This window comes from Triticum dicoccoides, chromosome 4B (genome assembly GCF_002162155.2).
Source record: "Triticum dicoccoides isolate Atlit2015 ecotype Zavitan chromosome 4B, WEW_v2.0, whole genome shotgun sequence".
NCBI lineage: Eukaryota > Viridiplantae > Streptophyta > Magnoliopsida > Poales > Poaceae > Triticum > Triticum dicoccoides.
Window position 1 is genome coordinate 213597083 of NC_041387.1, and position 144179 is coordinate 213741261.

Sequence of the window (144179 nt, forward strand, 5' to 3'; positions counted from 1 at the left end):
TTGAAAAATGCAACCAACCCTTGCTCGTGTTGACAATCCAGTTTGGTCCTCGCCTATTTAAAAGAATGAAATCTTGTGTCTTTTATCAGTAGAAACATATGCAGTAATTACCATGAATAACATTATTACATTACTTACACGTAAGTTGCGGAGGAAGACTGGAAATTGTTCTGTGTCTGTGGCATAATCTTTCCATGAAGGAAATATGCGCACAAAGTTGTTGACAACAATATAAGCTTCATCTTCTAAACTGGGGAAGAAATGGAACAGGGGTCCTATTTGCTGCAGTTGGGGCTCTCTCTGGTTCGAAAAGGGATTTGGCAACTGGATTTGGCGTACTCATTGCGGGAATGGGGTTTTTGCGTCGTAGAGCTGGTGCTATGTCAACTGGCATCATCATATTGTTTGCTGCAGTTGGGGTCTACTGAGTTGGGGCATCAGAAATGACCAGTGTAGTAGGGATAGAGTCTGCTAGAGTTGGGGTGTTTTGTGGGTCAGGTGATATTGCAACTACACCTAATGGGCTATTTGATTTTCAGGTGTCACTACCTTTTCCAAATACTTTTCTTGTGCTCCTCCGATCAGCAATCACCCTCTTCCTTTTGAATATCTGATACACAAGAAAAACATTTGAATGGATAAATATGGTATGATGATAGATGGAATATGTACTGAAAATGGATAGGCAGGGCGTAATCACATACACGATGTGTAAACTAAGCTAATGGAAGTGCAACAAAGTAGAAGCAATGCAAAGCATCAGTTGCAAGATATGTTCGACCAATATAACCTTGGAAAATTAGAGCAATCACCTGGATGGGTGAATAAGACAGGGCGTCTACCTCTGACTCCTCCACTAGGGAGCTACATTGACTTAGGTCTCCCTCTAGCTCAGAATCACTTTTAGGATCATATTCTGAGCATGAACCTGTCGGTGGAGAGCATTTGCATTGCATTGCATCCAGACTTGATTTCAGTCCCTTAATTCTAAGTTTGACAGCCATCGTATTGTTCTGCTTTATTCTTTTCATGCGCGCAAGCTCATAATCATTATGATGTTGCTCAGAATCTGAGATTCATGAAAACATAAAAAGTTGTCAGATTATCTATGGAATGCATTGTGGATTCAACTCGAAGAGTGTCTCCCTATAAACCCCTGCATATGCAAAGTTCACACCCAACCGTGCTGACCAGACCACACATAGAAATACAAACCCCTTAGGTCTCTATAACAGGCAGAAACACATTTCAAAACTGAAGTAGGAACATTAGAATCATATCAAATTCGTATTTGAACAAACAAACTAAGGAATTATGAGTGGCATAATGTTTAGCTTCAAGGGTGGAGTGTTGGTAGTGCGACACAAAGCAAGTAGGCAGATTGTATTCCATGTAAAAGATCAAAGCCTATGTAAAAGATGGAAATGACACTTTCTTTCATCATGTGTGGGCAACAAACACTGCATTGTATATCGACCCAGATTTTACAAACACTAAGTGTTGAGGATGTATCTCAGGATAAATCGGGTTGGCTTAGTGAGTGCTGCACGCCTGAGTCCTGAACAGACTGGGAAGGTAGGCACGGCGGCGCGCCCGGGCAGTGTTGACACTGTTGGGCGAGCGGCTCCTAACCTCCTGTTAGTCTGACGTCTCCTCCTAGAGTCGTGCCATACGGCGACGACAAGTCGCCGGCGATGTAGGCAGTTGGGGGCGAGTAGAGATCGGAAGCGCTTTGCAGAACAGAGGGGAATCGAGGCCTCGGACGACCCAAAATCCTAGGGTGGGCCACGGCCCACCGTGGACACCCTGTAGATATACACACCCTAGAGGCCAACATGCATTTTGGAAACTAAATTAGGAACATTTAGCTAACCAATTAAATGACTCTGTTTAAATAATATCACATTCGTATTTGAACAACTAAGCTTGTTTAGCTTGATGGGTGGAGCAGAGATATTATTACATGAAGCACGTATTCTGATCGTATAGTGATCATAAAAGGGGAAACCCTAAGAATTTTTTTAAGCAAAAGAGGGTTTCCCCTCCGATTTCTATTAAAGAAATACCACGGATCCAACATGATCAATTAAACCCTAAGCATGATCAATTAAACCGTATTATGACTATGCCATGGCACATTTAAAGCTGCAAACCGGAGAAATGATATTTAGCATCCATTGTTTGCTTTGAACTAAGAACTAAATTCTAAGAGCTGAAAAGAAAGTAGAGTAACCAAGTTACGATCTATTTTCTGGTTGAGATCAAAAAGTTGAGGAGATATGAAGTACCACCTCTCTTGCGATGCCGTGTAGGCATCGAGGGTGCGATGGCTGTCGGTGGCGTTGAAGCAGATCTGTGATGGTAGACGGGTGCATCGGGGGATAAGTCCCATTGTGGTGGAATAGAAGGTCGTGTGAGCGGCCCCGGCAAAGAGGACGACGGCGCCGATGAAGCGAGAAGACACGATGCAAGGCTCTTGGTCCGTCGCCGTTGATGAGAAACGTCCATCTCTAGTAGTGGATGACGGGGTCTTGGTAGGCGCTCCGACATGGTGGAGGATGGTGGCAATGGAAGGGGTTGAGGACAGCGGTGATGGATGGGGTGGCGGTCGGAGGAGGCTGGTATGGGGATGGTTTTCTAGCATGGACGGTGTATGAATGGGAACCATGTTTTTGGGATGCGCCTGTCTGAAATATGGGTAAGTTACAAACTTAGCCCCTGTTTAAAATTTGGACGTCTCGCCGGTTGGGGATAGGATGGTAATCTCGCATCTCACTAATATTTGCCAAAAGCGATTTCGAGCGAGGAGAGGGTGTTTTGGCACCCATGGTTGGCGCCCACAATGTATGAACGGGGCTGACAGGTAGGGCAGTTGTGTCACGTCTAAGTGAAGTTACAAACCTTCTTCTATTGAAAATATTTGCCTACATCGATTTCGGCCAAGTCGAGTTTGTTTGGCCGCCCACCGTGTACGAATGGGTAAATGGAGGAAGAAACAAAGGTCTTTCGGATGAGCTTGAATCAAATGTGTTTTTTGGCCCATGTTTGGTCCCCACCATGTCGGAGTGGGCTTAGAGGCGGTCGCGTCACGTCTAATTGAAGTTACTAAGCTACCCCTATTAAGAGTAGTGGAAATCGGGCCGTTGGATTGTCCGTGTAATGGGTAGACAGTAATTTCCATCTCCCAAACACTTGGCTTCGGGCAACCGACATGGGAGTGGAAATTTTGCCGCTTCTTTCGAATTTTGGGACAATAAGCATCCACGTTTACCCTGGCAACTAAATACGAATCCATTTTGTATTCCTATACGAATCCTTATAAATCCTATGTGTTTTATATATCTGCAGAAGCACGACAAAGATGTATTCCATTGTCATATATGAATATGATTTACAAATGCCGATACTCAAATTCAGAAGCTAGAATCCAGTTTAAGGTGAATTCGGATATTTGGAACACTTTATGTCCAACTCAAATGTCACACGCAGCATAATGTGTAATCCCATTTAGATATGTACACAAGCGATGTATCAAGATTCAAATACCAAGTCTATCAACCAAGAATGTACATAACTAACAGACATATAAACAATTATAGAGTATATGGATCAATAAAATCAACTAACATACATAAGCCAGGCCGCTGTACTTTTTTTGCTAGAACATCATCCTTCTTTTAGCGAAGCTACTACAACATCTTGGCCCTTTCCGATGCGTGCCACTTATGGTCCATCTATACTACTATTATTGATGAATGCACATTCTGCCCAATTGGCATATTTGTAGGTCTGGCATAGCAATCAAAATGAAACGTCTCCGAGTCTTATCAATTAATACAGACTTGTGCTCAAATAAAATTACAAACCAAAAAACAAAAAACAATTATTACATGATATCTAAAACAAATGGTTTGACTGATTACATGAACAAACAACAGAAAGAACATTTCACCTATGATTTACCAATTGGGAATTTAATTTCCTTTTTTCCTCCAGGATCTTAACAATGCGGTCAGTCTCAGCTTGCTTCATTTTGAAATCCACCAAATATTTAATGGTTGTCTTGAGTACTGCTTGTGATTTTGCTGTTTCCTTCCTCAACATGTCAACTTCATCTCTATGTACAGAAGCAAAATCTCTTTCTACCACTAGTTTAGCCTATAGAGCATTAGTAGTTGGCAATTCATAATGCACGATTGGGCTGGTGCCACTGTTGTGGGATGATACGACGTCCATGGGGACCTCTCTCTTTGATCTTGGGCTAACCTGTTTTGCCATTAAAGTTCCGATTGGATTCCAAAAAGTTTAAGTTATGAAAACATCTCAACTGGGAGTTATAACAGCAAACCAGTTAAACAAACAAGGAATTAAAGAGTTTCAGTTGGATGCTGAAAAGTAGTTATTAACATCATTGTAACCGGTTGTTGCAACAGCCAAGCAGTTAAACAAACAAGTTTTGCAAAAGGTACCTGTTGTGGCATTGGAGTTTCTCTTGGATCCTGAAAAGTTGAGTAGCCAGTAACGTGATTAGAGCAACCGGTTGCAGCAGAAAAGCAGTTAAACAAACAAGTTTTGCAAAAGGAACCTATTGTGGCATTGGAGTTTCTCTTGGATCCTGAAAAGTTGAGTAGTCAATAACTTGATTAGAGCAACAAGTTATACCAGCAAACTTGTTACACAAATATATTTTTGAAAATGTACCTATTGTGCAATTGGACTTCCAATTGGATCCTGAAAACATGAAGTTGGTAAGATTATTACAACAATAGGTTACAGAAGCAAACCAGGTAAACAAGGAAGTTTCTGAAAACATACCTGTTGTGCCAACGGAGTTTCAGTTGGATCCTTCAAACTGGAATGTTAGCAATCCATAAATAAAGTTTTGCAAGAGACATAAGAAACTAACATCAAACTAGTAAAACTAACCAGTTTTGGGAATGTATTTAATTACACATGAACTAGTAAAACTAACAAGTTCTTGGCAACGTATTAAAGTAACAAGTCGGTACAATTTACCAGCAACACAGACATCTGTAAAGTTCTTTGATGTAAGCAAAATGATTCCAACACATATATAAGTTAAAAAGACGGTGTCCCTCATATAAACATGACAGTTGTCTATCTATGAACATGCAAACATTACTAGTGCTACAAGTGATAGTAGCAAACTATTTAAACAAACAGGGTATCAGAATGTCAATTACGCGTGAATTCTACTGCACCCTAGAAGTACACATTACCAGCTACATACGTGCTTAAGTAGCTATTTAAGTTCAGGCAAACAGGTAATTCTTAATAGTAAGTATCAAACAAATAGATAGGCGCAGTCTATAATAGGATTAACAGGCTATGTCATTCTGTAATCAGTAGCAAACTAAATTAAGCCAAGCAACGTAATTGAACAGTTTTGCAATAAGTGGCTAATTAAATTACAAGAAGCAGGTAACTGAACTTACGCTAGCTCTTTGTAAAGGCACACTACAACTCTTTTTTGGTGTACTAGAGTAGGGGTACCCTAGTATCCCGAACTCGTGCACGGGCAGTCGCAGCATCCCGCAGCAAGGCTTGCCGGGTGACCGCCAAGACCCTCTGTGGTTCCCTTGAAGACCATTCAAGAACAAAGTACTCAAACCAAGGCCCCGGCAAGAGGAGCTTGCCGGGAAGGCCAACCAAGGCCTCGGCAAGAGGAGCTTGCCGGGAAGGCCAACCCAGGCCCCGGCAAGAGGAGCTTGCCGGGAAGAGACAAGACCCCGGCAAGAGAAGCTTGCTGGGAAGGCCACTCAAGGCATACCAAGAAAGCTTGCCGCGACACGCCCTGCGTCCCGGCAAGGCCCAGTGAGCGACAAGCTCCCAAACACGACAAGGCAACGACCGCGGCAAGGAGCTTGCCGCGGGAAACCCCCACTTCGTGCCCGCGCTCCAGCACACCTGCTAACGTGTCGCTCTAGGACTCTCCCAAGCACACGTTGCAGGAGGCTGTGCAGCTAGGGGTGCGAGGTGGCAAGCGGAGATGAAGAGAAGGCCATCGTGGCAAACGGTGGCGCTCCTAACGGTCACTTTTTGCACTGTTTAGGCAACTCAGACATGCATCTAATGCCCTTGTCCCCTGCCGTCAGAGTTAGGTAGGGTGCACTGTATCCACAGTAGCGGTAGCTGCACCTACCGCATCCTTTTCCATTTTTACCCTTCTAGTCTACGTTGCCACCTGTCGGTGACCCCTTGAAAGTATTAAAGGAGGCCCAGGCGCAACGTAGAAGGGGTTCGGCCGGCTCGGCTCATTCGGAAGCACCAAAAACGCTCCCACGCTCAGTCTGGCAGCGTCCATCGCTCCTGAGCAAGGATTCAATATACACAAACAAGCAGCAGTAGGGTTTTACGCATCCGTGCGGCCCGAAGCTGGGTAAAAACCGCTCGCGTGTACCGCCTCGATCCGCTCTTTGTGCGGCCTCCGCCCTCACCGAACCGAAAGGGGCCCTGTCCCCATAGGTGTTGGTGGAATCAGCCTCCCCGACATCTCTGGCGCGCCAGGTAGGGGGCGTCGAGATCGTGCGAACCCGATCCGGCGTGCACGCGAGCTAAATCTTCATCGTCTTCACCGACATGCCACCGAAGAAGAAGGCTTCGAGGGCAATAGCCCCGTCTGCGTCGCCTCCACCACCTCCGGAGCAGGCGGACGGTGGAGTGGACGCCGGCGGAAGAATGGACATCGACGAGGGTGCCCACAGCGCTGCCAAGTCCAAGGACAAGGCCGCGCAGACCTCGGCGTGCATACGCCCACCGCACCCATCTCAGGAGGTGCGGGACCAGCAGCGTCATGGCGTTCGCAGCGCCATACGTCCGCTGGCCCAAGATCAAGCTGGTGGTTCGCGTGGCGTTCAAGACCAGCATGCACGCCAGCATGCTGGCCCCAGCGAGGTGCGGTCGCCTGGACAGGACACTGCTCCTTCTAACTTGGTTAGGAGTCCGAGCATGTCCCGCTCCTTGCACCGTTCACCTCTGCCGCCCACCACGCCAGCGGAAGCCTTGGCGCGGGCCCAGCTACTCCTAGATTATCCTCCGACGGCGGATAAGACCGACGAATGGAGGGCCACTATCCAGAGCCTCATCGGCTTTGCCAACGGCGACACTGCGCGGCAACCAAGCACCTCGCTGCCGCGGCAGGACAGCCGGACGCGAGCCGATGGCAACAAGACTGGGGGAGGTGCGACTTCCATGCACTCTCCACTACGAAGACCAAAATCGCCGACTCGCCGGGTCCACCCCGACGGCGGCTCCACCGCGTCGTCGGACCCACGAGCTCGTCGCGACCAGCGCCAAGTTCTCCATGAACGACAACAAGAAGACGCTCGAACCCGCATCGAGCGCCGAAGAGAAGCGCAATGTCAATCCGACAAGCGCGCTGGGCCCTCTGTTGACATGCATGCGCCAGGGGAACCAGGCGATCTGCCGTACGCGGTAGGTTGTCCTGCGTTCACCCGTGAGCTGCGGCAAGTCCAGTGGCCTAGCACAAAGAATTTCAAACCAGATGTACCAGAGAAGTACGACGGCAAGACGCATCCGTCGGAGTTTCTCAGCATCTACTCCATTGCGGTGCAGGCTGCCGGGGGACGGGACGACAAGATCCTTGCCAACTACTTCCCGCTGGTACTCAAGCCCAACGTCAGGTCCTGGCTCATGCACTTGCCGGACAACTCCATATCCTCCTGGGCTGATCTGTGCCATCAGTTTGTCGGCGCCTTTACAGGCGGCCACAAGCCACATGGCCAAGAGAGCGATCTTCATCTGCTCGCCCAGAAAGAAGGAGAGCCACTGCGCAAGTACATTCAGAGATTCAGCCGTGTACAGCACAACATCCCAGACGTCCACCCCGCCGCGATCATCAGCGCGTTCCATCAGAACGTGCGAAACCGAAGGATGAGGGAGGAGATGGCGATGTGTAAGATCAGAGACGTCAGCGAGCTTTACGCCCTGGCCGACAAGTGTGCACGCGCTGAAGAGGGGAGGAGGCTCCCCGGAGAGGATACAGGAGCAGGAGGATCTGACAGTGAGGATGCCGCCCCGGCAAAGAAAGGCCGGCGGCGGAACAACAGAAGGAAAAAGGGCAAGGAAGTGCTAGCTGTCGAGCAGACCGGCAACGGAGGTGGCGCAAAGGAAGCTAAAGCTGGTGGCTCCGACAAGGTGGCCCAGCCTGTGGCGGCCGCCGACAAGCAGGACGGCTCCGGCAAGCAGTATTGTAAGATCCACTGCACCAGGGGTCACGATCTCCAGAACTGCAAGAAAGTCGAACAGCTTGTTGAGCAACAGAAAGCGGAATACGAGCGACGCGACAAGGAGAAGGCCCAAGAAGGTGCTGGTGGATCCGGCAAGAAACGTCCCAGCCGAGGAGGACGCCGCGGCAAGGTCAAGCAGCGGCAAGGAGATAGGCCTCCCCGCGGCCGCGACAAGGATGAAGATGACGACAATGATGAGGACATGGATGATGACGAGGCCGACGAGCAGGAATTTCAGAAAGCCATAGAGGTCCTATGCGTTGACGGTGGCGCCTCTCTGTATACTTCGCACCGCCAACTCAAGCAGTGGATGCGGGAAGTGAATGCAGCAGAGCCATCCATAGAGTCACGCAAGCCTCTGAAATGGTCCAGCACGCCTATCATCTTCGACATTGAGGATCACCCTGATCACGTAACTGCGGTCGGGTGCTTGCCGATGTTGGTTTCACCAACTATCCGCAACCTCAAGGTCACGAAGATGCTAGTTGACGGCGGCGCTGGCTTGAATCTGATCTCCTCTGCGGTCCTTCAGAAACTCCAGATTCCTGACAGCGAGCTCGAGGAGACCGGCACATTCCAAGGAATCAGCCCGGGAAGAAGCAAGCCGAAGGGAAAGATCACGCTGCCGGTCACATTTGGCAGCGCGATGAATTTCAGAACTGAGAGGGTCACATTTGACGTTGCCGATTTTCCATTGCCCTACAATGGGATCCTTGGCCGTCCAGCGCTCGCCAAGTTTATGGCAGCCTCTCACTATGCATACAACATGCTCAAGATGCCAGGCCCGATAAGTGTCATCTCTGTCCCCGGCGACAAGAGAGATGCCCTTATCTGCGCCGACAAGATCTACCGGGAAGCAGCAGCCGCAGCTGATCACAACATACTTGCCGCTGAAGCTCCCGGGGGGAAGAAGAAGACAAAGTCCGGCAAGAGCTCTGATGCCCACTCCGGCAAGCGCACCTCTTCGGAGTGCTGCGCTACCGTCGAGGACGCACCATCGAGCTCCACCGGCAAGTGCAAGAAGGCAATGGCAGCTCCACCTGAGACTAAGGAGGTGTCCGCCAAGGAGGACGGCACTGGTGGTACCTTCACCATCAGTGCCACGCTTGACCCCAAATAGGAAAGCGCGCTCATTTCTTTCCTGCGGGCGAATGTCGACGTGTTTGCATGGCAACCGTCTGATATCCCCGGTGTTCCCAGGAAAGTAATTGAGCACCACCTTGCCGTCTGTCCTCATACGCGGCCCGTCAAGCAGAGAGTCAGGAAGCAAGCAGTGGAGCGCCAAGAGTTCATTGCAGAAGAGATCAGGAAATTGGAAGCAGCAGGCCTTGTCAGAGGAGTGCTCCATCCCACGTGGTTGGCCAATCCTGTAGTCGTGCGCAAGGCGAACGGGAAATGGAGGCTTTGTATAGACTTCACTGATGTCAATAAAGCTTGTCCCAAAGATCCATTTCCCTTGCCGCGCATTGACCAGATTGTTGACTCCACAGCTGGATGTGATTTGCTTTCATTTCTTGATGCATACTCAGGATACCATCAAATCTTCATGGCAGAAGAGGATGAGGAAAAAACCACATTTATCACCCCTTGCGGCACATACTGTTTTGTACGGATGCCCTTTGGGTTGAAGAATGCTGGTTCAACATTTGCAAGAGTAGTCCATGTCGCTTTTGAGCCACAGATACACAGAAATGTGGAAGCCTACATGGATGATATAGTGGTCAAGAGCAAGGACAAGGCTACGCTGATCCAAGATTTAGATGAAACTGTTGCAAATCTGCGCAAGATCAACCTCAAGCTCAATCCCGAGAAGTGCGTGTTTGGAGTCCCTTCCAGCAAGCTTCTCGGGTTCTTTGTGTCTCAGCGGGGAATTCAAGCCAACCCCGACAAGATCAAGGCCATCGAGCAGATTGAAGCACCGAAGCGCGTCAAGGATGTGCGAAGGCTTGCCGGTTGCGTGGCTGCTCTCAGCAGGTTTATCTCTAAGTCTGCTGAGCGCGCCCTGCCGTTTTTCAAAATACTGAAAAAGGCAGGTCCAATGAAATGGACTCCGGAAGCGGAGGCCGCGCTGCAGGACTTGAAGAGGTACCTGTCCTCCACTCCAATACTTGTCGCACCTAAGCCACAAGAGAAGTTGTTGTTGTACCTAGCGGCAACCAATCAAGTGGTTAGTGCTGCGTTAGTAGCGGGGAGGGAGGCGGATGATGAGCCAGCGACCACGACAAGTGAATCCAGCGACAAGCAGGGGGCTTCTCCGACAAGGTCTGGTCCCGACAAAGATGAATCTGCGCAGACGTGCAAGGAGGTGCAGAAGAAGATGGTGCAGCGCCTAGTTTACTTTGTCAGCTCCCTTCTCCAGGGGGCTAGGTCGAGGTACTCTGGTGTGCAAAAATTGCTTTTCGGCCTTCTCATGGCCTCGAGAAAGTTGCGCCATTACTTCCAGGCACACGAGATCACAGTTGTCACTCGCTTTCCGCTGAAGAGGATACAGCAGAATCCAGAAGCAACAGGCAGGATTGTCGAGTGGGCATTGGAACTGTCAAGCTTTGGCCTCAAGTTTGAGAGCACTGCAACAATCCAAAGCAGGGCATTGGCAGAGTTCATAGCAGAGTGGACGCCAACCCCAGACGAAGAAATTCCAGAGACGATCATCCCCGTCAAGGAGACAAGCAAAGAGTGGCTGATGTACTTTGATGGTGCCTTCTCGCTGCAAGGTACCGGTGTTGGCGTGCTGCTTATCGCACCCACCGGAGAGCACCTCAAGTACGCAGTCCAGATGCACTTTCCCAAGGACCAAGCAACGAACAATACTGCAGAGTATGAGGGTTTGCTTGCCGGCCTCAGAATCGCAGCCGACCTTGGGATCAAGAAACTCATTGTAAGGGGTGACTCGCAGCTTGTCGTCCGCCAAGTGAACAAGAACTACCAGAGTCCATTGATGGAAGCTTATGTTGATGAAGTAAGGAAGCTAGAAGCACACTTTGACGGCCTGCAAATGGAGCATGTTCCGCGAGCTCAGAATGACATTGCTGATGGTCTGTCAAAGTGCGCTGCACTAAAGTTGCCTGTGGAACCAGGGATCTTTGTGCTCAAGCTAACTCAACCATCCGTGACACCATCAACTGGACAGAATAAGAAGAGGAAGTTGGTTTCTGGTGACTACTTTCTGGCAAAGCTTCCCGAAGCAGCCGCCAAGAAGGTCCCCAAGATCGACGCCAAGAGTGCTGAGGAGCAGTCTGCTCTGGCGAACCTCTTGGTTTGTTCCGTTGAAGCAAACGCTCCCGACAAGTTTTGCTCCGGCAAGCTTGCCGGGGAATATCACGCTCCGGCCGAACCGCAGGTTCTTGCCATAGAAGCAGATGTTCCCGCAGCAACAGATACGCCTTTAGTCCTTGTTGTCGAGCCACAAGCTCCAGCATGGGCGCAGCAGATTGACCGTTTCCTTCAGACAGGAGAGCTTCCCGAAGAGCAAGAAGAAGCTGAAAGAGTAGCCCGGCAGTCAAGTATGTACAAGTTTGTCGACAACACACTGTACAGAATAAGACTCAACGGTGTGAAATTGAAGTGCATTCGCCGGGAAGATGGACAACAGCTATTGGCAGAGATACATGGAGGCATATGTGGTCACCACCTTGGCGCAAGAGCACTTGTCGGCAAAGCATTCCAACAAGGCTTCTTCTGGCCGACAGCCCTCCAGGATGCAACTGCACAAGTAACCAAGTGTGAAGCGTGCCAGTTCCATTCCAAGAAGATGCACCAGCCAGCTTAAGCTCTCCAGATGATCCCTTTATCCTGGCCATTTTCGATCTGGGGGCTCGACATCCTCGGCCCCTTCCCCCAAGCCGTCGGGGGCTTTGAGTTCTTGTACGTTGCAATCGACAAGTTCACAAAGTGGCCGGAAGTGGAACCAGTGAGGAAGGTGACAGCACAGTCAGCAGTCAAGTTCTTCAGGTCGACTGTTTGCCGTTTCGGGATCACTAACAAGATCATCACCGACAACGGCACTCAATTTACGAGCCGCACCTTCATGCAGTACGTCCAGGATCTTGGCGCCAAGATCTGCTTCACTTCTGTTGCTCACCCGAGAAGCAACGGTCAAGCGGAGCGGGCAAATGCTGAAGTGCGGCGAGGCCTCAAGACCAGAACTTTCGACAGGCTGCTCAAGTGCGGAAGAAACTGGATCGAGGAGCTGCCGGTGGTTCTTTGGTCGATCAGGACGACGCCAAATCGAGCCACTGGCTAGACACCCTTTGCTCTAGTCTATGGAGCAGAGGCATTTCTCCCAACGGAACTCGTTTACGGGTCACCTCGAGTGCTCGCTTATGATGAGCTCGAGCAAGAGCAGCTGCGACAAGATAACACGCTGCTCCTTGAGGAAGACCGTCTTCAGGCTGCTGTGTGAGCCGCTCGCTACCAGCAAGCTTTGCGTCGCTACCATAGCCGCAAAGTTAAAGCCAGAAGCTTCGAGGAAGGCGACCTTGTTCTTCGGCGTGTTCAGTCCGCCAAGAATTCCAACAAGTTGACGCCGAAGTGGGAAGGCCCTTATCGGGTGAAACGAGTCACTAGGCCCGGCGCTGTCCGCCTTGAGACCGAAGATGGCATTCCGGTGAGCAACTCCTGGAACATAGAACATCTTCATAAGTTTTACCCGTAAGGCGCGGTTGCCGGAAGCTTTTCCGGCAACCACCTTTTGTACAAGTTTTGCCGCTGTTGCATGTAATCCTTTGTACAAAGCCGGGCGCAGACCCCGTGCACCAGTAAAGTTCATGTGCCCCGCACATCTTGTCAGTTTTTTATGCTATAATCCTTTTTCGCATATGTTATCTGACACTTTGTGCAGCACTAGACCCCGGTAAGCAATAGCGAGCCCAAGGCTCCATATCATTACTTTATTTCTCTGTTTCTTTCTCAAAAGAAGGAAGGTTCCCTCGCCCACAAGGTTTGCCGGGGGGGGGGGGAGGAGAAGATAATGGTGTGGACCCGTCCGTTCAAGAAAATTTCTCCTTGCCGGGAAGCAGACGACAGAAAAGCTAAGTTGCTAAAGCTTGAGCAATCAGTTTTTTAAGTTTTTGAGTTATTTTCCTTGAACGACCGTGCTTTGTATGGAAAACCTGTACGCGGAGGAACCAACTCGTAGCTAGCTGCGCCCTTACTTTGTTCCGAGTCCGCTCAACAACTTAAGTGAGCTGCTAGCGCCCTTACTTTGCTTCGAGTCCGCTCAGCAACTTAAGTGAGCCGCTAGCGCCCTTACTTTGTTTCGAGTCCGCTCAACAACCTAAGTGAGCTGCAACTAGTTGCGACAAGGTTGCTTGTCGGTAGCGACCCCGCCAGCAGGCTGCTGAAGTTCCGCACTCGGCGGTCGCGGCAAGGGTACCTGCGCCAGCAAGTTTCCCTAGAAAGCGTAGGGCAGAACCATACAAAGCCAAGAGTCGAGTAAAGGAAGTAACACAACAATTTTTTGCCTAAGATAGAGTTATGTTACAAAAATAACTTGTCGCGCCTCTAATAAAGTGTTCCCATGACATGACTGGCAGCGACAAGAAAAGAAGAAAACAGACGGCCTAATCTACGCGACCGCCGTCAACCCTTTTGACCTCGTTCACCCTGTCCACAGTGGGTGCGACGAGGGCCTTAAGTGCGTCAAGATCAGCGTCTGCCGGTAGCCTCTTGAGGACGTTGGTGAGGTTGAGGCCTGGATTGCGGAAGGCCACATTCACCAGCACCTTCTCCAGAACTCCGGCACAAATCGAGCGTGACTCATCAGCCAACTGCTTTGGGATCCGTTCCCGGAGTTGCTGGAGCGCGGCCGCCACGCCTTTGAAGAACAGAGTGAGCTTGGCGCTGGGTTGGAGGTTCTCGTCGGCGGAGTACCCGAAGCCTTCCACCCCCAATTGCACCAGCTCCTCTTCGATGACTGCAGCAATGTTGGCCCTCCGTCCAGAGCTCCACAGTATCTCTGAGAAGATTCTGGGTTTCGGCGGCCCTCGCTAGCAGCGCCTCGTTGGCCTCGATGTCCTTCTTCAAGTCTGCCTCCCGTTTCCTGGCGCTGTCCAACGTCTCCGTCAAGGTGGCCAGCTTCAGCGTCAGATCGGCGTTGGAATCCTTGGCGGTGCTCAATTCCTTGCCCCTCTCGGCGAGTCGGCCCTGCAGCTCACCGTGGGCAAGGGCGTCCTTCTCGCGCTCTAGCTTGAGGGCGGCAAGCTGTTCGCCACCAACCTTCAGATCAGCTTGTAGCTGCGCCACCTTTGCCTCCAATTCTTTCTTGGCGGCCTCGGCAGCCACAGCCGCATCCTTTGCCTCTTGGAGCGTCCCGCCAAGTGCCCGTTCGCGCGCGGCAAGCTCCTCTTCGTGGCTGTCGAGGTTCACTTTCCGCTGAGTCAGCTCGCCTTCTCGCGCGTACAGCTTCTCGCCGGTGAGCCGCTGCTGCTCTTCAGCTTCGGCCTTCTCGAGGAGGAAGGCCTTCCGCTCCTCAGCAAGCTGCTCCCGCTCCTCCGCCAAGGCCCGAAGAGTTTCTTGGCGAAGACCCCGGACCTCCTCCGCACGCTTCTCTATGTGCACGCTCGCCCTCGCGGCAAGCGCTTCCCGGGACTCCAACTTGACTTGACGGGCACGGTAGAGTGCCAGCAGCCTCCGCAGCAGCCGCTCCTCCTCGGGCTCTTCATTGCTGCTTCCCGGCGCGTCGACGATCGACAACCCGGCGGAGGCAAGCACCTCCCCATCCAGAGCTTCTCCTTCCATCGGCGCCCTCGAGCTCGATGCCCAGGGGAGCTTGATGAAGATGCCCTCGCCAGCCTTCAGATAGGCGCCGGGCTGGGGCTCCTCGGAGCCTGACGCTGCGGCATCGGCGGAGGGATCGGCGGTCGGTGCAGCGCCTGGCGCTCCTGCGGCCTCAGGGCCGTCAGTGCGATCGCCAGATCCCCCGCCAACTTCTTCGGCAGCAGTCTTGGCGGCCTCTTCGCCGGCGGGCACGTCAGCGCCGGCTCCTTCTTCGGTGGCCGCGGCATCATCAGTATTGCCGCGCGTGTCCTCCTCGCCGCCCGCCTCAGTCTCCATCGGATCCGTGGAGGGTGGGTCTGACGACCAGAGAAGAAGGAGAAATCAAACAAGTGTCCGAGAAGAGAAATCAGCAGAAGACTACAAGGAAAATTTCGGGCAAGAAGGGCTACCTGTGCTAGGATCTGCCGTCGTGACCTCCACCACCGGCGGATCGTTAGCGCTGTCCCTTGCCGGAGACTCCTCCCTTGCCGGAGGCTCCTCCCTTACCGGAGGATGCTCCCTTTCCGAGGAGTCCGCCCTTGGCGGCGTAGTCGAAGCAGACGACGAGTCGGAGGAGATCACCACGCCCTCCTGATGAAGCTGTTCTGCTCCTGCGCAAGCAAACCAGTGATCAGATGTCAACAAAGGAAAAGAGCAACCACGCGCACCCAGAAGCAGAAAGTAAACCATATGCTTACGCTGGGGGCTGCGCTGGGGGCTGCTCTGCGAAGTGATGGCCGGATCCGGCAAAGTGGTCTCGGGCGCGCCTCCTGTCGTCGCAGTGGGCTCGTCCTCAATGACCACCACCTGAGCCTTGGCCCTCTTCGCCGCCCTCTGGGCCAGAGTCCTGAAAAGAAGAGCCCAGGGTGGATCATATCTGATGCAAGACAAGATCAGCAAGTTGAAGAACTACAAGAACAAGCAAGGGAATCTTACTCTTCTTCTTCTTCCTCCTCGTCGGAGCTGAGCGCGGAGAGGTCGAAGTTCGGCCCACTTCCGGCGCGACGAGGTGGAGGGGTGGGATCCCTTGGCCGCTTGGCGGGGACTGCGGCGCCAGCCCGAGATGACCCTGCCCCAGTTGCCACTGCGGCGGGAGGCGCACCCGCGGCAACTGTACTTGCCGCGGCGGAGCGCGTCGCGCGGCGCTGCGGCTGTTGACCAGCTTGCTGCCCTGCTGCGTCCCCGACCCTGCGGAGGCGCCTTCTTGGCTGCACTGGGGGCTGCGTTCCGGGCACTGTTTCCGGCAAGCTCCCCGGAGATGGCGGGCCGCTCACACCCTCGGCGGGCTCACTCAACTCGGCGTCGGGCGCGGCGAGCTCTTCTTCGTCTTCGGGCCACTCCCGCTCAGCAAGACTCATCGCCGATGACGCGTCCGCTTCCTCCACCGTGAACCCAAATTCGCCAGCGGCTGCGGCTGCCGCCGCCTATTTCGCGCTGGTGGCGATGCGCTCCATCTCTCGATCAGTGGTGTCGCGGGTGAGGAGCTTCTTCTCGTCAGCATTGACCGCCACCTCCACCAGGCTGTCGAAGAACTGCTGCACGACGTCGCCGGCGGGCTCTTGCCAAGTTGGAGCGATCCCGTGCGAATCACACAACGGCATCATTGCGCAGATGCGGTCGCGCGAGGAGTTGTTACACAGAGGCACGACGCCTGCCGGCAACCTGAACCACTCGGGATGCTGCGGGTCGTGCTTGAATATTTCCTTAAGTATCCCGTCCAATTCTATGACGGTGAAATTTAAGTTGAGGCCTGGGCGCAACCTCATGATGTCCGTCGGGCCTCCAAATTCCTAGGCGGGTCTCCCCTTCGCCTGCAGAGGGGCGATGCGGCGGCGGAGGAAATCTGCACCGACAGCTCCTACAGTCAACCCGGAAAGCCTGAGGCGCAAGATCCGGGTGGTGGCGATCTTCAACTTGTCATCGTCCGCGGACAGAGTGCTCCAATCATTACCTCGCACTGCTGGGGCTTGGCGCAGGGCGGTGAACGGCTGCGGGTTCTCCTCTACAACCCAGCACCAGTTTGCTCTCTACTCATCCCACTTGCTGCGGAGCTCCCCCTCCAGATAGGTCTCCTTCTTGCCGGCTCACGAGATCCAGGCAATTCCCCCGGCAAGGGTTTCCCCTCTCTCGACATGGGGCATGAAGAAATGGCGGAAGAGAGCTACATTGGGGTGGACTCCGACAAAGTTTTCGCATAGATGGGCGAAAACTGCCATGGTCAAGACGGCGTTGGGGGTAAAATCAAAGAGGTGGAACCCGTAGGTGTTCATGATATCACAGAAGAAATCAGAGAATGGCGGGCAGAGCCCGCAGTAGAAGAACACGGCAAAGAAAGGGTACCCGCCAACTGGAGCTTCTTGCGAGGTGATGGCGGAGAGTACCTTTGTGCGCAGATGCGCCCGTGTCTCCGTCGACCAGAAGAGATAGTACCACTCCCTCAGATCCTTTGCAGAGAGCTCGGGGAGGAAGGTGGCCCGCTCTTTCCGCAGCGCCTCAAGCCGCTGCGCTTCGGTCGACTTCACAGCTTTCGCTGCCTTCCCCTTTCCGGGCTTCGGAGCCATGGCGAAGGCGGTGGGGGAAATCGACGGCGCCGGTAGTGGCGGCGGCGACGGGAGCGGAGCGCTGCTCTCTTTCGACTTTGGAAGCGGAGGAGGGCAGCGGAGGTTTCTGAGATTGCAACAGCGAATGACGAAGATGGAGGAAATGCCCCTGTTTCCCCTGCTTATAAAGAGGGACGGGGCGGACGTTTCGGCCTTCCAAATAAACAACCTCCCACGATCTCTCCCACGACGCCGCGTTTGACGCGTGCCATCCTGGGCGTGCGCGGTGGGAGCGGAGAGATATGCGGCGTGACCTAGGCCGCGCGTGCCCGTGCACTGTTTTGGGCCTGGCCCAACAGCGCTCGGCACCGTGTATGGCCCAGGCCCGGGGACTCCTGTCGGTGTACTAGAGTAGGGGTACCCTAGTATCCCGAACTCGTGCACGGGCAGTCGCAGCATCCCGTGGCAAGGCTTGCCGGGTGACCGCCAAGACCCTCCGTGGTTCCCTTGAAGACCATTCAAGAACAAAGTACTCAAACCAAGGCCCTCGCAAGAGGAGCTTGCCGGGAAGGCCAACCAAGGCCCCGGCAAGAGGAGCTTGCCGGGAAGGCCAACCCAGGCCCCGGCAAGAGGAGCTTGCCGGGAAGAGACAAGACCCCGGCAAGAGAAGCTTGCCGGGAAGGCCACTCAAGGCATACCAAGAAAGCTTGCCGCGACACGCCCTGCATCCCGGCAAGGCCCGGTGAGCAACAAGCTCCCAAACACATCAGACGACGACCGCGGCAAGGAGCTTGCCGCGGGAAACCCCCACTTCGTGCCCGCGCTCCAGCACACCTGCTAACGTGTCGCTCTAGGACTCTCCCAAGCACACGTGGCAGGAGGCTGTGCAGCTAGGGGTGCGAGGTGGCAAGCGGAGATGAAGAGAAGGCCATCGAGGCAAACGGCGGCGCTCCTAACGGTCACTTTTTGCACTGTTTAGGCAACTCAGACAGGTATTTAATGCCCTTGTCCCCTGCCATCAGAGTTAGGTAGGGTGCACTGTATCCACAGTAGCGGTAGCTGCACCTACCGCTTCCTTTTCCATTTTTACCCTTCTAGTCTACGTTGCCACCTATCGGTGACCCCTTGAAAGTATAAAAGGAGGCCCAGGCGCAACATAGAAGGGGTTCGGCCGGCTCGGCTCATTCGGAAGCACCAGACGCTCAGTCTGGCAGCGTCCATCGCTCCTGAGCAAGGATTCAATATACACAAACAAGCAGCAGTAGGGTTTTACGCATCCGTGCGGCCCGAAGCTGGGTAAAAACCGCTCGCGTGTACCGCCTCGATCCGCTCTTTGTGCGGCCTCCGCCCTCACCGAACCGAAAGGGGCCCTGTCCCCATAGGTGTTGGTGGAATCAGCCTGCCCGACAATGATGATAAATAGATAAATTTTCCAGGACTTCCTATTTTTGTAGGATTTTTAGAGTTCCATAAGTTTGCATTAGTTACAGATTTCTACAGACTGTTCTGTTTTTGACAGATTCTGTTTTTTGTGTGTTGTTTGCATATTTTGATGCATCTATGGCTAGTAAATTAGTTTATAAACCATAGAGAAGTTGGAATAAAGTAGGTTTAAGACCAAAATAAATAAAGAATGAGTTCATTATAGTACCTTATGTGGTGGTTTTGTTTTCTTTCCCTAACGGAGCTTATAAGATTTCCTGTTGAGTTTTGTGTTGTGAAGTTTTCAAGTTTTGGGTAAAGCTTTGATGGGCTTTGGAATAAGGAGTGGCAAAATCCTAAGCTTGGGGATGCCCAAGGCACCCCAAGATATTCAAGAATAGCCAAAAGCCTAAGCTTGAGGATGCCCTGGGAAGGCATCCCCTCTTTCGTCTTCGTTCATTGGTAACTTTACTTGGAACTATATTTTTATTCACCACATGATATGTGTTTTGTTTGGAGCGTCGTGAATTATATTAGTCTTTGATTTTTAGTTTACCACAATCATCCTTGCTGTCCACACCTTTTGGGAGAAGCCCTCTTGATTAGAATTTGCTAGAATACTCTATGTGCTTCACTTATATCTTTTGAGCTCGATAGTTATTGCTCCAGTGCTTCACTTATATCTTTTAGAGCACGGCGGTGGCTTAATTTTAAAGAAATTGCTAGTCTCTCATGCTTCACTTATATTATTTTGAGAGTATTTTAGAACAACATGGTATTTTCTATGGTTACAAATTTGGTCCTACAATGATGAGCATCCAAGTTGGGTATAATAAAAACTATCATAGGAAGTGAATTGGATGATATGATCAATTTCATGCTTGTGGGTAATTATGAAATTGAGAAATACTTGTGTTGAAGTTGGAGAAATACTAGTGTGTTGATCTTCGAACTTTACAATATAGCATGCACGTATGGTAAAAGTTGTGTGACAAATTTGTTGCGTGAGGTGCTCTTTTAATTGCCTTCCTTATGAGTAAAGGTCGGGATCGCGCGATGGTTAACTCCTACCAACCCTTCCCCTAGGAGCATGCGTAGTAGTACTTTGCTTCGAGGGAAAGTAGACTTTTGCAATAAGTATATGAGTTCTTTATGACTAATGTGAGTCCATGGATATACGCACACTCATCCTTCCACTTTGCTAGCCTCTATTATAATGCGCAACTTTCGCCGGTATCATGCACCCATTATTTACCTTCCTCAAAACAGCCACCATACCTACCTATTATGGCATTTCCATAGCCATTTCGAGATATATTGCCATGCAACTTTCCACCGTTCCGTTTATTATGACACACTTCATCATTGTCATATTGCTCTTTGCATGATCATGTAGTTGACATCGTATTTGTGGCAAGGCCACCTTCATAATTTTCATACATGTCACTCTTGATTCATTGCATATCCCGGTACACCGCCGGAGGCATTCATATAGAGTCATATCTTGTTCTAGCTTTGAATTGTAACTCTTGAGTTGTAAATCAATAAAAGTGTGATGATCTTCATTACTAGAGAATTGTCTTAGTGAGGAAAGGATGATGAAGACTATGATTCCCCCACAAGTCGGGATGAGACTTCGGACTTTACAATAAAAAAGAAAAAAAGAAAGGCCAAAAAAAGGCCAAGAAAAAAGAAGAAATAAAAAAAATGAGAGAAAAAGAGAGAAGGGACAATGCTACTATCTCCTTTTCCACACTTGTGCTTCAAAGTAGCACCATGATCTTCATGATAGAGAGTCTCCTACGTTGTCACTTTCATATACTAAGTGGGAATTTTTCATTATAGAACTTGGCTTGTATATTCCAATGATGGGCTTCCTCAAAATGCCCTAGGTCTTCGTGAGCAAGCAAGTAGGATGCACACCCACTTAGTTTCTTTTGTTGAGCTTTCATATATTTATAGCTCTAGTGCATCTATTGCATGGCAATACCTACTCACTCACATTGATATCTATTGATGGGCATCTCCATATCCCGTTGATACGCCTAGTTGATGTGAGACTATCTTCTCCCTCTTTTTGTCCTCACAACCACCACCTTATACCACCATAGTGCTATGTCCATGGCTTGCGCTCATTTATTGCATAAGAGTTGAAAAAGGTGAAGCGCGTTAAAAAGTATGCACCAATTGCTTGGCTGAAACCGGGGTTGTGCATGATGAGGAGTATTTTGTGTAATGAAAATGAAGCATGGCCTAACTATATGATTTTGTAGGGATAAGCTTTCTTTGGCTATGCTATTTCGATAGGACATGATTACTTGTTAGTATGCTTCGAAGCATTATTATTTTTATGTTTTATAAGCTTTTATCTTGAATCATTTGGATCTGAACATTCATGCCACAATAAAGAAAATTACATTGATAATTATGCTAGGTAGCATTCCACATCAAAAATTCTGTTTTTATCATTTACCTACTCGAGGATGAGCAGGAATTAAGCTTGGTGATGCTTGATACGTCTCCAACGTATCTATAATTTTTGATTGTTCCATGTTATTATATTACCCCTTTTGGATGTTTATTGGCTTTATTTTACACATTTATATCATTTTTGGGTCTAACCTACTAACCGGAGGCCCAGCCCGTATTGCTGTTTTTTGCCTATTTCAGTGTTTCGAAGAAAAGGAATATCAAACGGAGTCCAAACAGAATGAAACCTTTGGGAGCGTGATTTTTGGAACGAACATGATCCAGAAAACTTGGAGTGCAAGTCAAGAAGCTTGCGAGGCGGCCAGGGTACAGGAGGGTGCGCCCATCCCCTCTGGGCGCGCGCCTATCTCCTGGGCCCCACAGGCGGCCACCGACGTACTTCTTCCTCCTATATATACCTACATACCCCGAAAACATCCAGGGAGCCAATGAAACACAATTTCCACCACCGTAACCTTCTGTATCCACGAGATCCCATCTTGGAGCCTTCACCGACGCTCCATCAGAGGGGGAATCGACCATGGAGGGCTTCTACATCAACACCATAGCCCCTCCGATGAGTTGTGAGTAGTTTACCACAGACCTTCGGGTCCATAGTTATTAGCTAGATGGCTTGTTCTCTCTTTTTGGATCTCAATACAATGTTCTCCCCCTCTCTTGTGGAGATCTATTCGATTTAAACTCTTTTTGGGGTGTGTTTGTCGAGATTCGATGAATTGTGGGGTTATGATCAAGTTTATCTATGAGAAATATTAGAATCTCCTCTGAATTCTCTTATATATGATTGAGTTATCTTTGCATGTCTCTTTGAATTATCAGTTTGGTTTGGCCTACTAGATTGATCTTTCTTGCCATGAGAGAAGTGCTTAGCTTTGGGTTCAATCTTGTGGTGTCCTTTCCTAGTGACAACAGGGGCAACAAGGCACGTATTGTATTGTTGCCATCGAGGATAAAAAGATGGGGTTTATATAATATTGCATGAGTTTATCCCTCTACATCATGTCATCTTTCTTAATGTGTTACTTTGTTCTTACGAACGTAATACTCTAGATGCAGGCATGAGTCGGTCGATGTGTGGAGTAATAGTAGTAGATGCAGGCAGGAGTCAGTCTACTTGTCACAGACGTGATGCCTATATACATGATCATGCCTAGATAATCTCATAATTATTCGCTTTTCTATCAATTGCTCGACAGTAATTTGTTCACCCACCGTAATACTTATGCTATCTTGAGAGAGGCCGCTAGTGAAACCTATGGCCCCCGGGTCTATCTTTTATCATATAAGCTTTCAATCTACTTTTATTTGCATCTTTACTTTTTGCATCTATATTATAAAATACCAAAAATATATTTGTCTTATCATACTATCTCTATCAGATCTCACTTTTGCAAGTGGACGTGAAGGGATTGACAACCCCTTTATGCGTTGGTTGCGAGTTCTTTGTTTGTTTGTGTAGGTGCGTGGGACTTTTGAGGAGCCTCCTGCTGGATTGATACCTTGGTTCTCAAAAACTTAGGGAAAGACTTACGCTACTATTGTTGCATCACCCTTTCCTCTTCAACAAAAACAAACGCAAGCTCAAGACGTAGCAACACACACCCACGAACACAACAACAATCCAATAAGTATAGTGCATCTATTTTTCCAAACCATGCATGTATGACACGAATTCAAAAATACTCCTTTTGTTCCTAAATATTAGTCTTTTAGAGATTTCAACAAGTGACTACATACGGAGCAAAATGAGTGAATCGACACTCTAAAATATGTCTATATACATCCGTATGTGCCAGTCCATTTGAAATCTCTAAAAATACTAATATTTTGGAACGAAGGGTGTAAAATGTAAGACATGCATGGTCCTCAATTCAATATTCAAAATAAATAGGAAACTAAAACTTGAATTCTAAGTCTAGTACTACAGTACATGCAAATGTTGTGTTTAGGCGGAGCTATGTAGATTGTCGGGGGTTAACCCCTCGACCTTAGATAAAATTGTGAAGCTCTCTTTAGGATTGTTTAGATTATATTTGTCGCCACCCTCCCAAACACTGATTGGTTGTGCACCCCCCTCCTCAACGGGAGAATATCATGTCCCCACATCTTAGATGCTATATGCTGATACGAGTTGCTTGGAGCTTGTAGATCTGAGATATAGCAGCTCACAAGATGTCTTAATATTGTTACAGGAAACCTTAATGAGTTTTGAGAATTGCACACAATTTGTACAAAAACTACTCAGATGTCCTTGGATCCCATATCCCACGACCTCGAAGCTCGTATCACTGTAGCGCCTAAGATGAAGGAGGAAATCATATTCCCCTATATGTAAGAATATCATGTGCTTTGGTGATACAAGCTCTTCGGAGCTGTTGGATTTGTGACCCAACAATTCCTTGGTGCTTTGAATGACTTTTTGCAGAAAAGCTCCCAAAGAGTTCGGCCACTTCTTTAAGCACAAAGACTGCTCACATGCCATTAGATCTCAGATCAAATGACCTCGAAGCTCGTATCACCGTAGCATCCAAGCTACAAGAGCACCTGATGTTTTCTCGCATGGGAGAATAGTAGGTGCTCCCGCACCGTAGATTCTATAGTGATACGAGTTCACGGAGATCTAACGGCCTACAGTAGGAGGTTTGAATGTTTTTGCAATATACGACTGAGAGAGTTTCAGAATTGCGAAGAAAGTACAAGTACTACGCATGTGCCATCTAATCATAGATCATACGACCTAGATGCTCGTATCACCCTAGCGGGTAATTAAGCTACGGGGAGCACCTAATATGAGAAACGGGGAGCCATTAGATCCAAGATGCAGCGGCACATACGAGGCCTGAATGTTTTATTTGCAAAAAAAATTTGGAGAGTTTGGAAATTGTGCATAATTACAAAGACTTCTCCCAAGCCATTGGATCTCACTTCCAACGATGTAAAAACTCGTATCACCATAGCATCTAAGCTGCGGGGTGGATGTGATACTCTATGCCGCTGTCATTTTTGTTCTTAAACTTGCAAAATACGTGTAACTCGTGTCGTTACTTGTCTAACCGCGCAAAGTGTTTGTTCAAAAAAATCATCCTACACTGAAATATCGGAACAACGCACGGGGGTCCCACTTGTCATTAATCAAATTTGGACCTAAAACTAACAAATCTGAAAGACGAGATTTGAACTGGCAACCTAGACTACAAAGCGTAAGTCGATAGCCTGAAACAACAACGGTTGTTGGCTTTGTCCCATAACTTGATTCTATACAGTATTACATTGAGTAGAGTAGAAGGAGTGCCTCGTCAACACATGCATGACCGTTGACTCACTTACTAGTGGGTCCCAGGTCTTTGATCTCTCTCTCCTCTCCATCGTCTAACCTTTAGACGCACGGGCACACACAAAGAGCGGCACTAGCTTGCCGGGTGTTATTATAACTAAAAAAAGCTTAGAAAATAGAAGAATCGCCTAGAATAAGAGACGTTGTGGCTGGTCGAGATGGAGCTAACCACACCTATCCTCCGTGCCACATTAGCATGATGAAGTTGTGTGGCTAGTGGGGTGTTTTCGACCGACTAGCTAGGTCCCGAGGTCGAACCATAGGTACTGCGTCTGATATAGTATATTTTTACACGCACATTTTTCCTCTATGCCGAGACGTGGCACACCGTACCGCATGGTTTCGGGGTCCTCCCATGTGGTGCACGCATATATTCTTCCTTGCTAAGACGTGGGATGCCCAACCGCCCGTTTTCTGGGTCCTCCTCGGTCATAGCGTCGAAGCAAGTAAATGAGTCATTAAATCACGAAAGACCACATTTCCCGCCGAGTACATCAGTGAAGCACAGTGGCTAGCTCGTTGGGCTAGTGTGACCGATTAGCTAGGCGGCTGCCACATTTGTTTTTTCACCCATTTTTTATCTTCTTGCCGGAAGGTAAATTTAAATATCCACCACGGCGTTGATCCATGTTCGGGTGCGGCAGGATTTTTAATTTTTTGATTGACGGGAGCAGGCGCGGCAGGATTTTTAATTTTTTGATTGATGGGAGAAGGCGCGGCAGCAATTAGTCATGATGACTCCACCTGTAAAACCCATTGCTCCCTGATGTGAGAAGTTGTCGACTGGTGTTTTCCAATGGTGAAAACCAAAAGATACCCCGCTCCTCGGCTGGCTCCCTCCGCCTTCCCGTAGATTGCATTGCCTTTCAGTCGTTTAACCCCCTTTGCTTCCTCTCCCCATTGCTTCTATCTGGTGCCATCGCAGTCAGCAGATCACGGAGTCTGAGGTGAGGCGCCTGACACAGGAGCTCCAGGCCAAGGATGCGGAACTCAGGGCCATGGACGTGGAGCTCCGTGAACTCAAGGAGCAGAGGAGTGCCATGCTCCTCCGTTATGTGTGGGAGTTCACAGAGCTTCAAAAGCGACAAGCGTCCACCTCAAAGATGCTCGAGGCATCGGCGGTGTTGCTGTAGAAAGTGGAAAATACGTTAGGCCGTCAGTGGAGCCGGATGGAACGCGAGCGGGCCGATCATGACGAGGTCTAGGATTGCCTCAGCCACTTGGTGGACCAAGTTGCCACACATGTGTTGCGGCTACGTGATCCCTACCGTCGTGCCAGCATGACCATGACGGCTGTCGGGATATACACGTTCGACCACCCCGTCGACTTCAACAAGTTGTGGCTTCCTGACCTGGTCTCCTTCTTCACCTGTATCTGTGAGGATCTGAGCCATCTCCGCGCGATGGTGGGGGCGGAGCTGGACAACGAGGGATTGCTGGCTGCCATAGCCATTGCTAGGCGAATCCTCTCAGGGCTCCGTCACCGGAATCCATTCGCGCCATTGGACGCCGTCTTTGACGAGCTGGCTCTCGTCGACAGGGATCAAGCTCTGCGGATGGTTGCACCCTGCATCACCATCGTCGTGCGCGTCGAGAAGCAAAGGGACTTCGGTGGTGTTTAGGCGCCCTTTGCATGGCCATGTCCATGTCTCGGCGCAACATGACCGTTAGATCAAATTCAGACAGTGCAGATCAGTCATTGTAGCACAAAGCGTGTGGGTGTGTTTGGTTGCATTCTCATCTCAATATAGTTGTTCCCTCTTTGTGTATTTGTCTTAACGTACTAGTGTGGACTCATGCACCCTTCATGCACTCTGCCAAACACACAAAAGTGGGTCGAGAAGGGAACTTTTACTCCCATCCTGTGCACCCGTCATACACCCTGCCTAACATTAATTCGTGTTTCATACGGTTCATGTTTCATGGAGTACTGTAGCACTGTACTCTCCATGCGATGTAGACCTCGTTTTGTGAACATGGATCTCACCATTCGTTCTCGATCGGACAGTCGAAAAAGCCGTACTATGTTACTACATTATTGTTCATATAGTTGACATACGCACAACATCATTTGTTATCATCATATCTTACTACACTAGCTACAAGATTATGTAGTACTGACGTATGAACCACTGCGCATGCCTAGTAGTATGAGCACTATATATGTTCAAGTGGCTGCCGTGTTTCGCACTCCTCCGTCATAAGAGTGGAAACACTTGTTGTAGTCATTTTTTCTTCAAAAAAATAGTGGACACGCTCTACCATGCGGATCCTCCTCCAGGGTCGTCGGGAACCTTGCTACTCACTTTTGCCAACATGTGGGACAACCAGCATCGAGGTCCACCAACCACGATCGAAGCACCGCAGTAATGCCCAATGAGCCGTCAAATCACAAAAACCCCTCCTTTCCAGCAGTAAGTTGGACGGAAGAAGCAACCATCATTTCACTCTTCTCTCTCAGCTTCCTCTCTTGAAGAAAACCCCCACTCACTTCTCCCTCATCTCGTTCCTCATTTCTTCAAGAAAACACCGACCTGCTTCTGCCATTGTTCTTCTCTCCCAAAGAAGGAAAGGTGAGCGCATCAATGATGTTGGTTCTGGCCAATGCTTGGTCTTGCAACCCCGAGACTGATCCTATAACTCCCTCTCTGTTCTTCTTTTGGGTTTGTGATTATGGTTTCTTTTCTTTTATTTCTATTTGACAGTTTCTTGATGGACGCTGGAGCACCGGACAAAGTGATGTCTATGGCTCTGGCCAAAACCGTCGAGGCTCATGGTACGAAGAAGCGCAAGCACCCCACCGAGATTACAGCAGACAAGCTCAAAGCCATCGCCCTGTCCAAGCCCCCCTCTCCGGGATCCCTCATTAAGCAAGTCTAGGTAATATCTCTTCTTGACGATCTTTTTTCTCGACCGTGATCATGTTTTTTCATCTAACACGCAATACTAATACTAGTAGTACAACTTTCAGGGTGATCTTGCATGTGATTTTTGTGTGCCAAATGACGATTCTAAATTCCTCTTTTGACCAAAGCATGCGAGAGGTTGACACTGATTTCTTATAGATTACTTTCAACTACTATATGAACATTAATGCTACCTTTGAAGAGGGTATATTTGCCTCAGTAACTTGTGTTATGGATATTGCAAGTAATCCATCTGCTTTCATGCCTTTGAAGACATCCTCTAGTATCTTTGTTCACTCATTTCTGTGCGTATATGTAGTCATATATGGAGTATAATATCGAAAATCATCTTATATTTCTGAACGGAGGTTGTAATAAAATATTGTTTCTGTTTTAATTAGAACCAGGTCCACGGTGGAGATGAAGTTCTCAAAGTCATGACGTGTGAACTGGAAGACCTGAGGATGAGTTCTACTGCTAAACTATCCAGCTGTTTTGTCCTTGTCGCCACGTGTCCTGAACTAGTGTTTTTCTGTAGCATTGTTGTCGGGCGTGTTCTCGAGGTTGTACTTGACCACAACAATTTCTTGGTTGTGCCCTCGATTACGAAGGGTGTGGTTCTTGTAAAGGTTCCTGACAAATCTGATGCGGCCTGTCTTCATCGTCATGTTTATGAGTGGAAAGACCACTTTGTTAGGTTCTCCAAGGTTGATGAGATGGTGATGGTGCAGGTAGACATTTCTCATGAAGTCCATGGCCTAGTCAGTTATGCCGGGTTCATCCCATAGGTCGGTAGCAAGAAATAGTCTGCAGAGTTTAATTAGTGCAACTTTGCTTGTCTGTAGTAAGTACTATTGTTCAGTACTTGATTTGTGTTTGTGAACCCTGTATTGTTTAGTACTGCCACTTTTGGTGTGTGGTGAGTCCTGAGATCAGTCTATGTTAATGTTTGTCTACTCAATTCAGTCTGTATATTTTGAAGTATCCAGATCATCTTTTTTGTGAGGACGGTTTATCAATTATGGTTACACTCCAATATCTGTATGCATTGCAGGGTTTGTCGCACCCACCAAGATTTCTAGTCGCATGGATGTTCAGTCCATACGATTTGTCATGACCTTTGGACTGTCCTGCTTGTGGGAGTGGGCGGGGGCCCTGCATGCCACGCGTAGTTGGATGATCAATCTTCTGTTTAGTACTTCAACATAGTGATTTCTTGGTAAGGATTCACTCTTGTCACAACAAGTAAATCTTATTGATTTACTGTCTAAATCTTATTGATTTAATGTCATGTTTTCATTCTTTTCCTACAATTTTACGATGCAGGTTTTGCCATGTGACATTCAACACAGAATAAACCATCACTTATATGATGGATATTTTTGCAGGTTTTGCTCTATGATGGCTATTTTTGCAGGTTTCACTTCTTATGTCATGTCAGTAATGAAGGCACTGTCCATCACTTATATTACTGGAAAAATTGGATCAGTCAGTTGTCTCAGTACAAGCTGAATCCCTATGATAAACTGCAGTTTTGTTTAACAAACATGCCAAAATTAGTCCTTCTCGCGTTTAAAGAAATGAAGAAAGAAATTGCATCATGGTCACAGAGCCTAGTCAAGTTAGGAAGCTAATCATAGCAGACCAGACATGATCGCCGCTGTCTCGCACATCGGTACCACCTTCAGCAACGGATCGAGCACCAGCAGTTGCTCTAGCACTGACAACGGCAGCAACCCAGTTTGATCCGGTTGAGGATTGGGCACCGACCACATCAGCGGATTAGGTTGATCTACTGAAGGATCAGGCATCGACACCAACACCTGCTCCGACACCGGCACCAGCTCTACAAGGGGCACCATCTCCGGCAGCAGCAGCAGTGGCACTACCAGTCGCATCGGCACGGGAACTAGCAATGGCTTTGGCACCTGCACCAACACTTGCACTTGCATCTGCTACGGCCCGTGCAGTGGCAACCGAATGAGCAGTTGCACCAGCAATATATTGGGCTGCAGTTCGCACTTCATATACCAAAGTCCTTCCAAAAACTGACATGTCCACCTTCTTTGTAAGCATTGGCCGCCCAAGTGCTTCGTTCTTTTTTCTTTCCATGTCGATTCACATGATTATCTGTGTTGATCTAACTATTTGTGTATGTCTTCTTGTTTGCAAATAGAGAATTCCTAGAGCAACGAGGGAGTCGTTCAACAATCCGAACGACCGTGGCCAAGTTTCTCTTACCATGCGCAGCCTTGGTGTGAATGAACATGCTCAATATACCATAATTACAAACGATGGTTGCATGATGATTGATTCTAAAGGATGGTCAAGGTTCAAATCTAAATCACATCTTGCGGTAGGGAATGATGTCAAAATCAAACTTTCTTGGCAAGGAGAGCTGGTCCAAATCAACTTTGAAATTCTTCAGCAGCAGCATGCAACTATCGAACTGATCTATCCTCCGAGAGATTTTGATGTAATAATCTAGCATCGTGAAACAAGTTTCTTGTGTTTATAAGTAGTATGACAGTATTATTTATCACATTGTATATCACTAATAGAATTGCAACTCTGATTGCTAGTTAGGAACTGTCGTTCAAGTTCATTCCAACAGCTGTTGTGCTTTATTCAATTTTGTGTATTCGCCTTGCGACAACATTTAAAACCAGTGCCGTACCGCTCGCTTGCAATATGAAAAGCTCTGAGGTAGAACACATGGGCCCCCAAACATGCAGGCCCACTGGACTATGGCCCAAAGTCCAGAACCGTGAGCCTGTCTGAGTATTATATTCCCAGCTGAACCCCCATAATGCCCGTGCGTTGCACATAACATCAAGATGCATTTTTATGAGTATTTTATCTTGTGAGAGAAAAGGATGAATGAGGGAAGGCCTTATTTGCAAATGTGGAGAGGTGTGTGGGTATGTTTTTGCAAAATTGCCATAGTTTCCTTCCTATCCATCAGATATAAATCGGACGACCTATATTGCAGGATGGCAGGCACACCATCATCACCAACTCATCTATATTGTGTTAAAAATACTCTAATTTTTATAATTATATATGTTATATATAATCCCCTTGATTTTTGTTATGTATAAAGTTATGATATAAAAGATTTTTTATATTTCTTTACAGAGGGATTATCTCTCTGTCAAAAATATATTTATTTGTAACTAGTTACTCATGTCTTTCTACTTCCTTTTGCTGATATGTGGGGCATCCGGCAACGGTGTCCATGTGCCATATGCACCAAATTAGAGTGCACAACTGCACGGTATACACACCCCGGTCCTAGCACTGCAATAATGCCCAATGAGCCGTCAAATCACAAAACCCCCCATGTTTCCAGCTTTAGCAGTAAGCTAGACGGACGAAGCGGCAATATTTCACTAGGCCTGAATCCCCTTATCCATCATCTGCTTGTTCAGAGAAAACCCCCTCTTGGCGATTGCATAGGGTTTTCTCATGGAGAACCAAGTACGAATTCTTCATCCATCCCCCATAAATCCAAGTCCCTTGGTCGCGGGTAATCCTAGGATGGCAGTCACCGCCATTGATGCATTTTTCTTCCTATTGAATCTAGTGTGTTTCATTTGCAGTGCCCAAAGTGCGAGGACCCTACAGGTTTCTGCGCCCTCGGCGAGACGCCACACTTGTTCCTTCTCCTCCTAACACAAGATTTTAAAACGCGCACAGTATATTCCTAGAATCCTCTTTTCTATCTAGGAGGGTGCGGTTTTTTGAACATGGCGTCAACTAATTTGGAAATTTGGATTGCTATATTTGGATAAAAGGTACTAGTACGATGGTCAACACTGACGTGAAGGAGAAATTATTTCTAGATTTTGATAGGGAATACATTTGTTCTCATGTTATTTTTCCTACAGTGCATTACTTGCTCTGCCAGAACACATGTACTCAAGATGCTCGGCCTTTCCATAACTGAATACACCAGTTTAATGGTCATAGTGAAGTGAAGCCATGGATAAAATTTCCGAGTTGGGTTCATGAACCAAGAAGATCATTGCTTTTTTTATGGCCGAACTTGGATAAACTTTCTCAAGTTTTAGGGACTGAAAGTTGGCGCACGAATGTTGATGGAAATAGCAGAACCTGGTATCATCTTCACTACGATCTTCCACCCCTATGTCGTTCCAATTGTTCATCCATGTTAGTTTTGTATCTGGTTCTTTCTTGTTGCCTCGATTACTTCTTAATCCACTTATTCTGTCTAACTATCACAATTTAACTTTTGAAGTAGCAATGAAACTCTCACGAAGATGCTACTTCTAAGTAATATTTTCTTATAATTGGTGGCACGTGTAGGTTTTTTCAGAGTTAAGCAGGCTACTTGTTTGTTATACTATAAGAACTCGGTTGTTACTGATGGCACTAAAGTTGACTGGGAATACATCCACAAGTTCCTACACTTTATTGATCCTATTGTGGTCCTTGTGGGGCGTTTCGATGGTGGAAGGCCACGTGGGATATGTGTGCCACTGCTGCACTCGTTGAACATGTCCAATTGTGTCGAGAAACTTATGGTACGAGTTGTTTTTTGTTATATATGTTGCTCATAAACTATTGCTTATACACAATTTTACAGCTGTGATCTTCTTGAAACAGAAACTGCCCAGTTCTATTGTTCCTATACAGATGCCTGACCATGGTTGGGTCAGAGTTGCGCTTGGTCACAACATGATTTTTATGTCGACCTACTCCATTCCCCTTGAAGGTGAAAAGATACTTATTCATGGGTGGTCTCAAATAATGAAGGCCCGTCCATCTTGGAGAATAAGACAGAAGATTAGGTTCCTGCTTTTCCATGGATCTAAAGCGAACATCCTATTTATTGACCACATTGCGAGATGAAGCCGCTTTCATAAGGTTGTGTATGCGCGGGGTGGTGCCTGGGCCTTGTCCTGGGGCTTGGCGGCCTCACCCTTGGTTAATTGTAGGCAAAGTAGCACTGTTTGAGACGTGCTTTGTATGGTTGAACCTGTATAAGTACTCATACTGCTTTCAGCTATGGTTGTTAAGTGCCCCTGCTAGATTTAGCTAAGGTTGTTAAGTACTCCTGCTGCTTTTATAGTCTGTCGTGTTTCTTCAGTCCTGTCTTCATCCAGCTGCCAAAACCAAACCAGCGCCGGCGGGGCCGCCTGCTTCCACCTCCCACGGCTGGCTGCGCCTCAGCGCACGCATCGCTGCCCCACCGTCCCCTAAATCGTTAACGCCAATGTCCGAGGCATCGGCGTCTTCCTCCGCGCGCTTTGGGGCGCTCGCCACGGCGCCACCCTCTCGCGTTGTCAACATGGTAAACAAACAACAGGAATTGGCAGAAGTATGTGGAGAGGATGACTGTAGGGGCCCACCATGTCAGCGTACGGAAAAAGACCTAGTGGTTTCCTGACATCTCGGACCCACGACATTGTGAGTGTATATAGTCAATAGACAAGAGAACAGCACAAGATCGGCTGACACCTAGGACGTAGTTGCTCGAGCAGTATTTTTTTGTTATTGTTGAGACGGAGCAGGGTTTCAACTGGGTTGTGGCCCGTCTAGCCCAGGCTTATATTTTATGTTCACCATATGACCAGCCTAGCTATTTTTTCTTTGTGAAAATGAGCCCAGTTTATTTTTCTGAAGAATACCCAATGCAGGCCTACTTATCTCTCTATGCCGTGATGAGGTGCAACTCTTTCAAGACGCCTGCAAATTTTGAAAGTAATATGAAATGGGTTGTAAATATAAAAATAGATGACAAATTGGCAATTACTTTATAATTTCTCAATTTTTTCACATTTTCAGATTCCTATTTCACTGGGCTTTAACCTAATTTAAATATATCTTCAAAGTACTTTAAATATGGCTCGATATTTCGGTATTAAAAATAGTTTGGAACCCACAGAAATATGCAAAATTTCGTTTAAATTTTTAACCCCGGCCTTGGCCAACAAAAAAAATGAACTGCAGTATATTATACATTTATTTTATATTTATATTTAGCACTACTTCTTATATCTTATATCTCTTCTATATATTATAAATATATCTACTACTCTTTTGTTTCTTATAAAAAATATAAAAAACAGAGTTGGTGATGATGGTGTGCCTACCATCCTGCAACATAGGTCGTCCGATTTATATCAGACTGGTAGGAAGGAAACAATGGCAATTTTGCAAAAAGGTACCCACACCCCTCTCCACATTTGCAAATAAGGCCTTCCCTCCTTCATCATTTTCTCCCACAAGATAAACTACTCATACAAATGCATCTTGATCTTCCGTGCAACGCATGGGGATCTTGCTAGTTCTAAAAAACTTTCCATCATTTGCCACACTACTTGTTGCAGATGAAGAACCTAACCAAGCACTATGCAATACAGGAGCGACTCACAATTACAAGGTTAACAATGCAATCTAGTATAAACCATTACTTTTACAAGAACAATAGCAACCAGGAAATTTAAAGGGTAGGTATGAACAAAATTGGAACTGCACATGTACTTCAGAGATTCAATACACACAGTACCAATTGAGGAGGAGTACGATGGTCGCGGCAGCCTCTATGCATCATGGTCAGTAACGGAAGTCAGTTCATTGTCCACGGCGGTGGTGCTTCTGCGCTTGGTATCAGCTTCCGAGAAGCAGATCCGAAACCGTGGAAGACGGTACCAGGGAAGAGGCTATGTCTACAACGATGAAGGTGCACCGGCTACGGTGCAGTGTACGATGTTGTTGATGAGGCAGATGTGCTGTGGTGGACGAGTGCGCCGATGTAGAAGGGGAGGAGCACAAAGGCTGCGGTGCCGCGGAGAAATCTAATTTGCAGTGAGGATAGAAAATGGGGAGTATTCAGGTGTACTACTTTGTGTGCCGGGGTGGGGTTGGATGGGTAGTGTGAACCCGAAGTTACCAAAATAGTCCCCCTGCCAACCAGCATCCGTAGGCCTGTTCCGAAGGGTATGATGTACTTTGCACTGCTCGAATCATGGTCGCAGGAGATTTTCCCGCGGACCTCAAAATTTTGCAACACTGAACTCCCCGTTTGGCGTGTCGAGTGATTGGGCTAAGCAACTAGCGAGTTGTACTAGTAAATACTAGTACTCCCTCCATTTTTGTTAACTTTGCATGTTAGGTTTGGCCAAAGTCAAAGTTCCTAAAGTTTGACCAAGTTTATAGAAAAATATAAACATTTACCATAACAAATATGTATGATGTGAAAGTACATGACATAATGAATCTAATGGTATCTATTTGTTATTGTATATGTTAATAGTTTTTGTTATAAACTTTGTGAGAGTTTACAAAACATGACTTTGACCAATGCTTATACGCGGACTTAAATAAAAACGGAGGCAGTACACATTTGTTTTCTTAGTTTGTAGTGGAATTAATCATTTGTTGTAATCGTGAAATAAATATACTAGGCTAGTGACGTCAAATGTAATGGTTTATACAATTCAATAGTTAGGATCATTGTTGAATTCCAAGATGTATACGAGGTCTATAGAACTTTACAATATGCTCAAACTCACATAATCTCAGTCAAATGAAAATCTAAATGCATTTCATAGTTATTACTTTGTAAGATGCAACAAAACCAACCATAACTCTACATGATCCATTATAGAAGCAAAATTTTGAACACATCTGAATGTGTGAATGAAATGTGTAGAGAGAGCTTGTAAAGATGGAGAAGATAGGGCGGGAAATATTGTATGTATGTGGGCGAGAGAGTATGAGACAAACCTAACAAGAGAGAGACAGAGAGAGAGAGAAAGAGAGGAAGAAGTTAGGTCGGTGAGAAAGATAGAGACATGTACTATACATGAGATGCGTCTGCATTCGGATTTTGTACACGTGGAAGGAGAAGAGACAACGGATTTGATGAGAGAGCTGAAAAAACATGGTCGAGAGGGGAAGGATCTCGTGGGTTAAGGTCTTGATAATTTTGTGCGGGAGAGTCTAGCGGGAAACCACGGCCACCTATGGGACCAGGATGGCCCCTTGTTGGTTCGATAGGGGGGAGTTGTTTGCACAAAGAGCAGACCAAATAGTGCTATCATACCTAACTCTGCAGGCTAACAACATGAATTTAATGCATCGCTTAGTGTCATGTCATTGGTTGCCCAACAAGGCTTGCTCGGCTAATCTGCCAGCTCCACGCCTGCTTGCTTGATACGTCACTGGACGGGTACCATTTGTTGCTTCACTTCGTAGGAAGTGGCCGCAATGTGGCGAATGGCTACCACTTAATCATTTTGTGTCTTCAAATTGCACTAATCCACAACGTGGTCGAGGTGGAGCAGTCGGTGGGGTGTTCTGGTCCATGCGAGTCCCGACAGGCCCTCCCGGGATGCCTTGGTCTTCTTCTTCTGGGGGTGGCCTTACCCCTTGTCGGGCTCGCCTGCCTGGCAAGGGAGGCCTCTACCTTGGTAATATTTGGCTCCTCTACATTAGCCTTGGTTCCTCTTGATCTGTTAGTTGGTTCTTTGAGTCTCTTGGTCTCTTTCTCTGGTGTTCTGGCTTGTCCGCGCATGAGTCAGGGGATAACATGTACCTCTGTATAGTTTCCCTGACATAAGCCCCCGGACCTGAGCCATACGTGTTGCTGGGCTCGTTAGGTTAGGTCCCAACACGTGTGCGGACATATGGCAGGAAAGGGCTACGCGCCCCGGTTTGCCATGATGACCAGTCAATCCAACATCCACTTCGCGAGTTTATTGCGCATCATGGGGTCATGGGACTTTAGCAGTTAAGGTAAAATGGTAACTTTCTGAAGCATCGCACCCTCATCTTCTTCCTCCGGAAGCCACGTAGCAGTTCCCCTTCTTTCCCTCTTGCCACAGTTCTTCTCACCGCTGCCGCCGGAAATGGGGAAGAAGCCCGTAGGTAAGAATAAGAAGTCGACTACGGCGAGGAAGCCACTGCCGAGGGGAATAAAAGCGGGGCAGAGCTAAGCAACAAGCAGAGTGAAGACGTCGTCTTCACTCCGTCAAATCTGAGCGGCCCCGTCCTCCTAGCGAGATATGGGTATCTATGGGGGAGGCCCGTAGAGAAGGGGCACGTGGCACCGGCGGTCATCATGGTGGGGAAGGAGGTACCACAAAACTCTTACTATTTCTTCTGCGCCTATTTTATATTCCGTATATGCCCTCCCTTCTCCAGATTCTTCGAGGCAATCATGAACACCGATGGGTTCCATCTTCCGGATTTTACGCCAAATGCAATGGCAACCATGGATATCTTCGCCCATCTGTGCGAGAACTTTGTCGGAGTCAATCCCAATGTGGATCTGTTCTGCCATTTTTTCCACGGGTGGAGAGCAAAGCCTATCTCTCCGGGGTTTCAGCTGGATGCCGTGTGTGGCAAGGAAGCTTTGGGATTACCTTCCCGGTAATCAACGAGAAAGATGGAATGAGTGGAGAGGTGAGTGGTGCTGGATTCATGACGAAGAGGCTCGATCTGTGAAGCCCGGAGGGAGGTTGTTGAGCGCGGTAGGGACTGGAGCGCCAAGGGCCTCACTGAAGATAGACCGCGCCCGGCAATCAACAGGATCACCTGTTTGGCGGCTGCCGGGCTAACTATCGAGCATGTGGGGGCAGATTTTCTCCTCTGCCGAATCTCATCCTTGCCAGAAAGGGACAGGCCGGCGTGGATGTATGGAGACACAGCAGACATGATGAGGTTGCTCCCCGGGATGGCCGACAACCTGTGAGTGTATGGGCATGCGTGGTTATGCGACCAACTATTCGGCCGCTTCGACATGTTCAACTCCCGGAAACTGTCATCCCCCTGAATGTTAACTCCGCTCGGGACCAGATATTGAAGTGAATGAAGGACTGCAATGCTGGAGTGGTGGCGAGCACTTGGCAGTTGCCCACCCTGGATGAAGAGCTCGAGTGGTCAAGCAACTTTGTGGAGGTGGCTACCAAGGTTGAAACCAGGATGTATAAGACCACCTCTTCTGCAGAGGTGGCATATATCTTGAGGAAGGTCGGCGAGGCCAAGGCGGCCTACCTCATGAAGATGGCAAAGGCTGCGAAGGCTGGGAAGAGCAAGGGGAAATCTGGAGACGGGGCCTCTTCCCAGGTTGGAGGCGAGGTGACGCAGGGCAAGCCCTTCCCCGGTGGATGAACTTCCCCCGCCACTCGTGTCGGAGGCAGTTCTGGGGAAACCCTGGTGAATGAGGCCATGTTGGATGCCACTAGGATTTCCACGGCAGAGGAAGCAACTTGGGACCCGGCAACAACTGTGGTCGGGGAGACTGAGATTCCTGCCCGACAGACTTCTCCAGGTGGCACACTTGCTCTTTCTTCGCCACTTCCTTTTTTCTTTCTTTCTTCTTTCTCTTTTTTTTCTTAACTTCCTCGTCCTTGTTGTCTCCTGTCCCCCCTCTTTTTCTGTGGACCGCCAAGTTGCAGATCCTGAGCCATTGGAGGTGGTCAACATAGGCAAGGCTACTGCAGAGGAGGCCGCGGGCATTGCTGCAGCGGAGGGACATGATATGTTTGCTGGGGACACGCAGGGGTCCCTGGCGGTGATGGAGCGCCCTTCCGAGATCGGCCTGGCAGAGGGAGTGGCCATAGATGTCAAGATTCCTCTCCAAACCATGGGCCCACTCCCCACCATCGGGTCCTTCTTTGAGACCCCGCCGTCTTCCTCCGGCGTGCTTGACATGCTGTTGTTGCTGCCTGGAGCTGGAGCCCCCGGTCCATCCTTGGTGACCAATACCAAACTTCCCGAAGAGCTTCAGCGCATCCTGGATCCACTTTACCAAGAGGCTGGGGAGGCTAATGACTCGATCGCCATTGCCATGGATTTGTCCTTCATGGAATCCATGGCGTCGAGCGTCAAGGAGATACGTGCCCGGCATAACCGAAAGTGGGTGGAGCTGAAGGAGCGGCGTGAATCTGTTGAAAAGATGGGCCAAAAGCTGAGGGACAAGGGCTTGGAGCTGCACGAGTGGCATGACAATCACTTCAAGGTGCGGCTTAGGCAGCAAGAGACGCTCCAAGTGATACGGGAGGATGTCATAGCTCATGAGGCGCGCCTAGCGGACCAGAAGGCTTCCCTGGATGCCAAAGAGCAAGAGATTTCCCTCCGGGAAGAGAAGCTTGCGGCCACTGTCCGTGCCAAGGATGATGAATTGGAGGCTCTCATCCGCGAATGTAGCAAGGATTTGGAGGACAAGCAGGAGGCGGCTCCGAATGCTGCCGCTAATTCCGTGGATCGACTGAAGAAGCTTGCTGATGACTTGGCTGCCATGTCTGCTGCCAGGACTGATCTTGATCGGCAGGTGTCCGAGCGGGCGGATGATCTTCCCAAGAGCGTCAAGGAGTTGGATAACCTCAAGGAGGAGTAGCGGAATACGAAGACCCTCTTGACTGATGTGCGGTCACAACTCTCCTCCAAGACTCAGAGCCTCGAAGTTGGTAACTTGAAATCTTAGACTTGAAGGCGAGAATTGGCACGCTGGAGAGTTCGGCAGAGTCTCTTGAGTCCCGCCAAAAGTTGCTGACCAGGGACCTGGACGATGCCAAACGTCTCCAACAGGAGGCCGAAGACAAGCTAAAGAACCTCGTTGACCTGAGCACCCTCTGGATCAAGAGTCTAACCGATATAGCTGAATGCCTGAGCGCTCGTGCTGCGGAAGTGGGCATGGACGACCCAGTCTTCATACTCAACCAGCACGAGGTCCCAAGCGCCAAAATGGCGGTCTTCTTCAACAAACTGATCGAGAAGCTGGGGGCGCACGAAGGGGGGAGGGCCTAGCGCTTCATGTCTGAATCCCGGAAGCTGGCTCGCAACGCCCTCTTCATGGTTCTGAGCAACATGGCATGCCACCACTTTGATCTTGACCTCGCCCACGGCAGGTGCCGACGTCGAAGCCACCAAGGAGAAGGCTGTGTCGTGGGCCAACAAAGTCCTCCTGGTCTGAACTTTTCCGACCGGTCGCCAAGCCAATTGTTGGGTCTATGTTGCCATGTAATGAAAAGATGTTGCATATTCTATGTTTAGTCATCCTATCTCTGATGTTTGTGTCTAACTGGTACTTTGGGTTAAATCTTAGTTGTGCATTTATCTCTTTATTCCCCGTATGTTTGCGTTCGCATGATCTATTTCCATGCATATTTTGGATGCCTGCAGGTATCATATTGCCGCGATTGTCGTAAGGGTTGGGCCCTTAATAGTCATCTTGGCATGGATGCGTCCCGGCAGGTTTTTCCCAGGTAGTTCTTGGTGCAGTCTGTTGTCCTAAGAGAAAGGCTCTGTACAGGATGGTGGAGCAACCAAAGAAGATGACCAAGGTTCCGTTACATGAGGATTTTCGCGATACGAACACTTGCTAGGGTTTTGAGGGATAAACGACTCCAAATAATTCTATAGCATCAACTTAGAGATGATACTATGAACTTAGCTTATGTTTTGGGCTCACCTTCCTTCTGTCGGGCCGTGCGCGTCTAGCGTGTTCGCGGTGCCCGGCAAAGCAGAAGCCAACCAGGTGGTTTCTTTGTCCCCAGCAGGGGCCAATGGGCACCCCATGTGGCATGCGGATATCGAGGCATAATGACGAGTTTCTCTGTTCCCCCTCCCTCTTCCTCTTTTCTTTTTGGGTCGGTCCAGTGGCCGCCAGTGCGTGGATGCGTGCCGACGCAGGCAACCTTGCTGAAATGTGCTTGTTGGGGCATCAATCGATGGACTCGTACCAGCACCTCGCTCAAGATTGCCCTAAGCACGGCGGATACTCGACCAAGTGTTGCATGGTAGTCGTCGACGCTGATGTTGTCGGGGCTTTAGCAATTCGACTGCTGACGAAAGGAAGAGACGGGGAGGCAAAAGCTTTCATCCACAGGTTCTATGTTCTTTGTTTGAGCGGTGCCAAATGGTGGATGCATCATATGGGCTGCCGAGACGGGTCTCCTGCCTCTAGCGGAGATCATTGCCATGACCTCGGCCGTGGCGAGGCGGGGCGGCCAGCAATGTGGTGCGGGGACAGCCCCGCTCTGCATCCACGCCCTCGCAGGTCCCATGGTCGGTGGCGTCATCGATGATGTACGTGGCGATGAAGATGACATGCTGCTTGCGTCTTCAGGTTCGCGCAAGCGAGCCCCCTACCTGGCGCACCAAAGATGTCACGGGAAACCACGACCACCAATGGGACCAGGACGGCCCCTCGCTGGTTCAGTAGGGGGAGTCGTGTTTCACAAAGAATAGACCAACGCAAGGCAGCGCGGCAAGGATCACACAGGCAGTTTTACCCAGGTTCGGGCCACCGTGAGGCGTGAAACCCTACTCCTTCTTTGGTGGATTGATTGGGAAAAGGTGGTGGCGGTTCATAGTACACTTGTCTAGCAAGGAGGCTTCGGGGCAGCGGCGACTACGTGCGTACGGGGGTGTGAGTGGTCTAAGCTTCCAACATCTCGAATCGTTGCCATGGGCCTCCTTTTATAGATCAAGGGGCTACCATAGTGGCAAATTGGTCATTAGACACTGATATGATAGCAAAAAGTGCTATTATATGTAACTCTGCAGGCTAATAGCATGCATTTCATGCGTCGCTTAGTGTCATGTCATTGGTTGCCGGACAAGGCTTGCCGGGCTAATCTTCCAGCTCCACGCCTGCTTGCTTGACACGTTACTGGACGGGTGTCATTTGTGGGTTCACTTGGTAGGAAGTGGCCGCCATGTGGTGAATGGCTGCCACTTAATCATTCTGTGTCTTGACACCGCACTGATCCACGACGTCGGTCACGGTGGAGCAGTTCGTGGGGTGATCTGGTCCCTGCGAGTCCCGGTACGCCCTGCCGGGATGCCTTGGTCTTCCTCTTGCCGGACTCGCATACCTAGCAAGGGAGGCCTCTTCCTTGGTAATATTTGGCTCCTCTGCATTAGCCTCGGTTCCTGTTGATCTGTTAATTGGTTCTTCGAGTCTCTTGGTCTCTTTCTCTGGTGCTCTCACTTGTCCACGCACGGGTCAGGGGAGAACATGTACCCCCATATAGTTTCCCTGACAGAGAGAGAGGGGGAAGAGTTAGTCAGCCATCATCACATCATCCTGCTTGTAAATGGCCCCGCATTGTCTAGTGCATTGTGGTCGTCGTCTTTGATATCCTCGATGCCCTCTTTGAAGATTGAGGTGGTGTGCATGTTGCGGTGTAGAGAAGCACAAGCGAGAGTGGTCACCATATAACCATGGATGGGGATGAATTATGTGCTCGGGGGAGGGGGAGTGTGTGTGCAGTGTGTGTGTGTGTGCCAGATATTGAAAGAAATGAAACCTATGGAGAGAATGTGTGTGTATGTGACAGAAAGAAATAAATATATTAGGCTACTGACTTTGAATGTAATGGTTTATACAATTCAATAGATGTCGGGGAAAATACACATGGGTATATGTTTTCCCCTGACTCGTGCACGGACAAGCCAAGATCGAATCAAGATGCCAAGAAACCAAGGGATTCGAAGAAGCAACAAGCAGATCAGTGGAACCAAGACCAAGCTAGAGAAGCAAGACATCGTCAAGAGAAAGGCCTCCTTTGCCATGCAGGAAAGCTCGGCAAGGGGTGAGGCCACCCCTAGAAGAAGGTGACCAGGGCTTCCTAGAAAGGCCTACCGGGACTTACGGAGGCCAAATCGCATCACCGACCACCCCACCACAACTCACGTCGTCGATCAGTGAAGTGTGAAGCCGCAGTGTGATTAAGTGGCAGCCATTCACCACATGGCTGCCCGTTTCTACCAACAAAAACGATAGACGACATCCGTCCTATGATGTGTCAGACGAGCAGGCTTGCGGCTGGCAAGATAGCCCGGCAAGCCTTGCCGGGCAACCAACGACGCGACGTTAAGCAGCGCATTAAATGCACTTTGTCATCCTATAAAGTTAGGTATGATAGGACTATTTGATATCTTATTAGTGTCTAATGATTGATTTGCCACTATGGTGACCCCATGACCTATAAAAGGAGGACCATGGCAATGGCAGAAGGGTTTCGGGAGTTTAGAGAGTTGGATAACTCGCATCCCCATGCGTGCATAGTCGCTCTTGCCCTGGGGAGACCCTTGCCGGGCAAGTGTACTATGCTCCACCACCACATTTCCACTATCAATCCACCAAAGCAGGAGTAGGTTTTTACGCCTCGCGGCATCCGGAACCTGCGTAAAACTACCCATGTCATCTGTGTCGTCCTGCCTCATGTTCGTCCGCTCTTTGTGCTACCCGACTCCACCCTGCCGAACCAGGAATGGGCCGTCCTGGTCCCATAGGTGGTCGTGGTTTCCTGCGACATCTTTGGTGTGCCAAGTAGGGGGAACGCTTGCGCGAACCTGAAGGCGTGAGTAGCGCATCATCGTAATCGCCATTTGCATCTTCAGCGACGCCATCGGCCATGGCTACCACGCAGACGCAGAAGCAAAGCGGGGCCATTACCGCACCACATTGTTGGTCTCAGCGCCTCACCTTAGACATGGCTACAGCAAAGGTATCTGCTGGTGGCAAGAGACCCGGCCCGGCGGCCCGCATGGTGTACCCACCATTTGGACGCCGTTCGAAGAAAGGGGACAAAATGTGCGGGCGCGAGCTACATCCTTCCCGTCCCTTCCCTTTGTTAGTAGTCAAATCGCTTTAGCCCCGATGTCATCAATGTCGACAATTACCATGCGACGCTCGGTCCAGTATTTCTCCTATTTTGGGTAATCCTGAGCGAAGCGCTAGTATGAGTCCGTCGATGGATGTCCTGGCGAGTGTATTTTGGTGAGGCTGCCTGCATCGGCACGACCTATGCATCAGCGGACGCTGGACTGACCGGAAAGGAGAGGAGAAAAAGGGAGGAGAACCAGAGAAGCTCGGCACTATGCCCAGATGCCCGCCAGCCGCATGAAACGCACATCGGTCCCTTGCAGGAACGTAGGAACCACCCGATTGATTCCTGGACCGCCAAGTGCCGCGGGCGTGCCAGGCGAGCAGCCCGACAGAGGGGAAAGAAGCTCAAAACGAAAGCTAAATTTACATGATCACTTTTTGATTGATGCATTAGAGAATTTTCCGTCATTTATCCCTTAACTCCAGTGAGCGTTCGTATTGTGAAGACCCTCGTGTGATGGAACCTTGGTTAGCTTCTTTGGTTGCTCCATCGTCCTGTCCAGAGCCATGCTCGCAGGATGAGAGGCAACACCGAGAACTACCTGGGAAAAACCTGCCGGGACACATCCACGCCAAGATGACTGATAAGGGCCGGACCCTTACGACATTCGCGGCAATATGATACCAGCAGGCATCCAAACCATACATAGGGGTCAATCATACGAATGCAAATGTACAGGGCTCAAAGGGATAAACACATGTTTAAAATTCAGCTAGGAATATCGGTTTCGCATAAACGTGAGAAATAAAATGACTAAACGCAAAATGTATGTCATGCTTCATTATAGGGCAACGCAGAAGCAGCAGCGGTCCAATATTTGGGTCGGTGGCCAGATGGAGCGACTCAAACTTGGAGAACCCTGTCGTCCTGTGACGCAGCTTTCTCCTTGGCAGCTGCAACGTGGGCACCCATTGGTGGCTTCTTTAATTGGTCGTCAAGGTCGAGGTCTGTATGGTGGCATGCAATATTGCTCAAGACCATGAAGAGGGCATTCCAGGTGAGCTTCCGGCACTCGGTCGCGAAGCGCTTGGCCCTCCCTTCTTCATGAACTCTCAGCTTCTCGATTAGCTCATTGAAGAAGACTCCCAACTTAGCACTTGGGACCTCGTGTTGGCTAAGCCAGAAAATTGGGTCGTCCATGCCCATCGCCGCAGCCTAGGCACCAAGACACTCAGCTATGTCGATCAGACTCTTGATCTAGAGGTTGCTTAGATTTACCTGGTTCTTCAGCTTGTCCTCGGCATCCTATCGGAGGCGCTTGGCGGTGTCCAAATCCTTAGACAGCAACTACTGCCGGTGCTCCAGTGACTCCGCCGAGCACTCCAATGTGCCAATCCTCGCCTTCATGTCCGAGATGTCGTCATTGGAAGTTTCAAGGCTCTGAGTCTTAGAAGAGAGCTGCAACTGCACGTCAGCCAAGAGGGCCTCCGCATTCCATGCTTCTTCCTTGAGAGCTTCCAACTCCTAGGCGTTCCCGGCAATATCTTCCGCCAGCTTAGACACCTGCTGGACAAGATCAGTCTTGGTGGTGGACACGACAGCCAGGTAATCAGTGAATTTCTTCAGCTGGGCAGCAGAGTCAGTGGCAGTGGCTACTAGGGCCGCTGCATGTTTGTCCACGAGATCCTTAGTGCACCGACCAACAAGAGCCTCAAATTCATCATCTTTGGCACAAAGGGTGGCTTCAAGCTTCTCCTCCTGGAGGGAAACCTCTCACTCTCTGGCGTCCAGGGATGCCTTGCGATCTTCCAGGCGTGCCCCGTGAGCTATGACATCCTCCCACGTCACTTGGAGCATCTCTTGCTGCCTCAAGAGCACCTTGAATTGTTTGTCATGCCACTCGCGCAGCTCCAAGCCCTTATCCTTCAGCTTGTGGCTCATGCTGTCGATGGATTCGCGCTGTTCCTTGAGCGCCAGCCACTTTTGGTTGTGCCGGGCATGCATCTCCTTCACGCCCGCCACCATAGATTCCATGAAGGACAAATCCATGGTGATGGTGGCAGAGTCAGCGGCCTCCCCAGCTCCCTGATAGAGCGGAGCTAGGATACATTGAAGCTCCACATCAAGCTCGGCATCCGTCATCAGGGACAGGCCGGGGGCTCCAGTTCCGGGTTGCAACAGCACCATGGCCAGCATGCTCAAGGAGGATGGTGGGTCCTTAGTGATAGTCCCGGTGGCGGGAAGTGGGCCCATGGTCTGGAGAGGCAAATTCACCTCAACGGCCACTCCCCCTGCCGGCGCGTCCTCCGAAGAATTCTCCTTCACTGTCAGGGAACCCAGCGCTTCCCCGACAGCGAGATCCCGTCCCTCGGTAGCAGCGAGCTCTACGGTTTCATCTGCGGCAGACCTTCCTATATCAGCCGCCACCTCCGGTGGGTCTGATTCCTCGGCTTGAGGGGTTGCATATGGGAGAGCTAGTGAATCATGAAGAAACAAAAGTCCTAAGAAAATACAGAAGCTAGGAGAAGAAAACAGAGCAAGAAAGAAAGAAAGGAACAAATGAAATACATGGAGAAGTCTACCGGGCAGGGACCTCCATTTCCCTGGAAACAACAGCTGCTGGGCACTGAACGTCCCCCTTTGCCATGGTAGTCCCGGCAGCCTTCTATGCAGCATCACCCCCGAAAGGGTCCGTGGGGGTCTCTCCAGCTCGAACAGTGTGGGAAGTGTGCCCCCCGGGGAGGGGCCTGCCCGGCATCATCTCACCTCCCCCTCCACTTGAGGGAACGAGAAGGCCATCACCATCACTACCTTAGATGGAACTAAGTCTCCAATCTTGGGACGAGGGCTGGGCTGGGGGCTCGGCACAGGCTCCTCTGCATGACCCCCACCATGGCCGAGTTCTCTGCACCCTTATACGACCCGAGAGGCCGGAGCTTCCTCCGGGAGCGATGGACGAGAGTTTTCGTGTCCTCCTCCACCTCCCTGTCAGCGACAACAAAAGCAAGAGGTCACTCAGCAAAAAATAATTGGATATGCACTAGATATCCACCAAACAAAGCATCCTTACACTTCTGCAATAAGCATGGAGTCCAAGTTGAACTCCATAGAACGTGAGGGCTCCCTTCTCCTCTTCGGAGGCGGAGGGGCAATGCTCTCCAGCAGCTGTGGCACCTGGCGTGGAGCCAGGGGATCAGATGAAGACAAGTTCTGTGAAGAATTCAAACTTGAGCTGGAGTCGGGATCATCCTCCACGACCGCCGCTCACCCGGCGGAAGAGGTCTTGGTCCTGGTGAGACGAGGAGATTGGTTGCATGCCACCTCAGCCTTGGAGGTAGTCTTCTTCATCTTCTTGGCGGCTGGATCGACGGCGGCACGCCTGTGGGTGCTCTACTCGGGGTCCGGCTCGGGGGCTTGCGTCCAAGCTGCGAGCCACTCCTCGAGCTCCAACACCTCACCGACCTCCCCCTCCTGCTGGAGCTCCATTGCTGCTGTGGCTAGGGTATCTAGCTCGGAAAAGTTATCCCCGGAAAGATCTTTCCTGACAACTCCTTTCATGGCTTGCGCATCACTGCCGCCTTGGGAAGAATTCTTGTCCCCAGCCTTCCCCTTGCTCTTTCCGGCCTTCATGGCCTTTGCCATCTCTGCGAGGCAGGCCGCCTTGGCCTCCTCGACCCTCCTCAAAATATGTGCCACCTCCACAAAGGAGGTGAGCTTATACATCCTAGTTTCGGTCCTAGTGGCCCCCACCAGGAGGGTGTTTGACCACTCGAGCTCCTCACCTAGGGTGGGTAGCTGCCAAGTGCTTGCTACCCCTTCAGTGTTGCAGTCCGGCATCCATTTCAATATCTAGTCTCAGGCATAATTGATGTTCAAGGGGATGACAGTTGCCGAGAGCTTGAACAACTCGAAGAAGCCAAATAGTTGGTCGCACAGCCATGCATGACCATAAACTGAGAAGTTATTGGCCAATCCAGGGAACAACCTCATTCTATCGGCCGCATCACCATGCAGCCACGCGGATCTGTCCCTTTCCTGCAACAACGAAATGTGGCGGAGAAGAAAGCTTGCCCCGACATGCTCTATGGTTAACCTGGCAGCCCACAAATGGGTGATCCTATTGATTGTCGGGCGCAGCCTGTCCTCGATAAGGCCTTTGGCACTCCAAGCCTTACCGTGCTCGACACATTCCTTCCGGGCTTCGTAGAACTCGGGGGCTTTGTCGGCGTTCTGGATACGGGGTACCCAAACTTGCTTGCCTACGGCCGGCGGTGTGGCTCCATCGATGGCGTGGTACAACCTAGTTTTGACGTCAACAACTCAAGAACCTCGCGAGGGGCCGAGCCTCATGAGGCGGACGGCACCAACACCTCAAAGGGGGTCAGCCTCCTCAGGCTGGCTTCTAAGGAGCAGAGATTTCCATGCAAGGCTGACCTCACGAGGTTCGAATGACGTGAGCCATGACAACCAAGGCCACATAGCTGCCAGGCGGGTGCCAGCGGGTGCAGTGTACTAGTTTCCTCTTCAGTGCAAAGGAGGCAAGTAGCAGACGCAGAGTCCCGAGGGAGCAGCCAAAGGTTTCCATTCCCGTGCAACAAGACCAAGACCGCTAGGACGACAGGACGGAGGTCATCGCCGAGCCCACCGCAATGTCACAACCAGAGGCTTTTGAAGGAGAATACCACTTTAGTCAAGATAATATGTACTTGTTGGCCCCCTTCAAATTTGGCCGTTGTGGGATCCCTTCCCGCCTCCATTCGGGAAGAGGACCAAGGCCACTATAAATAGGACCTAGCCACCACCAAGGAAAGGGATCGGATCCATTCCACCATCAACAGATCACCAGCTCACTCGAGCCCAAGAAGATGCTTCCTGAGGTTGTTCTCCACTGTATTAGTTTTTCCTCAGCCCTTCGGGGCAAATCCACAACAAAGCAGGAGTAGGGTTTTACACCGCAAGGTGGCCTGAACCTGGGTAAACTGCTGTGTCCCGTAACCTTCGAGCTCGACGCATTAGGCTGTGAGATTAGTGAGTCGGCAGACTGGGGACACTGAGATCTTCACACGCACTCCAGAGTTTGAACCTCTCAAGGGTTTGCGGAACCAGTAATCCGACATTTGGCGCACCAGGTAGGGGTGCATCGGACCTTCTCTTTCGTCGATCAACACGCCACCACTCCACCACTTCCATGGCTGATGCACGTCGTGCTCGTGCTAAGTGCCGGGGCGCCCTTGCTGCCTGCATTGCTCAGACAGCGCCGGCGGGTGACAAATGCCATCAATGACCCCCGTCACTGGTGGCGAACTCCACCACGGGCCCCGCAGGCCACGAGCAACAAGCCTCTTCACTGCATCCGTCTATGTGCCGCGATGGGCGCACCGCCACTCCGTTGCTGACTCCAGCTACCTCGTCCTCTCACGCTCGCCGTGGCCCGGCGAACGCATAAGCCGCTCTGCTCATGGCGCGGAAGCTCCTGCGGTACCGCTCGTTCGACGACCTCTATGAGGACTGGCTTGACCGCATAGCCGAGCTCGTCAGCATCGTTGGGGATTCTGCTGCACCAGCTCGCTCACTGCCTCAACTGCCCCCTCCCGTGGGAGATGTAGCTCACGGGGCTCCTCCACCTCCAAGGTAATACGCCATCATCGAGCCAAGGCAGGTGGCACCTCGGTGTGATCCCAATGTAAGGCGCCCACACACAATGAAGCAAGCTGGCAGGTGGTCCAATGGCCACAAGAAGAAGCGTGCGCGCTCCCGGCACCACGCTAAGACCACGCGCCGCCTGTGGTGGCGGTGGGCGAATGCCAAGACCGGGCTCCACCTCCATCACGGGTTCTCGTCACCTTAACAGGGTGTCATGCATTCACTCTGGACTTGCACAATGTCTTCTGGCCAGGAAAGTTCAAGCCTGACCTGCCTCCATGCTACGACTGCACCGTTGACCCTGCCGAGTTCCTATAGCTCTATGAGCTGAGCATCGAGGCGGCCAGTGGCCATGAGAAGGTCACGGCGAACTGGTTCCCCGTGGCCCTCAAGGACGGCGCTTGCTCCTGGCTCCTGAACCTTCCCGTGGGATCGATCTCCTCCTGGGATGAGATGAGGGAACGTTTCATCGCCAACTTCCAGGGCAGTCGCGACCGGCCGCCGGCCGCGGGTGACCTGCGACACATCAAGCAGCAACCTAGAGAGACCCTGTAGAAGTATGTCCAGGGCATCAACGGCGTTCGCCTCAAGATCCCCAAGGTGTCAGACGAAGCCGTCATCTCGGTGTTCACCGATGGCGTCCGTGATGTCAAGATGAAGGAGGAGCTCGCCATACACGGAGACCTATGCACGGCCCTGGAGATGTTCAACATGGCAACCAAGTGCGCGAGATCTAAGGAGGGACGCCTCTCCCACCTCGAGCTCCCCGATGCAAACCCAGAAGACAAGAAGGCCAAGGCGAAGGATGTGAAGCGCAAGGGAGCAGCCGTGCTCACAGCCGAGCCTGAGATGAAGCACGGCTGCGATCACCTAGAATCATCCAAGAGCGACCGCCCATTATGCGTCTTCCACAACGTGCACAACCACAACATAACCGACTGCCAGGAGCTCAGGGCCATCTGTGATGGGCGCCTAGGTCATCACCCCGAGCGCAACTATCGAGGCTACGGTCACGGAGGAGGACGAGGTGGAGGATGCTGGGATGGCTGCGACCATCGTCAGGAGTGGCGTGACTAGCCTTGGGAGGACCGCTGGCAGGGCCAGCCTCGCGAGGGCGCGTGGAGGGATCAGCCTCGCCAGGATCAGTCTCAGGGCAATGCTGCTCTTCCTCCAATGCCGTTGCCGCCAAGAAGGAATGAAGACCACCATCAGGACGAGGGGGCTGGGGGCTACCAGGAGCCTCGTGCCATCGCCTGCATCCTGGGCGGCTCCTAGGCCCCAGCCTCTCATCGCATCTTCAAGCAATTCGCGCATGAGGTGAACGCATCCCTTCCCAAGGTCGAGGCGACGCGCCCACTCAGGTGGTCCAAGGATGCCATCACCTTTGACTCCTCTGACCAACTCAACTGCGCGGCCACAGCTGGCCTGCTCGCAATGCTCTGCTCGCCCATCATCAGTAAGGTACTCTTTACCAAGACGCTCATTAATAGTAGCACATGGCTTAATGTTCTCCCTGTCCAGACGTTCAATAGGCTCCAAGTGCCATATCACCAGCTTCAGCCTACCAAGCCCTTCTCAAGAGTGACCGACGGCTCCACACATCCGATCGGGCAGGTCCGCCTCCCCGTCACATTTGGCAAGCGCGACAACTACCGCACCGAGCTCATCGACTTCGATGTCGCTAACTTTCGCCTGCCATACAATGCCATCCTTGGGTACCTAGCCCTCGCCAAGTTCATGGCGGCAACGCACCATGGCTACAATGTCCTCAAGATGCCAGGGAACTATGGCATCATCACGGTTGCTTGTGAAGAAAATGACACGATGTGCTCTCTCGAGCATGCCTACCAGGCTCCATCAGTTGAGAACCTTGACGACGAGGGCGCTGTCCACCCTCTTGAGGTCGTTCCCAAGAAGAAGAAGTAGCAGCTCCACCAGGGATCTCAGGACGATGGGGTGTCCGGCGGTGCCGCCTCAAGCCTGGCGTGTGTGGACGGGTGCCTTCCCCTCTCACATAGGAAGGCGCTCCCGGTGCCCCTCTTAGGTTTGGCTCCAGGGCTCTCCTCTGGTGGGCCTCCGACCTGGCCAGCGTCATGAGGGAGGCACTCGGGCACCATGTGGACACATGCTTCAGCGCACGCTTCCGCGGAGAGAGTGCCGGGCGCAGGGCACCTGGCGCTAAGGAGTTTGTCAACAAGGCAGTCAAGGAGATTCAGGAGACAAGGATTATACGGGCGATCACCACCCACCGCCAGGCGTGACTCCTCGCCCAGGCGAGGACGCGGAGCTGCGCATTTGCGTCAACATCCCAGGGCTCAACAGGGCCGCGTCTCAGGAGCTCTTCTGGCCGTCCCATGTTGGCTGATGTGAGGGCCCCCCTCACAGCTACATCTACATGCCCTTTGGTTTGCTGAGCGCAGCTGTTGCATTCCAGCGCCACATGCGGGGCGTCCTAGTGGCTCGGGAGGCCCGACGCCATGCGATTCAAGCGGAGATAGTGATGGATCCTCACGAGCCCCCCGGACCTCTAGAGCCTCCCAAGGTTCAGGGCCAGGGCGGCTCATGAGGAGAAACTTCTGTAGCGCGCGTATTCCACTACTCCAACACCTCTTCAGCACTGGTGCCAGGTGACATCTTTTAGTTCGTTTAGTTGGGGGCGCCCCTCGGGTTTCACTATCCCCAACCCGCGTTGGTCCATCCCTGTGGCACGTATCCTTCTTGCATTTATCAGAGCTTCCTAACCATCTTTCATGAGTTGCTTCATGATCATCACCCGTTTGCTTTGAGTCCCATGCTCTTCACGGCCTGTCTGCATTGTTGACTCGCCCTTTGCTCATCCCGCAACAGGGACTACTCGTGCTGGCATGGTGCTTGTGCTCGGGTCCGTCCCAGCAACGTTGACAAATCTGGGAGACCGAGCTTTAGCTCGTGACCTGCCTCGCGTACGCCACCTCGCCAGGTCCTCGGTGCCTTTGTCTTCCTGCGGAAAGATCAAAGGATAGACAGCAAGCACCATTCGGGGTCATATTCTCCTCCGCGGGCTAACCCGCAAGTATATCTGAAGCCTAGCTATGGGCGGGCCTGATGGCCACCCCCTTCTCACACAAGTTACTTGCATGTTAAAGGGGGGGGCTCTTGAGCATCGTGCCTCAGAAGCTCCTACTGGCTCCCAGCCCTCACCCCTTGGCCTTGACCACGGCATCACGACCTGGCATACAAGCGGCGGCTGAGTCTCGCTTGAGGGCCGGGACCCGAGGACGTAGATCACCTAGACGAGCGAGAAAAGGGAATGGTTTTCGCGGGCTCTACCTATAGGAGCCACCACTAAGGCACGAATGGGCACAACGCAAGGGAATCGCCGCAAGCTCACTAAAAGATAAGTCACTCGCATGTCAGCATAGACCTCATGGCTCAATCTCATGAGCTTCGCAGTCTCACTCGGGCAATGTCGCTTCCCTTTCTGGTCCTTGGCTAGCTGCTTGCACGCTATGGGGAACCTTGTGAGCATCGCATCTCAGGAGCTCTCACCAGACCTCGGTCCGCTCACCTCCTGGCCTTGACCACAGCATCGCAACCTGGCATACCAGCGACGGCTGAAGCCTGCCTGGGGACTAGGTCCCATCGGCGTAGAGCGCTAAGCTACCTTGGGAACGAAAAGGGGGAACCGTGCTAGAGCGGGATACACAATTTTAACACGGTGCTAAAAAAACAACATCGACACAAAAGTATCATGGTTTTTACATACCCCCACGGGGCTTGTCATAATTCTGCACAAGGAAACTGAAGAAGGAAGGCTTTGGAGGACCTGGCCCAAGGGCATCACAAGCGATGCCGGCGCCGCTGCTGGATTTCGAGCGTGGTGAGAGCTCGGCGGCATGTAGCTGTCGTCACTGGACTCCGGAGAATAGCTGGGCTCGGGAGAGTTGCTGGATTCCCAGGAGTCGTCGTTGCTGCTGGAGGAGATGCCGGTGTAGTCGGAGGCGGGCCCAACGCTCACGGTCGTGCCCTGCGGGATGCTTCCTCCGGGGCAGCACTCCAGCCGTCGGCCCTCCTCGTCGAAGACCTTGAAGAACAAGAAAGAGGTGCCGTCATATTCGAAGTGGATCACGAGGGCCCCTTCTGTGCGGCAGGCGCGCGCAACCTCGCCCCATCCATGGGTCATGAAGATGTCTCCGGGAGGCACTATGATGTAGGGTAGAACCCTAGAGGCCGATCTTTCATGTTTGGAGCGGTTCCCTACGAGGAACACGAAGAACACGAGGAGGGGAATGAGGGAAAAACACGAGAGAACACTCAACCAACAAGAATAAAGTCACACATGAGCTAGATCATCGAGGCCCAAGGTAATACAAGATCCAAATCCAACAAGGGACGATACATAGGGTAACCGGTTCTTCTCCGTGAGGAGGTCTTGAAGATGGCCTTCTCCAAAAGGAGGTCTCGAATCTAACAAGGATCTTCTCTGAAGAGGTGTCAATCCCTTGCGAAGGAGTAGATCCGGATGGATGAGCGAGGATCTATCTCACAAATGAGCTAAATCAACGCTAACCCCAGCTAGGAGGTGGGAGAAGTCTATATATAGTCTAAGAGGACGAAAGGGTAAGTGGCTTCGGCCAACATGTGGGCAGACGAATAGGCGTCGGACGTCCGATGGTCACCGGACGTCCAAAGGGTCACGAGGGTTCGGACGTCCGATGTTTTGGTTCTGGACAACGAGTGTCGGTCGTCCGATCGGGGTCGGTCGTCCGCTGTTTTGGCTCAGGAGTGGTTGTGTCGGTCGTCTGGATAGGCGTCGCTCGTCCGGGCGCTGGTTGGTGTCGGACATCTGGTCGGCGTCGGTCGTCCAGCCACTATACCATGCGAGGGCTAGGACTTGGCTGGTCATTTGGAGATTCCAGTCATCGGTCGTCCGATGGGCGTCGGACGTCCGGTCGTCATCGGTCATCCGAAGCCTAGGAGTTCCGAGCGGGCCTTCTTCTTGTCCGTTGAACTTGGTGCCCTTGTCGTCTTGTCCAATGGGTGTAGCTGATCCGAGACTCTCCTCCAAACACCTGATCACACATAGAGTCTCCGCATGAGGTGGTAGCCATGTCTCATAAGTAGGGAGTGGGAGTTCGGAGAGGAGCGAGTTCACCTTTTCTTCGATAGCCTTTGCTGAAGCTCTTATCATGGGTCCAAGTGGTGTCGTGGGAGATATAGACATGTCCATGGTGATGATCGTGGGATACTCCGCATCATCTCCCCCCTTGGGAAAGATCCGACCTTAGATCGAAAGGTTCATCACCATGGCATGGCGAGAGGTGTTTGACGTTGAAGATGTCGCTCACGTTGTACTTGTCTAGTGGGAGGTTGATCTTGTAAACGTTGTTGTTGTAGCGTGCTAGCACCTTGAAAGGTCCATCGGCTCAAGGTAGAAGTTTGGACTTGCATTCGTTGGGGAAGCGGTTGTTGTGAAGGTGTAGCCACACGAGATCTCCAATGTTGAATATCATGGGTTGCTTGTTGACGTTGAGCTTGGTCGCGAGTCGTTGTACTTGGCGCTCGATGGTGTGCCTTGTATCGCCGTGCATATTTTGAGGTATCTTGATCGTGCACTCGCGTCGAGGTTGGTGCACTCTTGTAGTCGAAGAGGTACAATGTCTGATGGGGACAACGGATTGAAGCCGTAGACGACCTCGAAGGGGGACTTGCCGGTAGTAGAATGTCTTGCTTTGTTGTAGGCGTACTCAGCAATGGGTAGCCACTCGTCCCGCTCCTTGATGTTCCTCTTGATCAACACCCGAAGTAGAGTGGAGAGTGTACGGTTCTTCACCTCCGTTTGGCCGTCAGTTTGAGGATGGTATGCTGAAGAGAACAAGAGCTTGATTTCGAGCTTGGTGCATAGTGTCTTCCAAAAGTAACTCAAAAACTTGACTTTGCGGCCCGAGACGATTGACTTTGGTACTCCATGAAGTCGCAAGATTTCCCTAAAAAAAGATATTGGAAACATGTGAAGCATCGTCTATCTTGTTGCATGGAATGAAATGTGCCATCTTAGAAAATCGTCCCACAACAACAAACACGGAATCCTTTCCAATTTTAGTTCTAGGCAAATCAAGTACAAAATCCATGCTAATGTCTTCCCAAGGTTGATAACGAATAGGAAGACGCATGTAAAAACCATGGGGTTGAGCTGTAGACTTAGCTTTGCGACATGTAGAGCATCGGTTGGTGAAGCGTGAGACGTCGCGGAACATCTTGGGCCAAAAGTAGTTCTTGGAGAGCGTGGCAAATGTCTTGTCATGTCCAAAGTGTCCCATGAGTCCGCCTCCATGAGCCTCTTGCAAAAGGATCAAACAAAGAGAATACTCGGGAATGCAAAGTTTCTTAGCTGTCATAAGATAATCATCCTTGATGTAATATCGTTCCCAAGATGTATGCGTCAAACACTTAGCATAAGGAGTAGCAAAGGAAGGATCATTCGTATACAAGTCTTTTATGCGCTCAAAGCCAATAACATTCAAGTCAAGTTTAGTGACAAGCGTGCATATGCAGGAAAGGGCATCCACCACTACATTTTCCATACCCGTAATGTACTTGATTACATAGGGGAAAGATTCAATTAATTCACTCCATTTAGCATGACACTTGTTCAACTTAGTTTGACCTTTCAAGCACTTAAGCGTTTGATGATCGGTATGGATACTCATGATGTCTAAGATAATGTTCCCAAACATGTAGCACACGTACTAAAGCATACAATTCCTTGTCATAGATGGGATAGTTAAGTTGAGCACCAGAGAGTTTTTCACTAAAATATGCAATGGCTTGTTTTTCTTGCATCAAAACTCCACCAATTCTGGTACCACTTGCATCACAATGAACCTCAAAAGTTTTGTCAAAGTTGGGTAAAGCAAGAATCGGAGCGTGAGTAAGCAAAGATTTGAGCTCATCAAAAGTGGTAGATTGCAAAAGTCCCCAAACAAAAGGAGCGTTCTTCTTACTCAAAGCATGCAAAGGTGCGGCGATGGTGCTAAAGTCTTTCACAAAGCGATGATAGAAACCCGCAAGGCCAAGAAAGTTACGCACTTGTTGCAAATTGGTGGGTTGGGGCCAAGTTTTAATTGCTTCAATTTTAGATTCATCAACATGGATACCCTTGGAAGAAGCAATGAAACCCAAGAAAACAAGCTGGTCAACACCGAATGTGCACTTTTTCATGTTGGCATAAAGACGTTCCTTGCGAAGAGTTTGCAAAACAGCCCTAACATGCTTTAGATGCTCTTTCATGGATCTGCTAAAAACAAGAATGTCATCGAAGTAAACCACAACAAACACTCCAATGTAAGGGCGAAGCACAAAAAGCATAAGACGCATGAAAGTACCGGGAGCTTCCGATAAACCCATAGGCATAACCAACCACTCGTACAAGCCAAATTTGGTTTTGAAAGCGGTTTTCCATTCATCACCTTGTTTTATGCGGATTTGATAATAGCCACTTTTAAGATCTATTTTTGAGAAAATGGTGGCACCGCTAAGTTCATCAAGCATATCATCCAGGCGAGGAATGGGATGCCTATAACGAACGGTAATAGCGTTGATAGGTCTACAATCCGGGCACATGCAAAAACTACCATCTTGCTTGGGCACAAGTATAACCCGAATGGCCCAAGTGCCTAAGCTTTCACGTACATGTCCTTTGTCGATGAGTTGTTGTACTTGCTGTTGGATCTCCTTAGTTTCTTCGAGGTGGACGCGGCATGGAGCTTTGTTAGGTAGAGGTGCTCCCCGGATTAGGTCGATTTGGTGCTCAATGCCTCATAGAGGAGGTAGACCCGGAGGTAGCTCATCGGGGAAAACATCTTGGAATTCCTGCAAAATAGAAGACAATACTAAAGATAGATCGTGAGAGGTGTTAGATTTTGGTGCCTTGTCCTTGCACACAAGGACAAAGTGCATAACACTTGATGGGTTCTCACACACTTATCTCATCTCACTTTTGGTGGTAAATAGGACGAAGTTTTTCTTGTCGCTCATCATGGAGGTACTCGGTTTTGGCTTGTGGCTCTCACTCTCTTTTGGGTGGATCACTTTCTCACTCTTTTCTCCATGATGGGTGGCTTGCTTGTCGGCGATCACTTGACTAGGAGACATAGGTCGTAGCACATATTCCTTCCCTTTCATCTTGAAGGTATAGTGATTGGTACGCCCGTTGTGGATGACGCCACGGTCAAATTGCCATGGTCGACCAAGAAGGACGTGGCAAATGGACATCGGGACGACATGACACTCCAGAGTGTCCTCATATGCTTCAATTTTGAAGGAAAGCTTGACCGTATGCTCAACTTTTATAGTGCCGAAATCGTTTAGCCATTGGACCTTGTATGGGTGCTGGTGCTTCATCTTGACCAATTGTATCTTGGAGCATAGTTCTTCACTTGCCAAGTTGGCACAACTACATCCATCGATGATGACCTTGACAGACCGTCCATTGATGCCGGCCTTTGTGTGGAAGATGTGGCATCTTTGGTCTTTGTCTTGTTGATGTTTAAGAGTGAAGACTTTGGAGACAACGAGAGCGGGGCTCGAATCCTCATCACAAAATACTTGATCATCTTCATCTTTGTTCACACGCCAGTGCATGGCCACTTCCTCAAGGTGTCGGATATCGGGTTACGACAAAACCCTTAAGGTTCGAACACTGGGGTGCGCACGAAGATCTCCTCCTACCGAATCTTGCTCTTAGCCTCGCCGCGATACCAAAGCTAGATCGATGAACAACACAAGAGAAACAAGATTTATATAGGTTCGGGCCACCGTTGTGGTGTAATACCCTACTCCTGTGTGTGGTGGTGGGTTTCCTCTTGGGATGATGATGAACAGTACAGGGGAAGAACAACCTTGCGAGGAGAGGTGTTCTTGTGGTGTTGTGGTGTTCTGTTTAGGAAGGATTCCCCCTTCTACTGTGGTGTCTAGCTCTATTTATAGAGGCCCTGGTCCTCTTCCCAAATATTGAGCGGGAACGGATCCAACAACAGCCATTTTGAAAGGGGACAGCTAGTACAAACTATCATGACTAAAGGTGGTCTTCGCCAGCCAAAGGTGCTGGTGATGACGCCGTCTTGGGCTCCACGGTGAACTCCGTCCTGCCGTCCTGCTGGTCTTGGTCTCATTGCACCGATATGGAAACCTTTGCCTGATGCCTCGGTTCTCCGCGCCTGCGCTTGCCCCCTTTGCACCAAAGAGGAAACAAGGACACTGCGCAGGCTGGCGCCCGCCTGGTCTCGATCGTCATGGCTTGTGTCATGGGCACCTCGCGAGGTACCCTTTGCCTTGATCTCTCAGCCTCCTCATGAGCCTGCCTGGCAAGGCCACTCCTGAGGAGGTCTTGTATCGTCCGTCCCGCGAGGCTTGGCCCCTCACGAGGGTCTTAAGTGTTGGTTGATGAAGACGGGTCGTACTGGGCCACCGATTGAGCCATGCTGCAGGCCGCAGGCAGGCAAGTCTGGGGACCCCCATTCCCAGAACGCCGACAGTAGCCCCCGGGCCCAAGGCGCGCTCGGACTTGGCTTAGCAGCGAAGCCAAAGGGCAAGTGCGGAGCGCCGCAGGCCCCAACAGCATGCGGCCATGGTCGCCGCATGGCGACTGATTAGGCGTGGGCGTCTCCTCTTCCCCACGCTGCCTCGGCAACTGCCCTATTTGACGAGTCCCTGCTGCATGCAAAAAGGGTCATCATTACCTGGGATCGTGGAGTTCAACGGTTGGCCTCCCTTGGGCTATAAATACTGGGGGCAAGCGCCCCCGTTGTCCATCTCTTCTTGCACCGCCTGCTTCTTATCCCTTACTCCATCTCCATCCTTGATGCCAATGGCACCGATCCAAAGATTCTCGGCCGAAGATAAAGGGAAGGCTCCCCGGGAGGGACCAGATCCGCTCCCGCTGAAGAAAGGACTGGTCCCATGCCGCCGCGACGAGGTTGCGAGGCTGGAGACGACGAGGCCTTAGTGCAAGCGGCCACCTCCTGGGTTCCCGCTAACCCTGTATGCCTAAGCCGAGGGCTCCGGAGAAAGGGATGGCGAGCGACGCCGTCCGTGCCGCAGGAGAGGTCGACGAGCTGTGGCGGCGTGCGCCGTCGCTCCTGGAGTCCATACCGCGGACTCCTCTCGTGGGCTTGTGCTGCACGCGGTGATGCCTCCAAGCACGTAGATCCGCTTCCCTTCGTTCTTCGCCACCGAGATGCCGCCGAGGGGGCCCCTCGAGCTTTGGCTGTAGCATGCCGACTGTGGCGCTGTGGCGACCGGAGCGAAGGTTGAAGTCATCGCCCCGGGCAAGATCTTCATGACCCGAGGCTGGGGCGAGGTCGCCCGGGTCTGCCAAATGGGGGGCGCCCTCGTGATTCATTTCGAATACGATGGTGCCTCCTTGCTGTCCTTCAAAGTCTTCGATGCAGAAGGCCGCCGCCTGGAGTGCTACCCTAGAGGAGGCAGTCAGGACATCGACGTGGCAGGGGCTAGGCCTGCCATTCGCTTCCCTAACGGCTGCTCCGGCAGCAGCAGCTATGCTTGGGAGTCCAGGGACTCTCCTGAGCACTTCGTGACTCCGGAGACGAGCGAAGACAGCTACGTGCCCCTGATCTCACGCAGCGCCCAGAGCAACGCGGCAACATCAGGCCGTCGCCGCGGCTGATCTGTATGGGGTTGGCACCGGCCTCTTGTGGCCCACTATTGATGATGGCGTCGGCCACGGAGGCGTGGGTAGTTAGGGCTCCTTAGGATTCTCGTCTTTTGTTCCCTGCGAGGAATCGAGAAAACACCCCGTGGGGGCATGTAAAGGGTCTGCGATGTATTTTGCTGATGTGATCCCTATTATGAAACTGTTCGAATGCTTGTTCTGTCCTGGCTTGGTTCCCTCTTTCTAACCTCGCGAAGGTTCAACACTCTATGCTGACAGGTCCTGATCCCCAGGCAGGCTGCAGCTTCGCTGGTATGACAGGCCACGATGCCGTGGTCAACGCCAGGAAGTGAGCGGCCCGAGGTCCAGTAAGAGCCCCTGAGGAGCGATGCTCAGAGGTCCCCTTTAGCGTGCAAGCAACCACCAAGAGGTGAGAAAGGAAGGTAATGTTGCCGTCATAGAGCTGCAGCAAGTGAAGATTTCGCGTTGCAACGATTAGCTGTTCCAGGCATGAAACTTATCTTGGTAATATGGAGTCACTCCCTTGCGTTGTGCTGGACTTGTACATTGGCAGCTGTGGCGGAGCTAGGTTAGGCCCTCGCGAGCTTTCCCTTTCTTCCCCACACTCCCCTTCATGCTCTACGTCCTCGGGTCCTGGCCCTTGAGCAAGCTCAGTCGCCGCTGGTATGCCAGGTCGCCATGTCGTGGTCAAGGCCAGGGAGTGAGGGCTGGAGAGCCAGTAAGAGCTCCTGAGTCGCGATGCTCAGGAGCCCCCATTTTAACGTGCAAGCGGATCGCGTGGGAAGGATAGAGAGAGCTCGCGGTGCCGCCTGCCGTAGACCTCAGGAAGTTCCTGTAAATCAGCACGAGGAAAGCACGGGTTGCCATTGTGATTGCCGGTCGGGCATTGGCTGCTCCAAGAGAGAGGTGAGGGCACTGAGGTCCTGGTGAGGTGATGCGTGCGGAGCTGCCGCGGGCCAGAGCTTGACCACTCAGATTTGTCCATGTTGCAGGGATGGACCCATGCACAAGCATCGTGCCGGCGTGAGCAGCTCCAGTGGTAGATGTCAATCGAACAGGCGATAATCACAGGAAGGTTAGGCATGAAGGGCAAATCAGCTTAGCTAAATGCAGAATGGATACATGTCGTCGGGTCAGGCCCGAGTGGCTTGGGGATGATGGAGCCCGAGGGGCGCCCCCAGGAAGGTAAACTGAAGACATAAGAAAAAGGAATACATGCCGCAGGGATGGACCCACACGGCCTAGGAATGATGCAGCCCTAAGGGTGCTCCCAGCTGAAATGAACTTGGATGATGTCACCTGGTTCCATTGTAGAGGGGGTGTTGGAGCAGCTGAAGATGTGCGGTGAAGAGGCCGACCCTCACAAGCTGCTGGAGCCCTGAGTCTCAGGAGGCTCTGCGGGTCCAGGTGGCTCCTCGAGGACCGTCTCCATCTTCGCTAGGACCGTGTGATACCTGGCCTCCTGAGCCGCCAGAATGCTCCGCAGGTGACGCTAGAAGGTGGCAGCCGCGTTCGGCAGGCTGAAAGGCATGCGAACGTAACTGTGTGGCGGACCCTCGCAGCGTCCCACGCGCGAAGGCCAGAGGCACTCCTGATATGCGGCTCGGTTGAGCCCTGGGACGTTGATGCAGACGCGCAGCCCACCGTCCTCGCCGAGATGGGGGCCACGCCAGGCAAGCGGCGGTCGCGCGCATGGCTCTTGCTTCCTAAAGCTCCTGAGTGGTCTTGGTGATGAACTTCTGAATGTTGGGCTCTCCACGCCCTAAGACCTCCTGAGGGAAACGTGCCGCGAAGCACGCCTCCAAGTGGTGCCCGAGCGCCTCCCTCATGATGTTGGCAAAGTCTAAGGCCCTCCAGAAGAGATCCCCCTAGGCCTACCCGAGGAGGGCATCGGGCGCGTCTTCCTATGCGATGGAAGGAGGCGCCCCTTGCACGGGCGCTGATCCTGACGTAGTACCTCCTGAGATGCCAACCTCCCGAGGCCTTGAGCTGAGCGGTGTATTCTTCTTCTTGGGGACTACCTCAGGAGGATTCTCGCCCCTCCTATCTGGGTCCTCGATTGATGCAACTTGGAAGGTGCGCTCAAGGGAGCACACCGCATCTTTCTCTTCGCAGGGGACCGTGATGATCCCGCCGCTTCCTGGCATCTTGAGGATGTTGTAGCCATGGTGGGTCACTGCCATGAACTTCGCCAGGGCTGGATACCCGAGGATGGCATTGTACGGCAGGTGGATGTGGGCGATGTCGAAGTCGATGAGCTCAGTGCGGTAATTGTCGCGTTGACCGAACGTGACAGGGAGGCGGACCTGCCCTATCGGGGTGGTCGAACCGTCGGTGACTCCTGAGAAAACTTGGTTGGCTGGAGCTGATCGTATGGCACTTTAAGGTTGTCGAGCATCTCGACGGACAAGACATCAAGTCCTGCGCCGCCATCGATGAGGGTCCTGGTGACTTGCATGTTGCTGATGACTGGGGAACAAAGCATGGGGAGGACGCCAGCAGTAGCTGCGCACTTGAGTTGATCTGCCGAGCTGAAGGTGATGGCCCACTTGGACCACCTAAGCGGGCGCGTGGCCTCGAGCTTGGGAAGGACTGTGTTCACCTTGCGAGCCAACTACTTGAAGATGCGCTGAGAGGCTGGGTCCTGAGCTCCTCCCAAGATGCAAGCGATAGCACGCGGTTCCTGGAAGCCCGCATCCCCCTCGTCCTGGTGATGGTCGTCATTCCTTCTTGGCGGCGGTGGCAGAGGAGGAAGGCCTGTGTTTCCCTGCGGGCGTTCATCGCGAGGCTCATCCCTCCAGGCTCCCTTGCGAGGTTGGTCCTACCAACGATCCTCGCAAGGTCGGTCACGCCACCCCTGGCGAGGGGCACGGTCATCCCATCGTCCTCCGCCATGTCCTCCTCCTCAGTTGTAGCCCCGGTCGTTGCGCTCGGGGCATCGACCGAAATGTCCTTCTCGAACGGCTCTGAGCTCTTGGCATTCGTTAGTGTTGTGGGTGTGGAGGTTATGGTAGGCGCAGAACGGTCGGCTGCGCTTGAACGACTCCGGCTGGTCCCTGCCGCGCTTTGTGTGTCTGGTTCTGCTGCAAGCACAGCTGCTCCTTTTGCTTCACGTCCTTGGCCTTGGCCCTCTTTTCTTCCGGGTCAGCAGCTGGAAACTCGAGGAGGGAGAGGCATCCCTCCTCAGCTCTTGCGCACTTGGTCGCCAGGTTGAACAGCTCCAGAGATGTGCACAACTCCTCATGGATGGCGAGCTCCTCCTACATCTTGGCGTCGCCTTGGGGATCTTGAGGCGGGCGCTGTTGAAGCGCTGGATGTATTTCTGCAGGGTCTCTCCAAGCTGTTGCTTGATGCGGGACAGGTCACCCGCGGCCGGAGGGCGGTCACGAGTGCCCTAGAAGTTGGCGATGAAGCGGCTGCGCATCTCGTCCTAGGAGGAGATCGAGCCGGGAGGTAGGTTCAGGAGCCAGGTGCGGGCACCGTCCTTGAGCGCCTTGGGAAACCAGTTCGCCATGACCTTCTCGTCTCTGTTTTTCTTCCTCGATGCCCAGCTCGTCTAGCTGCAAGAACTCCGCGGGGTCGGCTGTGCCGTCATAGCGAGGAGGCAGGTCCAGCTTGAACTTGCCCGGCCAGGCGACGCTACACAGCTCGGTGGTGAAGGCGCGGCAACCTGTTGTGGTCATCGCAGCCCTTTGCTGACGCGGGGCTTGATCTTGGTAGTACCCGTGCACTGCCGCCAGGGGCAGTACGGGGTCTTGACACGGTGGTGCAGGGACGCGGTCTTGCCGTGCTGGTGCAGGAAGCACGTGAGCGTCTTCTTGAGGTCGAGGGATTTCTTGGCAGCTTCTTTCTTGTCGCGCGGGCGCTGGATGCGGTGGGTCACGTCCAGGAGCCAGGGCGCCGGCTTGGGGGAGAGGTGGCGGAGGCGCTTCGCCCATGCCTGTAGGGTGATGCAGCGAGAGGGACGGCGCGGGAGAGCCCCCTGCGGTGCTGACGAGCTCGGTGATGCAAGCGAGCCATTCTTCATAGAGGTCGTCGACGGTGCGGTATTGTAGGAGCTCTCGTGCCAGAAGCAGCGCGGCCTGCGCATCTGTGGGTGCGCGGCGAGCATGAGACGACGAACCAGCTGGGGTCAGCAACGGAGTAGCGGTGCGGCCTTCCCGCCGCACGGAGGGGTGCGGCAAAGACGGTTGCTGCTTGTTCCCCGCCAGGCCGGTGGCGGCATTGGCGGCAGGCGATGGAGAACGACGAGGAGGCCCGCTGACAGGAGCCGTCTGGGCGACGCAAGCGGCGAGAGTAGCGCGGCGCTCGGCGCGGGCTTGGCGGGCGTCTGACATGGATGCGACGAAGCGATGGGACGCTGACCGGGAGAAATAAGATTCCGGCGCACCCCTACCTGGCGCACCAAATGTCGGATATCGGGTTCCGGCAAAACCCTTAAGGTTCAAACACTGGGGTGCGCATGAAGATCTCCTCCTACCGAATCTTGCTCTCAGCCTCGCCGCGATCCCTAAGCTAGATCGATGAACAACACAAGAGACACAAGATTTATACAGGTTTGGGCCACCGTTGTGGTGTAATACCCTACTCCTGTGTGCGGTGGTGGATTGCCTCTTGGGCTGATGATGAACAGTACAGGGGAAGAATAGCCTCGCGAGGAGAGGTGTTCTTGTGGTGGTGTGGTGTTCTGTTTAGGAAGGATTCCCCCTTCTACTGTGGTGGCTAGCTCTATTTATAAAGGCCCTGGTCCTCTTCCCAGATATTAAGTGGTAAGGGATCCAACAACGGCCATTTTGAAAGGGGACAGCTAGTACAAGCTATCCTGACTAAAAGTGGTCTTCGCCAGCCAAAGGTCCTAGTGATGACGCCGTCTTGGGTTCCATGGTGACCTCCGTCCTGCCATCCTGCTGGTCTTGGTCTCGTTGCACCGATATGGAAACCTTTGCCTAATGCCTCGGTTCTCCATGCCTGCGCTTGCCCCCTTTGCACCAAAGAGGAAACAAGGACACTGCGCAGGCTGGCGCCCGCCTGGTCTCGATCGTCATGGCTTGCGTCATGGGCACCTCGCGAGGTACCCCTTGCCTTTGATCTCCCCGCCTCCTCGTGAGCCTGCCTGGCGAGGCCACTCCTGAGGAGGTCTTCTATCATCCATCCCATGAGGCTTGGCCCCTCGCGAGGGTCTTGAGTGTTGGTTGATGAAGACGGGACGTACTGGGCCACCGATTGAGCCACGCTGCAGGCCACATGCAGGCAAGTCTGGGGACCCCTGTTTCTAGAACACCGACACAAGGGCTTCCATTTCCTCTTCACTCATGGAGTCATAGGTTCCATCGTCGTTGAGGATCATGGTGCGCTTGTTTGTACATTGGAAGGACTTGTGGCCTCAGCCGCCGCAAGTGAAACACTTGAAGGAGCTTGTCTTGACAGTCTCATCGGTTGGAGTAGATGATGAAGCGTGCGGCTTGAAGTTACTTGTAGTAGGAAGAGGATGACTTGAGGTTGTCAAAGTTTTCTTGTAACTTGACTTGTTGTCGTTGCTTGTAGATGGCTTGGTTTAGGTAGAAGTTGGAGGAGTCGTTGAAGCTTGGTTGTTGGAGAAGCCGTAGGTCTTGGATGAGTACTTGGCGTACTTGAAGTCATCTTGCACTTGACGTTCCGCTTTGGTAGCTTGATGCATGAGCTCAATGAGGTTGGAGTAGGGTTGGAAGTCAGCAATCTTCTTGATGGGATGATTGAGGCCATCCAAGAAATGTGCCATAGTTTGCTCATCATCTTCCGTGACATTGGCTCATATCATGGCTATCTCCATTTCCTTGTAGTATTCTTCAACACTCTTTGTTCCTTGCTTGAGTATTTGGAGCTTCTTGAACAGATGGCAGTTGTAATAGGTGGACACAAAACGTGCTCGCATGACATCTTTCATTTGAGCCCAAGTGGTGATTGGTGGTTCACCTCTTGCTTCTCGGCGCTCAAGGACTTGTTCCCACCATATGAGCACATAGTCTTGGAACTCAAGTGATACCATAGCGATATTCTTCTCTTCCCCATAGTTGCGCAGACGAAAGATTTTGTCGACCTTCAATGCCCATGATAGGTACTCTTCGGGATCATTGCTTCCATTGAACTTGGACATGGTGAACTTTAGCTTGCCATAGCGTTGCTCTTCATTGTGTTGTGGTCGAGGGTGATGAGCATGCCCTTGACGTGGAGGATAATCATAGTCAACTTGCTCTTGTTGAACTTGAGGTTGGGGAGGAGCTTGTCGAGCATGAGGAGGAGGGTTAGGAACTTGACGTTGCACTCTTGGTTGGTAGTTCCACTCTTGGATTTCTTCTCGAGGTGCTTCCTCCTGATTGCGCCTATCACGGTTGCATTTGGCAATGGCTCGACTTGCTTCTTGAAGGGCACATTGCGCCTCAAGAGCTTCTGCTTCACGTTGTTGTTGTTGAAGACGGTGAGCCTCAGCGTCTTGTTCATCTTGATGTTGTCGCGCTCGCTCTTCCACTTGGTGACATTGACGTTGTCGTTCTTGAGCTTTTGCAAAAGGATCTTGGTATGGTTGATGATGAAGTACTTGATCATCGACTTGCCCTTGTGAATGATTGTCGTCTAGAGGATTGTGCGATGCATGACGGTCTTGACGCGTGGCTCGTCGAAGAGTGTTCTATGTCGGTGTACTTGAGCCGGAGAAGGTGTCGTCAGAGTGCCGACTTGAACGGCTCCGTCTTGAATAGTAAGAAGTGGAAGCAGGGCGGTTCACCAACAAGGCACGGATCTCATCCATTCTTGCATTGTTCTCTTGCTTGTGAGTGTTGAGCTTGTTGTTGAAGTAGTCTCGTGTTCGTTGCTCGGAGAGTCGCAAGTCGGTGGCAAGATTGTCGATGCAGTTGGTCATTGCTTGTTGCTCTTGATGCAACGCTCGTTGAGAACCAAAGAGGTGGTTATTCGTGACGAATGATGACATGTCGTCGTCTTACTCGATGAAGAGTGGGTTGGTAGAAGAACTTGGACTATCCATCATTCCAAGAAAAGAGTGAGTGGGAGAAAGAGAAGAACTTATACCGAATGTACCTTGACCGATGTTGAAGATGGATCAAGATCACTCAAATGCGGACAATGAAATAGCACAATTGGTACCAATTCTTGTTGGTTCTCACAGCTACACAAGTAAAAGCTTATGGTGGAGTTTGGTTAGGATGGTGGCACAAAATTTGGTGCAATTGTAAGTGAGCTTCAATAATGTTGGAAAAGATTCACAAATTTGCAAATGAAACAAGTAGACCAAGCATGTAGTGGTAAACGGAAACACACACGCAAATAGATAAGTGGGATTGTGCAAATAAAAAATGAACCAAAATGTGGAGTCCACGAAAATGCTCTTGTTGCACAATACTAGAGAGACGCTAGCACGATTTCACAATAGGCAGATACGGAGCTTGTGCACAACCTACTAGGCAAAAATTCAACGACCTCTATCCCAAGTATGCTATATGTATGGTATGTCGGTGATATGATTCAAGATGATCGGATATGACAATCTTAATGTGGTATGATGCTATGGTTCTTGCTTATAAGCGCTTTGCTTATCTTTCCCTCTTTGCTTAAAAGCTTGTTTGGCTCTTTCACTTTTGAGCTCTTTTCTCATGCAAAACTTCACGAACCAAGATAGAAATTGTGTATGGTATGATAACTTTGTGACACAAAAGATGTTACCAAGTTAAGCACCACTATGATATGGTATGTATGCTATGGAGTATGACCAATAATGTGCACAAGTCACGTTGCCGGCAATACTCAATGGCTAGTCTCGATGGGTAAGCAACCCAAAAGTAAGGCTATGTGGTTATCAATGCAGTGGTATGGGATGACAAAGATGTCGTCGAGGTTACCGTCCTTGGCGATGATGAGTCCTTGGCGAAGATGAGCGGTGGTGATGATGATGTCAAACCGTACCTAGATAGCCGAAACACAATAGGACACGAGAACCACAACTCAAATTCTCAAAGACCAAATTGTGTCCAAACTTGTAGGAGTGTGAAATGGGTAAGCGATGGTGGTTGTGGAAGGCGGTGGTGGTATGCAAGTGCGTATCTAGAAAGTGGTGGTGGAACGGGGGGAAACCTAACTGAAAATGTTCAGTTTCGGCAGGAATGGTCGGACGACCGAAGATGGTTGGACGACCGGTAGTCGTCGGATGACTGGTAGTCGTCGGACGTCCGGTGTCGGTCGGACGTCCTGTGCCTGGGCGATTTCGAGCATAGGATGAGCAGCTCGGTTTCGTGGTGGAGGAAGGTGGAGAGGTCAAATCCGTGCGATTTTGTGGATGGAGAAGGGTGGGGAGGGTGGGGAAAGCTAGATCCACACATGGCAACACAAATCCATGGATCAAATCCAACAAAACTTCATCACACCAACAAATCACAAAAAAATTTGGGGCTATTCTTGGTGGGGATTTTCGGATTTAGGACAAAGACAACAAAATAAAGCTAGAAAACACTGGGTAGGGGCTCCAAAAATGTGATCAACGTGGCTCATGATACCAAGATGATGTAGGGTAGAACCCTAGAGGCCGATCTTTAACGTTTGGAGCAGATCCCTATGAGGAACACGAAGAAGACAAGGAGGGGAACGAAGGAAAAAACACGAGAGAACACTCAACCAACAAGAATAAAGTCACACATGCGCTAGATCATCGAGGCACAAGGTAATACAAGATCCAAATCCAACAAGGGATGATACATAAGGTAACCGGTTCTTCTCCATGAGGAGGTCTTGAAGATGGTCTTCTCCAAAAGGAGGTCTTGAATCCAACAAGGATCTTCTCTGAAGAGGTGTCGATCCCTCGCGAAGGAGTAGATCCGGATGGATGAGCGAGGCTCTATCTCACAAATGAGCGAAATCAACGCTAACCCCAGCTAAGAGGTGGGAGAGGTCTATATATAGTCTAAGAGGACGAAAGGGTAAGTGGCTTTGGCCCACACATGGGCGGACACACAGGCGTCGGACGTTCGATGGTCACCGGACGTCCGAAGGCTCACGAGGGTTGGGACGTCTTGTGTCGGTCGGGCGTCCGATGTTTTGGTTCTGGAGAGCTAGTGTCAGTTGTTCGGTCGGGGTCTCTCGTCCGCTGTTTTGGCTCGGTAGTGGTTGTGTTGGTCGTCCGGAGAGGCGTCCGTCGTCTGGGCGCTGGGAGGTGTCAGACGTCCGGTCGGCGTCGGTCGTCCGGCTGCTATAGCGTGCGAGGGCTGGGACTTGGCTGGTCGTTTGGACATTCCAGGCGTCGGTCGTCCGATGGGCGTCGGACGTCCGGTCATCGTCGGTCATCCAAAGCCTGGGAGTTTCGAGCGGGGCTTCTTCTTGTCCGTTGAACTTGGTGCCCTCGCCGTCTTGTTCAATGGGTGTAGCTGATCCGAGACTCTCCTCCAAACACCTGATCACCCATAGAGTCTCCGCATGAGGTAGTAGCCATGTCTCATAGGTAGGGACTGGGAGTTCGGAGAGGAGCGAGTTCACCTTATCTTCGATAGCCTTTGCTCGAGCTCTTCTTATGGGTCCAAGTGGTGTCGTGGGAGATGTAGACACGTCCATGGGGATGATCGTGGGATGCTCCACATCACACTACCTCAACCTCAGCCATGGTTGCCATGCTGTAGCACCCGGCATGTTGCAGCCACAACTCAAGCGGCCCACTCGGCGACATCTCGTTGGCGAAGAACCTCGGGAACCGGATGCGCGAGCCGGACATCATCGCTGCCCACACCACGAACTCAAACGAGCTACCCTCGACGTTGGTTCGCAGCCCTGCTGGCCGCTCAGCTTCGGATCGCCCGCTGCTGCCTGAGATCACTTGGCGGCGAGCATTGCCGTCCTGCATGTGGGTGTATTAGGGAAGGGGGAAGCCAGGCGCAGGCCGTATGTGCCAAGGCCGGGTCACCTCCTGCCCCACGCCGGTGTCGCAGGGATGTCGAAACCTTTTATTTAGTGGAAGTGGTTCTGGCTCCTCCCGATGGGCCTTTCCCTTCTCCACCACAGGGAATCTCCGAATTGGCGCCATGGATGCTACGACAAGATGGAGAAATAGAAGGGACGGGCAGCAAGAATATGAAGATAGAGATGAGCGAGGGGGACTTTGCCCCTCCCCTCATTTATAGTCGGAGGGAGGCTAACCGCCGGCCTCCACGATCCCGTGCAATGATATCTTCTCTGCATGCAGCATTGACTCGTCAAGTCAAGCGGTTGCTGAGGCAGCATGGGGAAGTGGAGACACCCATGTCCCATCAATCTCCATGCATCACCCAAGGCCGTAGGCGGTTGGGGCCCGCAGTGCTCCGCACTTGCCCTTTAGCTTCGCCTGGAAGCCAAGTCCGAGCACGCCTTGGGCCCGGGGCTAATGTCAGCATTTTGGATACGGGGGTACCCAGACTTGCCTACCTGCTGCCCGCGGCATGGCTCCATCAATAGCCTGATATGGCCCAGTTTCGACGTCAACAACTCAAGACCCTCGCAAGGGGCCAAGCCTCGCGAGGCAGACCACAACAAGACCTCCAAGGGGATCAGCCTCCTCGGGCTATCTCCTGAGGAGCGGAGATTTCTATGCAAGGCTCACCTCGCAAGGTTTGGATGACATGAGCCATGACAACCAAGGCCAGGCGGGCGCCAGCAGGCGCAGTGTACAAGTTTCCTCTTTGGTGCAAAGGAGGCAAGCAGCTGGCGCGGAGTCCTGATGGAGCAGCCAAAGGTTTCCATTCCCGTGCAACAAAACCAAGACCACCAGGATGGCAGGACGGAGGTCATCGGCAAGCCCATCACAGCATCACAACTAGAGGCTTTTGCAGGCGAAGATCACTTTAGTCATGATAAGATGTACTTGTTGTCTCCATTCAAATTTGTCCGTTGTGGGATCCTTTCCTGCCTCCATTCGGGAAGAGGACCAAGCCCACTATAAATAGGACCTAGCCACCACCAAGGAAAGGAATAGGATCCATTCCACCCTCACCAGCTCACTTGAGCCAAAGAATATGCCTTATGAGGTTGTTCTCCACTATATCAGTTCTTCCTCAGCCCTTCGAGGCAAATCCACCACAAAGCAGGAGTAGGGTTTTACACCGCAAGGTGTCCCAAACCTAGGTAAACTATTATGTCCCGTTCCCTTCGAGCTTGACATGTTAGGCTGTGAGATTAGCGAGTCAGTAGACTGGGGAGAGTGAGATCTTCGCACGCACCCCAGAGTTCGAACCTCTCAAGGGTTTTCGGAACCCGTAATCCGACAGGCTTCCTTATCCTGGATCCAGCACCAACCTCCTCTCCATTCATCCCACCTCTCCCGCTAGTACATACGGAGGTAATCCCAGATCTTCCTCGCCATGCGTGGCATCCATCTAAAGATCCTAGAGTGGTAAACTCTGCTCTCCACTCATGGGACAAAGTAATGCCGGAACAGATCCACATTGGGCCTGACTCTGACAAAATTCTCGCACAAATGTGCAAAGATGGCCATGGTCGGCATTGCATTTGGCGTGAAATCGAGGAGGTGGAACCCATAGATGTTCATGATGGCCTCAAAGAACTTGGAGAAGGGGGGACAAAGACCGCATATGAAGTAAGCACAGAAGAACGATAGGAATCCTACGGATCCTCCTTCCACGCCACATAAACCAAAGGCACTCTATGCCCTTTCTCAATAGGTCTCCTCCACAGATACCCATACCTTGCTTGAAGGACTGGGCCACTTAAATTTGACGGGGTGAAGACGACATATTCTCTCCACTTCTTGCTCAGCTCCTCCCCTCTCCTACTTCCTTCGGTGACGGCCTCCTTCGCCGCAGCCGTATGCTTCTTCTTGTCTGCGGGTTTCTTCCCCATTACAACGGCGGCGACACGGAAGGGAGAAGGGATCGATGGACAGGATGACAGCAGAAGGGATAGAGGAGGAACTGTCACTTGGCTTGCGGGGGAAGAAGATGGGAAAGCAGAGAAGGAGTCAGATGAATTGCATCGCTCCGTTTTTCCCTGCTCTTAAGGGGGAAAACCGGAACAGGGGCGCGACACTTCAAAAAGTTACCGTTTTACCTTAACTGCTACAGTCCCACAACCCCATGATGTGCAGTAATTATGCAAACTGGACGTTGGATTGACCAGTCATCATGGCAAAACAGCATGCACAACCCTCTCCAGCCACGTGTCTGCACACGGTTTGGGGCCTAAACCAACGTGCCCCGCAACACGTGTGGCTCAGGCCCAGGGGCTTATGTCGAGGAAAATACACAATGGTATATGTTTTCCCCTGACTCATGCATGGACAAGCCATGATCGAACCAAGATACCAAGAAACCAAGGGATTCGAGGAACCAACAACCAGATTAGAGGTACCAAGTCCAAGCTAGAGAAGCAAGACATCGTCAAGAGAAAGGCCTCCTTTGCCAGGCAGGAGAGCCCGGCAAGGGGCGAGGCCACCCCCAGGAGAAGATGACCAAGGCATCCCGGTAGGGCCTGCCAGGACTTGCGGAGGCCAAATCACCTCACCGACCATCCCACCACGACTCACGTCGTCGATCAGTGCGGTGTCAAGTGGCGGAGTGATTAAGTGGCAACCATTCGCCACAAGGCTGCACCTTTCTACCAAGAAAACCCACGGATGAGACACGTCCTATGATGTGTCAGACGAGCAGGCGTGGAGCTAGCAAGATAGCCGGCAAGCCTTGCCGGGCAACCAACGACATGACGTTAAGCAACACATTAAATGTGCTTTGTTAGCCTGTAGAGTCTGGTATGATAGCACTATTTGCTATGTTATCAGTGTCTAATCACTGATTTGCCACTTTGGTGACCCCTTAACCTATAAAAAGAGGCCCATGGCAACGGTAGAAGGGGTTCGAGAGTTTAGAGAGTTGGATAACTCGCACCCCCATACGCGCGTAGTCGCTGTTGCCCTGATGCGACCCTTTCCGGGAAAGTGTACTACACTCCACCACCACATTTCCACCATCGGTCCACCAAAGCAGGAGTAGGGTTTTACACCTCGTGGCGGCCCGAACTTGGGTAAAACTTCCTGTGGATCTCTGTCGTGCTACCTCACGTTTGTCTGCTCTTTGTGCAATGCGATCCCCCCTGCCGAACCAGCAAGCCGTCCTGGTCCCATAGATGGCTGTGGTTTCCCATGACAATAGCTATAATCATTGTTGAACTCCAAGATGTATACGAGGTCTATAGTACTTCACAATATGCTCAAACACACATAATCCCAGTCAAATGAAAATCTAAATGCATTTCATAGTTATCACTTTGTAGGATGCAACAAAACCAACCATAACTCTACATGATCCATTATAAAAGCAACATTTTGAACACATCCCAATGTGTGAATGAAATATGTAGAGAGAGCTTGAGAAGAGGAGAATATAGGGCGGGAAAGATTGAGAGAGAGAGGGGGGAGAGAGAGATGAAGAAGTTAGGTCTATGAGAAAGATGGAGACGTGTAATACACATGAGATGCGCGTGCATCTTGATTTTGTACACGTGGAAGGAGAAGAGACAACGGGTTTGATGAGAGAGCTGGAAAAACATGGACGAGAGGGGAAGGATCTCGTGGGTAGAGGGGTTGATAATTTTTTTGTGGGAGAGAGAGGAGGGAGGAGTCAGTCAGCTGTCGTCACATCATCATGCTTCCAAATGGCCCCGCATTCTCTAGTGTAATGTGGTTACCGTCTTCTATCTCCTTGATGCCCTCTTTGAAGATTGAGGTGGTGTGCATGCTGGGGTGTAGAGAAGCACAAGCAAGAGTGGTCGAGTGCTCGAGGGAGGGGGAGTTTGTGTGTAGTGTGTGTGTGTGTGTGTGCGCCAGATATTAAGTGAAATCAAACCTATGGAGAGAATGTGTGTGCATGTGAGGGAAATCTACATGCCAAATAGGGTTTTCACGAAGAGATTGTGTGTGCGAGATAGAGAGCGATGTGCGGGCCTTGAGGTGGCCAGGTGCCGGGTGAGGGTGTCAAACTGTGTGCGTTGATGCATGTGTTACATGCGATCGTGCGAGGGACGGATGGATCGAGGGAGATGGTTGTTGTGTTACGGATGCTCCTCTCTCTCTCTCTCCCTCTCTCTCTCGCACACACACAAGTACAAATAGAAGACCGTTCTCTCATGTATACACAACGTATCGGCATCTCTCTATGTCTCACTCATGCATGATCATTTGCACATTCACACCTATCTATGTCTCTATCACACGCACACCGTCTCCAGATTTCCCTTCTGCCACAATAGACATATGGACACATACACGCGGTCTCTCTTAGTCACACACACAGAATCAGTATTAAAAAAAACTAGGGCGCACCTAAAATGTTCAAATCCAAATAAGCACGAACTGAAGCTAAATTCAAATACATGGAAATATTGCAGCATGAAGAACTTGTCCAGGAAAAAAAGTAGAGTAACATTTGGGGATTGTTTTCACAAACACAAAAATGTTTGGTGGATGTCCTTCGAGCGCGACACAGTGACGCACCATTCAATCGATCGCGCGATCGTGGCGCACACGCTTGCACAGGATTCCGTATCGATGCTGTGCTAACTAATATATAGTAGTATAAGCGTTGCCTCGGTCTAATGTTTGCGTGTACTAGTATGGTGTTCTTTTAAGTTTGACCAACCCTATATAAAATTAAACTAAGCTCCCATATGTGCACTCATCAATATGCCGTCGCCGTTGCGCATGCCGGTGCCCACCTACTCCACCCGACCATTTCTCGCTCATCACCGTCGTGTCCCCTCCATCCATGTGCCATGAAGACGAAGGCTCGCCCGCTCACGTTGTCTGCAGTCCCTCCTAGCGATGCCGCCACGCTGCCAAGCACACGAGCAGCTGGTGGAGCCGCGTCTTGCCCGTAGTGTAAGAAGAGGAGGACGAGCGTGTTCTCTAGCATGCCGACGAGGAGGAGCTAGCATGTCATTGTCGTCTTGGCTGGCGCAGAGGAGGCACGCATGGTGGCTATCGCGGCGAAAGTCGGTCGGGCGCGCGCCAAGCCTGCAAACCGGTGCGGACATGGAATCTACGTTCGAGACTGAAAGCACAAGTGCTGCCTAGGTGATTTGGTAATTAATGTTAACATATCTCTTGATGGACTAACATTTTCATCTAGTATATTCCAGATGAGGTCAACAATGGAGTGGTAGGACAAGAGGATGTGGGACCCCTTGAAGATGCTAAAGACAAATATTGGCAAAAGCTCAAGACTCTTCATTCTATTTTAGTGATCCAAGATCACATTGAGTCCATAGGAAAAGTCAATACTATTAAAAGGGGATGAGGTGTTGCTTAATCTTGCTCAAAGTGCTTAGTGATATGCTCCAAAGCCCTCAACCACTCTCTCAATTCCAAATATGTCCAAAACCTAAAGTCAAACTTGGCCCCACCCATTTGATTCATCCAGCGCCACCGAGTTCATTGACATAGCCACTGCTAGAAACCCTAATCAGCTCGGTCTCACCGACATGGGATTGCAAACTCTCTGTTTCCCTTCATAACATTTCGGTCTTACCAAGATGAGAGATCGGTCCCACCGAGTTTGCAATGTAAACTCTCTATTTCTTTTTTGTAACTATTCGGTCTTACGGATATGAGCGATTGGTCCCACCTAGTTTGCTTGACCAAGTCTCAGTATACTTATTGCCGAAATCGGTCACACTGAGTTCATGCGATCAATCTCACTGAGATGAGGTTTTGCCCTAACCCTAGCGCATCGGCCCCACCGAGTTAATCTTGCCGCTCCCACCGAAAACCCTAACATTCACAATTTGAACTAGATCGGTCCCACCGAGTTTCACCATTCGATCTCATCGAGTTTGGTAAATTGTGTGTAACTGTTAGATTTTGTGTGGATGCTATATATACCCCTCCAACCCCTTCTCCATTTGAGAGAGAGAGCCATCAGAACATGCCGACATTTCCACTACTCATTTTCTGAGAGAGAACCACCTACTCATGTGTTGAGACCAAGACATTCCAATCCTACCACAAGAATCTTGATATCTAGCCTTCTCCAAATCTGTGAGAGAGAGTTGAGTGTTGGGTAGCCTATCATTTGAAGCACAAGAGCAAGGAGTTCATCATCAACACACCATCTATTACCTTTTGGAGAGTGGTGTCTCCTATATTGGTTAGGTGGCACTTGGGAGCCTCCATCAAGATTGTGGAGTTGAACCAAGGAGTTTGTAAGGGCAAGGAGATCGCCTACTTCATGAAAATCTACCCAAGTAAGGCAAGTCGTTCGTGGGTGATGGCTATGGTGGAATAGACATGGTTGCTTCTTCATGGACCCTTCATGGGTGGAGCCCTTCGTGGACTCACGCAACCATTACCCTTCGTGGGTTGAAGTCTCCACCAACGTGGATGTACGATAGCACCACCTATCAGAACCACGCCAAAAATCTCTGTGTCTCCAATTGTGTTTGCACACTCCAATTCCATATTTTTACTTTCTTGCAAATTGCACGCTTTACTTTCCTCTACTCATATACTCTTGCCATGCCTGCTTGAAATGTATTGTGAATGTTTAAAATTGTGCTAATCTCCAGCCTCAACTTGAAGAACTTAAAAACTGCTACCTTTACTTGTTGAGGGTCTAATTACCCTCCCTCTAGACACCTCTGCTCGATTCTTTTAATTGGTATCAGAGCATTGGTCTCCATTTCTTTGGTTTAATCACCATTGGAGGAAGATGGATGAGTCTACGATTGGGAGTATTAGACATAGAGTGCATATGATTGATGGAGAGTTCTATAATGCTTCAAAAAATAACATGCTTGAGATTTTTAATGAATATCAATTGAACAAGTACATTACTAGCCCTTGTGTGCCCCTGTTGATCCGTTGCATCCTACCCCTGATAAGTCTCTTGAAATGATTCACAATCTTAGAACTATCAATCTTATCACTTGAGGATTGCCTAGAAATTTGATTGCATGCTTGTCAACTCTTGGATGTGCTTACACCATATGGAGATATCTTGAGGAACGCTTTCCAGTCTATTCCTTGAAAATTTTAGATGAGATTCTTCACAAGTCCATTGCTTTAAATAAGATGAATCCTAATGATCCCAAGTTTGGTGATTGTCTATTTGAGCTTCGTGACCTTATGCGTGCCAAAGGAATTTTGGAATCATTAGTAACATCATCTCTGAAGTCATTAGAATTCATAAAGATGCACATTGTCATGACCATAAATCTAATGAATCACTCTCCCTAGGTGAAAATGAATCACAAGACTATGTTGAACATGGATACTATGATGAGGATGATGATAGTGACTTTGATCTCGATGAGTCTATGAGACACTTTGGTCTTATGGCTAACCTTCACGGCTACATGGCTGGAGGAAAGGAATGGGTTCTTCATAGTGGATGTACACATCACATGACAGGAGACAAGGATATGTTTCGTCAGCTTGCTAAGAACGACGACCCTCGAAAGTATGTCACTTTGGTGATAACACAAAGGGTAAGGTGGTTGGCCTTGGTAAGGTGGTCATGTCACATAATGGCTCCATGCAAAATGTTATGCTCGTTGAATCTCTTGGCTATAATTTACTTTGTGTATCTAGACTAGCCAATTTCGGTTTCAATGTCCTATTTACTGAAGTAGATTGCCAAGTGTTTCAAAGAGATAATCAGAATATGGTCTTTACCGTTGTACGTAGAGGTGATCTATACATTGTTGATTTCACTAAAAAGGCTCAACCACGAACTTTCTTAATTGCTAAATCTTCTAAAGGTTGGTTGTGGCATAGACGGTTAGGTCATGTGGGAATGTGAAATCTAGATAAGCTTATTTAAGGTGATCATAACCTTGGTGTTAAAGATGTTATATTTGACAAGGATAGACTATGAAGTGCTTGCCTAGCAAGAAAACAAGTTGGAGGAAGTCATCCCGTGAAGAACATCATGACCACTCGAGCTACTTCACATGGATCTTTTTGGTCCCAATGCCTACAAGAGTGTTGGTGGTAACTCGTTCGGATTGGTCATTGTTGATGATTTTTCAAGATTTGAGTGAGTGTTCTTTCTTGATGACAAATCGCAGGTCCAAAAGATCTTCAAGAACTTCGCTAGGAAATCCCAAAATCAATTTGAAGTGAAGATCAAGAAGGTTCGCAGCGACAACAGAACGTAGATCAAAAACACCAATGTGGACACCTTTCTTGATGAAGAAGGGATTTCACATGAGTTCTCGGCTACGTACACGCTTCAACAAAATGTAGTTGTTGAGAGGAAGAACCTGACTCTTATTGAGATGGCGAGAATGATGCTTGATGAGTACAAGACACCAAAACACTTTTGGGTAGAAGCGGTTGAAACAGCTTGTCATGCAACAAATTGACTATATCTTCACAAGCTACTCGGCAAGACGACATACGAGCTTCTCACCGGTAACAAACCCCAAGTTGGATACTTTCGAGTATTCGGCTCAAAGTGATATATTCTTGATAAGCATCATCATTCGAAATTTGCTCCTTAATCTCATGAAGGTATCCTACTCGGTTATGGCTCAAACTCTTGCACTTACTGTGTCTATAACAATTTCACCCAAAAGGTTGAAGAGGCGGTATATGTGAAGTTTCATGATTTAACGGCTCGCAAGTAGAGAAATTGCCAATTGATGTAGGTGACAAAGACCCTTCGGAAGCAATACAAGACTTGTCTATTGGCAAGATTCGCCCAGCGGAGGTGAAGGAGAGTACCTCGTCCATCCAAGTGGAAGCCTCAACTTCATGCCAAGGTGAACTAGTTGACTTGGAGGCATCCACAAGTGGAACACGTCAAGATGCTGGAAATGAGGATGTACAACAAGATGAACCTCATCGACCTCCTTCGCCACCTCCACAAGAGAACAACAACGCCAACTACAATCAAGGAAGACAAGATGAAGAACAAGACAATGAAGAGGATGTTCCACCCCGACCCAAACAAAAGCATTCATGAGTTCGAGCATGAGTCTCAAGTGATCATCCCTTTGAACAAATCTTCAATGATATTCAAAACGGGAGAATTACTCGCTCTAAAACTCGCTTGACTAACTTTTGTGAACATTACTCATTCATTTGTAGTATTGAACCTATGAAGGTTGAAGATGCTCTTGATGATCCGGATTGGGTGAACGCTATGCATGAAGAGCTACACAATTTCGAGAGGAACCAAGTGTGGACGTTGGTTGAAAAGCCCGATGAGAAGCATAATGTCATTGAAACCAAATGGGTGTTTCGGAATAAGCAAAATGAAGATGGACAAATTGTGTGCAACAAGGCTCATCTCGTTGCTCAAGGCTACACTCAAGTCGAAGGTATGGACTATGGGGAGACATATGCCCCCGTTGCTAGACTTGAATCCATTCGAATATTACTTCCTTATGCCAATCACTATGAAGATATCACATTATATCAAATCGACATTAAAAGTGCTTTTTCTTAATGGTGAAATTGAGGAGGAAGTTCATGTTAAACAACATCCCGTCTATGTTAATCCCAAGAAATCTGATCATGTTTACAAACTTCACAAAGCTCATTATGGTCTTAAACAAGCTCCTAGAGCGAGGTATAAATGCTTGACTAAGTTCCTTATTGAAAAAGGCTTTGAGATTGGAAAAATTGATTCTACACTTTTTACTAAAAGGGTTAATGGTGAATTATTCGTGTGCCAAATTTATGTGGATGATATCATATTTGGTTCGACCAACCCTCATTTTAGTGAAAAGTTTAGAAGGATAATGTCGAAGAAGTTTGAGATGTCTATGATGAGTGAACTCAAGTTCTTTCTTGGTTTGCAAATCAAGCAAACTAAGGAAGGTACCTTTGTTTCCCAAGCAAAGTATACCAAGGACTTATTCAAGAAGTTCAATATGCAAGAGAGCAAAGGTATAAAAATACCCATTCCTACTAGTGGACATCTTGACTTGACTAAGGATGGTGAACCGGTTGACCAAAAGATTTACCGCTCTATGATTGGTTCATTGTTATATCTATGTGCCTCCCGTCCCAATATTATGCTAAGTGTGTGCATGTGTGCATGATATGAAGCGGCCCCCAAAGAATGTCATCTTAAGGCTATGAAAAGGATAGTGAGATACTTAATTCATACACCAAACTTTGGCATTTGGTATCCTAAGAGGTCTTCTTTTGATCCTGTTCGCTACTCTAATTCGGACTATGCTGGTGACAAGGATGATAGAAAGTCCACTTCAGATACTTGTCAATTTATTGGTAGATCTCTTGTGTCTTGGTCCTCCAAGAAACAAAAGTCATTATCCTTATCTACCGTCAAAGCGGAATACATTGCCGCAGGTTCATGTTATGCTCATTTACTTTGGATGACCCAAACTCTTAAAGATTATGGGATACATGCAAAACCTGTTCCATTACTTTGTGACAATGAAAGTGTTATTAAGATTGCTCATTATCCTGTGCAACATTCTCGAACTAAGCATATTGAAGTTCATCATCATTTCATTCGAGATCACATTGCTAAAGGAGACATCGATCTTAAGCATGTTCGTACCGATAAGATTGGCAGATATATTGTCAGGACCCCGATCCTAAGTCACACCGTTCTAGCATGTAACACATCATATCACTTTGCGGCCTCATGCACGGTATTCCCACGAGTGCCACCTTACCTGGCCCGGGACCGTTTGCGCCTTTTGGCTCACGTATATGATAGTGCTGCTAGCATCCATATGACAAAGAACCCAGTCCAACATGATTAGTCGTAAAACCCAAGGTGGAGCTAACTTATAGGGACAAGCATACATGACCCAGCAATGAACGTGTTTATCAACAACGTATGAACCCAAGTCGTAGCAAGCTACATGGACTTAAGGGAACAACGCGTGACATTTCCCCGAAGGGACAGACACAGGAACGAAGAAGGACACATGCCAGCCATCCTAAGTGTTCCGGAGCAGTAGCAAGCTACCATGGCTCAGTGGAAGCACTAGGAGACATTTCCCAGTAAGAGAGGCTACCAAGAATAAACAACTAGGTTGTCGGATCCCACACATACCAAGCATTTCAATAATCATACACACAATATGCTCGATATGTGCAAATACAACATGGCATCACAACATGACTCTACAACACAAGTATTTATTCAATAGACTCCGAGGAGCCAAGTATAATAAACATGGGTATCATGACCCAACATTTAGAGCATACAAACCAAAAGGACATGCGGAAGCTTAACATGTCTAAGTACAAACAACTACAAATGAAAAGGGCTGAGAAGCCTGACTATCAACCAGATCCTGGCGAGGGCACAAGATCGTAGCTGAGGTAACAAGCTAAACGTAGAAGTCCATGCGGAACTACTAGCGAGACTGGAGTCTCTTTGCAAAAACATAAATTAAGCAAACGTGAGTACAAATGTACCCAACAAGACTTACATCAGAACTATCTACACATGCATACGTATCAATAAGGGGGGGGTGGAGTTTGACTGCAGCAAGCCAGCTTTGACTCGGTGGCTATCCTGAACTAGGACTGCAAGTAACTCTTTTGAGGTGGCGCACGCGAGTCCACATATTCACCATATCAATACACCACTATGGATCCGCTCCCGTCTTCCTACGAGAACGCCATCCATAGCACTCATTCTTATCTTGCACATTTTAGAGTATCCACTTTCACTTGTATATGAACTATATAGGCAACCCAGAGGTCCTTTACCACGGAAGCGGCTATTCGAATAAATCATATTATCCCTGTAGGGGTGTACTTCTGCACACACGCTCTCGCCACTTACCGCCATGTACACGGCATGTATCTTGGCAACCTTCAAGCGGAAGCCTGGCGAGGGTGTTGGCCACAACCTAACTAACCACACAAGTCCCTAGTCCAGGTTTATCGCCTATTCGGGTTCCATCTGCAAGGAGAGCCGGCCGGGGCGTCGCTCACGGCCCCAAAAGATGTGTACAGGGTTCCAAGCCCGCCAAATGGGCGATGCTTGGCATACCCGGCCAAGGTTCCTAGTCTCACCCAAGCCCACCTATACTGGGTGCCACTTGGTAGACTACTAACACAACCTACAAACACCAGAAACTAGTTGCAACTCTTGGACAGAGATTGAGTTGATTAATAAGTCGAGAGGGGCACTTAAGCATTCCAATGTGTGGTAGTAGCTGTTCATGGATCACAAACACAGAACTCAGTTCCTGAGGACGGTTTCAATGAGACAACCCACCATGTACTCCTACATGGCCTCTCACTGCTACCTTTACCAAATCATATTCACACACTTAACTCTCAATAGTAGGACATGTTCACAATTTTCTAATTCATCCCGATGAATTAGACCTGACTCAACTCTAAGCAGTAGCTGGCATGACAAACAAGCATGAATGAGTAGGCACATCATGTCTCAACAACTCCTACTCATGCTTGTGGGTTTCATCTATTTACTGTGGCAATGATAGGTCCTACAGAGGAAAGGGGTTCAGCTACCGCAACATGTAACAGTTGAAACATTGTTATCCTAATGCAGTAAAGGAGAACAGGAGAGAGTGGGATTGTGTCGGAATGAACAAGGGGGGTTTTGCTTGCCTGGCACTTCTGAAGATAGTATAGTTCTTCATTGGTGTCATTGATCACATCGTCGGAATCACGTCTATCGAGAGGGGACAAATACCGGTAACAGAGAAGGAAACACATTCAATGCAATGCACAATATGATGCATGATCATGACATGGCAAAATGAGTGTGTTGGGCTAATGCTACTATAACCAGATGGGTTTGAGTCATTTTGAACCAAAGGTTCAACCCCAAACTCAAATTATTAAATTAAATAGTGCCTTAGCGTGTTTTGCACAAAACAGCAAGGTTTAATTTATTTAAACATGCATTAAACCAGTACATATGGATAGATTGGATTTTTTGATCATTTTTCATATATAAATCTTTGTATTTGGAGTTAGAGATTATTTTCTATGAATTTTAGAAGTTTTGGAATTTTTCTGAATTTCATAAATCATTTCGTATTTATTTTAAATTCTAGAAAAGCTTTACTACGTCAGCATGACATCTGTGTGACGTCAGCAAGTCAACAGGGTTGACCAGGGTCAAACCTGATGCGTGGGACCAATGTGTCATTGATACAGTGGCTAAACAGGGATTTAATTAATTTTAACTAAGCTCATTAGAGTGCCTGGGCCTACTTGTCAGCGTCTAGTGTTTAAACTAAACATTGTGGTTAATGGCTAATTAATCCGGACACGTCAGCATGCCGGAGTTAGTCGCCGATGACCTCTGGCCACGGCGGAAGCACACCTGGAGGCCACTAGAGCAGCGGAGGAATGCACCAGGAGGTAGCCCATGTGCCCGCGCATCCAGCGGAGGCAGCAGCAGGTCTCGGGGTACCCAGAGTTGACGACGGCGAGCACCTGGGCGGTGGCCGGAGCCACGGGCTTGACACGAGCGGCGCTATGGTGCACGGAGAGCTTAGCTGAAAAGCTCTACAGGCTCCTAGGAACTCCAGGAGTTCAACGGCATGCTCGAGCGCGAGCTATGGTGTCAGTAACCGTGGTGGCACCATGGCCGGCGGCGGTGAGGTTTCGAGCTCGATGGAGGCAACGGGTAGAGAGGGCAATCAAACACAAGGAGAGAGGGGTTTGGCGTAGTGGCTTGCTATGTCTTGAGGTTGCGTTGGTTTTCCTTGAAGAGTAAAGGGTGATGCAACAATAGTAGCGTAAGTATTTCCCTCAGTTTTTGAGAACCAAGGTATCAATCCAGTAGGAGGCTCCTCAAAAGTCCCACGCACCTACACAAACAAACAAAGAACTCGCAACCAACACAATAAAAGGGTTGTCAATCCCTTCACGGCCACTTGCGAAAGTGAGATCTGATAGAGATAGTATAATAAGATAAATATATTTTTGGTATTTTATAATATAGATGCAAAAAGTAAAGATGCAAATAAAAGTAGATTGGAAGCAAATATGATAAGAGATAGACCCGGGGGCCATAGGTTTCACTAGTGGCTTCTCTCAAGATAGCATAAGTATTACGGTGGGTGAACAAATTACTGTCGAGCAATTGATAGAAAAGCGAATAATTATGAGATTATCTAGGCATGATCATGTATATAGGCATCACGTCCGACTCCTGCCTGCATCTACTACTACTACTCCACACATCGACCGACTCCTGCCTGCATCTAGAGTATTAAGTTCATAAGAACAGAGTAACTCCTTAAGCAAGATGACATGATGTAGAGGGATAAACTCATGCAATATGATATAAACCCCATCTTTTTATCCTCGATGGCAACAATACAATACATGCCTTGCAACCCTTTCCATCACTGGGTAAGGACACCGCAAGATTGAACCCAAAGCTAAGCACTTCTCCCATGGCAAGAAAGATCAATCTAGTAGGCCAAACCAAACTGATAATTCGAAGAGACTTGCAAAGAATACTCAATCATACATAAAAGAATTCAGAGGAGATTCAAATATTTCTCATAGATAAACTTGATCATAAACCCACAATTCGTCGGATCTCGACAAACACACCGCAAAAAGAGTTTACATCGAATAGATCTCTACAACAGAGGGGGAGAACATTGTATTGACATCCAAAAAGAGAGAAGAAGCCATCTAGCTAATAAATATGGACCCGTAGATCTGTGGTAAACTACTCACAACTCATCGGAGGGGCTACGGTGTTGATGTAGAAGCCCTCCGTGGTCGATTCCCCCTCCGGCAGAGCGCCGGCGAAGGCTCCAAGATGGATCTGGCGGATACAGAAGATTACGGCAGTGGAAATTGTGTTTCGTTGGCTCCCTGGATGTTTTCGGGGTATGTAGGCTTATATAGGAGGAATAAGTACGTCGGTGGCTGCCCAATGGGCCCACGAGACAGGGGGCGCGCCCTGGAGGGGGGCGCCCTACACTCTCGTCGCCACCTCATCTGCTTCTTGACTTGCACTCCAAGTCCTCTGGATCACATTCGGTCCAAAAATCACTCTCCCGAAGGTTTCATTCCGTTTGGACTCCGTTTGATATTCCTTTTCTTCCAAATACTGAAATAGGCAAAAAAACAGCAATACGGGCTGGGCATCCGGTTAGGTTAGTCCCAAAAATGATATAAATGTGTAAAATAAAGCCCATAAACATCCAAAAGGGGTAATATAATAGCATGGAACAATCAAAAATTATAGATACGTTGGAGACGTATCAAGCATCCCCAAGCTTAATTCCTGCTTGTCCTCGAGTAGGTAAATGATAAAGACAGAATTTTTGATGTGGAATGCTACCTAGCATAATTCTCAATGTAATTTTCTTTATTGTGGCATGAATGTTCATATCCAAATGATTCAAAATAAAAGTTCATATTGATAAAAGAAATAGTAACACTTCAAGCATACTAATTAAAGTAATCATGTCTTCTCAAAATAACATGGCAAAAGAAAGTTCATCCCTACAAAATCATATAGTTAGGCTATGCTTCATTTTCGTCACAGAAAGATGTTCCCAACTTCTATACCATCGATGACAAGCCAAGCAATTGTTTCATACTTAAATAATCTCAAACTTTTTCAACCTTCACGCAATACATGAGCGTGAGCCATGGATATAGCACTATGGGTGGAATAGAATATGATGATGGGGATTGTGTGGAGAAGACAAAAAAGGAGAAAGTTTCACATTGACGAGGATAATCAACGTGATATGCAGATTCCCATCAATTGGTGTCAACATGAGGAGTAGGGATTGCCATGCAACGGATGCACTAGAGCAATAAATGAATGCTCAACAAAAGAAACTAGTGGGTTTGCATCCAACTCGCTTGCTCACGAAGACCTATGGCATTTGAGGAAGCCCATCGTAGGAATATACAAGCCAAGTTCTATAATAAAACAATCCCACTAGTATGAAAAAGATAACTTATGAGACTCACTATATGAAAAACATGGTGCTACTTTGACGCACAATATATGAGACTCACTATATAAAGAACAAGGTGCTACTTTGAAGCACAAGTGTGGAAAAAGAGATAGTAACATTGCCCCTTTTATTTATTTTCTTTTTTTTCTTTTTTTTTCTTTTTTTTCTTTCCTTTTTTTGGGCCTTTTTTGGCCTTTCTTCTTTTTTTCTTTTTGGGCAATGCTCTAATAATGATGATCATCACACTTTCATTCATTACAACATATGAATTACAACTCGAAATTAGAACAAGATATGACTCTATATGAATGCCTCCGGCGGTGTACCGGGATGGTGCAATGAATCAAGAGTGACATGTATGAAAAATTATGCATGGTGGCTTTGCCACAAATATGATATCAACTACATTGCCATGACAAAAGTAAAGTTTGTCATGATGATGATGAACGGAACGGTCAAAAGTAGCATGGCAATATATCTCGGAATGGATATGGAAATTCCATAATAGGTAGGTATGGTGGCTGTTTTGAGGAAGATACAAGGAGGTTTATGTTTGATAGAGCATATCGTATCACGGGGTTTGGATGCACCGGCGAAGTTTGCACCAACTCTCAAGGTGAGAAAGGGGAATGCATGGTACCGAAGAGGCTAGCAATGGCGTAAAGGTAAAAGTGCGTATAATCCATGGACTCAACATTAGTCAAAAGAACTCATATACTTATTGCAAAAATTTAGAAGTCATCAAAAATCAAGTACTACACGCATGCTCCTAGGGGGATAGATTGGTAGGAAAAGACCATCGCTCGTCCCCGACCGCCACTCATAAGGATGCACAAGCCAGGTACACTTCATGTTTCAAATTTGTTACACAACTTTAACCATACGTGCATGCTAAGGGACCTGCTAACTTCAACACAAGCATTCTTTAAATTCATAATCACCCAACTAGCATGACTTTAATATCACTACCTCCATATCTCAAAACAATTATCAAGTATCAAATTGATCATAGCATCCAATTCACTTCCTATGTTAGTTTTTATTATACCCAACTTGGATGCCTACCATTCTAGGACCAATTTTATAACCATAGAAAATATCATGCTGTTCTAAAAGAAACTCAAAATAATATAATTGAAGCATGAGAGACTAGAAATTTCTACAAAAATAAGTCACCACCGTGCTCTAAAAGATATAAGTGAAGCACTAGAGCAAAAATTGTCAAGCTCAAAAGATATAAGTGAAGCACATAGAGTATTCTAGCAAATTCTAATCAAGTAGGCTTCTCTCAAAAGGTGTGCACAGCAATGATGATTGTGGTAAACTAAAAAGCAAAGACTAATATAGTACATGACGCTCCAAGCAAAACACATATCATGTGGCAAATAAAAATATAGCTCCAAGTAAAGTTATCAATGAACGAAGACGAAAGAGGGGACGCCTTCCTGGGGCATCCCCAAGCTTAGGCTTTTGGCTATCCTTGAATATCTTGGGGTGCCATGGGCCTCCCCAAGCTTAGGCTCTTACCACTCCTTATTCCATAGTCCATAAAAGCTTTACCCAAAACTTGAAAACTTCAGAACACAAAACTCATCAGGAAATCTTATAAGCTCCGTTAGTGAAAGGAAACAAAACCACCACATAAGGTACTGTAATGAACTCATTATTTATTTATTTTGGTGTTAAACCTACTGTATTCCGACTTTTCTATGGTTTATAATCTATTTTACTAGCCATAAATGCATCAAAATAAGCAAACAACATACGAAAACCAGAATCTATCAAAAACAAAACAGTCTGTAGCAATCTGTAACTAACGCAAACTTATGGAACTCTAAAAATCCTACCAAATAGGAAGTCCTGGAAAAATTGTCTGTTGATCAGCAGAAAAAATAATCAACTATCATCATAGGTTCTGTTTTTCAGTGATTTAATAAAACTAAATTCGTGCGCCCAAAGTTTCTGTTTTTCAGCAGAATCAAATCAACTATCATCATAGGTTCTACTTGGCACAAACACTAATTAAAAGATAAAACACATCTAAACAGAAGGTAGATGCAAGATTTATTACTAAACAGGAACAAAAACAAAATACACAAAGAAAATTGGGTTGCCTCCCAACTAGCGCTATCGTTTAACGCCCCTAGCTAGGCATAAAAGCGAAGATAGATCTAAGTAGTGCCATCTTTGGCACTAAATTCATAAGTAGCTCGCATGATAGATTCATAAGGTAATTTGAATTTTTTTCTTGGAAAGTGCTCCATGCCTTTCTTTAATGGAAATTGGAATCTAATATTCCCTTCCTTCATATCAATAATCGCGCCAATCGTTCTAAGGAAAGGTCTACCAAGAATAATAGGGCAAGAAAGATTGCAATCTATATCAAGAACGATAAAATCTACGGGCACCAAATTTCTATTTACAACAATGAGAACATCATTGGTCGTTCCCATTGGCTTTTTAATGGTGGAATCCGCAAGTGCAAATTTAAACAGCAATCATCAAGATCATGGAAACCTAGAATATCACATAAAGCTTTCGGAATTGTGGAAACACTAGCACCCAAATCACACAAAGAAAAACACTCATGATCTTTAATTCTAATCTTTATAGTAGGTTCCCACTCATCATTAAGTTTTCTAGGTATAGAAACTTCCAAATTAAAGTTTTTCATCATAAGATTGCATCAAGGCATCAACGATATGTTTGGTAAAAGCTTTATTTTGACTATAAGCATGAGGAGAATTAACAACGGATTGCAACAAGGAAATACAACCTTCTAAAGAATAATTACCATAATCAAATTCCTTGAAATCCGAGATAGTGGGTTCAATACTGTTTAAAGTCATGACCTCTCCAATCCCACTTTTACCAAATTTATCATCAAGATCTAAAAACTCCGAATTCTTGGGACGCCTTCTAGGTAAAGTTGACTCATCATCAGTCCCATAATTATCAAGATTCATATTACAAAACAAAGATCTAATAGGAGACGCATCAATAACTTTAAGATCTTCATCATTATTTTCATCTAACTTTTCTGGTTTGGCGGCCATCTTATTGACTAAGATGGCTTGCTTATCAGAAATTTTGGCTATAGCATTTTCAAGCCGGGTAATTTGAGAGTTCACACCATAAAATTCTTTATTCATACCATCAAGCTCTTTGTTCATAAAGCCCAAAAAACCTTTTTGTTCCTTAAGCTCTTTTCTAAAGAAATTATTATGCTCAAATTGCAAATTCATAAAGCTTCTAATATTTGATTCAATCTCTTCCAACCTTCTAAGAAGGTGGTCGGTACATTCAGTCAAAGCCATAAGGACAAACAAGCACACAAGCAAACAGAAAAAGGCAAGAGAAAAACAGGAGGAGATTGGGAAAGAGAGGGTGAATAAAACGGCAAGGGTGAAGTGGGGGAGAGGGAAACGAGGGGCAAATGGCAAATAATGTAAATTCAAGGGAGATGAGTTTGTGATGGGTACTTGGTATGTCTTGACTTGAGCGAAGAACTCCTTGGCAACGGCGCCAGAAATCCTTCTTGCTACATCTTGAGCTTGCGTTGGTTTTCCTTGAAGAGGAAAGGGTGATGCAGCAATAGTAGCGTAAGTATTTCCCTCAGTTTTTGAGAACCAAGGTATCAATCCAGTAGGAGGATCCTCAAAAGTCCCACACACCTACACAAACAAACAAGGAACTCACAACCAACGCAATAAAGGGGTTGTCAATCCCTTCACGACCACTTGCGAAAGTGAGATCTGATAGAGATAGTATGATAAGATAAATATATTTTTGGTATTTTATAATATAGATGCAAAAACTAAAGATGCAAATAAAATTAGATTGGAAGCAAATATGATAAGAGATAGACCCGGGGGCCATAGGTTTCACTAGTGGCTTCTCTCAAGATAGCATAAGTATTATGGCGGGTGAACAAATTACTGTCGAGCAATTTATAGAAAAGCGAATAATTATGAGATTATCTAGGCATGATCATGTATATAGGCATCACGTTCGCAGCAACTAGGCCGACTCCTGCCTCCATCTACTACTATTACTCCACACATCGACCGACTCCTGCGTGCATCTAGAGTATTAAGTTCATAAGAACAGAGTAACTCCTTAAGCAAGATGACATGATGTAGAGGGATAAACTCATGCAATATGATATAAACCCCATCTTTTTATCCTCGATGGCAACAATACAATACATGCCTTGCAACCCTTTCTGTCACTGGGTAAGGACACCGCAAGATTGAACCCAAAGCTAAGCACTTCTCCCATGGCAAGAAAGATCAATCTAGTAGGCCAAACCAAACTGATAATTCGAAGAGACTTGCAAAGATAACTCAATCATACATAAAAGAATTCAGAGGAGATTCAAATATTTCTCATAGATAAACTTGATCATAAACCCACAATTCATCGAATCTGGACAAACACACCGCAAAAAGAGTTTTCATCGAATAGATCTGTACAACAGAGGGGGAGAACATTGTATTGAGATCCAAAAAGAGAGAAGAAGCCATCTAGCTAATAATTATGGACCCGTAGGTCTGTGGTAAACTACTCAAAACTCATCGGAGGGGCTATGGTGTTGATGTAGAAGCCCTCCATGGTCAATTCCCCCTCCGGCAGAGTGTCGGCGAAGGCTCAAAGATGGGATCTCCCAGATATAGAAGGTTATAGCGGTGGAAATTGTGTTTCATTGTTGCATGGATGTTTTCGGGGTACGTAGGCTTATATAGGAGGAAGAAGTACGTCGGTGGCCGCCCGAGGGGCCCACAAGACAGGGGGCGCGCCCTGTAGGGGGGGCGCCCTACCCTCTCGTGGCTGCCTCAGCTGCTTCTTGACTTGCACTCCAGGTCCTCTGGCTCACGTTTGTTCCAAAAATCACGCTCCTGAAGGTTTCATTCTGTTTGGACTCCGTTTGATATTCCTTTTCTTCGAAATACTGAAATAGGCAAAAAACAGCAATATGGGCTGGGCCTCCGGTTAGTAGGTTAGTCCCAAAAATGATATAAATGTGTAAAATAAAGCCCATAAACATCCAAAAGGGGTAATATAATAGCATGGAACAATCAAAAATTATAGATACGTTGGAGACGTATCATGGCTCACTGAGGTTGCAGGGTGCGTCGAAGCGGGCTTGGGGGAGCGCTGAAGACGGCGAATCAGACGACGGCATACGGGGAAGAAAAGCCACATCACCGTCTTGGGGTCATCCGGGCATGAGTGGGTCGGCGTAGAGGTTCTTCGGGCCTAGGAGGAGCTCAGGTTCACGGCCACGGGAAAGGGAACGGCGGTGGGCGCAGTGTTTTGCGATGGCGCACTCCGGCTCCTTTAGAGAGAGGGGCAACTAGAAGAGGGGGGAGTTGGGCATCTCCGTGGTGCATCTGGAAGAGCCGGGGAGGGGTAGGCAGGCAGGGAGGAGCTAGAGCGGCTCGGCTGTGCGTCAGGCACGCAACTGCTTCTCCTCCCGGCAGGAGGAAGAAGACAACGCTGCCCCTGGTGGCTGGGCCTGTTGGTTGGGCTGCCTGTTGGGCCGGCCAAGTAAGTGGCCCAGGTGGGCTTCCTCTCTGTTTCTCTTTCTTTTCGTTTCAGTTTTCTATTTTTTCAGTTTTGTTTTGATTTAGTAAAAATACTAAACCATTTGATAAAATGCTGAAAAAAATTGTGGGCACTTGTGAAATTATTTCCAACGTCCCTCAACTCATTTCAGAATAATTTGAGCATTTAAAATATTTATAGAATTTAAATGCCCCAATTCAAATACAATATGGATTAATTCAAAAATACAGAATGGCCTAAAAATAATTGCATCATTTTTGGCAGAGGTTTTCACCTTTATGAAAAAATCATGAACATTTTCAGAGGCACTTTGGATTCATTGAAAATATATTTTTTATTTTGATCCTAGTTGAAATTCATTTGCTGCTAGGGTTTATCTGTCCTCATTTCAAGTTCCTTCAAAATTTAAACATGATGCACACATGAAGCTATCCTAGTGCAATACTAGAAGCTAGGATGTGACAACTCACCCCCACTAAACAAGAATCTCGTCCCGAGATTCAAGACATGAGGTAGGAGACAGAGGGGACACAAAGCTAACACGATCTTCATGATCCAACTGTCCTTCTCAAAGATGTTTATTCATTGCTTCATAATGATGCTGGCATTTGCTTTTGAGTGTCGAATTGTTGCCTACCAACTTGAATCTTTGTCGTCTGTTTTTTTCATCACCCTTGATGTGTGTTCTATGTGTCAGCTCAAGAGATATTGAACATCTCATTCTGTGAGTTGTTCATGAGCTGCTCAATCTTTAAGAAGATCGATTCCTATAGAGTTTCTTTCTTTCATCATCATGTTCGACAAAAATCTCAAAGCCAAAGACGTTCAGATCATTGTGATGCAATGAATCAACATCTTCTAGAAGGGCATGTGGATCAAGAAGATTATGATAGTTTTGTGACCCCTTTCCTCTTACCCTATGCCTAAATCTCGTGACGAGATTTTCGTTTAGTGGGGGTGAGTTGTCACATCCCTAGTTCTGGTATGCTCTGGGCCAGCTAGTCTTATGTTGCATCATGTTTAAATTGCTTTTAAATTCTAACTAGGGAAAGTGGAAAGCTTCGAAATCGTTTCTAAAAATGATCAACATTAAAAATTGCTTCAAATGTTCCCAAGGAAATGTTCCTTTTTAGCTTTGAAAAATATTGGCAAGAATAAAATTCCAACCATTATTTCTGGAGGTTCCAAAGTATTTATCTTGGTCCTTTGAGTTAAATCCTATAATATTTGAATTGGATTTATATTCAAAATAACTAGTTTATGAATCGAATAATTCTGAAAATGGTGAGTGGCTCTGAATATATTATATCTAGCCACATGATAATTTTCAGAAGCTAAGAAAATGGTTTGGTCTTTGAATTAAATTAAAACAAGTTAAAGAAAATAGAAAAAAGAAAGAAAATTAGGAAAGGACAGAGAGAAAGAGAGAGAGAGAGAGAGAGAGAGAGAGAGAGAGAGAGAGAGAGTTTACCTATGCAGCCCACCTAGCCTCCCAGCTGGCAGCCCACCAATAGGCCCAGCCCACCAGCGCTGTCGTCCCCTTGGCGCCTGGCGGCCAGGCGGGTGTCCGACGCGCACGCATGCACGACATGCCACACCACCAGCTCGTGTGCCTGCGTCCATGGGAAAGCACGACGCCGTGGTTCTTCTCCTCGGTGCCATCTGGATCGAGCCGACAACCTCACTCTCCCCCTGCTCCCTCCCTCGCTCTCCTCCCCCCGGCCGAACACTGTTGTCACCGCCGCTTGCTTCTGCCACAGCCACCGTCCACCACTTGCCTCTCCGGCTGGTCCCTGAGCTCCGCCTCGTCACCCTCATCCTCTTTGCTGAGTCACACGGCATCGGACGCCCCCGAATGCCGTTGCCGCGGTCATCTTCAACCTCGAGCAACCGAGATCGCTAGTGTCCTCCCGTCGTCACCAGCCCCTCCCCGAGCTCTCCGAGGCCTCTGTTCAACTCACTGTGAGCTCCTCAACCGAACCCCACTATCCCCCCTCTCGTTTCCACACCGTAGCCGCCATCTCATCTGTGACCGAATGTGTCGCCGCCTGCGCTCGCTGCCAACAATGCTCCGGTGACCACTTGGTCCTGGGCGCGTGTCCACCTGAAAGTGCATTATATCGACTAGAGGGGGTGAATAGGCGATTTTTATGAATACTTCACTGAGGAATTTGCTGGTGAGGAAATTCCTTAATGAAGAACTACCAGCAGTGGAATAAGTACTCAGAAGTAAACATAACAGAACACAAGCATAGTCATCATGATGAAATGAAGACAAGCACAGAGTACAGAAAGCGTAAACACAGGATAACACAAGAAAGAAGATGGACAGACTGAAGAAATTCATCTGAGGAAATTGAGAAAGTCTTCAGTCAAAGTCTTCAAACAAATATGAACATGCACACAACAACAGACATGAGGAAACGAAAGAGTTGAGGAAATAGAACCAGTAAGCTTGGTGAAGACAATGATTTGGTAGACCATTTCCAACTGTTGTCTCAGTTGTACATCTGGTTGGAGCGGCTGAGTATTTAAACTCGAGGACACCCAGTCCCGGACACACAGTCCTCACCGTATTCTCCTTGAGCTAAGGTCACATAGAACTTGCCCAATCATCGTGGTAAGTCTTCAGGTGACTTCCGAACCTTCACAAACTCGGTCACTCAGTGATCCACAATTCCTCTTGGATGCTCTAGACCTTGACGCCTAACCGTCTGGAAGAAGCACAATCTTCAAAGGAAACAAGCATCGGATCCACACAGGATCAAACTCTTCAGTGATGCTCAATCACTTTGGGTTTGTAGGTGTTGGGTTTTGGGTTTTCCTCACTTGATGATTTTTGCTCAAAGTCCTCGGAGGATGGGATGCTCTCAATTGACAAGTGTCAGTTTCTCGGAGCAGCCAACCAGCTAGTGGTTGAAGGGGGCGGCTATTTATAGCCTAGGGAGCAGCCTGAGATGATAAGACATAAATGTCATTGTCTGATATGACCGTTAGGTGGGTAGATATTTTGGAACCGCTGGCGCATAGCACAACAACGGTCGGAATTTTGACTATCAAAATCCTCAGGCCTATCATGTTCCTCACTGTGTAGGCAATTCACACTGGTGAATTCCTAACTCCTCAGTCAGAACAAATTCCTCAGAGACTAGAAGAACTTCGTCTCTGTCACTAAAGAATATGACTGAACTATATGAGATTTCCAACGGCTTCACTCGAAGGGATTGGTAGGTGTAGGATTTTGAGTTGAGCATCACATGGAAATTTTTCCTTAGTATTTCCTCGACCCCCTTTAACAGTACGGTGTTTCGTATGACTCAAGAAAGAGAAAATGGAACTACGAAAACCAAAAGTCTTCACGCTTCATGTTCCTCGAATGATTGCCTAGTCTTCAAGGTCACACCAATTTCTTCACTTTCAAAGTCTTAAGAAAGTCTTCAGAAATCCAAAGTCTTCAGTTGAAGAACTTCATTTTTAGGGGTCGACTTTCTATGTAAATATCAAACTCCTCATAGACTTATAGACATGTGTACACTCACAAACGCATCAGTCCCTTAACCTATAAGTCTTCAATACACCAAAATCACAAAGGGGCACTAGATGCACTTACAATCTCCCCCTTTATGGTGATTGATGACAATATAGGTTAAGTTTTCAACGGGGATAAACATATGAAGTGCAAATACTGATATTGAGGAATTTGATTGTAAGATATAGAAGAACTCCCCCTGAATATGTGCATAGTGAGGAATTTGCTTTTGAAGCAATGCACACATGAAGAGTATAATCATGGAGATCTCCCCCTATATCTTGTAATTCATACATGCATTTGATATATAATATGAAGAATTTGAAATCCGTGATGAAATATGGTGACTGATGTAACTCAGCATGCGTGCATAAACATTAATGAGGAATAAGCATCCATAAGAAGACTGCAAAAGTATCAGGTCACCATAGAGTTTAAGATTACAACTCGATCCAGCAAATTCATCAGAAGAACGAGAGTTGTAACTTAGCAAAAAAATGCCCATATAAGATAGACCCGCTTGAAGACCAAAAGGGTTGAAATTGAGGACTAATGCCCCTGAAGAATATCATGAAGATGGAGGAGCGCCAGCGTTGTCAGGGTCCTGAGTCGTTGTAGGGCCTGCTACAGTGTCGTCCAAGTCTTCATGCTCGTCCGTGGCGCGTGATGAAGAATATGAGCTGGCCACCACAGAAGGAACCTTGACTTTCTTGAATCTCTTCGGAGGAGGAGCAGACCAGTCAAAATCTTCCATGAAGCCCATTTGCTTCAGATCTTCTTCACCATATAGATGTGACAGAATAGCCCAGGAGCGATCAAACACTTCATGGAGGTAGTAGTGTTTTCTTTTCACTGCATTATGTGTACAAGTCATGTTGTGAAGAAGAGAGCCAAACTGACGCTTAACCCACTTGTGGTTTCGATCCACCTTCTGGTGAAGACTTATCAGCAGTTCATGATCAGTCAGCACATGTCATGGAATTGTCACGGCAGATGTCCTAATGTAAGGACTTAGTCACAAGGCCAACTCATCTGTGTGGTAGCTTGAAGGGGTTGAGTGGAATCGAGAGACGCAACACACAAGACGAGGATTTAGACAGCTTCGGGCCCCGGGAAACATCATCCGGTAATAACCCTACATGCTGTTTGTGGCTAGGTCTCATTATGATCATGAGGGAGTCGCCGTAAACCGGCTCTCCTCCTTGTGTCTAGCCCTAGATATTGTTTCTTGTTGCTTGTCCCTCTTTGGGGAGCCCTGCCCCTCCTTATCTAAGTTAGAGGGGCGGGTTACATGTGGAGACCAAATAGGATTGGACTAGCCTATCTTCTACTACAAGCCGGACACAAGTCTGGGTCTTAATTCCTTGTAAGGGAGATATTCCTCACGCCTCTCCTCTTAAGCCGGCCTACCATAATGTAAGCCGTCCTTCTGGGCCTTGAGCCTCCTGGGCCCCCGGGTCTTGTCGCTCCTCTGATCCGCTTGCCAGGTCACCAATAAGTTGCCAGGCCCGGGCGGGTCACTTAGCTAGTCGTCCAGTCAGGGCAGGTCATTAGTGAGTCGCTAAGTCCGGCCCGGTTATACCGCGGGGTATATCCCCGACATTAGCCCCCAAGTTTAGCTTGAATTTATCCATGGTAAACTTATGCTTCAAAATAAACACAAGAACAAATTTGACAGGTTGTGCTCCGGGTTAAGAATTCTTGTAAACCGGCACCTGAACATCCTTAAGTCCTTGTCTTTTCCTTCTTCTAGAAAATCCGGGTCAAATAAGCAAGCTTCATACTCAATTTGTTGATGTTGGTTTCTCACAGGAAAATATTGTGAAGAATAATCCTCTTGAGTCGCCTTCCACGGCGCCGGGTTAAATAATTTTGGTCTTCAAATACTCATCTGATATTCAGCCGGCTTGAAGATGTAAAACTTGCCGGTTTATCATTACCAAAAACTGTCGGATTATAAAATAGACAATGCCGGCTCATAATTGTTGTTGACACCAGTTTATGTAATTGATCCTCCTGATTTGCTCAAAACTGATAGCTTGAAGATTTTTCTCCCTTATATCCACATTATTTGTAGCCCCCAAGTCTTGAGCAGAACAAAGTGATGGTTTAAAACTTGCTCCAATAAATGTTGCAACCTTGAAGAAATCTGGCTTATTCATCTCAATCATATAAACTGAATATTCCACACATGTAGCCCCCAAGTGCTAGGTTGTCATGCTTACAGCAACCTGGAACTTGTAATTGCTTTATGCTCATGAAAATTTCAACCAGTGTAGCCCCCAAGGGCCGGGTCATTATGCAATAATGAGCAGGGACTTTGTAGATATAACCATGTAATTTGAACATCAATGTGTAGCCCCCAAGGGCCGGCTTAGTAAGATAGTACTGAGCTAGAACTTTGCATATAATTGATAATAACATCATATGATGTAATCTCCACCATGGGGTTTGAACCCATGTCCATAAGGTTAAGAGCCTTGCGCTCTACCAACTGAGTAGTGGATCTTTCAATGTAATTGACTGAGGCTTGTGTACCTTGAATTTTGACAGGAGCAATTGGTAGCCCCCAAGGGCCGGCTCATTTAAAATGTGATGAGTCTGGTCTTTCAATAAGTTTGAGCAAAATATGACTTTGCATTAGCCCCCAAGTGCCATGGTGCATGCTGGCAGTGACATGGGACTTGGATATTTGATATAATCCCAATCTGAATAATATAGCCCCCAAGTGTTGGGTCGTAAGCCTGCAGCGACTCGGGACTATTCCTTCCATTGTAGAAAAAATCATATCCATTGATATAAATAATAGCCGTTGTGCTAAAGCGACTTTGAAAACCTCAATCATAGCACTGGTTATTGATAATCACAATAGAAATCCAGCCATGTTGGCTATTCGAAATTTGAATAATATAATCCGGTATGAAAACCTCAATCATCAATATCATCATGAAAATCCAGCCAGTTTGGCTATTAAAGGTTTGAATACCTCATCGGTTGACAAGTAAATTCGGAGTTTAAAGACTTGGCGGCTCTTGGCCGATGGCGATGTAATACGCCTCCATTGTAAGCCAGAATTTTTATAACCCTGTGGCTTATAGCCTTTGAGAAAAATCCAGAATGGATCATCATTTTGAAGCATGAACTTTGGTAATGAGCTTGAACTTAATCATTTATATGTCATATTTCTGCAAATCCTGTAAAGAGTTTAAACAACACATGCCCTGGCGACTTAACGTCAAAAACCAGGGCGGGTAACCACCCAAATGTAGTCTTATCCTGTACACAAGTAGATCACAAGATCCCTATGATCCTTTGAATGATACCGCCGGCTTATGTGACCCAGACAGTGAAGTTGATGACTCAACTCTGTAAGAACCGGCACATATGATATTTGTGACAACTCAAATACTTGCGATTGTATAAACACAGATAAAATTTTCGAGGCTTCTGATTCGAATACGATCAGTAAACCGTTCCAAAGGGGTTAAGCTAAGATTCGAATACGATCATATAGCCCCCAATGGCGTTGGCGATGCCGATCAAGTGGGTATCGACAGCTATGTTCTCTTTGGTTCGAATACGACCTATGTTTGAACAGGAAGCCCCCAAGTGACCATGAGAGTTGTTTAACGACGCTGATTCGAATACGATCCATGTTGATTCCCAAAGGGGTTGATCTATGATTCAGATACGATCAAGAAGCCCCCAAGTAGGTTCAGCAGTTTGCTAATCAAAAGGGTATCGACAGCTATGTTCTCTTTGGTTTGAATATGACCTATGTTTGAACAGGAAGCCCCCAAGTGACCATATAAGTTTTGGCATTGCGCCGATCAAGAGGGTACTGATAGCTATGCCCGATGAGTAGGAAGCCCCCAAGTGACCATAATAAGATAAGCCGTAAGGCAGGATACCTATGTTTGAACCGCGCATCATGGCAGCAAGTTCTTTTTGGCACCCTTTAATCTTTCTGAGAACTCGAACTTGCGAGAGATTAATTCTTTTTGAACCGGAAGTTGAAACCGGATTTGAAAGCTTCAAAACCTTGTGAGAGATAAATTTACCTTGAGCCAAATTTGAACCGGATTTGAGATCTTCAAAGTCTTGCAGTAAATAAATTTCCCTTGAACTCGTTTTTAAACCAGATATTGAGGGTGCCAGTGCTTTGTGGGAGAGAGATGTCTCTTGAACCGGATTTTAAACCGGAGTCCTTCTTTTTAAGCCAGAAATTTTCTGACGGCCTTTAAATTTTTCACCAATATAATTGTAGCCTCTGGAACCGAGTTACCTTCCCTCCAATGACCCGGAGTTCTTGAATCCATTGAAACCGGCTAATTTTGCCGAGCCATACCATTGTATCCCCCGAGTCTCAAGATGACTCGAAGAGTTGGCTTGAAATTCTCCATATTTGATCATAGCAGAAGGTGTATATCATTGGCGTTGATAACGCGATGTAAATCCACAGAAGGTTGAGGTGACTGCTGCGGGTTATGAATGATCCTGTATGAGCCGTGTCAGCAACTCGGCCAATGGTTCCTCCCAACTGGCTGTTTGAAGTTAACCAAACCGTAGTGGCGGCAATTTGTGCGCATACCCATTGAGCCATCCAGTGCAGACAGCGGCTGATAATACACGATAATTTTCCTCCAATTTGTTGGAAGAAAACCGGGCTTCCCAAACAGTGACTTGCTCATACTCAATAAATAGCTCATGCAGACTGGTGCGGCCCGGTGTGTTGATGTAGGCCGTGAGGGACGGATGGTAAATACGACCACAACCTCTGAGGCAGCACAGACAGATGAACCGGCCGTGGCGTTTGTAAGCCGGTGCGGACGGGCAAGTTGTCCTCCTTGTTGTAAGCTGGTGTTGTCGCGAGAGATGGCCACGGCGTTGTAAGCCAGTGCGGGAGTCTGTTGAGTAATGACAACCACCTGTGCCAAAAGATGTTGGCGTGCCTGCATCTCCGCGGTATAATATCACTTCTTGTCATAAATAATTGCCCTGCATAAACAATATTGCAGACCAAGGCAAAGATAAACTTGTTCTTTGACAAAAACAACATGTGCCAATAAAATACACTTAGATGAATATCACATATCTTGTTTGAATGATGGATGATCCATTCAACGTGACAGGGGCGGCTCAACGCAGCGGGGGCGGCTCACATATGTCCATTGGACAGCTTGTGTAAGCAGGCATGGCTTTGATTTGTTGATATATATGTCGGAGTCAACTTCAGGTGTGGTCCCGGTGAGTTGATGTAACCCGTACCACGGGGGCAACGGCTCATACACATGTCCTTCGAGTAGCAAGGCACGGACGAATGCCGGTGTAAAAAGTTACTAACACGTGCGGTGTCCCCGTGGTATAACACCAGCCTTGTAATAAATAACTTTTATCCTGCAGAGGACAACACAGTATGGCAGAGTTTATTGTTTCACAAAAAACTTAATAAGCACTGATAAAAAATAAATTGAAAGGATATCACCTGGTATCTTTGTTAACCAAGAAAGATAGCAGATGCTCAGTTGATCTGATGACGTGCGTTCCCTTCAGTCCTTATTAGTCTGGAACAACGCTAATAGTGCTCAAGTTGTTTCATACATGTTGACTTTTTCTTCTGGCCAGCTTGTCCATACTAGAAAACTTGCCTTGATGCTTCTTGTGTGACACTAGTTCAGAAGAATTATGGCGACTTGGGTTGCGGTCATACTTGGTGACTCAACCAAGGCACAACGTAAACGCCGCGGCCTCAGCGGCAGAAGTGGTCGGTGTTTTTAAAACAGACAGTGGCGTCCTGCAGCAGAAGCAGCCAACGGCTCAAGGCCCGGCAAGCCACGGCAGCGGCAACTGATGGCACAGCAAAGGTGTCCCCAGGCTCGGACGACGGAGACGAGTCAGGCAGTCGGTCTGCCGAGGCGAGTGAGACGGCACGAGACCGCGAGTACGGGCGGTTCAGAAAACAGCGCGGTGGTAGTGAAACAGGGTCGCGGGGGCGACTTTAGTCCCGCCGGCGAGGGGTCCCGGGCGGTTCAGAAGAATTATGATGGCGCAGAAGATGGCCTGGGCGGCGGCGGCTCAGGGCGTGGATGACGGTCGAATCCGAGTCATGGCCGGCTTCGGCAGAAGTGGGTCGGCAGTAGAGGTGAGCTGGCAACTTGACGCAACAGCACTCACGATGGCTCAGCAATGGAACAAGGCATGGTAGAACCATGTTGCGACCCGGCAGGGTGGAACCGCACAGGACGACGCTGGTCAGGGCCATGGCATCAATGGCGGTTTTAGGGGCGAGGCCAGGCCCGCTGCAGGCGGCTTGCGGCCGACTTGTCGTAGCCTAGCAATGGAAGCAGGGTGACCGGGCGGAGGCGGGCCATGGTGGAGACAAAACGGCGGAAGTGGTGTGGAGGCTCTTGGCAATGGCGACTCACTGGCGATGGCGTCTTTGTTTGCGGCCATGTGGAGACAGCGCAGGAACCGGCCAGAGTGGAGCGGAGCAGGCCATAGTCATGCCGGCTCAGGCGCGGCCACAACAACTCAAGCGCGGCGTGCGACAGCCTGGAGGCAAGCAACGAGGCGGGGCAGCTCTGAATCAGGTGCCGCATGGCGGACTCATCACGAATCCACAACGACGGCGGTGTAGGAGTCTGGGTCGTGGTCGGCTCGTGGCTCCGTGTCGTTGTTTTTTCTTCTTTCTCTCCTATCTTTTTCTTCTTTTTAGCAAATCCGTCCTGTAGTACCAGCCTACCACGTGATTGTCCCCAACACAGCTTATAATTTTGGTACTAGTACATGCTGTTACGTTTGGATAAGTACTGCAGCAATCGCCGCCGGCCGGCTGTCCAAGACCACAGAAAATATTATTAGGAAGACTGTGGTTTCCAGTGCGCCATGGTCGGCCGGCTCAAAATTTGATCTGGTATGCCTCAGACACAATAGCAGCCACGCACGGTTACTGTGCACCTCGAAACTTAAGAAAAAATCCTTGCAGGCCTTCGCGGCTCAACGAAATTGATCTGGTGACCTGTAGAGGTTCACAGGATGCAACCGTAACTTCTCTAATCTCAATCTTGTATACGCTGGCTCCAAAGTTAATCATGTTCCAGATCCCAAAACAATGAACTTGTCAGGCTTTTCCTCATCTGACGAAATCGTGAGCTTCTCGAACCCTAGGAGAGATCCCACCAAGAACTCATCACCATCGTGCGCAGGCCCCATGGTGGGCGCCAACTGTCGTGGAATTGTCACGGCAGATGTCCTAATGTAAGGACTTAGTCCCGAGGCCAACGCATCTATGTGGTAGCTTGAAGGGGTTGAGCGGAATCGAGAGATGCAACACACAAGACGAGGATTTAGACAGCTTCGGACCCCGGGAAACATCATCCGGTAATAACCCTACATGCTGTTTGTGGCTAGGTCTCATTATGATCATGAGGGAGTCGCCGTAAGCCGACTCTCCTCCTTGTGTCTAGCCCTAGATATTGTTTCTTGTTGCTTGTCCCTCTTTGGGGAGCCTTGCCCCTCCTTATCTAATTTAGAGGGGCGGGTTACATGTGGAGACCAAATAGGATTGGACTAGCCTATCTTCTACTACAAGCCGGATACAAGTCCGGGTCTTGATTCCTTGTAAGGGAGATATTCCTCACGCCTTTCCTCTTAAGCCGGCCTACCATAACGTAAGCCGGCCTTCTGGGCCTTGAGCCTCCTGGGTCCCCGGGTCTTGTCGCTCCTCTGATCCACTTGCCAGGTCACCGATAAGTCGCCATGCTCGGGCGGGTCACTTAGTGAGTCATCCAGTCAGGCAGGTCATTAGTGAGTCGCTAAGTCCGGCCGAGTTATACCGCGGGGTATATCCCCGACAGCACACGAGGAGCAGTAGCTTGAGGACTTGTGTTGGTAGCATTCGCAGCAGTATCATGAGTGGCAGAGTCATCATTGGTGGAGTAAGATGCAGCTTTGCGGAACTGACCATCCAATGGACGAATGCCTTCATCGATCACGGCTGGTGACTTGCCCTTATCATCAGATGAGGAAATTGTCCGCTTGAGGACTTCAATAGGGGGCAAGTAGCTGAGGTGATTCTAAAAATCAGCCTTGTAGTTGAGTGAAGACCTTGTTCTGAGGAATATCATGATCCACGGCGCGTAAGGCTTCAACTCAAATGGAGAAAGTGCAACATTCGCCAGAGTCCTCATGAAGAAATCATGATAATTTATGGGAATGCCATGCATGATGTTGAAAAGCATATTCTTCATCATTCCAATAATTTCTTCATCGGATGTGTCATGGCCTTTGATGGGACTCATGGTCTTCGTCAAAATGCGGTAGGTTGTTCGTGGCACATAGAGCAATTCCTTCACGATGAATTTGGTCCTTGGAGCTTGTCCTGGCTTTAGCGGCTTCATGAGCACTTGCATATAGTGATCAGTGAGTTCAGGCTCATCATACAGACAACAAGCACCGTCAGGTGGAGGACCAATTGCTAGGGCACGAAGCAATTCAGAGGCTTGTGCCTTGTAATGAGTGTTTTCAGTCATCCAGTCCAACACCCACGAGTTGATGTCAGCAGCATCGCATGTGATATACAAAGTTGCGTAGAACTGAAGAATAAGCTATTCATTCCAATCAACTATGTCAGAGCAGAAATTGAGCAAGACAACGTCATGAATCATGCAGAGAACTTGAGAGAAGCAAGGCATGGATTCCATGTCCACATGAGGAATATGCTCATGATCGAAGACTTTGTCCTTGTTGAAGAGCACTAAGGAATAGAAGTTGGCCTGGTTGGCAGTCCAGAAACGCTTCCTTCTAAGACGAGCGTTGTCATAGGGGTTGAAGTCTATGAAGAATACGTGCTCGCCGAAGAAGTCATCAGCCTTGAATTTTTGCTTCTTGGAGAAGGGATCCTTTGGCTTGGGCTGAGGAGTGTCAGTCAATTGCAGCACCACTTCAGGAATCGCAATCTCAGGTTCCTCAGGCTGAGGAATTTCAGGCTCTTCTGCAGCTTCAGCTTGGGTCGTCAATTCTTCATTGACAATTTCTTCAACACTAGTGGCTGGAATTTCTTCATGAACACTTGGGGTTGCATGAGGTTCTTCAGATCCCATTTGCACTTCAGTGGCAGCAGGGGACTGAGGAATTGCTTGGAGAGGAGTGAACATTGGAGAGTTGGGATGTTGACCGTCCCAAAATTCACCATTGAGCACACGAGTGGTACAGCCAATGTCCACATCCTCCTCTTCTATTTCTTCAACACCTGCCTCTTCAGCAGTGAACTGAGGCATGGGTGAGGAAATGACTGGGGTTGAAGGGATTTCATCCACTTCAATTTCTTCGTTCAACTGCTCTGTCGAAGCAACAGAAGGAGTTTCTTCATCAGATTCATCAGGAATCACATAATCTCCACCAAAAGGAACAAGGTCCTTTGATGGCATTGATGAGACTGGAACGGCATCAATTGGATTGTCAATTGAACTGATCAGAGTCTTCATCTTCTTCAGAGCTGAAGAATTTGAAGAAGCTGAGGCCTTCCTTTTCTTCACAGTTGCACGTTCTGCAGCCTTGGTCTTCTTCGCATCTGATGCAGATGGAAGGATTGGAGTTGGTGTAGGCGCAGGAGGTGCAGAGGACTTTGATTCATTTTCTTCAGGCACAACTGATGCAGTTGTCCTTACTTGTTCACTTTCCTCAGGCGCATCACTAGTGGATGCCCTGGCAATATCTTCAGCGGCTGGAATGGAGTCATCAGCCCTGGCACTCTCATTGTCTTCAGCAGCCTGATTTTGATCAGCGGTGCTGGCATGTTCTTCAGTAGGCTGAGCAGATGCCTCAGCCTGAGTAACTTCAACGTGCACAGGTGGAGCAGCACTTGAAGTGAATTTCTTCGTCAGATTGACGAATGGCACCTTGGCACCCTTCCAATCAGCATGGTAGCCATCAAATTCATCACTCAGCTGTTTGATTTCAACTTTCAAGGCAAGGAGCTGATCAGGAGTGAGAGTGAGGACATTGTCCTTAAGGTAGTGCTGTTTCTTGTACTGGGCTTTCTTCAAACTGCTGCCTTGTTCAAATTTCCATTTTTCTTCCTTAATGAAGGCAGTAAGAACATGACTTTGACCAGGAGTGAGGTTCATCTCCGGCAAAGGCGTGTTTGGATCCTTGTGCCACAGGTCAATGTAGTCGAGGATCAACTTTGGATCCAGCATCAGCGGCACATTGCTGCCTTTGGCTCTAGCAGCCCTGGCTTGCTTGTCTCTGATGATTTCGCCAAGTTCTTCATCATCAGCCTCATCATCATCAGAGGGTACGTGGAAGGCGACCTGCTTCTTGTGAGGACTTGGTCAAGTGCCTCGTCCAGAAGTGGCCTTTTGCTTCAACAAAGAGGGACCTGGTGAGGAATTACGAGCAGCTGAGGAGCTTGTAGATGGTCCTAAGGCAATAGAGAAGCCTTGAGTCCTTTGGCACGTGGCGAGATGCACAGGTGCCGAGGATTTTTTTGGAGCAGCTGAAGACTTTGACAGAGGAGCTGAGGACTTTGAAGGAGCAGTCTGAGGAATTTGCCGTGAGGGCCTTGAGGAATCTGGCCTTGATGGCATAGCACAGGAGCTTGTCCGTGAGGGCATTGAAGGTGAAGCATTGGATTTATGTGCAGGCTTCTTGTGCATTGCCTTCTTTGGCTGACTAGTAGAGGCCTTAGCAGAGGCAGCAGCAGCAACAGAGTCTGCGTTGAATTTCTTCACTGCTTCCTTTGCTTGCTTAGCCAGCTTGGCTTGGCGCTTTGCCCATTCATCAGCATAATCCTCGCCGTGCTTGAGGCTGGTGGGATCTGCCAACTGGCCTGGTGCCAATGGAGGTCTTGGGCATGGAGGGTTGAGTGCGAATTTCTTCATATACTTGGGAGTGACATATATGTACTCCCTCCATTCTTGTGCCCATCTCCTCTCTATCCTTTGTATGCGCACCTTGTGCTGATTCTTGTCCTCTTTGCCGAATTTGGCTTCATCAGGTGTGCAGTACTCCTTGTATATGTCCTCAGGGATTTCAAATGCAGTATTGACCTCAGGCCTCTTTCCTCCCTTCTGTGGCCTTTTGTCACCCATTTTCTTCAACTGAGGAATATGAACAACTGAAGTTTCTGAAGAGGTATTCAACTTTTCTTCGAGGAACACTGCAAATGAGTTAAGTTGATGAGAACCTAGTGATTCAGCAGCGGACATTTGTACCTATGAACAGAGTATAGTTGCGAGGAATTTGGAGAGGTCATATGCGTTCTTAGAAGGTTTTTCAAAAAGAATAGGTTTTGAGGAATTTGACCAGGTGAGTCTTGAGGAATTTCACTAAGCATTCTTTGTCTTAGGTTCCAGAGTTGTATAGGTTGAGAATCCACACAATTGAGGAATCTTGACAAAATCATTGCTTAGAGAAACGAATCAAGAGCAAATGACATGTGAGGTGTTCATGTGTGTGAAGATTTGAAGGATAAACACCTTTGAAGATTTTCAGGAAAGCTTGAGAATCAAAGCGAGCAATAAAAGTAACTTTTAATTACCGAAGTGAAGAACACGACGAACTGGGAAGAACAGATGTGAAGTTTGTCAGGTCAGATCTTCCACGCCCTAACTCGATAGAGGAAGACGGCTACGGTGGCAGCGGAGTGAAGAAATCCGCAACCGGTGCGAGTACGACGGCGACGAGGTTGAGGCAGTGAAGCTCTTCCTCACCGGCGACGATGAAGTAGCAGTGGCGCTAGGGTTTTGGGAAGCTCGAGCAGGAGAGAGCACGAGCGAGGTGAAAGTGAAGTGAGGAAGAGACATGGGTATTTATAGAGGGAGTGAAAAATTGTTCAACCGAGGAAATCGGACGAACATGCCCCTGGCCCCTTCTCATTCGCTTGACATGTGTCACCCACGTACCGAGAGGTGGCGATCGTGTAGTATCCTGGGTGAATAGATAAGTATTGTCGTGAGAAGCGGAACGGTTTGAGCGGCAAAGCCGAATTCGGATAAGATAAGTTAAAAGTTCCGTTCGCAATTTCTTCAGCTGTCAAGCACACAGTGAAGAATTTGAACAAGTTTCAAATATAACGCATATGAGGAATTTGTGAATAGACTGGGTTGAGTTTAGCATAGAGGGGGAAGTGTCCGATCACATTCACTTAGCAGAAGAAATCAACTTGAAGAAATAACAATAAGTGAATGTTGTAGAGGACATTAAACTCATATATATATATATATATATATATATATATATATATATATATATATATATATATATTCAAATGAAGAACAACACCGAAAAGGGTGAAGACAATACAAAGTTGAAGAATTTGAAAAATTGAGGAATTTCAAAAATGAAGAAAAACTCATATTGAAGATTTTCAACTTTGGTTGGTGGCGTAACCCACCGTATAAGAAAGCTGATTTCAGACACCGCGTACAATTGTCGTAGGGCTCTGAGAATCAATTTCTTCATTAATTTCTTCACACTTAGAGGGTTAGTCTTCATTGATTGAAGAAAAATGTTACTTTGTGTGTTGCGCATCTAATTCATCAAGTCAGCATAAGTGTGCGGAGGTGTGTCCATTTCAGAGAACATTCGAAGATTCTAGGATATTTAGCTCACACCGCAACTTGCTAAATCTCTTCTCATCCAAGGGCTTAGTGAAGATATCGGCCAGCTGATCTTTAGTGCTGACGTGGTCGATGGAGATGTCGCCCTTCAACACATGATCATGAATAAAATGATGACAAATTTGGATGTGCATGGTCTTCGAGTGCTGAACTGGGTTATGAGCAATCTTGATGGCACTCTCATTGTCACAGTAGAGAGGCACATTCTTCACGTTGACGCCGTAGTCCTTGAGTGTTTGCTTCATCCATAGTAGTTGAGCACAGCATGATCCAGTAGCAATGTACTCAGCTTCTATAGTGGAGAGTGTACGCATTTCTGTTTCTTCGAGGACCAATAGACCAAAGATCGTCTGAGGAAATGACATGTACCAGATGTTGATTTGCGGTCCACGCGATTGCCAGCATAGTCAGAGTCTGAATATCCAATGAGGTCAAAAGTGGATACCTTGGGATACCATAATCCAAGTGTTGGCGTGTGAGCTAAGTATCGAAGAATATGCTTCACAACCTTATGGTGTGATTCCTTCGGTGTAGCTTGAAATCGGGCACACATGCAAACACTAAGCATAATATCCGGCCGGATGCACATAGGTACAATAAATAACCAATCATGGAGCGGTATACCTTTTGATCAAAGTCTTTACCATTTTAATCAGTGCATAGATGGCCATTTATGGGCATTGGAATTTTGACCCCTTTGCAATCTTGCATGCCGAATTTCCTCAATACGTCCTTGAGGTATTTCTCCTGAGATATGAATATTCCATTGCGTTGTTGACGAATTTGAAGACCTAAAAAGAATTTCAACTCTCCCATCATAGACATTTGATATTCTTCACTCATCATATAGGAAAATTCATCACTATATCGTTGGTTAGTACAGCCGAAAATGATATCATCAACATATATTTGGCACACAAACAATTCACCATCTTAAGACTTAGTGAAAAGAGTTGGGTCGAGTGAACCGGATTTGAAGCCTTTCTTCATGAATAATTCCTTCAAAGTATCATACCACGCCCGAGGGGCTTGCTTGAGGCCATACAGGGCCTTGTTGAGCTTGAAGACTTTGTCGGGATTCTTTGGATCTTCAAAACCTGGGGGTTGAGCGACATATACTTCTTCCTCAAGCTTACCACTGAGGAATGCACTTTTCACATCCATTTGTTGTAAGATAATATCATGATGGTTAGCATAAGAAAGTAATATGCGAATAGCCTCAAGTCTAGCAACAGGTGCAAAAGTTCCATCGAAGTCAATTCCTTCAACCTGTGTGTAGCCTTGAGCTACAAGTCGTGCCTTATTCCCCAGCACAAGGCCATTTTCATCTTTCTTGTTGCGGTAGATCCACTTTGTGCCAATAATGTTGTGCTTGCGAGGATCTGGACGTTTGACCAGTTCCTAGACGTTGTTGAGCTCGAACTGATGTAATTCTTCTTGCATAGCTTGAATCCACTCAGACTCCAGAAATGCTTCATCTACCTTAGTGGGCTCCATGATAGAGACAAACGCAAAGTGCCCACAAAAGTTAGATAAATGTGAAGCTTTTGAGCGTGTGAGAGGACCTGGTGCTTCAATGTCATCGATGATCTTCTCGATCTGCACTTCGTTTGCAATACGAGGATGAGCGGGTTGTCTTCGAGGAATTTGATCTACATTTTCTTCAGGAGCATTTTCCTCAGCACCATTTTCTTCAGGTGTGCCAGCTCGACGTTCATCACGTACTGGAATGAATTCTTCAGCAGATTCTTCAGTAGGAAGGACATCCTCAGTGGCTTTGAACTTGATAGAATCCTCAAGTGCTGGTTCATCTATCACAGAAGGTAGGTGCTCTCTTTGCGAGCCATTAGTTTCATCGAACTGCACATCCATAGTTTCAACAACCTTGTGAAGAACGTTGTTGAAGACTTTGTAGGTGTGCGAGTCCTTTCCGTAACGAATCATGAAATCCTCATGTGCTTTCAGTGCAAACTTAGAATTGTGATGAGGATCTCTAATCCAACATTTAGCACCGAAGACTCTGAAGTAACTTACATTGGGTTTCTTGTCAGTGAGGAGTTCATAGGCAGTCTTCTTGAAGAATTTGTGAAGATATACTCTGTTGATGATGTGGCAGGCAGTATCAATTGCCTCACTCCAGAAACGACGAGGCATCTTGTACTCATCAAGCATAGTGCGAGCCATCTCAACAAGAGTTCTGTTCTTGCACTCCACGACACCATTCTGTTGAGGAGTATAAGGAGCAGATAACTCATGAGTAATACCAAGTTCATCAAGATAGTCATCAAGACCGGAATTCTTGAACTCAGTTCCATTGTCACTCCTGATGTGCTTTATCTTCACACCAAAGTTGGTTGAAGCCCTCAAGGAAAACCGTTTAAAGACTTCTTGCACCTCATGTTTGTAAGTGACAATGTGTACCCATGTGTAACGAGAATAATGATCAACAATAACAAAGCCATATAGAGAAGCATCATTTTTAACAGCAGAATAATGATTAGGACCGAAGAGATCCATGTGAAGCAATTCAAATGGTCGAGTGGTAGTCATGATAGTCTTTGCTGGATGCTTGGCCTTTGTCATCTTCCCAGCTTCACAGGCTCCGCATAAGTGATCCTTGAGGAATTTGACATTTTCAATGCCAATGACATGCTTCTTCTTCGCGAGTGTGTGCAGATTCCTCATGCCAGCATGACCAAGTCATCGATGCCATAGCCAGCCTTCTCAAGCTTTTGCAAGTAAGAACACGGAAGGCTGTGGTCCTGTAGAGAAATCAACAATGTACAAGTCTCCTCTCCTAAAGCCTTCGAAGACTTTGGAATTGTCAGCTTCCAAGATCACAACACAACGATACTTGCCAAAGACAACAACCATATCAAGATCACAAAGCATTGAGACAGACATGAGGTTGTATCCTAAGGACTCGACAAGCATGACTTTGTCCATGTGTTTGTCCTTAGAGATCGCAACCTTACCTAGACCCAATACCTGACTTTTGCCTTTGTCAGCAAAGATGATATGCTTCAGATGTGACGGTGATAAGGGAGCAGCCATCAATAGATTCTTGTCACCAGTCATGTGATTTGTAGATCCACTATAGAGGACCCACTCATTTGCTTTTGGTTGATCATCCTGCTGATGAATTAGTGCAGCTTACAAACTCATATACTTCATCAGTGAAGAATATGACATCAATATCATCAGGTCAATTTCATCAAACAATTAGAACAGATAATCAGTATGAGGACGTGAGAAATGAAGGTTCATTTCATCATGATTAGCGTGTGTCCTATTAGGCACTGTTCAGGTCTCCAGCAAATTCCTCAGTCATTTTGAGCACGACTGGAGGCCTGACCCTGCAAAAGAGATTAGTTCTTTTTCTTCACCACCCACATCTGGAGGGGTGGTGAAGAATTCATCACTCTGCGAGCACCATATGAGAAAGGTTGCATGGATGCCAGTCCACTTTGTTTCACATAAGAGGGGTTAGGGTAAGCATATTTATAAGCAGAGAAATTCTTCGAGGTCTTATGCACATAATGATTTGAAGAATAATGCACATATTCATAGCCCTTAGCTATACCCTGCGAAACAGAAGGGTTAGCACGATGATTATCATATGAGGACTTTGATCCTTTTGAGGAATTTGATCCACGTGAGGAATTTGGTCCACTTGAGGACTTGGATCCATATGAAGAATTTGGTTCATATGAAGAATTTGATCTGGAGTTCCTATTCTTCACAGGTGGTGTCATGAGGACATTCACCTGAAGACTTTCAAGGCAACTTTTGCGAACCCAGATTTTCTTCATAGGGGGACCGTTCCTGCAGTTAGTCCCAACATATCTAGCAAATACTTCACCATTCTGATTTTTGAACAGTTTATAGTTAGAGTCAAACGACTCATCAGAAGAATGAGGAGATTCACATGTAAAGCCAGATAAGTTGGATGGATCAACTGGAGGTCCCTTTGCAGCAACCCATGAGGTTTTGGGGTACTGCTCAGGCTTCCAATATGTTCCATCAGCATTGAGTTTCCTCTCAAAGGCAATACCCTCTTTCCTAGGGTTTATGTTGAGGATCCGGTTTTTGAGCACATCACAAAGAGTCTGATGCCCTTTGAGGCTTTTGTACATGCCTGTCATATACAATTCCTTCAGCCCTGCATCATCAGTGATACTTGCATTGTCCTCAGATGAGGAATTAGTGATAGCAGAGACATATGAAGAATTTGTAGCATTAGAAGCATTTGAACATTCAGGTGAAGAATTAGCAGTTTCACGTTCAATGCACTTCAGACATGGGGGAACAAATTCTTCCTAGGTAGCGCTGATTTGTTGAGCAAGTAATGAATCGCGCTCCTTCTGAAGATCTTCATAATCCACTCTTAGCTTTTCAAGATCTAGCTTTCTTTGAAGAAATTCATAAGAAAGCTTCTCCTGATCAGATAAGAGAGTATTATGATGACCTTGAAGATTGTCAAACCTGGACTGAAGTCTCTAAAGATTTTCAGTCAAGGTTTTAGTGCGATCCATTTCTTCACCCAACATATCATCACTTTTGTCTAGCATGTTTTGAACCTTTTCAAAGGCCTTTTGTTGTTTCACAGCAATTTTAGCAAGTTTAGAGTAGCTGGGTTTGAGATTTTCATCAGATTCATCCTCACTAGAGTGAGAGGAGGCGTATTTAGTTACCTTGGCACCCTTTGCCATGAAGCAATAGGTGGGAGCGTAGTCATCATTGCCTTCATCAGCCTTGTTGGTGAAGTCGTTTTCTTCAGAGTTGAAGATAGACTTGCTGACGAATGCAGTAGCAAGAGCTAGGCTCGCCACACCAAACTTAGACTCCTCAGATGCCTCCTCATCCTCATGTTCCTCAGATTCAGCCTCAGAGTCCATTTCCTTGCCAATGAATGCCCGAGCCTTCTTGGAGCTGCTCTTCTTGTGAGATGAAGACCTCAAGGATTTTGATGATGAAGACTTTGAAGATTTCTTCTTCTTCTTTGCGTCATCAGAACTGTAATCCTTGTATTTCTTCTTATTTGATTCCTTATCCCACTGAGGACAATCTTGGATGTAGTTACCAGGTTTCTTGCATTTGTGACACAGCCTCTTCTTGTAGTCACTGGATGAGCAATCATTGCTCCTTGAGGGTTTTCCAAAGCGACCACATCTAGAGAACTTCTGAAATTTCTTCACGAGCAGTGCAAGTTCCTGGCTCAGTTCTTCAGGGCCACCAAGGCTGCTAGCAGAGTCTTCATCTTCAGACTCAGAGACTGCCTTGGCCTTCAAAGCACGTGATTTGCCATATCTCGAACCATAGAGATCTCTCTTCTCAGCAAGCTGGAACTCATGAGTATTTAGCCTCTTGAGGATATCAGCAGGATCAAGTGACTTGTAGTCAGCACACTCTTGAATCATCAGTGCCAGAGTATCAAATGAAGAATCTAGTGATCTCAGCAATTTGTTCACCACCTCATGGTCGGTGATGTCAGTGGCACCAAGCGCTTGAAGCTCATTTGAGATGTTAGTGAAGCGATCGAAGGTTTGCTGAACATTTTCATTGTCGAGTCTTTTGAACCGGTTGAAGAGATTGCGAAGAACGTCAACACGAGAGTCACGTTGAGTTGAGACTCCTTCATTCACTTTGGACAGCCTATCCCAGATGAGCTTAGCAGTTTCCAAAGACTCACTCTTCCATACTATCCTTTGCTTAGATGACCACATATGATATTCTTCGCTTGAGAATCGAGTTTCTTGAATCTCTTCACATCAGTAGCGTTCAGAGAAAGTGTGACTGACGAAACACCATTTTCCACAACATACCGGAGATCGTTGTCAATTGCCTCAAGATGCATTCGCATCTTGTTCTTCCAATAGGGGTAGTCCGTTCCATCGAAGGTAGGACACCCAGCAGAGACCTTGATCATACCTGCGGTCGACATAACTAAAACTCCAGGTGGTTAAACAAAAATCACACAGAACAAGGGAGTACCTTGCTCTAATACCAATTGAAAGTGCGTTATATCGACTAGAGGGGGGTGGATAGGCGATTTTTATGAATTCTTCACTGAGGAATTTGCTGGTGAGGAAATTCCTAAATGAAGAACTACTAGCAGCGGAATAAGTACTCAGAAGTAAACATAACAGAACACAAGCATAGTCATCAAGATGAAATGAAGACAAGCACAGAGTACAGAAAGTGTAAACACAAGATAACACAAGAAAGAAGACGGACAGACTGAAGAAATTGATCTGAGGAAATTGAGAAAGTCTTCAGTCAAAGTCTTTAAACAGATATGAACAGGCACACAACAACAGACATGAGGAAACGAAAGAGTTGAGGAAATAGAACCAGTATGCTTGGTGAAGACAATGATTTGGTAGACCAGTTCCAACTGTTGTCTCAGTTGTACATCTGGTTGGAGCGGCTGAGTATTTAAACTCGAGGGCACCCAGTCCCGGACAAACAATCATCACCGTATTCTCCTTGAGCTAAGGTCACACAGACCTTGCCCAATCACTCGTAGTAAGTCTTTAGGTGACTTCCGAACCTTCACAAACTTGGTCACTCGACGATCCACAATTCCTCTTAGATGCTCTAGACCTTGACGCCTAACCGTCTGGAAGAAGCACAGTCTTCAAAGGAAACAAGCGTCGGATCCACGCATGATCAATCTCTTCAGTGATGCTCAATCACTTTGGGTTTTTAGGTGTTGGGTTTTGGGTTTTCCTCACTTGATGATCTTCGCTCAAAGTCCTCGGAGGATGGGATGCTCTCAATTGACAAGTGTCAGTTTCTCTCGGAGCAGCCAACCAGCTAGTGGATGAAGGGGGCGGCTATTTATAGCCTAGGGAGTAGCCCGACATGATAAGACATAAATGCCCTTGTCTGATATGACCGTTAGGTGGGTAGGTATTTTGGAACCGCTGGCGCATAGCACAGCAACGGTCGGAATTTTGACTATCAAAATCCTCAGGGCTATCATGTTCCTCACCGTGTAGGCAATTCACACTGGTGAATTCCTAACTCCTCAGTCAGAACAAATTACTCGGAGACCAGAAGAACTTCGTCTCTGTCATTGAAGAATATGACTGAACTGTATGAGATTTCCAATGGCTTCACTCGAAGGGATTGGTAGGTGTAGGATTTTGAGTTGAGCATCACATGGAAATTTTTCCTTAGTATTTCCTCGACCCCCTTTAACAGTACGGTGTTTCCTATGACTCAAGAAAGAGAAAATGAAACTACGAAAACAAAAGTCTTCACGCTTCATGTTCCTCGAATGATTGCCTAGTCTTCAAGGTCACACCAATTTCTTCACTTTCAAAGTCTTAAGAAGGTCTTCAGAAATCCAAAGTCTTCAGTTGAAAAACTTCATTTTTAGGGGTCGACTTCCTCTGTAAATATCAAACTCCTCATAGACTTATAGACTTGTGTACACTCACGAACGCATCAGTCCCTTAACCTATAAGTCTTCAATACACCAAAATCACAAAGGGGCACTAGATGCACTTACACCATCGAGCTTGCCGCCCCGCGCGGAGCCTCGCTAGCGCCTTCCCCTGTTCGCTTGCTCCCCGCAGCGCCATCCGCGCACCTCACCGAACACCTGCCACCACCTCGCTCATCGAAACTGCCTCTACCAGCCACCCCAGCTCCCGTCGTCTGCTCCATCGTCTGCATGCGAGCAGCAGCACTTCGTAGACCCTCCCCAGGCCCAAAACCATCGCCTGTGGGCGATTTCCAACGCGTTCCGCTGTCTCGGCACTCGCTGGCGGCGAGCCATCGGCCTGTTTGACTGTGCTGACCAGAGGTTGACCTCCCCTATGACCCACTAACATGTGGGCCAGGCCCTGTTTAGTTTAGGCTTAGGGTTAAATTAGTGGTAAATTAACTTAGTTAATTAGTCCAAACACTAAGATGTGGGGCCCACTGTCAAGTTTGACCTGGCATGGCCTGTTGACCTGCTTATATCACAGTGATGCAATGCTGATGCAGAAACTGTTGACCTGCTTATATCATAGTGATGCAATGCTGATGCAGAAAAGGATTTTCTGGATTAAATTTAATTCAGGAAATTTTAGAAAATGTTTAAAACTTTAAAAATTCATAGAAATTAATCTATAACTCCAAATGTAATAATTTATACATGAAAAATGATCAGAAAAATCCAATCTATCCATCTGTACCATTTTCATGCATGTTAGAACAACTTATGACTATTGTTTAGGGAAAATCAAATAAATGGCATTTGAATATCCACATATGGAGTTTGAATTTGAATCTTGTTTACAAACCAACTCCATTTAAATTGTTGCTAGTTGCATTAGATCAAATCAAAGCATGTTGACATGTCATGATCAGGCATCATATTATTGCATTGCATTGATTGTGTTCCTTCTCTGTTGCTAGTATTTGTCCCCTCTCAGTAGACGTGGTTCCGACGATGATATCGATGACACTGATGAAGAACTATACTATCTTCAAAAGTGGCAGGCAAGAAAAACCCCCTTGTTCATTCCGATAAAATCCCACTATCGCTCCCACTCTCTTTTACTACATTAGGACAACAACGTTTCAACTATTACATGTTGCGGTAGCTGAACCCCTTTCCTTTGCACGGCCTGTCATTGCCACAATAAATAGATAAACCCACTAGCATGGGTAGGATTTGTTTGAGCCAGGATGTGCCTACTCATTCATGCTTGTTTGTCATGGCTACTATAGAATAGAGTTTTTTATGGAAAGACAGTAGGAGAGGCTCCTACTGTGTGTGTGTATATATTTATATATGTAAACAGTTACATGGGTTACATATTGTTACAAGGTGGTGTTCCTCCATCACCCCTCACAGAAGGGAGGCTTAGAGTTGTGTCAGGTTTGATTCATCACGGATGAATTGGAATGTTGTGAACATGCCCTACGGTTGAGAGATAAGTGTGTGAATATGATTTGGTAAAGGTAGCGATGAGAGGCCATGTAGGAGTGCATGGTTGGTTGTCTCATTGAAACCGTCCTCAGGAACTGAGTTCTGTGTTTGTGATCCATGAATAGCTACTACCACATGTTGGGACCTGAAATGTGGCCCCGCTCGGCTTATTAACCCCCCTGTCCTCTGTCTAGGAGTTGCAAGTAGTTTTTGGTGTTTGTAGTATGCTGGTGGCCATGCGCAGTGCTAACCCTAGGGGTGGGTTGTGATGCAGTAGGCTCGTGGCACGGTGTAGAGAGGCACCCGTTTGGTGGGCTCGGGAACCCTGCACACATCTTTTGGGGCCGTAGTAGAAACCTTGGTTGGACTCCCTGCGGATGGAACCTGAATAGGCAATAAATCTGGACTAGGGACATATGCGGTTAGTCAGGTCGTGGTCTACACCTACATCGGCTTTTGCTTGAAGTCTGCCGACATGTCGTGTGCCGATGCTAAGTGGTGGAAACATGTGTGAAGAAGTACACCCCTGTAGGATTATAAATGATCTATTCTATTAGCCGCGTCCACGGTAAAGGAATTCTGGGTTGCTTGTGCAGTTCATAGACAAGGGAAAGTGGATACCCTAAAATGCGCAATATAAGTGTGAGTTCTATGGATGGAGTTCTCATTGGTAGACGGGAGCGGATCCATAGTGGTGTATTGATATGGTGAATAGGTGGACTCATGTGCGCCACCTCAAAGAGTTACCAGCAGTCATAGTACACGATAGACACTGAATCAAAGCTGGCTCACTGCAGTTAAACTCCACCACCCCTTTGTTGATATTGATGCACATGTAGCTAGTTCTGTGTAAGTCTTGCTGGGTACATTTGAACTCACTTTGCTTAATTTATGTTTTTGCTGACAGACTTTAGTATCACTAGTAGTTCTGCGTGGACTTCGACGTTTAGCTTGTTACCTCAACTACGATCTTGTGCCCTAGGGTGGGTCTTGTAGATAGTCAGACTTCTCAGCCTTTTTCATTTTTAGTTGTCTATACTCAGACATGCTAAGCTTCCATTTCCTGTATGCTATGTATGTTGGGTCATGTGACCCATGTTTGTAATTCTTACTATGTTTGACTCCTCGGAGTCTAATGAATAAATACCTTGAGTCATAGAGTTTTGTTGTGATGCCATGTTGTATTTGCACATATCAAGCATATTGTGTGTATGTTAATAAAATACTTTGGTATCTGTGGGATACGACAACCTAGTTGTTTATTCTTGGTAGCCTCTCTTATGGGGAAATGTCTCCTAGTGCTTATACTGAGCCTTGGTAGCTTGCTAATGCTCCTGAACACTTAGGCTGGCTAGCATGTGTCCTTATTCGTTCCCTGTGTCTGTCCCTTTTGGGAAATGTCACGCGTTGTTCCTTTAAGTCCTTGTAGCTTGCTACGACTTGGCTTCATATGTTGATGACCAACACGTTCATTGCTCAGTCATGTATGCATGTCCCTGTAAGTTAGTGCCACTTTGAGTTTACGGCTAGTCATGTCGGCCCGGGTTCTCTGTCATATGGATGCTAGAGACACTATCATATATGTGAGCAAAAAGACGCAAAAGGACCCGGGCCAGGTAAGGTGGCACCCGTGGGAATACCATGCGTGAGGCTGCAAAGTGATATGATGTGTTGCATGCTAGATCGATTTGACTTAGGATCGGGGTCCTGACTTCCATTGCATATCTTTATTCCTTGGGGACATGTCTATATCCAAATAGAGTACTAAGTACTCACCCACTACATGTCATTCTAGTCTTGGTACTCTTGTTGTTTCTTGTTCTTGCTCTGATTAGTAAATGTTCTTGTGTTATCAAACCCTATTTTCTCAGGTTCATCTCTTCCAAAGTCAGCTGAATACCACAAGGTAAGTATATGCATCACACTCATGATGATCTCTTGCTGATGTACATATTGTTTGCAAGAAGGACTCATGAAAATGAAGGTACATTTTCTGTATTTACATCACTTACTCTAATGCATATAGCCAAGATACATGTAGCTCGTTGCTTGCTTTGACATGCTTATGCATTCACTTGCTTTCATAGTCTATCTTCACATGGTTCCATACATTTAAGGGGAGCCAATGCATGTTACATGTCTTTCCAAAGCTTTACTTGTTACTCTTCATATCTTTATCTAAAGCTTTGATGTATGTTGTCATCAATTACAAAACGGGGGAGATTGAATGCACCAGTGCTCCCTGGGTGATTTTGGTAATTAATGTCAACATATCTCTTGTTGCACTAACATTTTCATCTAGTATATTTCAGATGAGTTCAACATTGAAGTGGCAGGGCAAGAGGATGTGGAACCCCTTCAACATGCTAAAGACAAATATTGGCAAAATCTCAAGACTCTTCATTTCTATTTTAGTGATCCAAGATCACATTGAGTCCATAGAAAAAACCAATACTATTAAAAGGGGATGAGGTGTTGCTTAATGGTCTACTTGCTCAAAGTTATTAGTGATATGCTCCAAAGCCCTCAACCACTTTCTCAATTCCAAATATGTCCAAAACCTAAAGTCAAAATTGGCACCACCCATTTGATTCATCCAGCGCCACCAAATTCATTGACATAGCCACTGCCAGAAACCCTAATCAGCTCGGTCTCACCAAGATGGGATTGCGAAATCTCTGTTTCCCTTCGTACCGTTTTGGTCTTACCGAGATGAGCAATCGGTCCCACCGAGTTGGCAATGCAAACTCTATGTTTCCTTTTCGTAATGTTTCGTTCTTACCGAGATGAGTGACCGGTCCCACCAAGTTTGCTTGACCAAGTCTCTATTTGCTTATTCACTACAAAAAAAAGACACATCCGTTACATTTTGGGCGGAACGGGAAAAAATCCGTCGTACTTGTGACACTTCTATTACGATAATTGTGACAAAACCCAGTATCATCATAGATGTGGTGGGCTCCTACTTCTATAACAAAAAAATCATGACCTAAAATGGGCTTGTCGTCTTGGGCGGGTCGGAGACGTAGCTGCATGACATTCTTTGGGCCGTCCATGACGAAAAAAACCATGGTATAAGCAAGGGCAAGGAAAATATTGGGGTGTTCCCGGTTACGGTGGGTGGCCGGGGCCAAGCGATGCACGGAGATTTGCATGTTTCTCTCGTACACGCACACGCGTAGGTGCGAGGCGTTGGGCTCTAACTGTACCCGAGCGACCTACTGAACCCGAGCGATTGCACTTCAGGCTACGCATTACTGAACCTGAGCGATCGATCGATGGTTGTTAACTGAACCTGATCGAGCGATTCCTTCACTACTGCTGCTAACTGAAGCCGATCGATGCTGCCTCTGGATGAATAGTGAGCGTTGTTGTGGGGTGGATGAACATTTCCCGGTGGGGGTTGGATGAATAGGACCCCGTGGTAGCAGAGGCCGTTGCCACTCAAACGACATCCACCCTGCTAGCCTAGGCTGCCGACCTGGAACCTATCCCCTGATCGAAGAAGAAGCAAAAGAACTCCAAAACAAGCAAACATCGCTCTCGCGTCATGATCATCGCATAATCCTGTACCTGCAACTGTTGTTGTAATCTGTGAGCCACGAGGACTCAGCAATCCCATTACCAGGGGTATCAAGACTAGCTAGGCTTAATGGGTATGGAAGGGATAAGTGGTGAGGTTGCAGCAGCGACTAAGCATATATGGTTGCTAACATACGCAAATAAGAGTGAGAAGAGAAGCAAATGGAACGGTCGAGAAGCTAGAAGCGATCAAGAAGTGATCCTGAAACTACTTACGCACAATCATAACACAAAGACCATGTTCACTTCCCGAACTCCACCGAAAATAGACCATCACGGTTACACACGCGGTTGATGCGTTTTAATTAAGTCAAGTGTCAAGTTCTCTACAACCGGATATTAACAAATTCCCATCTGCCACATAACCGCGGGCACGGATTTCAAAAGATAATACCCCGCAGGGGTGTCCCAACTTAGCCCATCACAAGCTCTCACGACCAACGAAGGATATTCCTTCTCCCGAGAAGACCCGCTTAGCCTCGGAATCCCTGTTACAAGACATTCCGACAATGGTAAAACAAGATCAGCAAGACCGCCCGAATGTGCCGACAAATCCCGATAGGAGCTGCACATATCTTGTTCTCAGGGCACACCGGATGAGCCAGACGTCGGGTTAGCATAGACCCTGGTTGCCCAGGGGTCGCTGGACATCGCTCGGTTTGGACCAGCACTCAAAGGAGCACTAGCCCCGAGGGGGGGATAAATAAAGATGACCCTTGGGCTCCAGAAACCCAAGGGAAAAGGCTTAGGTGGAAAATGCTAAAACCAAGCTTGGGCCTTGCTGGAGGAGTTTTATTCAAAGCGAACTGTCAAGGGGGTCCCATACACCCGCCACATAAGGAACGCAAAATCAAGGAACATAACACCGGTATGACGGAAACTAAGGCGACAAGAGTGGAACAAAACACCAGGCATAAGGCCGAGCCTTCCACCCTTTACCAAGTATATAGATGCATTAATTAAATAAGTGATATTGTGATATCCGAACATAAACATAATCCAACATGGAGAAAATCTTCATCTTCACCTGCAACTAACAACGCTATAAGAGGGGCTGAGCAAAGCGGTAACATAGACAAGCAACGGTTCGCTAGGAAGGGTGAAAAGGTTAGAGGCTGACATGGCAATTTGGGAGGCTTGATGAACAAGTGATAGGTAGCGCAACATAGCGATAGAACGAAGCAACTAGCATAGCAATGATAGTAGTGAGATCCAAGGTGACAGTCATGTTGCCTGAAATCCCGCTAGGAAGAAGAATGAGTCCATAAAGAAGACGAACGGGCAAAGACGAACCAAGCGTAGACGAACGAATCCTCACGATCGCAACGAAACAGGAACTATCGAGAAGAAGCACAACCGGAAAGAAGCAAACAACAAGGTAAACACTCAACGCATAAACATGACATGATGCACAACCAAACATGATGCATGACAGGGCTAGATGAGGCTACTCATGGCAAGAGATGATGCATACAAGAACAACACATCAAAGCGAGTTTAAATGAGGCCGGGAACAACATGTAACAATTCCGGTAAGTCCTCATATGCAAATTTTGAAATTGGTCCAGAACTGAATAAACCTTATGTTCAAGTTGTTAAACAGCAGGTTAAGATGCACCAAGATGATCGACACGAAATTCTAGTCAAGTTACATATAAGATATGAGCAAAACAAGTTAAGCATGGCATTGATGCAAAACACATTCAAACATCAAACAAACACACTCGAAACATGGATGCAACATGATAAGATGAAACTACATGTAATTCTAAGCACGTTTCATATAGAGCATGCTCAAAACGGAGCAACAGTGCAACACATACACTCCAAACAAGATATAACCACAATCTGTCCAAAACAGCAAGTAGGCACATTGCAAACATCAAAACAACATGCTACAGAAATCTTATGAGCAAAAACATGGCATAAACTTCAAGTACAGATAACATAATTCAAATATCATTAAAGTTTCAGGTTCATAGGCATCAATATTAAACCAATATGATCAATGCAAAATGCAACTTAATAACATAGCAGCATACGCATGAGCAGAGTTAATATGATGGCAACTTGAGAGCAAGAAAGAGACAAGCTACAACAAGTAAACATAGCAACCAATGGCATGGCATCAAAGTACACGTAACAAAGAGAAAATAACCTCACGGCTTCATATACATATGACTCATGGATTAATAGAAACCGACAAGACAAGATTGAATGTTGAAACAGTTTCAGCAAGTGTAAAACAGGAACATTATCATAGCATGTTTGAAAGCATGGAACGGAGGCATATGACACCCAAAATCATGAACCATGGCATGGGAACAGAGTAATCATGGCATACTTCAAAACATGTAACTAGAGCATCCCCAGAAGAAGCATGGATCACTCAATAACAAGCTCACAACAAGGCATCATGAAGTAAACAGGAATCTGGAACATTATATAAGCATGTTCATGGCAATGAATAAATATTCTACAGGACATATATGAGGCATAAAAAGGAATGGCATGATAGAGCATAACATAGACAACAAAACATCTCAACTAAGCATCTCCATAATATGCATGGATTAATTGGTAGCATCAAGCAAACATGGCAACATGATATAGCAGTTTCAGCATTGACAGAAAGTTAACAGCAAGTAGCCCACTTAACAAGCTTGATGCACTCACTACAAGGCATATAAAAATACATGGATTGAACCCCTGTAAATAACGCATAAATATGTTCCTAAAATATGCAGACATCATGCCCAAAGGATACACACACAAAATGCAACAAAAATGACAAATCAGAAAGTTACAGCAGTTTTCAGTAGTTAACAGCAACATGCACTTTTGAAACAGAGATTAAGACATCAAGATTTTCCCTAACATGAATGATAGGCACACCAACGTGTAGAGCATGAAGAGCATAACATTTTCATATCAAGGTCATCATCATAGCGTCAACAGGGACACAGTTGTGGCACTCACAAGATGCACAAATGATGTTAAGAAACAGCAGATTCCAGCAGTTTATATTACTTGGCAGTTTTGCAACGAAGGTTTAGGCGTCAATATGTACTCAAACAAGTATGGAACGGTGTAATCAAATGAAGAGCAACACATGTTGAACATTTTCACATAACATACACGCATATCGGAGCAATATGCACAAAGTTACATCAGTTCAAACATGAGCACATGATGTTAAAAATCAGGGACTTGGCAGTATTTAGAAAAAAACGGAACATGCACAATATAACTAAAACACGCATGGGCGGGATTTAACGGGCGCTCACCACTCGGCTCGGCCCAGTACGCGGAGAAGGCCGGTGTAACACCCCCAGTGTCATGCTACAGTAACCCTTTGTGATTAAGCTAATCATTTACCCAAATAGTGCTTAATCACCTTTGTCCAATATCCCATTTGAAATTCCAGTCAATTCAAATTCAAGTGAAGTTTGAAGTTGATCAAAAGTTGCCGGAAAAATGTTCATCATCTGTCAAAAATTCCATAACAATTATTTGTTAAGGAACACAACATCACTTTGGTGCAAAGATGAACATCAGCAATTATAACAGCACCAATTCAGCATTTTTAAATGCTATCCTATTTTTGAAAAATACCAAATGATTTCTTCTGGTCTCCAAAATAATTGTGGCACTGTCTATGATCACCAGGGATTTAATGGGACACCTCCCAAATTTTTGCTAAGTGAAATAGTTGGCCAAATAATTCCCTTTCTCTCTCTGTAAATAAAAAAAGGAAAAAGAAAAGGGCCTAGCTACTACTGTGCACTTGTAGCCCATTGCTACAGTGCATAGCCCAGCCCACTCCTCCCCGCGGTCGTCCCCTTCCCCTGTTCACCCGACCGAGGCGCGCGCCCGCGCGGTCGCCGCCCGATCGCCTCGGCACCCCGCTGCTTGCGCCGAGGGGATAAGGCCGAGCCTCCTGGCCTCGTCAGCTCCTCACTCCCACTTGCGCCTCTCCTCCCCCAGATCCACCTTTCCCCTCTCCCTCACGCGCTCACTCCTCCCGAGCGCCACCGTCGCCGTGCGTCGGAAGATCCCGAGGCCACCGCTGTCCCCGGCCCTCTCCGACGAGTCCCTAAGTGTCGTCGTGCCCCGCGACGTCTTCCTCGACCACCAGACCAAGCCAGGAGCCCCCACAGCAAGCGCGGCGACCTCTTCTTCCTCCTCTGCTCCGACGAACGCCAGCGTCGAATTCGGCCACCTCGCGCCTGCCCCGAGCCCACTGAGCACACCTACAGGCGCCCAGTGAGCTCCTCCTCCCTATCCCTCTCTCCCCATGCTCTTCCCCGCGCCATGGCAGCCGTTGCCATCGCCGCCCGAACCTAGCTCCGCCGCATAGCTCGCTGTCGATGTTGTAGTCGCTGTCAGGCTCGCCCAAGCACGGGAACGTGCTCAGGTCCCCTCACCGCGGCCGCTTGTGCTGCTAGATCCCATCCCCGTGGCCTCTGTCGCTCATCCCTCCTATGGCCGAACTCTGGCGGCCGCTAAGGTGCTCGCCGTCGTCGTATCGAGCCTCCCCGAGACCAACCGGTGGCACCTGGCGATGCGCGCCGATGCCAGCTCTCGAACGTGACCGAAAACGCGGCGAACCGTGCCTTGTAGTTGTTTTTCGGCCATCTCCGGCAAACTTCCGCCGTGGGAATGGTTGCCGACGCGACTCCGGTCGCGGTCCGACATGGCGCTGATGCGGCAACCCTGGACCACGCCGCTAAGCCGCTGTCACTGGGTCCCGCTAACCGTTGACCCAGTCAACTTGCTGACTAGGCGTCCCTGTGATGCTGACGTGCGGGCCCCACCGCTTAATCCTCTAATTAAAACATTATAATAATTAAAAGTAATTAGTTTAGCTAATTAGCCACTAACATGTGGGGCCCATCAGCTAATTAACCTCAGTTTAGCTTAAAATAAGCTCTGTTAAGTAACAGAGGCTGACAGGTGGGCCCCCGTGTCAGTTTTGACCAGTCAACCGGACTGTTGACTGCTGACGTCACTCCTATGTTATGCTGACATCATATTCCTTTTCTGTTAGTATAAATAATTCCAGGATATTGTTTAAACTTTGAAAATTCATAGAAATTAAACCGTAGCTCAGATGAAAATGTTTTCTATATGAAAGTTGCTCAGAAAAATCCAACGAATCCGAATACGCGGTCTGTTCATCTGTCACATGCCCCTAGCAGGAAGAACATGGAACATTGCCCCTCCGGTCATCTGTTTGATACAGGTCCGGAACCGGGAATTCATTCCCGGTTGAATCCCCCTTCACCTTTATCGTGTAGCCTTACGTTAGGTCACACCCGGCTCAACATATTGCCACGTTATGCTTTGTAATGCTATGTTGCTTTATATTTACTGTTTCTTCCCCCTCTTTTCTCCGGTAGACCCCAAGACCGATGATGCCCCTGTGATCGACTACGTCGACGACGACCCATCCTTGCCAGAGTAACCAGGCAAGCCCTCCTTTGATCATCCCGATATTGCCCATTCCATTCTCTCATGCTTGCATTAGATTTTGCTACTGTTATTGATTGCTCCTATTCTGATGCATAGCCTGCTTTTGTATCTGCTGTTGTACCTTACCTGCTTATCCTAAACTGCTTAGTATTGGTTGGTTAGTGATCCATCAGTGACCCCCATGTTGTCCTTGTTGCCCCTGCTTCATCATTGAAGACCCGATCAACAGGATCGAAGACCAGGACCCGGCACCGCACATCACTTTCCCCTTAGTTGCTCGACACTACTGGGTTACTATCGAGTGACGAGGGTGAGACCTCTACAGCACTTCTGATGTTAACCCTATAGTGTAGCTATTAGGTCGTGGTCATCGAGGGTGATTCCGCCTTAACCACTTCCGATACGACTCTGTCGTGCAACCCCTCAAGTGTGAACCTCGGGGGTGATTCCTCTTACGTTCACCTTGATGATTACATCGAGTGGAATTCACCGGGGGTGATTCCTCGGGTTTTCCCCTTGATATTTGGACACACAGTTACTATGATTACTATGACTTTACACTAAACCATGTTACTAAAGACGGGTCGACCATGAGGGGTACCCGCGCGAGCATAATTGCGAGTGATGTGGAGACGGGTTGACCTGGAGGGTACCCGAGAGTTGAATACGAGGCGTGGCCGGGCATTCTTAGCCCTTGCCGCAAGTCCTTGAGACGGGGCAACAGGGTCACATCTTTCGTGAGTCTCTGCTTGTTACCGCGCGTTCCTAATCCACTACGATTTGGATATTTGATCCGAGGGGCCTCTGGCCTGATAGCACTAACCATCACGTGGGCATAGTATGGGCGTTCTGCATCGTATACATGAGCCGAAGCTTAATAGACGTCAGCGACTGAGCGGCGCACGCCGGGTTGGACTGGTAAGCACCTACCTTTTTAAGGAGGTAGCTAGGTCTGCTCACCGGCCGCGTTCGCAACGTGCAAGAGTTCCCGGGAGATGGCCCATGACCCCTGGGGGCATAGGTTTAATCCGACGTGCTGGCCTCTCTATTAAGCCTAGGTCAGGTTGCAGCGTATTGTTTGGCCGAGGCCGGGCATGACCCAGGAAAGTGTGTCCGGCTGGAGTTAATCGAGCGTGGTGGGTAAGTTGGTGCACCCCTGCAGGGAAGAAAACATCTATCGATATCCTGTCCTACGGTAACGGACACTCGGAGTTTTATCTCGATCGATACAACTATAACTGGATACATGTGATGAGAATTGGATGGTGATGAGAATTGGATTGTGATTACAATTGGATAGTATGGCTCTGGGATTGCTTTCTCGCAGGGAGTCGAGAAAGGATCTCGGGCCGAGGTTGATAACATTACTACTACTTTACTTTGCGCTACTCTACTCCCTCCTATTTGCTGCAAGACGGTGGTTTCCAGAAGATGCTAGTCTTCGATAGGACTAGGCCTTCTCTCTATTCTGGCATTTCTGCAGCCTAGTCCACATATATAGCCTTCCTTTGATAATGTTGCATATGTAGTGTAGATCCTTGCTTGCGAGTACTTTGGATGAGTACTCACGGTTGCTTTGCTCCCCCTTTTCCACCTTTCTTCTTCTTTCCGGTTGATGCAACCAGATGACGGAGCCCAGGAGCCAGATGCCACCGCCGATGCTTACTACTACGTGGAGGCCGCCGATGACCAGGAGTAGCTAGGAGGCTCCCAGGCAGGAGGCCTTGCCTTTTCGATCGTAGATGCTTTTGTGCTAGCCTTCTTAAGGCAAACTTGTTTAACTTATGTCTGTACTTAGATATTGTTGCTTCCGCTGACTCGTTTGTATTAAAGCTGATGTATTCGAGCTCTCGAGGCCCCTGGCTTGTAATATAAAGCTTGTATTGTTTTAATTTGTGTCTAGAGTTGTGTTATGATATCTTCTCGTGAGTCCTTGATCTTGATCGTATACATTTGCGTGTATGATCAGTGTACGATTGAATCGAGGACGTCACAAGTTGGTATCAGAGACGACTGCCTGTAGGTAGCCCCCTTTCCAACTCCTTGGCCGAAGTTGAGTCTAGTCACTGAAAAACTTTTACTAACATTGGATGTGTATCTTACGGGCCCACGTCGCCATTGGGTGGTATTAGGATCTTTTATTCCTTGTCTATACTCTAGGATTCTGATCTCTCTTCAATTTCGGTTAAACATTTTACTAACTTTGACATTAGGTTCTCGTACCCACTTCGTCCCAGAGAGCCCCGACATTACCGATGATCACCTACTTTGCCAGAAGATTCTGCGGATACTCCTCGATGTTTCTCGAGACTCTGTGCCCACTGCCTTGCAGTTCCTGATCACCGATAATCCCCTTGAATAACATCCTTGCCGCTTGTACCTTCATCCCTAGTTGCTCCTATTATTACAAGATGTACTCTCCGTTGTTTCAAGAATCCTTTATGCCTTCTGCTTTGCGGCTTCTTTTTGCACTACGGGTGATTCACTGAACCAGTTTATCCCCAGTTGTTCATGTGTTTCACAAATTCTTTGGAATACTATTCGATCTACCGATAATCCTTAGTATCCTATTGCTCCTGTTCTTCCTTATCGTCTTACATTATGGTTAATTCCATATGTCTAACAATATTCTTTAAAATTCTTTGTAATTGTCATTCTGTTCCTATGGATTAAACGTGTGAGAGAATACTCGCAATCATCAATTAATCCTTGGAAATTTCCTTTCCGGCTCCAACATCGCTCCGGATATGAGCTGGTTCTTTCCCAATTAAGGTTTGGTCGGGTGCACCTCTAAGTCTATTCAACTTACTCATCTTTTGATCAGAGCCTCCACTTCTAATCCTTCGTCTTGAAATCATAATTCCTTTGTACCCAAGCATCGAATCATTCAGACGTTTCTATAAGCCAATGCCTTTGCATCCCCTTCTTCATCTGATTGATTACCGATAATCACATCAACTCTGTTGTGAATCGCAAGATCCATTGTTGGGTTGTTATCCGACTATGTCCTTCACATCCAAATTCTTGTGAGTTTTTCCCTGATACATAATATCTTTGGTAAATTGTATCATCTCCTTTGACTTTGATACTCTGCTTTCGAATTCGTATCTTTTGTTTGGTTGATGGTTGTATAGATTCGTAAAAATACCCCGATGGGATGAACTTATGCCTTCCGTAATCCGAGTGAACCTGAGAGTTCTCACGAGTCTTACTCTTCTGGTACTTCGCCAGATAAATCCTCTGCACTACATTTTCTTTGGAAAACGAGGAGTGAATGAAAGGTTATGCATTGAAGAAGTGGGAGTCGACCTTGAACCCTTGTGTTCATGCCCATGGACCCGATGTAGGACTTATCGTGGAACCTGCTCGTAAATATGATTACCCCTTGTAATAAGTTCATCTAGTATCGGTGGTTTGATCATTCGTAACCGTGGTTCCGACCATAGTTTCTCCTTAACTCCATTTCTCGGACAAGTTAAAATACTTGTCTTCTGCAGATCATTTCATATGTCTAACCTCTATTTTTTATCGACCTCAAGTATTGCCCCTTGTTATCTCAAGTATATTGTGTCATTGCACTACCACTTGTGAATTCTCATTGGAATGATACTCCATCACATCATTCCTAGTTTGATCGGTTATATCATTATCATGCTAAATTTTAACTGTGCTACCAGGTCCTTTCCGGAGCACAATTTTCGACGATGAGCTAGGCTTATGTCGATCTTCCTCGTCATACCATTTTGCCATGAACAACAAGCTTGCTTTCGATTTTGTGTCGTACTCGTGGTTCAATTAACCTTATGCTTCATCATTTCTTTTGCTTAATGTCATCGTTGATCGATTACATCTTCATGAAACCTCTCGACAAATATGCCGTGATCATCATCATCATTCCAAACTTTTCTAGGATATCAACCGAATTCATGATGAGGAATACCTTCCTTGCCCCCTCGATGAATTGTTGCCGAGCCCATGGGCCCCATCCTCATCTTTTCCTTGCTGAATTTGTATGACTTATTTTATAAGTTGCTCCGATGGATCCTTTGTGTATCCGAAGTCTGACCTTTCCCCGATGACCATGTCAACACTATCCCGAAGCATGTGTGTGGTACTCCGATCATCAACAAGAACATTGGGATCGCAATGCTAACTGTTCTTGATCAATTATCCAAACACCGTTGTATGGATAAGCCTCATAAATTCCTTGCCCCTTTGTCTAAATGCTTTAATACTTGGAGCCCTATCATGCTCTGCCTTTCCTTGGGAAAGTTATACCATAATACTTGGGTATAAACACCTTTCCTTTCCATTGGTCCGATTATCCTAATAACCACTTATTTCCTTTCCATTGTTTTGTTTAACCTTCTTGTGATCTATATGCTATAAGAAGGAATAATTCCCTGCTTATAAAACACCCCGATGTACAACCTTGTCAGTGAGACCATGTTACTATTGTTGGTGACATTCCGGTAGCCACCGATGGATGAGAACTTTGCCTATTGGTCCGCCTCATCTTAACGAGCAGGAAAATGGTTCTCTTCGTCCCTCGCCCTCGGTACCAAACTTTGTTGCCAACATAACAGACAGGCTATCCTCTGACCTGCCTTGCTATCATGACCGTGCAAGATGTCACTACTCTTCCTACCTTTAACCCACATGGTGGGCCCATAACCCACAATTCCACAGGATCGTAACCTGACTCTCCTTACACCATGTTGCCAAAGATATTCCTCGCTCTTGGCTCCATAAGTAATTCATGAGCCACCTTCCTAGTGATCTATTCTAGTATCAGACACAATAATTTTTGTTGTTGTTGTTGTTGCTCTGGACCCCTTTTCACCTTTTGATTAGGCATCGAATGATTGCTTTCCCGTTAAAACTTCTCATGGTACCCTCATACTTTGCTCTCAACATTTTATTTAAGTTCAACTCGAGAGATACTTCCGCCTCATTCCCTGTTTTGTTCACCAGATATTTAACCCTATAAGGGTCAGTTCTCCCGAAGTTACTCTTTACTTCCCCACTTAAATCTCGGGACGAGATTTCTTGTAGTGGAGGAGATTTGTAACACCCCCAGTGTCATGCTACAGTAACCCTTTGTGATTAAGCTAATCATTTACCCAAACAGTGCTTAATCACCTTTGTCCAATATCCCATTTGAAATTCCAGTCAATTCAAATACAAGTGAAGTTTGAAGTTGATCAAAAGTTGCCGGAAAAATGTTCATCATCTGTCAAAAATTCCATAACAATTATTTGTTAAGGAACACAACATCACTTTGGTGCAAAGATGAACATTAGCAATTATAACAGCACCAATTCAGCATTTTTAAATGCTATCCTATTTTTGAAAAATACCAAATGAATTCTTCTGGTCTCCAAAATAATTGTGGCACTGTCAATGATCACCAGGGATTTAAAGGGACACCTCCCAAATTTTTGCTAAGTGAAATAGTTGGCCAAATAATTCCCTTTCTCTCTCTGTAAATAAAAAAAGGAAATAGAAAAGGGCCTAGCTACTACTGTGTACTTGTAGCCCATTGCTACAGTGCATAGCCCAGCCCACTCCTCCCCGCGGTCGTCCCCTTCCCCTGTTCACCCGACGGAGGCGCGCTCCCGCGTGGTCGCCGCCCGACCGCCTCGCCACCCCGCTGCTCGCGCCGAGGGGATAAGGCCGAGCCTCCTGGCCTCGTCAGCTCCTCACTCCCACTTGCGCCTCTCCTCCCCCAGATCCACCTTTCCCCTCTCCCTCACGCACTCACTCCTCCCGAGCGCCACCGTCGCCGTGCGTCGGTTGATCCCGCGGCCACCGCTGTCCCCGGCCCTCTCCGACGAGTCCCCGAGCGCCGCCGTGCCCTGCGACGTCTTCCTCGACCACCAGACCAAGCCAGGAGCCCCCATAGCAAGCGCAGCGACCTCTTCTTCCTCCTCTGCTCCGACGAACGCCGGCGTCGAATTCGGCCACCTCGCGCCTGCCCCGAGCCCACTGAGCACACCTACAGGTGCCCAGTGAGCTCCTCCTCCCTATCCCTCTCTCCCCTTGCTCTTCCCCGCGCCATGGCAGCCTCTGCCATCGCCGCCCAAACCTAGCTCCGCTGCATAGCTCGCCGTCGATGTTGTAGTCGCTGTCAGGCTCGCCCGAGCATGGGAACGTGCTCAGGTCCCCTCACCGCAGCCGCTCGTGCTGCTAGATCCCATCCCCGTGGCCTCTGTCGCTCATCCCGCCTATGGCCGAACTCCAGCGGCCGCTAAGGTGATCGCTGTCGTCACATCGAGCCTCCCCGAGACCAACCGGTGGCACCTGGCGATGCGCGCCGACGCCAGCTCTCGAACGTGACCGAAAACGCGGTGAACCATGCCTTCTAGCCGTTTTCTGGCCATCTCCGGCGAACTTCCGCCGCGGGAATGGTCGCCGGCGCGACTCCGGTCGCCGTCCGACGTGGCGCTGATGCGGCAACCCTGGACCACGCTGCTGAGCCACTGCCACTGGGTCCCGCTAACCATTGACCCAGTCAACTTGCTGACTAGGCGTCCCTGTGATGCTGAAATGCGGGCCCCACCGCTTAATCCTCTAATTAAAACATTATAATAATTAAAAGTAATTAGTTTAGCTAATTAGCCACTAACATGTGGGGCCCATCAGCTAATTAACCTCAGTTTAGCTTAAAATAAGCTCTGTTAAGTAACAGAGGTTGACAGGTGGGTCCCCCCTGTCAGTTTTGACCAGTCAACCGGACTGTTGACTGCTGACGTCACTCCTATGTCATGCTGACATCATATTCCTTTTCTGTTAGTTTAAATAATTCCAGGATATTGTTTAAACTTTGAAAATTCATAGAAATTAAACCGTAGGTCAGATGAAAATGTTTTCTATATGAAAGTTGCTCAGAAAAATCCAACGAATCCGAATACGAGGTCCATTCATCTGTCACATGCCCCTATCAGGCTGAACATGGAACATTCCCCCTCCGGTCATCTGTTTGATACAGGTCCGGAACCGGGAATTCATTCCCGGTTGAATCCCCCTTCACCTTTATCGTGTAGCCTTAGGTTAGGTCACACCCGGCACAACATATTGCCAGGTTATGCTTTGTAATGCTATGTTGCTTTATATTTACTGTTTCTTCCCCCTCTTTTCTCCGGTAGACTCTGAGATCGATGATGCCCCTGTGATCGACTACATCGACGATGACCCCTCCTTGCCAGAGCAACTAGGCAAGCCCTCCTTTGATCATCCCGATATTGCCCATTCCATTCTCTCATGCTTGCATTAGATTTTGCTACTGTTATTGATTGCTCCTATTCTGATGCATAGCCTGCTTTTGTATCTGCTGTTGTACCTTACCTGCTTATCCTAAACTACTTAGTATAGGTTGGTTAGTGATCCATCAGTGACCCCCATGTTGTCCTTGTTGCCCCTGCTTCATCATTGAAGACCCGATCAATGGGATCGAAGACCAGGCCCCGGCACCGCACATCACTTTCCCCTTAGTTGCTCGACACTGCTGGGTTACTATCGAGTGACGAGAGTGAGACCTCTACAGCACTTCTGATGTTAACCCTATGGTGTAGCTATTCGGTCGTGATCATCGAGGGTGATTCCGCCTTAACCACTTCCGATACGACTCTGTCGTGCAACCCCTCAAGTGTGAACCTCGGGGGTGATTCCTCTTACGTTCACCTTGATGATTACATCGAGTGGAATTCACCGGGGGTGATTCCTCGGGTTTTCCCCTGGATATTGGACACATAGTTACTATGATTACTATGACTTTACACTGAACCATGTTACTAAAGATGGGTCGACCCTGAGGGGTACCCGCGCAAGCATAATTGCGAGTGATGTGGGGACGGGTTGACCTGGAGTGTACCCGAGAGTTGAATACGAGGCGTGGCCGGGCATTCTTAGCCCTTGCCGCAAGTCCTCGAGACGGGGCAACGGGGTCACATCTTTCGTGAGTCTCTACTTGTTACCGCGTGTTCCTAATCCACTACGATTTGGATATTTGATCCGAGGGGCCTCTGGCCTGATAGCACTAACCATCACGTGGGCATAGTATTGGCATTCTGCGTCGTATACATCAGTCGAAGCTTAATAGACGTCAGCGACTGAGCGGCGCGTGCCGGGTTGGACTGGTAAGCACCTACCTTTTTAAGGAGGTAGCTAGGTCTGCTCACCGGCCGCGTTCGCAACGTGCAGGAGTTCCCGGGGAGATGGCCCATGACCCCTGGGGGCATAGGTTTAGTCCGGCGTGCTGGGCTCTCTATTAAGCCTAGGTCGGGATTCGGCGTATTGTTTGGCCGAGGCCGGGCATGACCCAGGAAAGTGTGTCCGGCCGGAGTTAATCGAGCGTGGTGGGTAAGTTGGTGCACCCCTGCAGGGAAGAAAACATCTATCGATAGCCTATCCTACAGTAACGGACACTCGGAGTTGTATCCCGATCGATACAACTAGAAGTGGATACATGTGATGAGAATTGGATGGTGATGAGAATTGGATTGTGACTACAATTGGATAGTGTGGCTCTGGGATTGCTTTCTCGCAGGGAGTCGAGAAAGGATCTCTGGCCGAGGTTGATAACACTACTACTACTTTACTTTGCGCTACTCTACTCCCTCCTATTTGCATCAAGATGGTGGTTTCCAGAAGATGCTAGTCTTCGATAGGACTAGGCCTTCTCTCTATTCTGGCATTTCTGCAGCCCAGTCCACATATATAGCTTTCCTTTGATAATGTTGCATATGTAGTGTAGATCCTTGCTTGCAAGTACTTTGGATGAGTACTCACGGTTGCTTTGCTCCCCCTTTTCCCCCTTTCTTATTCTTTCCGGTTGATGCAACCAGATGACGGAGCCCAGGAGCCAGATGCCACCGCCGATGCTTAATACTACGTGGAGGCCGCCGATGACCAGGAGTAGTTAGGAGGCTCCCAGGCAGGAGGCCTTGCCTTTTCGAATTTAGATGCTTTTGTGCTAGCCTTCTTAAGGTAAACTTGTTTAACTTATGTCTGTACTCAGATATTGTTGCTTCCACTGACTCGTTTGTATTCAAACTGATGTATTCGAACTCTCGAGGCCCCTGGCTTGTAATATAAAGCTTGTATTATTTTAGTTTGTGTCTAGAGTTGTGTTGTGATATCTTCCCGTGAGTCCTTGATCTTGATCGTACACATTTGCGTGTATGATCAGTGTACGATTGAATCAAGGGCGTCACAGCCGGCTGGGCTTGGGGGAGATGGGTCGCGGGGAGATGTGGACCACGTGGGCGTGGTGCGGGTGGCTGGGTCAAGCGGCTCCTCCGCTCGACCCCGACCAGGGCGGCGGCGGCGGAGCAAGGGTCACCGGCGGCGGGGCAACGCCGGCGAGGCCAGGGGCCAGCGGGGATGGCTCCTGGGGCCCCGGATCCGGCGAGCCTCGGCCGAATCTAGGTGCCGGCAGAGAGGAGGCGGCACGGGGATGGGATCCGGCGAAGCGGCGCACGGGCTTGAGCGCCTGCAAGGGCGAGGAGGCGGCGGCAAGGCGAACTCGGGCGGTGGCGAGGCGCGGCGGCCGGTGGCGACGAGGAAGGCGGCGGGGAGACGCGGTCCGGTGGGCGGTGGCGGGATGGCGGAGGCGCGCGGCGATGGGCGGTCGGCGGCGAAGCCGAGGCAAGGCGCACCAGCGGCGGCGGTCGCCGGCAAGGTTAGGCGCGCCGGCGGCGGAGGTTGGCGGCGGCAACGAGGAGGCGTGGGGTGCTCGGGCCCGGCGGCGGCAGGGATCTGGGCCCGGGCGGGCCCCAGATGGGCTTCATGGGCCGACGGCGGTGGGGGAAGGCGCGGGGACAGGTGGCGCCATCCGATTACTCCGGGCGGCGGTGGGATTTCCTCCGGCGCGGACGGTGTAACGCCTTTGATCGGATGCGCCAAGTGTCTTCCAGCTATTCGTTGTTGTTTCCATGTCAGTTGCTTGCGTGTTGCATTTTTCCATGTCATCATCTGCATTTCATCGGCATGTTTTTCAAAACTTGCATCCGTTCGGGTTCCCCCGGTTCTCTCGGTTGTCCGTTCGGAGTCCAGACCTCTCGCGCGCGCCCGTCGACCCTCTCAGTCCTTGTTTCGTGAGCAGGAGAAAAACATTCTCGAAATGGGCCGATATTTTCCAAGTGGCCCTGGTATATGACCCACAGACCGCCCGTCAAATTACGTTACATTTGGAGGTCGTTTGATGCCCCAACGGTTAACTGCGTAACCCGAAACCCCCTTCTCTTTACAGACGAGCACCCGTCAACCACAGCACACTTGCCCATTCTACCCCCCTCCATGCTCTCGGTCGTTCGATCACGATCGTGTGGGCGAAAACCGCACCTCATTTGGACACTTCCAGCTCCTTCTACCTATAAATATGTGCTCCCCCGGATTTTTCGTCAGACGAAACCCTAGCCTCGCCCCTCTCCGCTGCCGGACACGTACGTCCCGAGCCAGACGAAACCGCCGCCGCGCCCGCACTAGTCGTGCTCCGCCACGTGGCACACCGCCAATTCCCACCGTCGCCGGCAAGCGAGCCCGCGCGGGGCCCTCCGGGCCCGGTCGTCTCCACCCGCGCCCTAGTCTCCCATGTCCCCGCCGCCTGGTCGCCTCTACCGGCGCCTCCCGCGTCTACCGCCGTGCTCCGGAACACCTCCTCGCCGGTGCGCCACCGCACCACCCCGCCGACGCCGGTCGGCATCGCCTTCCCCGCGCCGCCGGCCCCCATCGCCCCCTCGCCGTCCGGGGACCGTGCCCGGCCGGATCCAGCCCCGTCCCGCCGGCGCCTCCCCCGACGATCTCCGGCCGCCGCCCCCGATGATCTCCGGCGAGCAGCCGCCTGCCTCGATCCACGTGTGAACCCTAGATCTGAGGTTGACTTCCCCCTCGTTTTTCTCCAGGTCCCACATTATGTTGCCATGTTCACCACATCATATCACCTTGCATATTGCTCCGTTTTGCGTGTACAATATATCAAAATGTTCACCAGGAGTTTCTTTTCATTTTGTTCCATTGTTCAATGCTTGTTTGATTTCATCTTGATGCCCCAATCATTGTTGTAAGAGTGCTATATGATGTTGACTGCTGTCTGGTAACAGTACTTGGTGATTTGTCTTTTTCACTGCATTTTGTGTGTGCATCCTATGAGTTTGATGTCTACATGAGTTTTGAGCTGCATCATTCCGTCTTCACAGTGTTGCAATCCATGTATTTTTTGAGTCTTCTAGTGAGAGCATCGAGCTCGTGAAGTAGGGTACTTGTTGTTTCTGTTTTGCTAGGCTCAATCTGTTACATCATGATGCTATGTAAACCTGCTGCTACATGTAATTCAATGCATAATCTAGAGATGTTCACTAAGTATGTTTTGTTATACATGTCATGCTCTATCCATCCATGCCCATGGTTGCATTTATAGCCTGTTGTAGCTTGTTGTAATCTTGCTCTCAAATTGCTAAATAATGTTGTTGTCAGCCTATTAACATTAAGTTCAGTTTTGCCATGAGGTTTGCTAGTGATACATGCACCCTATGAACTTGCTCTTGCCATGCTTAGCTTCATAGATATGACTTCTTACTGTTCGCTACATTGTCATGCCATGTATTGCTCTGTGGTGAGTGGTACAAGCTCACCAACATGCCTACTTATCGCTGTTCCTGCCATGTCTGGATCTGTCATATTATTTGCCATGTTTGCATGGATGCTACCATCTTTTCTGTTGATCTTTGGAATTAGTACAGTAAGTGTGTTTTCTTCTTTGTCTTTAGCATTAGCATGCCATGCTCTATTTTTCCATCATAAGTTATGTTGCATGTTGTTTGATAGCTCTAAACATTGCAACGTGATGTTATTTCTGCCATGTCCAGTGATTTCTGCTGTCTGTGAAACTGTTATTATTTGCAATCTTGCCATGACCTTTTGAGCATGTTCTATTGATTTATGGAGATAGCTCAGTGTTCATGTTTTGTCATGCTTTACCTTTACATCATGTCCATGTCTTTTGTTCTTATGTTGAGGTGCTGTAGCATATTGTTTTGATGCTTGCTAGATGCCTAGTTGCTGTTTTGGACAGCTTGTCCTTTAAACTTGTTTCATGCGTATATGTTGAACCATTGCTCCGTTTTGAGTGTGCTCTATATGGAACTTGCTTAGAATTGCATGTACTTTCATATTATCATGTTTCATCCTTGTTTTGAGGTGTTTTCTTGACATTTGGATGCATTTAGCATCAATGCCATGTTTAACTTGTTTTGCTCATATCTTCTAGGCCGTAGCTCCGAACTAAATGAACTTTGTATGTAACTTGACTAGAATTTCATGTAGATCCTCTTCTTCGTGGCTTCATCTTCTTCGTGGACTCGTTCTTCTTCCTTGAGGGATTTCAGGCAAGATCACCATCACCTTGGATCTCACTACTATCATTGCTATGCTAGTTGCTTCGTTCTATCGCTTTGCTGCGCTACCTATCACTTGCTCTTCAAGCCTCCCAAATTGCCATGTCAGCCTCTAACCTTTTTAACCTTCCTAGCAAACCGTTGCTTGCCTATGTTACCGCTTTTGCTCAGCCTCTCCTATAGCATTGTTAGTTGCAGGTGAAATTGAAGACTGCTCCATGGTGGACATGATTATGTTGGGATATCACAATATCTCTTATTTAATTAATGCATCTATATACTTGGTAAAGGGTGGAAGGCTCGGCCTTATGCCTGGTGTTTTGTTCCATTCTTGCCTCCCTAGTTTCTGTCATACCGGTGTTATGTTCCTTGGTTTTGCGTTCCTTACGCGGTTGGGTGATTTATGGGACCCCCTTGACAGTTCGCTTTAAATAAAACTCTTCCAGCAAGGCCCAACCTTGGTTCTACCATTTCCCTACCTAAGACTTTTTCCCTTGGGTTTCTGGAGCCCGAGGGTCATCTTTATTGTAACGCCCCAAGACCGGAGCTTCAGATGCCTTCCAGGGTTTCCGAGATTCGTTGTGTGATTTTGTTTGGTTCGTGCATTCGTCTCTGCATCATGTGCATTGCATCATGTCATCATGCCATCATATCATTAATTTTAAAAACTCATCTAAATAAATTGTATGGATTTTTCGTTCCATTTAAATCAAGGGATTTCACTTGTGATTTCTCTTTATAACATATTAACGCCTCTCAATATTATTAGGGAGCTATATTAAAATATTCCATTATTTGAAATTGATCATAACACACTTGCAAATAATTCCCCATACCATTGTTCTCTCACTTCTTGACCTCAAACCTTGCCAATATTTCTTTCATCATTTTCCGGAGTTCCACCAAAAATCCGAACATTTTTGGGACACTGCGGAATCCTAATCCTAGTCCTAGTTCAAACCCGTTTGAATTTCAAATGAGTTTGAATTTAAATCTCTCGGTCATGCCCACTTCTATTTTTCTTGGAACGAGCATATTTTTGCAAGTCCGGGAAAATTATCCCCATGCGCAAATCTTCCCCCTAACCTCTCTTTCTTTTCTTTCTGTTCTCTGTTTTATTTTTTTATTCATTGGAGAGAGGGAGAAGAAGCCCTGCAGCCAGGCCAGCCTTCCTAACCTCCTAAAGCCTTGCAGCCAGCCGGCCTCTTAGGCCCAGCTTTAACCCAGCCGGCCCATCCATCCTCTTCAGGCCCAGCCGGACCCGCCTATCTAACCCTAGCCGATCGATCCCCTCTCCCCTGCCCAATTCCCATCTCCATCCCCTCGTTCCCTTCGGCCGCCACCACGCACACCCGCATCGCCCGATCCCCTCGCTCCCGCACCCATCGCATCGAGCCACCCAGCGCCCGATCCCCTCTCCTCGATCTTCCCCTTCCTCTTCGGTGCGCCTCCACCTCGCCCTTCCTTCTCCCTCCGTGCGCCAGTACCCGACCTCCCGACCCTGCGCTCCGCCCTCACCGGAGAAGCGGGCCAAGCCGGAGCCCCGTCTCTCCTCCTGCTACCCCGTGCCCCTGCGCCACCAGGACCTCCACCGTTCGCCTCCTGCGCCCGTGCCCCTCCTCTGCCAGGCGCCGCCGCAGCCAGAGCCCCGGGCCGTCCTCGTCGCCTCCGCCCCGCGACAACAGCCGCCGCCCGCGTCCCCTCTGCTCCACCATGCACGCAGTGCCCGAGCCCGGCCGTGTCGCAGCCTCTGCTGCCAATGACCTTGACGTCCGCCGCAGCCAGGCCCCGCCACCGTCCTGCTCCTCGCCTCCCCAACCCGAGATGGCCCGGATCCGGCCATCTTCGCCACCTCCTCGCCGGATTCCACCGTCATCTGCATCCCCGACCTCCTCGTTCGCCATGCCTCGTCAGCGGTAGCAGTCCCGGCCTCCTCTGTCCGTGACTCGTGCTGTTGCTGCTCGCCTTGCCCCTGCCACGGCCTTCCTCCTCCCGTGCCTGCAGCGACGCTGCCCTACTGCAGCTGCTCTTCCTGCGCGCTGCCTTCCTCGCTGAGCCTCGTGGCGTGGCCCTTCTCCAGATACTAGCGCCCCTCCATGGACTGACAAGTACCATAGTGACCGATACCCTTAGGTCCCCGGGCAGGACCTCAGGTACGACTACATGGTGATGGCGCCAAGTTCCAAGAACGCTTGAATAGATGCATGTCCGACCCAGTATTTGAACCTCAAGCGCCAAGTTCCTCTACCTTGTCGTGCATCCGACAAGACCAATTGTATGACTACGCCGCGGAAAGCCCCTCCACGAAGACCGTCAAGTGTACAACTACCGTCGCCACGTGAACAACGACTTCCACTATGCCGTGTATGACTACTTCCCACGACGACCCGTGAACGTCTACCTCCACTACGGCCCGTGAACGACTACTTCCACTATGTACTCGTTTCGTCCGGAAACGCTCGCTTCAAAGGTATAACCCGAGACGACCGCGATCAGACGCCCTTGCATGTATGAGATGTACGATATGTTTGCACCGTGTCCGAATTGTCACTCGTTTCCATGCCGCCGTCTCGTGGGAACCCGGAAGCCGGGAGCACCCCACCATCTTGCATGTTGCGCTCATCCGCACGCCTCCTTTTGCACCGGTATCTCCGTGAGCTACTGGAACCGATATGTTGCCATGGCATCATTTTCGGATATGTTGCCGTGGCACCATTTTTCGTTCGCCGTCGTGGCACCCTTTTTCCTTCCGCCATGGTGACAAATGCTTCATAACATGCTTATGTTAATGCTTTCTTAAAATTGCATAAACTTGCATATGTCATCCGCATCATGATAACAACAATTAAAATGCTTAAAATTGTTGTTTGCTTTAAATACTATATGACATGGGGACTTTCCGGAATTGTTGTTTCTTGTTTCCGGCCTCATTTAAACTTGCCTAAATAGTTAGTTCAATTATGTTTCACCTCTTGCCATGTTTGACAACATTTAATATTGTTGGTTAGCCTAACCAAGAGAGAACTAAATAATTGTTGTGGTGTTCCGTCAATATGCAACTCATTGCATATTGAGCTCCACTTAACTTGTAGTGTTGTTTGTTGCACTTTGCCATGCCATGCCTCTTTAAACCGGACATGCATCATACTTGATTGTGCATCATGCCATGATTATGCTTGTGTGTTTACCATGTTGTTTGCTTCTTTCCGGTTTGCTTCTCTCGTTAGCTTCGGTTTCGTTCCGGAGTTGTGAGGATTCATTCGACTACGTTCGTTTGTCTTCTTCATGGACTCGTTCTTCTTCCTTGCGGGATCTCGGGCAAGATGACCATTACCCTCGATATCACTTCTATCTTTGCTTGCTAGTTGCTTCGTTCTATTGCTATGCTGCGCTACCTATCACTTGTTTACCATGCCTCCCATATTGCCATGTCAGCCTCTAACCTTTTTCGCCCCTCCTAGCAAACCGTTGTTTGGCTATGTTACCGCTTTTGCTCAGCCCCTCTTATAGCATTGTTAGTTGCAGGTGAAGTTGAAGTTTGCTCCATGACGGACAGGATTATGTTGGGATATCACAATATCTCTTATTTAATTAATGCATCTATATACTTGGTAAAGGGTGGAATACTCGGCCTTATGCCTGGTGTTTTGTTCCACTCTTGCCGCCCTAGTTTCCGTTATACCGGTGTTATGTTCCCGGATTTTGTGTTCCTTACGTGGTTGGGTGATTTATGGGACCCCCTTGACAGTTCGCTTTGAATAAAATTCCTCCAGCAAGGCCCAACCTTGGTTTTACCATTTGCCTACCTAAGCCTTTTTCCCTTGAGTTCTGCAGACTCAAGGGTCATCTTTATTTTACCCCCCGGGCCAGTGCTCGTCGTGAGTGTTGGTCCAACCTGTCAACCGCCGGTGGCCACCAGGGGCAACTCTGGGCTGGCCTACCGGAAGTTAGGACAATCCGGTGTGCCCTGAGAACGAGATATGTGCAGCTCCTATCGGGATTTGTCGGCACAGCGGGAGGCTTTGCTGGTCTTGTTTTACCATTGTCGAAATGTCTTGTAAACCGGGATTCCGAGTCTGATCGGGTCTTCCTGGGAGAAGGTCTATTCCTTCGTTGATCGCGAGAGCTTATCATGGGCTAAGTTGGGACACCCCTGCAGGGTATAAACTTTCGAAAGTCGTGCCTGCGGTTATAGGCAGATGGGAATTTGTTAATGTCCGGTTGTAGATAACTTGACACCAGATACGAATTAAAACGCATCAACAGCATGTGTAGCCGTGATGTTCTCTTTTTCGGCGGAGTCCGGGAAGTGAACACGGTTTTGGGTTATGTTTGACGTAAGTAGGAGTTCAGGATCACTTCTTGATCATTTCAAGCTTCACGACCGTTCCGCTTGCTCTCTTCTCGCTCTTATTTGCGTATGTTAGCCACAATATATGCTTAGTCGCTGCTGCAACCTCACCACTTTACCCCTTCCTTTCCCATAAGCTTAAATAGTCTTGATCTCGCGGGTTTTGAGATTGCTGAGTCCTCGTGACTCACCAGATACTATCACAACAGTTGCAGGTGCCGACGATACCAGTGCAGGTGATGCAACCGAGCTTAGATGGGAGCTCAACGAAGATCTTTGTTGTTGCTATGTGTTGTTTCTTGTTGATCAGTAGTGGAGCCCAGTCGGGACGATCAGGGATCTAGCAGTTGGGTTATCTTCTTTTCTTATGGCTTCGTCTGTAGTCGGACTATGTGTGTATGCTGAATGATGTATTATTTATTTAAGTACTTGTGTGAAGTGGCGATTGTAAGCCAACTCTTTATCCCATTCTTGTTCATTACATGGGATTGTGTGAAGATGACCCTTCTTGCGACAAAACCACCATGCGGTTATGCCTCTAAGTCGTGCTTCGACACGTGGGAGATATAGCCGCATCGTGGGTGTTACAAGTTGGTAATCAGAGCCATCCCCGACTTAGGAGCCCCCTGCTTGATTGTTTGCTGGCGTTGTTGAGTCTAGAACAAAAATGTTTTGAGTCTTAGGATTATATATATCGAAGAGTAGGATTCTTTTTACTCCTCAGTCCCTTCGTCGCTCTGGTGAGGTCTCCTGACGTAGATGTTTTGACTTTCCTCCTCAAATTTCACTAAAAAAAATTTAGGATCACGCGGGTATCTTGGAATCGTTCTGATGGTTTTGTGAGGAGAACATTGTTCTTGGTGCCTCCTGTCTATTATGTGGCTTTGACCCGGGGAGTTGAGCTCTGAGGTGTTGTCGTCACAATTTTATCGTTGCAGTTCTGGAATACCTGAGTTTTGCCGACATCGAAAATCTCTTTTATGCAGTTGTTGGTGAGATAACGTCGATAACCCAGTACTGGGGCGAGCTCGAGAGTATTGTCATAACTCGTATAACGGATGCTTTTCGAAGGTTGAGGTACATGATTTCCGAAGGTTTCTTGGTTATGTGTTGATGGATGGATACAGCTTGGATGTAGGTATTGTTAGTTTTGGGTGAGATATATATTGCTTCCCCTGTATCCCCAACACCAGATTGCATAACCAGAAAGTTTCAGGAGTTTTATAGGTGGGAATTCAAGTAGCTCTAGATTTTTTCTTTCCGACAGATGCATGATATGAGATTGGGGTTCGACGTCTAGTGGTCCGCCTTTCCACGGTCGTTTTTACAGTGGTCTCGTTGTGTCTTAAAGAACCCTTGGCTATGCTGGTTCGGGGACACTTCGTATGTCATGTGCACTGCCTTGTACATGATGGTGCTGTACACTCGAGCCCGTGTGGGCCCCACCACGAAAACTTCGGACGAAATCTCTATCATATGTTTGTTCCGGCTTATTCTGCAAGCCAAATCCTTTGTTTTTGTTTTGAGTTGTGGTATTCGAGTTGCTTCAATGTCAAGTGTTGATTCCATACTTTTCAAGTGGTGTTCTCATATTTCTATATGAATTCTAATCCTTCTTAATCATTGATGTTGTCATGTTAATTCTTTTCCTACCGGTGTGCTTCTCTTCGAGATGATCCCATCATTCTCCCCATCCGCAAGATCAATTCTAAGTTTTCTCAACGGTGTTTGTTTCATCCATTCCAAGTTGCCTTTCTTTTCTCGCCCTCCCACCCTTTATTTTCTTCAAGGACTCAGATTTCTTAATCGGGTATCCTTTTATTTGTGAGAAGTCTCTTCATTCGTTTCTTTCAATGTTCTTACCCGGTGATTATCACGAAGTTGGCTAGGAGCTTCAAGTTCATCATTCTTCGTTATTTTTCTTCTCCGGTGGATCCAATTCAAGCTTTCGGTGTTGATCATATCCTTATCCTCGTTCAAATGCTATCCCATGCTAGTGCCTCTCATAATTGTTCACCTCTCTCTATTCTTATTCGGAGTGCTCAAGATATCTCGGAAGATTCGTGTTTCCATTCTCAATCAGTTCAAGTTATTTTGAGGTTGTTATCTCATTCAAGCCATTTAATTCAACCGGCGCAATCCCCCCCTTTCAATCAATTGTTCAAACGG